The sequence below is a fragment of the Hyperoodon ampullatus genome (assembly GCF_949752795.1).
Source record: "Hyperoodon ampullatus genome assembly, chromosome: 9".
Taxonomy (NCBI): Eukaryota; Metazoa; Chordata; class Mammalia; order Artiodactyla; family Ziphiidae; genus Hyperoodon; species Hyperoodon ampullatus.
The window spans coordinates 36,256,029-36,400,207 of record NC_136922.1 but is presented as its reverse complement, the minus strand read 5'-3'; the positions used below and the strand labels follow the sequence as shown (position 1 = coordinate 36,400,207).

The 144,179-nt window shown below is 36.9% G+C and overlaps 2 protein-coding genes across 3 annotated transcripts; both read right to left on the bottom strand.

Moving 5' to 3' along the window:
* Nucleotides 1–51,048: 51,048 nt before the first annotated feature.
* Nucleotides 51,049–71,010, bottom strand: POLR1F (RNA polymerase I subunit F; the record flags this gene model as incomplete). Its single annotated transcript, XM_079711522.1, has 4 exons — nucleotides 51,049–51,733; nucleotides 53,037–53,245; nucleotides 65,516–65,657; nucleotides 70,757–71,010. 4 exons carry the CDS (start codon nucleotides 71,008–71,010, stop codon nucleotides 51,343–51,345), a joined length of 996 nt encoding a protein of 331 aa, XP_079567648.1. The 3' UTR covers nucleotides 51,049–51,342.
* Nucleotides 71,011–84,317: 13,307 nt separating this feature from the next.
* On the bottom strand, nucleotides 84,318–135,455 carry TMEM196 (transmembrane protein 196; the record flags this gene model as incomplete). 2 transcript variants are annotated; one of them, XM_079711682.1, is made up of 4 exons in its annotated part: nucleotides 84,318–84,377; nucleotides 88,413–88,667; nucleotides 92,654–92,710; nucleotides 135,291–135,455. In XM_079711682.1, 4 exons carry the CDS (start codon nucleotides 135,453–135,455, stop codon nucleotides 84,318–84,320), a joined length of 537 nt encoding a protein of 178 aa, XP_079567808.1. The 2 variants fall into 2 exon arrangements, with proteins under 2 accessions (XP_079567808.1, XP_079567809.1); XM_079711683.1 differs by having other exon boundaries at nucleotides 135,309–135,455.
* Between the last annotated feature and the right edge of the window lie 8,724 nt (nucleotides 135,456–144,179).

Below are 144,179 nucleotides of genomic sequence, written 5' to 3'. Positions count from 1 at the left end.
AAAATCACACACAGAAGCATACACATACACAATCACAAAAAAAGAAAAAGGAAAAAAAATATATATATATCGTTGCTCCCAAAGTCCACCTCCTCTTTAGGATGATTCATTGTCTCTTCAGGTATTCTATAGATGTAGGGTACATCAAGTTGATTGTGGAGATTTAATCCGCTGCTCCTGAGGCTGCTGGGAGAGATTTCCCTTTCTCTTCTTTGTTCACACAGCTCCTGAGGTTCAGCTTTGGATTTGGCCCCGCCTCTGCGTGTAGGTCATCTGGGGGCGACTCTTCCCTGCCCAGACAGGACAGGATTAAAGGAGCAGCTGCTTCGGGGGCTCTGGCTCACTCAGGCCGGGGGTAGGGAGCGGTACGGAGTTCGGGGCTAGCCTGCAGTGGCAGAGGCCGGCATGACGTTGCATCAGCCTGAGGCGTGCCGTGCGTTCTCCTAGGGAAGTTGTCCCTGGATCACGGGACCCTGGCAGTGGCGGGCTGTGCAGGCTCCCAGGAGGGGATGTGTCGAGAGTGACCTGTGCTTGCACACAGGCTTCTTGGTGGCTGCAGCAGTAGCCTTAGCGTCTCATGTCCGTCTCTGGGGTCCACGCTGACAGCTGCAGCTCGTGCCCGTCTCTGGAGCTCCTTTAAGCGGTGCTCTTAATCCCCTCTTGTCCGTCACGCACCAGGAAACAAAGAAGCAAGAAAAAGTCTCTTGTCTCTTCGACAGCTCCAGACTTTTTCCCGGACTCCCTCCCGGCTAGCTGTGGTGCACTAACCCCCTTCAGGCTGTGTTCATGCAGCCAACCCCAGTCCTTTCCCTGGGATCTGACCGAAGCCCGAGCCTCAGCTCCCAGCCCCCACCTGCCCCGGCGGGTGAGCAGAGAAGCCTCTCGGGCTGGTGAGGGCTGGTCGGCTCCAATCCTCTGTGCTGGAATCTCTCCGCTTTGCCCTCCGCACCCCTGTTGCTGCACTCTCTTCCGTGGCTCCGAAGCTTCCCCCCTCCGCCACCCGCAGTCTCCGCCCACAAAGGGGCTTCCTAGTGTGTGGAAACCTTTCCTCCTTCACAGCTCCCTCCCAGAGGTGCAGGTCCCGTCCCTATCCTTTTGTCTCTGTTTTTTCTATTTTCTTTTGCCCTACCCAGGTACGTGGGGAGTTTCTTGCCTTTTGAGAGGTCTGAGGTCTTCTGCCAGCATTCAGTAGGTGTTCTGTAGGAGTTGTTCCACATGTAGATGTATTTCTGATGTATTTGTGGGGAGTAAGGTGATCTCCATGTATTACTCTTATGCCATCTTGAAGCTCCTTTGGGATTGTTTTCTTAATTTCCTCTACAGATAGTTCACTGGTAGTATTAATATATAGAAATGCAACTGAGTTTTGCATATTGATTTTGTATCCTGCAACATAAATGAATTTGTTTATTAGCTCTAATTTTTTTGGTGAAGCGTTTAGAATTTTCTGTATACAATATATCATATCATATGCAAACAGAGATTTACTTTTTCCTTTCTGATTTGGATGCCTTTTATTTATTTTCTTGCCTAATTGTTCTAGCAAGAACTTTCAGTACTGTCTTGAATAAAAGTGGTGAGAGTGGTCACTGTTGTCTTGCAACTGATGATAGAGGAAAAGCTTTCAGAATTTAACCACTGAGTATGATGTTAGCTGTGGGCTTGTCACAAATGGCCTTTATTATGCCATATGTGGCATAATATATGGTAAATTTCTTCTATACCCAGTTTGTTGAGAGTTTTTATTGTCAAAGGATGTTGAATTTTGTCAGATGCTTTTTCTGTACCAATTTAGGTGATCATATGGTTTATATGCTTCATTTTATTAATGTTGTGTATTACATTTATTGATTTGATTTATGTTGAACCATTTTCTAAGCCCCAAAATAAGTCCCACTTGATTGTTATATATGATCCTTTTAATTTGATGTAGAATTTTGTTTGCTAATATTTTGTTGAGGATTGTTGCATCTATGTTCATCAAGAATATTTGCCTACAGTTTTCTTTTCTCATAGTGTTCTTGTCTGGCTTTGGTGTTAGAGTAACGCTACTCTCATAAAGTGAGTTTGGAAGTGTTCCCTCCACTTTGATTTTTTGGAATAGTTCGAGAAAGATTGGTATTAATTATTCTTTAAATGTTTTATAGAATTTGTCAGTAAAGCCATCTGGTTCTGGAATTTTCTTTGTTAGGAGATTTTTTTTTTTTTTTTTTTTTTTTGCAGTACGTGGGCCTCTCACTACTGTGGCCTCTCCCGTTGCGGAGCACAGGCTCTGGACGTGCAGGCTCAGCAGCCATGGCTCACGGGCCCAGCCGCTCCGCGGCATGTGGGATCTTCCCAGACCGGGGCACGAACCCATGTCCCCTGCATCGGCAGGCAGACTCTCAACCACTGCGCCACCAGGGAAGCCCTGTTAGGAGATTTTTTGATTACTGATTAGATCTCTTAATAATAATTGGTCTGTTCAGATTTTCTATTTCTTGATTATTCAGCCTTGGTTGACTGTATATTCCTAGGAATTTATCCCTTTCTCCTACATTATCAAATTTGTTGGAGTATTGTTATTCTTAGTAGCCTATTATGATCTCTTTGTATTGATATCAGCTGTAATGTTTCATTTTCATTTATAATTTTGTTTGAGTACTCTTTTTTCTTGTTTAGTATAGCTAAAGGTGTGTCAATTTTGCTTATCTTTTCCAAAAAAAAAAAAAAACCCCACACTAGTTTCATTGATATTTTCCTGTTGTCTTTTTAGTCTCTAGTTCATTTATTTCAGCTCCAATCTTTATTATGTCCTCCCTTCTGCTAATTTTGGGTTTAATTTGTTCTTTTTCTTATTCCTTAAGGTGTAAAGTTAGGTTGTTGAGATCTTTCTTTTTTCTTACATAGGTATTAATTGCTATATACTCCCCTTTTAAAACTGTTTTTTCTGCATCCCATAGGGCTTGGTATGTTGTGTCTTTATTTTTGTTTGTCTCGAGATGCTTTCTGATTTCCCTTTTGATATCTTCTTTGACTCACTGGTTGTTTAGTAGTGTGTTTGATTTCCACATTTTTGTGATTTTTTTCAGTTTTCCTCCTGTTATTGATTTCCAGTTTCATATCATTGTGATCCGAAAACGTGCTTAGTATGATTTCAGCCTTCTGAAACTTGTTAAGACTTGCTTTGTGGCCTAACATATGATCTATTCTGGAGAATGTTCTGTGGACACTTGAGAAGAATGTGTATTCTGCTGTGGTTGGACAGCATGTTCTATATGTGTCTATTACATCCATTTAGTCTACGTTGTTATTCACGTTTGACGTTCCTTATTAGTTTTCTGTCTGACTGTTCAAGTGTTGAGAAAACTGGATATCCATATGCAAAAGAATGAAACTGGACCCTTATCTGACACTAAATACACAGAAAAACCTCAAACTAGATTAAGGACTTAAATATAAAACCTAAAACCATAAAACTGCTAGAAAAAAAACAGGGAAACATCTTCTTGATATTGGCCTTGGTAATAATTTCTTAGATATGAGACTAAAAGCACAGGAAACAAAAGCAAAAATAGAAAAGTTGGACGGTATCAAACTAAAAAGCTTCCCTTTACAGCAAATGAAACGAAGAAAATGAAAAGGAAACCTATGGAAAGGGAGAAAATAATTGCAAATCATATATCTGGTGAGGTAAGTATTCAAAATATATAATGAACTCATACAAGTCAATAGCAAAAGAAAAAAAAACTTAAAAATGGACAAACGACCTGAATAGACATTTTTCCAAAGAAGACATACAAATGGTCAGCATATATATGAAAAAGTGCTCAATGTCACTAATCAACAAGGAAATGTAAATCAAAACCACAGTGTGAAATTACCTCAAATTAGTTACGATGGCTGTTACCTCCCCCACCCCCCCAAAAAAAGATAAATGCCGGTGAGGATGTAGAGAAAAGTGAACCCTTGAACACTGTTGGTGGGCATGTAAATTGCTGCAGCCACTATATAAAACACTATGGAGGTTCCTCAAAAAATTAAAAGTAGAACTACCATAAGATCTAGCAATCCTTCTTCTAGGTGTATGTCCAAAAGAATTGAAATCAGGATCTCAAAGTAATACCTGTACTTCCATGTTTATTGCAGCATTATTCATAATAGCCAAGACATGAAGGCAACATAAATGTCCGTCAACAAAAGAATGGACAAAGAAAATCCAGTATATACTTATAATGGAATATTATTCAGCCTTAAAAAAGGAAGGAAATTCTGCCATTTGTGACAACATGGGTGAACCTTGAGGACACTATGCTAAGTGAAATAAGCCAGACACAGAAAGACAAACACTACATTATACCACTCATATGAGAAATCTAAAATAGAAGCAGAGTTGCATGATGGATACCAGGGGCTGGGGAGAGGGGGAAACAGGGAGCTACTAGTCAAAGGGTACAGGGTTTCAGTTATGCAAAATGAAGAAGTCCTAGAGTTCTACTGTACAGCATATTGCCTGTATTATATACTTAAAATTTTGCCAAGCAGGTATATCTTTTTTTTTTTTTGCGGTACACAGGCCTCTCACTGTTGTGGCCTCTCCCGTTGTGGAGCACAGGCTCCGGACACGCAGGCTCAGTGGCCATGGCTCATGGGCCCAGCCGCTCCGTGGCATGTGGAATCTTCCCGGACCGGGACACGAACCCATGTCCCCTGCATTGGCAGGCAGACTCTCAACCACTGTGGCACCAGGGAAGCCCAGGTATATCTTATATTAAGTGTTCTCTCATAATTGGCAATGGATTCTTAGATTTGTCACCAAAAGTGCAAGGAACAACAACAACTGAGTAGATTTACTGGACTTCATAAACATTAAAAACCTTTGTGCATTAAAGGATATTAATCAGGAAAGTGAAAAGACAACCTACAGGATGGGAGAAAATATTTGCAAATTATGTATCTGCTAAGGTTTTAATATCCAGAATATATAAAGAACCCCTAAAACTTCACAACGTAAAGACAGTCTAATTAATAAATGAACAAATGACGTAAATAGACATTTATCCAGTGAAAATATACAAATGGCCACTAGCATATGAAAGATTTTCAACATCACTAGAAATTAGGAAAATGCAAATCAAAGCCACAGTGATACCACTTCACAACTACTAAGATGGCTATAATTAAAAAAAAAAAGATAATATGTATTGACAAGGATGTAGAGAGATTGGGACCATCCTACATTGCTGGGGGAAATGAAAAATGCTACACAGAACATTTTGGCAGTTCCTCAAAAAGCCAAATATAGCATTACATGTGACCCAGTAATTCCATTTTTAGGTTTATACCTAAAAGAATTGAAAACAAGGGCTTAGATTCTTGTATGCTAATTTCCATTGCAACATTGTTTGCAGTAGCTAAAAGGTAGAAACAATTCAAGTGTATATCAATGGTTGTAATAAATAAAGATGGTATATAAATACAATGGACTATTATTCAGCCATAAAAAATGATATTCTGATACATGCTGCAATGCATGAACCTTGAAAACATTATGCTAAGTAAAAGAAGCCAGACACAAAAGGTCACATACTGTATGATGCATATGAAATATGCATAATAGGTAAATCCATAGACATAGAAAGTAGATCAGTGATTTTTAAGGGACAGTGGGAGCAGAGAATGGAGAGTGATTACTTAATAGGTACAGGGTGTTCTGTGATAAAATTTTTGAAACTGAGAGAGATGGTAGTTGCACAACATTGTAAAGTGCCACTGAATTTAAGATGGGTAATTTATGTTACATGAATCACAACTCTATAACAGTAAATCTGTTGGACTAAACATAAAAATGTTTGGTTTCTTACCACTCTGCAATTATAAAAAGAAAAACAACTCTTCAGTTCTGAAATAATTGCTTTTAGTATCGTCTTTCTCTTTCCAAATTCGAATTTGTCGTCCATTACTGTCTTAATCTTGGCTCCGTATACATGCTGAGGATGAGGTAGGGAGCTAAGGAAAGTGTTTTTCTTTTTTATTTGCTTTATCCAATGCTCAAAAGTTGAAATATTTTAAAAATATGGATATGTCTCAGTGGGGGGTTCTGAAGTATTTCACAAGTGTAAGTGTAAGTCACAAGCAGCGCTCATCATTTCAAGTTGTCTCCTGGAGGTCTGAGATGTGAGCCACTGAATATTATTTAAGCATGCTTTCTTCATTTTCACGCACAAGTGTCATTTGTGTTTGTATTGTATCTATGTTGCTGCCCAATCATAGCTCCTGCTATTAGTCGATTGAGAAAGAAACAAGGGGGGTCAGGAAGAGAGATGTCCTAGACATGTAATTTTGTGACTGCCAAATACATAAAGATTGCCTGAGTAGCCTTTGTGCTTCCATTAGAGCCTTTGTGGTTGCTCTGAGTTAAAAGCAGCATTGAGTAATTGAAAGGAGACTACTTTGACTGTACCTCAGCTAGGAGTTATTTAATGTCAATAAATTAACTTTGTTTTAGAAAGTTAAGACTCTAGCATAATGATTCTAAAGCAATTTAATAGGACAGCCATACTTTCAAAATAGTACAATGTAATTCAGTAAATACTTTTAACACAAACTGTACATTATCACAATTAATACATAAATACAAAACATAAATTAATCAATCATCAAAAGAGTACACTATGCCATGACTCCTGCCTTTGAAGAAAAACATACAAAATTACATGAAAATTAAATACCATTTCAAGACCCTATGTCATAAAATCTACCCAGAATTAGAATAGATTGCTTTCTTCTGTTGGGGGCCACTGAATGTTTAATATTTCTTCATAATTATACCTGAGTAGTAATTCAAATGAGTCTGATAGTGTTCAAAATTCCGGAACCCCAATTTTGTCACCATTCACTAAAACCTTATTTCACAGTTTACATAACAGAATGAATCTGGTTAGGAATGCATGATGTAAAAAAGGTCCTATATTTAAAGCAATACTCCACCCTGTGGTAGAGTATGAAAAATGCATAGACAGTGTTTCAACAATAAAGAAATGATTATAAATTCACCGACTCTGAAATAAGCCTTTTTTTTTTTCTTGGCTTTTTCTCTTTGAGAAAATGCCAGAAGATGTATAGGATTTTTTTAAAATGATTTCTCAAAAAATGTCACTCAAAAGCAGAATTTCCATTTAACTTTGAGAAAACAGACCTTAGAGAAGAAAGCACTAAGTGATATTATTGACTAATTTTAATACACATATATTGATAAAAATACATTTAAATTTAAAATAGAAGTGCTAGGTTAGTTTTCTCTAATGGTGAAACAAGGCAGAGGATTTTTAAAATCTTAGAAGAGTCAAAATTAAAAACTAAAATTAATACCTGTACATATTCTATTCATTTATAACATAAATGATTTTATAAATCATGGTTACACCATAAGGAAAAGCATACTCAACAACAAAAGCATCGTTTATGGTGAAAAGAAACCCAATGTTTAACACTGCAAAAAAAAATTAGCTTCAAATCTTTAAAGTCAATACAGTTTTTAATTTAAAATCTGATTGTAATCATTTTGACATTTAGCAGAAGTATTTTATCTTGAGATTTTTAAGGGTGTATTTTTTTCAATATGGCAATTTCTTTGTTGTTTTTGCTTTTTAAGGAAGAAAATCTCTAAAGTATGTAAATACTTATTGCAAGAGCAAAGTTTTCTTTGATAATAGACCAAAGAACATATATTACCAGATCCAAGTTCTCTTTTGGGGGGAAAAAATGTAGGCAGCAGAAGTAATTGATGTTTCAAATAGTTGCCATTAATTGTAGCCAACCATCGCCAACCAATGGACCGAGTCCTTTTCCTATAACATCCCTGCAAGACAAATCTTATATTCCCCATTTGAGAGATGAGGAAACAGAACTTGAGTTAAGTAATCTATCCAAAGATTTGGATCTAATTCTGCCAGCGTTCAAGCCCTTACACTGACCCGAATAGCCTTTCTGTTGCATGGCAAGGGCAAAGTGTTCGTTTATGAAACAAAGAAAATTTCACAAATTATGTGAGAAAAGCTAACTTTTTTTTACAAACAAATGAAAAATAGAATTAAATTTATATAATATAAATGGTTATGAATATATTGCTATTGTCAAAGAAGTTTAAAAAAAACTTAGGCTATATTCATACGTATATAATGATATGTTAGAGGATGAATGAGTCTAACCTGAATGTATGTATAAGTTAACAGTACAAGGGTTAGAAGACAGATTTCACCTTTGGTCAGGATAAATTAGCCTTTTATTAAAATATAAGGTCTGTTTTTAAGTATCATGATGACAACCAAGGTGAACAAATTGTAGGAGATCCAATAGGATTTATTCATGGACTGAAAATACTTTGTTATTACATCCTGAGTTAACTGACAGGTGCTTCTTGAAAGCACTTACTAGGAAAAGCTGAAGGGTGGAGACATAACATTAGAAATGATAATATTAGGGAAGAGACTAATAACATTTTTATCAAAATTGTGAAACATATCTAAAGTATTATATGGAGTAAGGAATATCTCCTTTGGGGAAGGCATCAGGATTCTTTGATTTCCCCAAAGTGGTTACTTTTAGGAAAACCTAAAGAAAAGTGCTTTGGAAATGTTGTAAACAGTTTGTAAAAAGCCATCCAAATTTATGTGCCATCTCAGCTTTAAAGGAGCTTTTCCTGATAGAAAGAATCCTCTTATAAATGAAGAAGGTTACAGTCAGCAATCTTGGGGTCTTCTTGGTTCTCCCTCAAAGAAATGGTGTCCTAACCCCTCTTTTAATTAACAATGCATTTGTGTAGGCTTCCCTGGTGGCGCAGTGGTTGAGAGTCCGCCTGCCGATGCAGGGGATACGGGTTTGTGCCCCGGTCTGGGAAGATCCCACATGCCGCGGAGTGGATAGGCCCGTGAGCCATGGCCGCTGAGCCTGCGCGTCCGGAGCCTGTGCTCCGCAACGGGAGAGGCCACATCAGTGAGAGGCCCACATACCGCAAAAAAAAAAAATAATAATAATAATAATAATAACAATGCATTTGTGTAGAATATAGTAGGAGTGGCATTTTATTAGGAAAATCATCCATACCCACAAGCCACTTGGATTAATAGCATAAAAGTCAACCTTTAAAATTCAAAATGAAAGAAAATGTAAATGTCATTTTGTTAAGAGTTCAAATTAAACATAAGGAAAGAAATATTGATTGTTTTGAAAGTCTGTTAAAAAAAATTTTTTTTAACTCAAGAGTGACAGTTCTCCTAAATCTGGATAAATTTAATACTAGATTGTACTATTTAAGAAGTGATTTCAGGGCTTGGACCCATAAAATTAGGCGGTAGATTTTAACCACATTTCTTTGAGTGCACAGTGGTGCAGAAGAGGTCACAAGAATTGGGAGAAGTTACCAAATTTTATATATTTTATACACAAACAATATGTTAGTTAATTAATTCTGTCACTGATAATTTGGATGTGTTAAAACACTGTGTATTTTCCTTATTTAAAATAGTTCATGCAAAAAGAGAAAGAGAATAAAACTTACAAGAATGATATATTGAATTGTAATGTTTCTAACCATAGAATTTTTATGATCCTAATATTTTTAAATTAAATACCAGTAAATTGACTTTTTTGATGCACAGTTTTTAATTTTAATACATACAGAGATTTGCATAAGTAATTCCACTATCAGAATACAGAACCATTCTATAACCACCCCTCCCCCCAAATTTTTTCTTGCTGTCTATTTGTAGTCAAACTGTCTCCTCATGGCTCATCCCTGGCAACCACTGATCTGTTTTTGTCTCTACCGTTTTACCTTTTGAGAGTGTCATATAAATGAAATCACACAGTATGTAACTGTTGAGACTGCCTTTTTTCACTCAGCACACCTTTGTCAACTGCCTTTGACATTCATCCATATTGTTGCACATTCTAATGATTCATTTCTTTTTATGCCCGAGTAGTGTTCCATTGTATGAATGTACTGCATTTTGTTTGATTCACTTATTCATTGAGGTACCTTTGGACTATTCAGTTTCTGGTGATTATGGTAGAGCTGCTATACTTATTTTTTACCTAAGTTTTAATATCTCTAGGATAAATAACTAGGAATGGTATTACTGAGACATATTGTAAGTACATTTTTAAGTTTATAGGAAACTGACAACCTGTTTTCCGGAGTAGCTGCATGTTTTTCATTTCCACCAGCAATATGAGATATTTAGTCGTCTACATTCTTCAGAGCATTTGGTATTGTCTGTTTTATTTTGTACTGTTTGTTTTAGCTGTTCTAATAGGTGTGTTCTGGTAGCTCATTGTGCTTTTTTTTTTTTTTTTTTTTGCGGTATGTGGGCCTCTCACTGTTGTGGCCTCTCCCGTTGCGGAGCACAGGCTCCGGACGCGCAGGCCCAACGGCCATGGCTCACGGTCCCAGCCGCTCCGCGGCACGTGGGATTTTCCCAGACCGGGGCACGAACCCGTGTCCCCTGCATCGGCAGGCGGACTCTCAACCACTGCGCCACCAGGGAAGCCTCATTGTGCTTTTAATTGGCATTTCTCTAGTACTAATATAATGTTGAGTGTCTTTTCATGTGCTTATTTGCCATTCCTGTGTCTCCTTTGACAAAATGTCTGTTCAAAACTTTTGCCCTTCCCCTGCCCTTTTAATTAAAATTTTGATTTTTTGCTATTGAGTTTGAGAGTTCCTTCTATATTTGGGATATAAGTCTTTCCGTGGATATATGATTTAAAAATACAATCAGTTCTCATTATTTGCACATTTGCCTTCTTGATAAAACTTAATTTGTAACTCCCAAGTCAATACAAGCCATCTTCCTATGGTCATTTACAGACATGCACAATGGTGAAAAATTTGAATTGCCTGACATGCACATTCTGAGCTGAGGTCAAACAAGGCAGTACTCTGCCTTCTTATGTCAGCTCTCATACTATAAAAATTGTCCTTTTCTCAGTCTACTAAGTGCCACATTTTTTCATTTTTGCCTATTTTTTGGTAATTTCACTGTTTAAAACGGCCCCCAAGCATAGTGCTGAAGTGTTCAGAAATAGATGCACACCTATAGAGTCAACTAATTTTTGGCAAATGTACAAAGCAATCCAAAAGGGAAAAGGTAAATTTTTTCAACAAATGGTGCTGAAAAAATTGAATGTCCATAAGCAAAAAATATATACCTAGATTATACCTTACACAAAACTAACTCAAAATGGATCATTGACAGAAAGATAAAACACAAAAGTATAAAACCTATAGAAAAAAAACAGAGAAGAAAACATTTGAGCTTCAATTTGTGATGAGATTTTAGATGTATTACCAAAAGAATGATTGTGAAAAAGAAGAAGTTGGACTTTATTAAAGCTAAAAATTTCTGCTCTGTGATAAGCACTTAAGACAATGAAAATGTAAGCTACAAATTGGGAGAAAATGTTTGCAAAACACATATGTAATTGATGACAAATTGAAATTATAATGGAGTAATCATAGTTCAACAGTGATAAGTCATGTTGACAGTATGTACCCTTGATACGATGATGAGAATGGCACTTTTTAATCTTCTTAGAAAAACCCATAAACCCTGGTCCAACTGTGAAAAAAATCCCAACTGAGGGTAATTCCATAAACTCTCTAGCCAGTACTCAAAACTGTCAAGGTCATCAAAAATAAGGAAAGTGTGAAAAACTCACAACCAAGAGGAGCATAAAGGGACATGATCACTATCCTGAATGGAATCCTGGAACAGAAAAAAGGATGTTACATAAAAACTAAGAAAATCTGAAGAAAGTGTGGACTTTAGTTAACAATAATGTATTAATATTGGTTCATTAATTGTGACAAATACACCATAAGGTGTTAATAATAGGAGAAACTGGATGTGGGTATATTTCTCTTCCTTGCATTGTTATTGCACTGACTTGGACTTCCAGTACTGTATTGATTAGGAGTGGTCTGAGTAGACATCTTTTCTTTTTTTCCCAAGATTCAGAGAGAAGCATTCTGTCTTTCATCGTTATATAAGATGTTAGCTATGGGTATTTTGTAGGTTCCGTTTATCAGGAAAAGGAAACTCCCTCTTCCTAGTTAGCTGAGCGATTTTTTTGTTTGTTTTTAATCATGAATGGATGTTGAATTTTTGTCAAATGATTTTTCTGCATCAACTGATAGGATCATGTGGCTTTTCTTAGTTATTACGATGACTTACATTGTTTACTTTTTGAATATTTAAATCACCTTACATTCCTGGTATTAACCCCACTTGATCATGGATTAAGACTTTTTTTTTTTTTTGCGGTATGAGGGCCTCTCACTGCTGTGTCCTCTCCCGTTGCGGAGCACAGGCTTCAGACGTGCAGGCTCAGCGGCCATGGCTCACGGGCCCAGCCGCTCCGCGGCATGTGGGATCTTCCCGGACCGGGGCACGAACCCGTGTCCCCTGCATCGGCAGGCGGACTCGCAACCACTGCGCCACCAGGGAAGCCCAAGACTTTTTATATATTGCTTGAGTCAATTTGTTTATATTTTGTTGAGGATTTTGTATCTATTTTCATGAGAAACATTAATCCATAGTTTCACTTTCTTGTACTTTCTCTAGTTTTGGTATTAAAGTTAGCTTCATAAGATGAATTGGAACGTGTTGCCTCCTATTTTCTGGAAGAAACTGTGTAAAATAAAATAGTATTATTTCTTCTTTAAGTGTTTGGTAGCATTTGTTAGATTCAAGCAGAAAGTCCCTACATGCCTTCCGTGGGCTGTAATTTCAATGTCAGTTCAGTTTCAAAGTGCTACCCAATAGCCAGTATGAGACCAGGGTGGTTGTCTAAATGCATAGTTCAGTTCTCCAGCGCTTTCGTATGCTGTTTAGGGTTGGATCCATGCATTAGTAGTTCAAGGGTAAGTGAAAGAGCTAATACAAAACTTTAGGGTGTTGCTTTCTTGATCTCCCTTCTGTCTGTATGCTCCCAACTGTTTCTGACTCTCAGAGCCCCCCACCCCCTTTTCTGGTCCTCTTTATAAAAAGCTGTGGTTTAATTTCCCTACAGTGCCATGCATTCCTGAAAGTGTGTCTGCCTCCAGAGCTAAGTGGTGAGATGGTGTAGAGAGAAAATAAAGCAATGGGCATTCTCCCCATGCTGTTGAGACCACACTTCCTCTGGTCAAAGGAAAAAATTCCTCTCCCTTTGAGTTTTAGGCCCTCATCCAGCCATTGATGCTATTGCTGCCACTGGTACCACAGGCTTGCTTAGAAGTCAGAACCAGAGGGAATTTGTTAAAAAAGGTTTTACTTTACTATCTCACAGGGCCCTCCTTTCCTACTCTTTGGATGGACTAGAAATAGAAATTTTCTCCTGGAACTCTCAGCATCTAGTGCACAGTTCTTGGTTTCAGTGAAGATCAGGAGCAGTCAGGGGAAAAGAAATGAGAAACTCACTACCAGTTCCATGAGACATTACTTTCTGGTTTCCTTCCTCAATCCACCAACTGCCATTAACTCTCCAAAGTCCTCAGATAGTTGCTCTATGCATTCTTTCCAAGGTGTTTAATTGAATTCAGACAGGGTGAATATTGCTTATTCAATCTTGACAGTAACCAGAAGCACCTCTAAAATTTTTTAAATAAAATTATTTTTTAATGTGGCAGCTTTTGGTTAAGGTATATTTGTGAACATCTAGAATGTGCTTCAAGACCTAGGTTTTTTTTTTTTTCTGTCTAATAATTCTAAGGAGAGAAAAGAATGAAACAGACAAAGTAGAAGTGATAATTTCTCAGCAAAATTATATTAAACTTCCACGTGTATTAAGGACTTAGTAATGAAACATTAATAGTCTACGGCCATACCACCCTTAACCCCCCCATCTCGTCTGAAACATTAATAAAGCAATGATAAGTTCATTCAGCTATGATTTGTAGGTGGAGAGACTCATCCAAACAAAATAATATCAAAAAATGAAGAAATGAATAACTGATTTGTCTTCCAATTCTCCAAGTGACACCAGGAGAGGAAGGTAGAGCACTCTCATCAAACATGTTATCATTTGTCTTTATTGATTTTCTTCCTTCATAAATATTTATTTTAATTTTTAATTTTTTTAAGATTTTATTTTCCTAGAGAAGTTTTAGGTTCACAGCAAAATTTAGGGGAAGGTACAGAGATTTCCCGTATATTGCCCCCCCCACGCATAGCCTCCCCCATTATCTACACCTCCTACTGAGATGGTACATTTGTTAAAACTGATGAACGTACATTGACACATCATCATCACCCAGAGTCCATAGCTTACCTTAGAGTTCACTTTTGGTATTGTACATTCTGTGGTTTTGGACAAACGTATAATAACATGTATCCATCATCATAGTGTCATACAAAGTATTTTCACTGCCCTAAATATTCTCTCTGCTCTGCCTAGTCATCTCTCCTCCTCTGCTCCCATCTAAAACCCTGTCAACCACTGATCTTATTACTGTCTCCATAGTGTTTCCTTTTTCAAAATGTCATGTAGCTGGAATCACAAAAAATGTGGACTTTTCATATTGGATTCTTTAACTTAGTAATATGCATTTAAGGTTCCTCTGTGTCTTTTCATGGTTTAATAGTTCATTTCTTTTTAGTACTGAATAATAAAGACATCTTGGTTTCCTCCATGTTTTGACAGTTATGAATAAAGCTACTATAAATATCCATGTGCAGGTTTTTGTGTGGGTATAACTTTCAGCTCCTTTGGGTAAAGTACCATGGAGCATGAGTGCTATACCATATTGTAAGAGCATGTTTAGTTTAATAAGAAATCTTCTTTTCTAGTTTGTTCATTCCATGCTTTAAATTTCCCTTTAAGAATGCCTTTTACTGTATCGCACACATTTTGCTAAGTTGTGTTTTTGTTTTCATTTAGTTCAAAATATTTAAAAATTTCTCTTGATATTTCTTCTTTGACCCATGTGTTATTTAGAAGGGTGTTGTTTAATCTCTGCATTTTGGCAGATCTTCCAGTTATCTTTTCTGTTACTGATTTCTAGTTTAATTCCATTGTGGTCTGAGAGCAGACATTGTATGATTTGCATTCTTTTAAATTTGTTAACGTGTGTTCTATGGCCCAGAATGTGGTCTATCTTGGTGAATATTCTATGTGAGCCTGAGAAAAATGGGTATTTTGCTGTTGTTGGATGAAGTAGTCTATGGATGCCCGTTATATCCAGTTGATTAAAGGCATTGTTGAGTTCAACAATGTCCTTACTAATTTTCTGCCTGCTGGTTTGTCCATTTCAAATAGAGGCATGTTGAAATCCCCAACTACGATAGTGGAGTCATCTATTTCTCTTTGGAGTTCTGTCAGTTTTTGCCTCATGTATTTTGATGCTCTGTTAGGCACATACACATTAAGTTATATCTTCTTGGAGGATTCATCCCTTTATCATAATATAATTCCCTTCTTTATTTCTGATAACTTTACTTCCTTTGAAGTCAGCTCTGTCTGAAATTAATTTAGCAAATTCTACTTTTTTTATTAGTGTTAATAGCATGGCGTATTTTTCTCCATCCATCTACTTTTAATTGTTATGTGTCTTTATATTTAAGTGGGTTTGTTATAAACAACATATAGTTAGGTCTTGTTTTTGATACACCCTAACAATCTCTGTCTTTTAATTGGTACTTTTTTTTAATATCTTTATTGGAGTATAATTGCTTTACAATGGTGTGTTAGTTTCTGCTTTATAACAAAATTGGTACTCTTAAAATTTTTTTATTTATTTATTTTTGGCTGCGTTGGGTCTTTGTTGCTGCATGCAGCTTTCTCTAGTTGCGGCAAGCAGGGGCTACTCTTTGTTGTGGTGCACGCGTTTCTCATCACAGTGGCTCCTCTTGTTGCAGAGCACGGGCTCTAGGCGTGCGGGCTTCAGTAGTTGTGGCGCATGGGCTTAGTTGCTCCGCGGCATGTGGGATCTTCCTGGACCAGGGCTCGAACCTGTGTCCCCTGCGTTGGCAGGTGGATTCTTAACCACTGCACCACCAGGGAAGCCCCTTAAATGGTACTTTTAAACCATTGGCATTCAGAGTGATTGGTGATGTAGTTGGATTAATATCTACAATATTTGTTACTGTTTTCTATTTATTGCCCTTGTTCTTTGTTCATATTTTTGTCTTCTACTCTTTTTATGCCTTTTGGGCTTGTAACTGAACATTTATATGATTTCACTTTCTCTTCTTTCTTAGATATCAGATAAACTTCTTTTTTTCCTTTTTTTTAGTGGCTACTCCAGAATTTGCAATATACACTTACAGCTAATTGAAGTCCACTTTCAAATAACACTGGACAGTCATATGGATAGGTGAGTACCTTATAATCACAAAATAATTCTAATTTCTACTTCCTATCTCTTGTATCATTGTTTTCATTCATTTTACTTGTATATAAGCATATGTGTGTATCTATATTTATATATAAAATAATAAAATAATAGCAACAATGTATTTGATTAGGTATTCTTATGTATTATATATTATATATATTACTTAAACATATATATGCTTGTAGTGTATATAAATATATAAAATTCAATAAGAATACCTAATCAGATACATTGTTGCTATTATTATTTTGAACAAACTGTTATCTGTTAGATCAAATACGTAAAATAAAAGTTTCATTTTACTCTCACTTATTCCTTCTTCAGTGCTCTTCATTTATTCATGGATAGCTGAGTGTCTGATATATATTATTTTCCTTTTCTCTGAAGAACTTCTTTTCACATTTCTTATAAGGCAGATCTACTGACAATACATTTTCCAAATTTTTGTCTGAGAAAGTCATTATGTCTCCTTTACTTTTGAAAGATAATTCAACAGGGTACAGGTTCTAGGTTGGTGGTATTTTTCTCTTAACACTTCAGATATTTAACTCCATTCTCTTCTTACTTGCATGGTTTCTGAGGAGAAATTGAATGTAATTCTTATATTTGTTCCTCTACAGATAAGGTGTTTTTTCCCTCAGGATTCTTTCTTTTTTTATTTTCTGTAATTTTATAATGATAGGCATAGGTGTTGTTTTTTGGCACTTATCCTGCTTTGTGTTCTCTGACCTTCCTGGATCTGTGGGTTGGTATCTGGTATTAATTAGGGCAAATTCTCAGTCATTATTGTTTCAAATATTTCTTGTCTTCCTTTCTTTTCTTCTTCTTCTGGTGTTACCATTATGTGTATGGTACACCTTTGGTAGCTGTCCCACAAGTCCTTAGATACTGTGTTCTTTTTTTTCAGTCTTTGTTCCTTTTGCTTTTCAGTTTTGGAAGTTTCTATTGTGAGATCCTCAAGTTCAGAGATTCTTTTTTCTTCCATGCCTAGTCTCTAATAAGCAAAAGGCATTCTTCATTTTTGTTACAGTGTTTTTCATCTGCAGCATTTTTTTTTTTTTTGGTTCTTTGGATTTCTCTCTCTCTGCTCACATTGCCCATAGGTTCTTGCATGCTATCTGCCTTATCCATTGAAACTCAGCATATTCATATAGTTGTTTTAAATCCCAATCAGATAATTCTAACATCCCTGCTTTGTCTGGTTCTGATGCTTGCTCTGTCTCTCTAAATTGTATTTTGCCTTTTAGTATGCCTTGAAACTTTTTCTTGGTAGCTAAACATTATGTACCAGGTGAAAAGAACTAAGTAAATAGGCCTTTAGTTGTGTGCTGATATGGGAGGAGGGGAACTATTATATAGTTTTATGATTAGGACTCAGTTTTGTTCAGTCTATGCCTCTGTGAACCTTACAAGTTTCTCTCTCTCTCTGTCTCTCCCTCCCTCCCCCCCTTTACATGGGACAGGATGGCTAGAATGGACTGGAGTTGGGTATTTCCCTTTTCACACATGGAAGTCTAAAGCTGACTACTGTTGGTTATTTTCCTTTTCCTGAGTCAATTGGGCTCTGATTATACCCCAGCAGGTTAATTAGTTTCCCCTGAGGTCAGGCCTTGTTAAGAAGAACAAAGGTGCTCTGGCCTGTTTCAAAATGGCTCCTGCTTCCTTCCTCGTCAGAAGCATAAGGAGATTTTTCTCCAATATTTTCTATGGGAACGTGGTCAAACTCCTGAAGGTAAGTCTTAGTTTTATGGGGCACCCCTCCCCATGCCTGGGTCCCCCTGGAGATTTTAACTTTCAGACTTGTACACACTAAACTTCCAGTGATTTGTAAATTACAGTTTAGGTTTTCTTACTCTGGCACTAGTTCCCCTCCCAACTCCGGTAGTTTCCATTTGTGAGTTTAATCTCTAGGAAACTCTGTATTCCACTGTCTGTCTCTCCAGTGTTGGGGGCAACAGTTTGCCTGGTGTTCTACCCTCCCTTATGAATCTAAGAAAAGTCATTGATTTCTCAGTGTTTTCAGCTTTTTAATTATTGTTAGCATGGAGTGGTGACTTCCAAGCTCCTCATATGTGGAACCAGAAACTGGAAGTCCTCCATGTGTTTACTGATTTTTAAGATTCTTTTGATTATTTAAGTTTCTCATAATTTTGGTACATTTATGAGAAGGAGTAAATTAATGGGAGGGTAATATGAAAAAAATAATTATATTGTAGATTTAGTAAGTGGAGGGGATTTCAAGTGATAATCTGCTGTAGCAATAATTACTTCCAAAATACAAAGATTCAAGTGAGGAAAAATGAAGGAAAATATGGGGAGAGGTGAAGAAGATGTTGATATGATAAAAGAGAGTATCAGTGGAAGGATATGGGAAAGAGGAGTTAAGAGACAAGAACAATGAGGAAGGTGTTATTATTTTATTCTTGGAACTGTGAAATTGGAGTGTTTATATAAATTTTCTACCTAAGCAAAAAATTAAAGCAAAAACAACGGGATGCATTCTCTCAAGTGCAAATATGAGAAACTAAAGATCTTGATTAATGTTCTCTCATCTTCACTTTCTGATATTGTTGGGAGGGCTTAAGATATACTCCTCTTTCCTTGGGCTCATTCTGTTTGCAGAAAACCTGAGCTTATTAGGATTTGTTTCCTGGTTACCATCAAGAAAAATTAAATGATGTTTATTAAGTTTATTTCAGATCTTTAAAATGATAAAAATGCAATAGACTTCGCATGAATAAAATCACTTCTTCTGAAAGATGATTATCAGTCTAGTTAAATTTATCACTATGTTTTTACCTAATGTTTCATTTAAGCTTCTTGTGCAAATTTATACTATTATAGTCAGTTTACTTCTGCCTTAATTTTTTAATGTTCAAGTTATTTTAGTGATTATTTTGCCATCACTTAACTAATTAATTACTATTTTTGAGTTATTATCTTAATCTTGTATCAATCTCTCTCATCCTTAATTACTTTTGTTCTTCTCAAAATACCATTGTTAGTTAGCTGTGTCCAAATCTTTGATATGTAGCCTATCATAATATGTATGGCTTTTTTTGGACCCCATCCTGAGGAATCAATTTTTTTATTGAAATATAGTTGATTTATAATGTTTTAGGCGTGTGCTAATGTTTAGCAAAGTGATGCATTTATATATATGTGTGTGTGTGTGTATATATGCATATTTCTCATATATATATATAAAGGAATATATACTTTTTCAGATTATTTTCCATTATAGGTTACTACAACACATTGCATATGGTTCCGTGTGCTGTACAGTATGGTGTTCACCTGTTTGATGTACAGTAGTGTGTGTCTGTTAATCCCCAATTCCTAATGTACCCCTCCCCCTTTCCCCTGTGGTAACTGGAAGTTTGTTTTCTATGTCTGTGAGTCTATTTCTATTTTGTAAATAAGTTCATTTGTATCATTTTTTTAAGATTCCACATAGAGTTGATATATATTTGTCTTTGCCTGGCTTACTTAGTATGATAATCTCTAGGCCCATCATGTGTGCAAGTGGCATTATTTCATTCTTTTTTATGGTTGAGTAATATTCCATTGTGTATGTGTACCACATCTTCTATATCCGTCCCTCTGTCAGTGGATATTTAGGTTGCTTCTATATCTTTTTTTTAACACCTTTATTAGAGTATAATAGCTTTACAATGATGTGTTAGTTTCTGCTTTATAACAAAGTGAATCAGCTATACATGTACATATACCCCCATATTTCCTCCCTCTTGTGTCTCCCTCCCACCCTCCCTATCCCACCCCTGTAGGTGGTCACAAGCACCGAGCTGATCTCCCTGTGCTGTGCAGCTGCTTCCCATTAGCTATTATTTTACATTTGGTAGTATATATAAGTCCATGCCACTCTCTCATTCGTCCCAGCTTACCCTTCCCCCTCCCCATATCCTCAGTTCTGTTCTCTACATCTGCGTCTTTATTCCTGTCCTGCCCCTAGGTTCTTCAGAACCATTTTTTTTTACATTCCATATACATGTGTTAGCATACGGTATTTATTTTTCTCTTTCTGACTTAACTTTACTCTGTATGACAGAGTGACAGTCTCTAGTTCCATCCATCTCACTACAAATAGCTCAATTTCATTTCTTTTTATGGCTGAGTAATATTCCATTGTATATACATGCCACATCTTTATCCATTCATCCGTTGATGAACACTTAGGTTGCTTCCATGTCCTGGCTATTGTAAATAGTGCTGCAGTGAACATTGTGGTACATGACTCTTTTTGAATTATGGATTTCTCAGGGTATATGCCCAGTAGTGGGATTGCTGGGTCATATGATAGTTTTATTTTTAGTTTTTTAAGGAACCTCCATTCTGTTCTCCATAGTGGCTGTATCAATTTACATTCCCACCAACAGTGCAAGAGGGTTCCCTTTTCTCCACACCCTCTCCAGCATTATTGTTTGTAGATTTTTTGATGATGGCCATTCTGACTGGTATGAGGTGAAACCTCATTGTAGTTTTGACTTGCATTTCTCTAATGATTAGTGATGTTGAGCATCCTTTCATGCGTTTGTTGGCAATCTGTATATCTTCTTTGGAGAAATGTCTATTTAGGTCTTCTGCCCATTTTTGGATCGGGTTATTTGTTTTTTTTATATTGAGCTGCATGAGCTGCTTGTAAATTTTGGAGATTGATCCTTTGTCCGTTGCTACATTTGCAAATATTTTCTCCCATTCTGAGGGTTGTCTTTTTTATGGTTTCCTTTGCTGTGCAAAAGTTTTTAAGTTTCATTAGGTCCTATTTGTTTATTTTTGTTATTATTTCCCTTTCTCTGGGAGGTGGGTCCAAAAGGATCTTTTGTGAATTATGTCATAGAGTGTTCTGCCTATGTTTTCCTCTAAGAGTTTTAGTGTCAGGCCTTACATTTAGGTCTTTAATCCATTTTGAGTTTCTTTTTGTGTATGGTGTTAGGGAGTGTTCTGATTTCATTCTTTTACATGTAGCTGTCCAGTTTTCCTAGCACCACTTTGGCTGTCTTTTCTCCATTGTATATTCTTGCCTCCTTTATGAAAAATAAAGTGACTGGGCTTCCCTGGTGGCGCAGTGGTTGAGAGTCCGCCTGCCGATGCAGGGGACACGGGTTCGTGCCCTGGTCCAGGAAGATCCCACATGCCATGGAGTGGCTAGACCCGTGAGCCATGGCTGCTGAGCCTGCATGTCCAGAGCCTGTGCTCCGCAACGGGAGAGGCCACAACAGTGAGAGGCCCACATACCGCAAAAAAAAAATAATAATAAAAAAAAATAGTGACTATATGTGTGTGGGTTTATCTCTGGGATTTCTGTCCTATTCCATTGATCTATATTTCTGTTTTTGTGCCAGTACCATACTATCTTGATTACTGTAGCTTTGTAGTATAGTCTGATGTCTGGGAGCCTGATTCCTCCAGCTCCGTTTTTCTTTCTCAGGATTGCTTTGGCTATTCGGGACTTTTTGTGTTCCATATAAGTTGTGAAATTTTTTGTTCTAGTTCTGTGAAAAATGCCATTGGTAGTTTGATAGGGATTGCTTTGGGTAGTATAGTCATTTTCACAGTGTTGATTCTTCCAGTCCAAAAACATGGTATATTTCTCCATCTGTTTGTATCATCTTTAATTTCTTTCATCAGTGTCTTATAGTTTTCTGCCTACAGGTCTTTTGTCTCCTTTGATAGGTTTATTCCTAGCTACTTTATTCTTTTTGTTGCAGTGGTAAATGAGAGTGTTTCCTTAATTTCTCTTTCAGATTTTTCATCATTAGTGTATAGGAATGCAAGAGATTTCTGTTCATTAATTTTGGATCCTGCTACTTTACCAAATTCATTGATTAGCTCTAGTAGTTTTCTGGTAGCATCTTTAGGATTCTCTATGTATAGTATCATGTCATCTGCAAACAGTGACAGCTTTACTTCTTCTTTTCCGATTTGGATTCCTTTTATTTCTTTTTCTTCTCTGATTGCCATGGCTAAAACTTCCAAAACTATGTTGAATAATAGTGCTGAGAGTGGACAACCTTGTCTTGTTCCTGATCTTAGAGGAAATGGTTTCAGTTTTTCTCCACTGAGAACGATGTTGGCTGTGGGTTTGTCATATATGGCCTTTATTATGTTGACGTAAGTTCCCTCTATGCCTACTTTTTGGAGGGTTTTTATCATAAATGGGTGTTGAATTGCTTCCATGTCTTGGCTGTTGTAAATAGTGGCGCTTTGAACATTGGGGCGCATGTATATTTTCAAAATAGAGTTTTTGTCTTTTCCAGATATATGCCCAGGAGTGGGATTGCTGGATCATATGATGACTGTTTTTAATTTTTTAAGGAATCTGCATACTGTTCTCCACAGTGGCTGCACCAGTTTACATTCCCACCAACAGTGTAGGAGGGTTCTCTTTTCTCTTCACCCTCTCTAACATTTGTTATGTTAAATGATGGCCATTTTGGCCAGTGTGAGGTGATACCTGATTGTAGTTTTGACTTGCATTTGTCTAATAATTAGCAGTGTTGAGCATCTTTTCACAGGCTTTTTGGCCATCTGTATATCTTCTTTGGAGAAATGTCTATTTAGATCTTCTTCCCATTTTTTGATTGGGTTGTTTGTTATTTTGATATTGAGTTGTATGAGCTATTTGTGTCTTTTGGAAATTAAGCCTTTGTTGATCACATGGTTTGCAAATATTTTCTTGCATTCAATAGGTTGTCTTTTCATTTTGTTTATGGTTTCCTTAGCTATGCAAAAGCTTTTCAGTTTAGTTAGATCCATTTGTTTATTTTTGTTTTTATTTCTATTACTCTAGGAGATGGATCCAAAAAGATATTGCTGCAATTTATGTCAAAGAGTGTTCTGCCTATGTTTTCCTCTTGGAGTTTTATAGTCTCTTTTCTTAAAGTTAGGTCTTTAATCCATTTTGAGTTTATTTTTGTATATGGTGTTAGAGAATTTATATTTTCATTCTTTTATATGTAGCTGCCCAGTTTTCCCAGCACAACTTATTGAAGAAACTATCGTTTCTCCATTGTATATCTTGCCTGCTTTGTTGTAGATTAGTTGACCATAAGTGCATGGGTTTATTTCTGGGCTTTCTGCCCTGTTCCATTGATCAATGTGTCTGTTTTTGTGCCAGTGTCACACTGTTTTGATGACTGTAGCTTTCTAGTATAGTCTGAAGTCAGGGAGCTTGATTCCTCCAGCTCCATTCTTCTTTCTCAAGATTGTTTTGGCTCTTTGGGTTTTTTTTTTTTGTGTTTCCATACAAATTTTAAAAATATTTGTTCTAGTTTTGTGAAAAATGCCATTGGTAATTCTATAGGGATTGCATTGTATCTGTAGATTGCCTTGGGTAATACGGTCATGTTAACGATATTGACTCTTCCAATCCAAGAACATGGTATATCTTTCCATCTGTTTGTTTCATCTTTAATTTCTTTCATCAGCATCTTACAGTTTTGGGTATACAAAAAGTTTTGCCTCCTTAGGCAGGTTTATTCCTAGGTACTTTATTCCTTTAGATGTGATGGTTAATGGATTGTTTCCTTACTTTTTCTTTCTGATATTTTGTTGTTAGTGTATAGAAATGCAACCAATTTCTGTATATTAATTTTGAATCCTGCAACTTTACCAAATTCACTGATGAGCACTAATAGTTTTCTGATGGCATATTTAGGATTTTCTATGTATAGTATTGTGTCATCTGCAAACAGTGACCATTTAACTTCTTCCTTTGTAACTTGGATTTCTTTTATTTCTTTTTCTTTCTGATTGCTGTGGTTAGGACTTCCAAAACTATGTTGAATAAAACTGGTGAGAGTGGGCATCCTTGCCTTGTTCCTGATCTTAGAGGGAATGCTGTCAGCTTTTCACCATTGAGTATGATGTTAACTGTGGGTTTGTCATATAGGGCCTTTGTTATGTTGGGTTATGTTCCCTCTATTCCCAGTTTCTGGAGTTTTTTTTTTTTTTTTTTTTTAACCATAAATGGATGTTGAATGTTATGAAAAGCTTTTTTACATCTATTGAGATGATCAAATGGTTTTTATTCTTCAGTTTGTTAATATGGTGTATCACATTGATTGATTTGTGGATCTTGAAAAATTCTTGCATCCCTGGGATAAATTCTACTTGATCATGGTGTATGATCCTTTTTAATATATTGTTGGATTTGGTTTGCTAGTATTTTGTTAAGGAGTTTTGCGTCCATGTTCATCAGTGATATTAGCCTATACTTTTGTTTTTTGTGATATCTTTGGTTTTGGCATCAGGTATACATGCTGGGGGCTTCTTAGGATGAGGTCAGAAGTGTTCCTTCCTCTGCAATTTTTTGGAATAGTTTCAGAAGGATGGGTGTTAAGTTTTCTCTAAATGTTTGGTAGAATTCACCTCTGAAGCCATCTGGTCCTGGACTTTAGTTTGTTGGGATTTAAGATCCTTTTCATATTGACTTTTAAGGTTGGACATAGTTTATAATGGAAGAAAACAGTCATAGAAATATACAGTGTGGCCCACTGGCTCCATACAACTGTAAATTAATCCCCAGAACCTGTCATTCTGTGATCCAGGCAGAACCTGTGGATCTGGAGGGCAGACTCTTCCATGCCATTTTATATAAGGGACTTGAACATTCCCAGATTTTTGTATCTGCAGGGAAGCCTGGAGCTAATCCCCTGTGTATTCCAGGGGCACTGCAATTGCCAAAATGTGGGTCAAAATATCTTCCCCTTGCATGTTCATCTTATCATAGATTTGCAACCTCAGCAACAAAAATTTAGGACTGAAATTTAATAATGTTACAGGTAGTAAAAAGTGAGGGTAAATAGGACTGTAAACATTGTTTCATCTTACAAAGTAACTCATTTATCCTGCACTTCGGAAAACATAGTATTTCTGCATTATCATTTACTAATCCAGTAGTTGATGATTAAGAACATTGTTAATCTCCCCCCCCCAACCCACGCACATGTTTTATCTGTCTTTTTGGTTTTGTTCTCTAAAAGACTAACCTAAATCTTGCTGTTGGGTGAAGAGTTTCTCAAGTTCTTTGAGAAATTTATTAAATGTTTTATAAAAATAATATTATGACTTTCAAATTTACCCCATACATACATCCTGTCCATTTTATGAGAAAAGTGGCATAATTAGCTTTCTAAACGTGGGTCGCCACCAAAAGAGAATGTTAACTGATCTGCATTATTTGGCCATCATAGTGAACAAAGTCTGAATTATAGTCACACAAACCAGAACATGGACCATTCCCTTTCAAAAGATTTTCTTTAGTTTAGAAGTACTCGATAAGTGAGGAAACAATGTGGATACCACCAGTTAATCACATTTGTAGCCCTCTTTGTACTTAACATAAACCTGCAAATAGTAAGCTTTTAATACACTATTTTTAAAGTTTAAAAAATAAAATGTAGTACAAAGCTTCTTCTCTCTCATCAATGTTCTCCATAAACTTTGGTCTCTCTGTTATCATAAAGTGGGAGGAAAGTGGAAAAAGGAGGTAGTTAGAAGGCAAGTTCTTATATTTTCAAATTACTGAAGAAATGAAACCCATGCACATCCAGATGAGGGTAGTTACAAGTCTAGGTATTTCCCCTAAATAGTGAATGTACTACACACTCACAAATGTAACTTTGCAGCGCCCAAATGTAGTAAGGTAGTCATTAAACTCAACTTTGTTCAAATGAGGAAGGGGAAGAGAGATGCCTTACTTATTTCAGTTATTGATATCTATCAGAAATCTGAGGAGAAATCTGGAGGAGGTGTTTGTCCAGGTGCAAGCATTGCAGCAAAGGGTCCCAGGTCCCAGCCTGTCTTATTGCCCCCCAAGAGGTTCTATACCCCTTATCCTTAAGGGGTAAGGAGCCGAAGGTTTCTTCTTCTGAAACTTCTTCCTGCTGGATAGGGGCCGCAGACTCTAGCCTACCCCAGAGGTGTAGAAGCCCCTCACTGACTCTTCCAAGGACCTGTAGGGACCTGAGCCATCCTCCACTGGAATGGACTGAATTCCTTGAACCATCCTGAACCTTACTTCAAACTGTTGGGGCATAGAAGACACACACTTGACCAGAGGGTTAAACAAACAAGAGCTAAAGCAGAAGAACAACAGTAGCCATTAAAGGGCCTAGAAAGGGAAGGAACCAGGTTAACTTCGGAAGGGCTTCCTTAACTGTTGACCAGACAGGGGAGGTGATGTCACCCTTGCCAAAAAGCCATTCTGCTTGGGTATATATTTTTGTTAGTCTCAGGGTTAAAGTTTAACATGTTTCTCTATTTTTAGAATGGAAGGTTTGGACCTGTTGGTCCCAGGTCTCCTTTTTGAGTGGAAAAGTCCTCGTCACAGATTTATAACAGCAGGGAAGACAATGGAGCACTAGACGAAATATAACATAAATCAGTATGACAGAAAAGAGAAGGACTATAAGAAAGTGAAAACTTCCTGCCAGAAAGTTTTTATACCTTTTGGGAATCCAAGAGAATAAACTAGAGAAGCAGTTTTCAATTTCCCCGCCCATATTGAATAACAAGGATTGGTGGTTAATTGTCTGCTGAAACCAGGTGGCTTGTGGTCGAATTTTCTCCATGTTGGTTTCTCCCTGGGAAGAGGTTTGACGTATGTGCAACAAGAAGCATTGGTAATTGCACATAGCCCTCCCTATTTTGTCAGTAGATGATCAAGGGCCAATCAGTTGTCAAGTACCACTTTGGCCAGGGAATCTAGACTTGTTTTGATTTTTCAGCTGCTCCTATGAGGTGTAAAATCTCAGCCCCATATTTTACAGGGGAATATTTTTGCATTTAAAAGTCCTGTTTCTTTCCAAATAGCTGCATAGGCATGTAAAACAAGGAAAGAATATTTTGAGTCTGTGTATATATTTATAATTTTTCCTTCCCTTAAGGTTAAAGCTCAGGTTAGGGCTGTCTGTTCAGCCCTCTGGGCTGAAGGGTTGGGTGGCAAAGGTTTTGCTTCTGTGACACTATGAGCACTCACAATAGCATACCCTGCCCTCCTGACTCCATCTTTAATGAAACTACTGCCATCAGTAAACCACTGCTCCTCAGGGTTTTCTATGGCCTGGTCTGTTAGATCAGGCCTACAGGCATAAACCTGGTCAAGAGTTTTGAGGCAGGAATGTACTAGTCCTGGGCTCTCAGCGGGCATCAGTGTAGCTGCATTAAGGGTGTGGCAAGTTTTGAGGTTACCTCTGGGGAGTCACGGAGTAAAGCCTGGCATTTAGTAAGGTGGCCTCCACTTAGCCAACGGTGGCCTTTAATCTCTAGAATCCCTTGCACTTGATAGGGGGTCTGGACTTCCAATAGCTATCCAAAGGTAAGCTTGTTAGCTTCTTCCACTAATAACATGGCGGCAGCCACTGCCCGGAGGCAGCCAGGCCAACCTCGGGCCACAGAATGTAGTTGTTTGGAGAAATAGCCTATAGGCTGAGGAACTTCTCCTAGCTTTTGTACAAGGACCGCCAGAGCTGTCCTCTGCTTTTCAGCGACATACAAGATGAATGGCTTTTTTAAATTGGGGAGACCCAGAGCAAGGAGCTCTGGTGAGGGCCTGTTTGATATTATTAAAAGCCTTTTCTTGTCTCCCAGTCCAAAGTAATGGTCCTATATCTGGGCTTCATATAGAGGCTTAGCCATTAGTCTGAATCCTGGAAACTAAATTCTGCAAAATCCTGCTATGCCTAAGAAGGTACGAAGATGTTTCTTTTGTCTTTGGGGCACTTAGGCCTAAAATAGCTTGTTTTCTATCTGGAGATAACTGTCTACTTCCAGATTTTACAGTATATCCCTGATATTTAACTTCTTGTTTTGAGATTTGTGCCTTTTTCTGGGAGACCCTGTAGCCCTGGGCCCAAAGAAATTAAGGACTTCAATGGTATTTTGATCTGAGGCCTCCGTGGTGGGGCTTCATATTAATATATCATCCACATACTGTAGAATAGCCCCTTATTTTAGGTGTATTTCCCTTAGTTCTTTTCCTAGGGCCTGGGCGAACAAGTATGGACTTTCCCAAAACCCCTGAGGTGATACTATCCAGGTATATTGTTGCATTTGGCTCAAGTGGGCGTTAGTCCAGTTGAAGGCAAACAGATCCTGTGATGAGGGGTGAACTGGGATGCAAAAGAAGGCATCCTTGAGGTCAAGCACAGTAAACAATTCGGCATCGCCTGGCACCTCAACTAATATATTATAAGGACTGACCACGAGGGGATGTATAGGGACCACTGCATCATTTACTGCTCTAAGGCCTTGTACCATTCAATATTCCCCATTTGGCTTAACAACTGGCAGAATTAGGGGTATTGCACAGAGACTGACAGGTCACTAAGAGGCCACGTTTTACGAATTTATCTATGAGGGGTTGCAAATCCTTTTTTGCTTCCAACTTTATGGGGTACTGTCTCTTGTTAGAGCAAGCGGCTTCTGGCTTAAGGCTAATTTTTACAGGTCGGGCATTTATAGCCTTCCCAGGGATTCCTTTGTCCCAAATTGCAGAGTTAACTGCGTGTAGACTACGACTGGGAATAAGCCCTGTTCTTCCAGCTGATTTGTCTTACAGTCAAGAAAAGGGGTTGCTCAGGGCCTTCTAATGGTAATATGGCTTCAAGGGAGCCCAGAAGGTCTCTTCCCACTAGTGGGTAGGACACTCAGGCACAACTAAAGAGACACGTGAGATCCAACGCTGTTCAGATAGGCAAGTGAGAGGCCCAGTGAAGTAACGGGTGTGAAGCTTTCTGTCGACACCAGTCACTGTACAGCTTTTGGAGGAAAGAGGCCCAGCGTGAAAGATCACGACTGAGTGAGTGGCTCCCATATCAGTTAAAAAATTGATTTTCTTACCTGACACGTCAAGGACCACCTGGAGCTCCTTGATGGAGATAGACATGTCGTGGCGGGGAGCTGCCAGAATCCCCAGGCCACCTCAGTCATCTAGCATGGCCGTCTCAGGAGCGGGAGTCCCCCATCCCCTTTGGGACTGGGGACAGTTCTACTTACAATGATCTGTTTGTTTGCAGACTGGGCATGGACGAGGGGGCTCTTTCTGGCACTTTGGGCCCAGTGGCTGGTTGACTTACATTTGAAGCTTTCCCCCTTGTTGGTTTTACCTCCAGTAAATGGTGAAGCTTCTTGGCTCCCTTGGGTTGTCCTGAGGTTGCAAGGCATGGATGACAGTAATGGCCATCAGTTTTGCATGAGCCCTGGCCGGCCCGCTTTCATGTCGGGTTCTCTCTTCCCCCTCAGCTTGATCTTGATTATTAAATACCCCAAAGGCCACCTCTAGGAGTTGGGTGGGGCATAGGGGTTTGTGGGCCTAATTGTAACTTTTGGAGTTTCCGCCTAATATCAGGGTGGACTGCCTGATAGTATGTTGTCCCAGCAGGCGTTGACCCTCATGGGGAGAGGGATCAGTGTTAGTAAATTTTCTCAAAGCCTCCACAAGCCATCCCTGAAAGAGGGCTGGGTTTTCTTTTTCTTCTTGGGTCTCTCCTTTAACCTTTTCATAGTTAACTGGCTTTTTGTTACACTTTCTCATCCTTTCTAATACATATTTGATCATGTGGTTCCTGGCTTCTGTTCCCTCCTGGGAATTATAATTCCAAGGAGCCTCTGATCTGGGACTGTCTCCACCCGTAACAGAACATTGGGTTTCATCCCTGGCAAGCTGGTCGCCATGCCTCCGGGTTGCTGCCCAAATTCTCTGTTTTTCTCAGGGGTACAGCATGTAGCTAGGACTGTTTGGACATCCTTCCAAGTTAAATCAAAGGCCAGAGTTAGGGCCTGAAACCCTTCAGCAGACTTACTAGGGTCTTCAGAAAATCAGCCCATTCTCTGTTTGCATTGGGCTAAACCAGTTAAAGAGAAGGGCACATGTACTCTGATTGTCCCTTCACCGTTTGCCACTTCCCTAAGAGGGCATATTTTCCCTGATCCTGGGCGATAGGGAGTTCACTGCAAGTTACCCTGGAGGGACTAGTCTTTCCCTTCTAGGGCAACGGAGGATATAAAGGGACATGGGAGGCAGAGTTTGGGATCTGTCAGAGTCATCTGGAGAAATAGGTGCCTCCAGGGAAGTAGGTGGCTCTGGAGAGATTGGTGGCTCCAGAGGAGCAGGGGAGGCTTGTTTTCCCTGCTGGGAGTTCGGGAAGGTTAAAAGGGGGTCATCTAAAATGTGGGGAGTGTTTTCTGATTCCCCAGGCTTTTGATTACAGGAGCTGCATAGAGCAGGATTTTGGTAAAGGACTGTGAAAGCTTGAATATAGGGAACCTCAGTCCCTTTTCCCATCCTGCGACTGTAAAGATCCAATTGCAAGAGGGTATTTAATTTAGAGACCCATTTTCAGGCCATCTTTCTCCATTCCCCAACTTATATCAAGGCCAGGCGGTGTTTAACAGTAGAGTTTAAGTTTTTCCCTTTTCAGCGCCTCTATTTTTAAAATTTTCCAATCGTTAAGGATACACTCCAGAAGTGTTTCTTTTGGCTTAGAAGGGGATCCTCCCTTCTAAGTTGTTGAGTAACCTGCAACCGAGACAGAGCGCTCCTAGAAATGAAGTCCGGCCTTCCGGGGACAGTTACCAGGAGGGTTTCGTCGGAAGGGGGTCGGAGTGTCCTCTGAATTCCCTTCTTACCTAATGGGATTTTGAGCATCCTCTGCTTTCCCATCACCTAACCAGACGACTGTGACCGACCCAGTCCTTTGTGCAAGGGGTCCCCAGATGGGACCCCTTTATGCCAGTGCATTGGCAGGACTCTCCTTGAGGGGGATCTGTTGTCTATAAAGTTTATGTCCTGTAATAAGTTTCCCTATACTGGGGTGTATTCCTCAAGATTGAGCATCTTTAAAGCCTAGGATGTGGGCTGCTTGGAAGTGACCAGCCCAATAGGTAGTCTGTAACAATATATAAGCTGCCAAGGCCTGGAGTGAAGGAGGTCCTAGAAGTGCAAAAAGGAACTCCTGGAGGAATTGGAGTTGGGCACAAAGCATAATGCCACGGGTTCAGGACCTGAGGGCCTAGAGGTGGGAGTATTTCCACGGGGGATTTTTGGACATAGAGTGAGGTGAGAGACTAGACAGTAGAAGAACCCAAAACCCTTTCCCCCCATCTGTTTGGCGGCTATGATAAAACTGGGGAGAGCCTAATGATTCCATCTGACACAGGCAACAGCAAGTCTGAACGTTTCCCATGTAACTTAACATGCCAAGTGAACCCAATTAGTTTAGGATCTCTTTTCGGGATGCTCCAGGGGCCCTCTGAAGCATCTCAAAGTTAGCTGGAGGTCAAAAGAATTTTAATCAGAATTTGATATTTGGGAAGTCTGTCAAAAATTTCAAAAAGTTTTAAAACACCTGATCAGATAGGATAGTAGGTTGCTGTGAAACCATACTTATTCCTCAAGCTAAAGTGAAAAAAAGATTTCAGAAGTAAATACAGATCACTTAAAGGCACAGAAACTCACACAATCTGTTATCAAAAGCAGCATGCCAGGAAAACTTTGTTTTCTCTTATGAGAGAGAGAAATCAAATCCAGTCTTTCATCAGCCTACTATTGATAAAATCCACTTACCTAATTAAATTTAATCTGACCTTAGAAAGTCCTGACCACATACAAAACTCTTTTCCCAGTGTTCCTTTTCCACAGACCTTCTGCAACTTTCTGTAGCCATATTATTTTGCCCCAGATTCTTTTCACATTCAGAAACAACCAGCTTTAGGGCAAAATTTCCCTTTTTTCTTTAACAAAATATATTTCCATTTCTCACACCTTCTTTTCTGAAAACACACATCCTACTTTCCTTATGCAACCATGAACTATCTTTTACATTAGTATTCTCTGATTGGAATATACTGTAACCTCTAGAAACATGTGTCTTCCCAAAGCACAATCTGTTTCATTAATGTGGAGCAAGACATGTGTCTAATAAACCCAAACATCTTTAGTTTCCCTCTCCTAAGAAGACAAAAGTAAGTACACTTAGTCCTGTTTAGCAATTAATGTTCCAATATTTTATCTTATTTGAAATGGCCTAGATACTCAATAGATTCCTGTCATTTGACTTAATTTAGTTTCAAGTCACCAAAATCTGGAGAGAGTATTTTAGATGGCCATTTTCAAAACATAATTATTCCTATAGAGTTTACCAAAAAGCTTTTATCTCAGTTATATTTACTTAAAAATGTAAACATATCAGGTGTTTTTCCCTGTTGACAGATTTTATAACAGAAACAATATGCATTTATTGACTTCCAGTAACCCTAGGTATAATGAAAGTATTATACTTAATGTTGATAACTGTAAAGACAGGTCTGTATTAATTAAACCCACAAGCTCAAGTTAGGTCTAATACCAGATATTAATTCAGTATTGAGTATTTCCCAGATCACATGAACCTGAAATGTTTTCTGGCAAATTTTCTTTTATATTTCTGAGAATGTATATAAGTGCTCAGTTTCCTTTAAGCAAATTAAAGACAGCTCATTTACAAGTTAATTTTTACTTAAAGACAGACAGAACTAGAGATCTCATAGTTTCCCCACTTGAATTTAAAAAGGCCTCTTTTTTTTCCCTCAGTCTGGGGAACTACAGATGGATCAAGTAGTTTCTGAGAGCACAGGCAGAGTAGTTATATTGCAAAGGCGGAGGAGGGCAGTGTAAGCTCCTCTTTTTTTTTTTTTTTTTTCCTTTAGGATCCCAATAAGTAACTCAAGGCTGGAATCTCAGGCAATGTGGGCTGTGTTTGTGTATTTCAAGTCTTAAGCATCCACCGTCCCCACAGTTTCGGCAGAGACTTGCAGGAGAAGTTGGATAGACAAAACTACATAAAACAAAGATTAGCAGTGACAAAAACTTAAAGACACGAACAGGAAGTTTTCAGGCTAAAGGGGACGGGAGTACAGGTATAAGGACTGAGGGAGAAGTGGAGGGGGGAGGGACAGAAAAGCCTGACAAAGAGAGACAGCAGGAAAATAAAGGTGAGAATACTGGGATGATAGGACTTCCAGCCACTACATGATATGAGGTGTGAACCTCTATCACTCGCATACATCTCCCATCAGGGAGAGCCCGCTGGACCAAGATCTGTGTGGTGTGAGGCGAGCCTCTCCCATCTCTGCTTGTCACCTGTCCAGGTGAGCCGTTGCTGGCCAGAGGGAGCATGGTCTCACAAGCTGAGAGGAGTGATGCTGTAGCTGCCCGACGTCCACTCTCTTGGACGGATAGGACAGAAGTAGGAGAGGACAGAGAGAGGAGAAGCAGAGGGATTTCAGGAGCGGGAAAGGGACGAAGGGGAGGGCGAAAGCGTTGCCTGAATGAGGGTCCTGAGCCCTCAGTGTCCAGGAAGGCAGACTTACCAAACGTGGTGACGCCGACACAGAGGTTCAGGTGGCCACTTGTCACCCATGGGGAAGCTGCATTCGGTGGTCCTGGAGGTGCCCAGATCCTCTCCTGAGAAGGGGACACCTGCCCTATGTTGGGTGCCATAAATCTGTTACCAGCCAGGGTTCTTGGCCTTCCTTAATCAACGGAAATTTATAAGAGGCCAGACAAGAAGTTCAGGCAAGGCTTTACTGGGGCCCCTGCTGCAGCGGGGGTGGGCACGAAAATAAGCAAGCGTGAAAATAAGCAATAGGTTCCCTTGCTGGCTCCCTGGGGGGCGGGGGAGGGTGCAAGCTGGTTCCGTATATGGGGTGAGGCTAGGGGTGTGTCCAGGGGTTGGGCTGGAGGGGTGACTTAGGTGGTCTGCCCACCCCTTTGATGGTGTTGTGTGTAGAGGGCATGTGCAGTACCCTGCTTTTGCTCCCAACACGCTGTTTTTGCTCTTGGCTCTTCAGAAGTGGCAGTGGGTTGTTTTTTTTGTTTTTTTGTTTTTGGTCCTTTTTTATCTTGTCCATAATTTGCTGCAGCTGCACATGCTTGTAGCTATTTTTAGTCCCTTATAGTTTCTTTGTATTTTGTTGCTTGATGAGACATTTGTCCAGGTGCAAGCACTGCAGCAAAGGGTCCCAGGTCCCAGCCTGTCTCACTATCATACTTAATATTTTAAAGGTCTGGTTAAGCAATGCAACAAGCTTACTTAATTAACTTAAATTCAGTCCCTACAATAAGCAGACCCTAACAATAGTAAAGGTTCTTTGGTTGCAAGAAACAGAACCCCCTCAAAAGAGTTCAAATTAAAAGGATGTTTATCATAAAGAGAATATTCTCATGGAAAGCCAACATCAGGAAATACAGCCAGGCCTTACCTGAAGTAGAAATTTGGCTGGCAGCCAGTCTCTTAAACACTATCCTTTTGGGAACATACTATCTTCTCACAGAAACCCAGCTCTCTTTGCAAGGTCCTGATTTTTGCTTGTCAGTAATTTTAGCTTGCACCAGAATCTAGCTGGTTATTTTCCTGACCTTATCTCTACTCTCCATGAATTTACAACTCCAGTCTCCATATAATATGTTGATTCAGTCTCTGTTTCTCTATCCAAAGTTCGTCAGAAAGAGAACACGATTATTTCAGCTTGGATCACTGTTCATCCATTGTTAATGAAATTAACAAGGCTAGAAAACTAGCTGTATGATACAAAGGCTGCGCTTATTGGGGTTAAAGAGGGTGTACATGGAAAGAGAGGAACTTCATTTCCAGTTATACCTGGAAGTGTATTTCTCGCAACACTTACTTGTGATAACAATATTAAATTACATACTTCTTTAGGCTATTAAGTCATATGGGTACATTGTAATACTCTCTATCAGACTAGGTATTTTTACATATTTTTAGGTGTTATATATGTCTAAACATATGAAGAAAGCATACCTGAATCAATAATTTAAACTTAGTGAAAGATAAAATAGCCAAAATTTGACATCTGGAAGCTACTGAATCATTTGTTACATAGGAGTAATGCTATTTGATCTAATTAAGATAAACAAATTGAAAACCCATGAATATATTATTTTGTAATTTGAAATCAAAACATATAAGGTATATTTCATGTAACAACAGTTAAAATATTTTTTTCTAATTACAGGTTTTTAGTTATCTTTGATATAATGGATATTAGACTAATTATTAAGCAAACACCATTAATTCCTTCAAAGTAGTTTCTTTAAATTATTGGCCAAGGTAAAATGATGTCATAAATACAAAGACTTAAAATGAAAAATTATCTTTCTCTGAACTCATAACATCTCATTCTCTGCCTTGTTCACTTTGTGATAGCCACACAGGCATCCTTGATTTGGAAATCTTTCATAAATCTGAAACTCAAGACACTCATCCCATCTTTGGGCCTCTTCACTGACTGTGCCCTAACTCTGAAATTCTCTACCTCCAGAATCCATTTCCATCAGTATTTGCTCTAATTTCACCTTCGAATGAGGCCTGTATTCACTATGCTCTTTAAAATTGTCATTGTAATCCTCACCACACTGACATGTCTTTCTGCCTTATTTTTCTCCATAGTATTTATCATTATCTGAAATACTACCTATTTACCTGTCAATGGAGGACAACTAAAATATGCCCTCCATTGACAGGTAATTTTGTCTGTTTTGTTCTCTGATATAATTCCAGTGCCTAAAATCAGAGTCTATCACATAGTAGGCATACACTAAATGTTGGTTGCATGAACAAATGGCTCAGAGGAAAAAAACAAAAAAGCAAAAATGATCTGAATATAACAAAGCAAATGGCCTTTTAAGGTGAGAATATATTCACATTCACCCTCATCAAATAACTTGGGGCCCCCAGAGACTACTAAGTCTAGGCCTTGAGGTACAACATCATGTGGTAAATAGGATATGCAGACTGAAATTAACAAAATAAAAATGTTATTTTAAATAATATGTATTTACATGATAAGTTAAATGTAAAACTCTTCAACTTTATTGGGATTATAAATATACTTCTAAGAAAAATTGATGGAAACTCCTCTGTTGTGATTTATAGAACCATACTGATCTCTATTGGAGATTAGAGCTGTCACTTTTATGATTTGGACTTTTTTGGTCTATAAACTCTATTTGGAAAAAGCTTGAAGTCTACTTTAGAATGTAGGTGGAGGAGTCTTACTTATTACTCCAGTCTTCTTTCTTCTCTTTAAATCATAAGTGATATTCTTATAGCCAGTGGAATAGATTGAGAAAGAAATATATGCATAGAAAATACATTTTAAAAATTTATCTTGCTACATTAAAAAAAAAAAGGAATTCCAAAAATAAAGTTGGTCATAGTCTTTCTTTCTTTTCTTTTTCTTTTTTTTTTTGAGCTTTAGTCATATCTAGTCCACGTCTGCCTCTGAAGTGTTCTTTGGACATTTTGGCGACCAAGGAAAAGTTTTCATCATTTGCTTTTTAAATGTGTTGGCAGTACAGGTTTTCCATATTTTGAAATAAATCAAACTTGTAGAGACAGTTAACAAAGGAACACAGATCTAGGCTGTTGTGCACATATTATTTCTCTCTCCCTGTCACATGTGGATTCGTAAAATATACAGTCTCCAACATTTGGCTGGATGAAAACAATACCTCTCTTGGCTTTTCTTTAATCTGCTGATACACACACAGAGGCACTTTGGCAGCCCTCTTTATGTTTTCATTTTTTTTCCTTGCACAGAGCAATAAACAGTGTGCCAGCATCGCAAACCACAGCCTCCAGGGCAATGAAGGCAGATTCAAACAGTTGAATGGGAGGATGAACAAACTGTTCTGCCCCAGAACTGGCTGTAACTAATGAGTGATTTTAAAAATAAATAGCTTCTTTCCCATTTAAAAAATTTTATTTTTGAAAGGAAATGGATGAGCTGTGTATTTTATATAATAAAATACAAACTTCCAGTACTATAGCTTAATAAACTTATAAATGCCTCTCTCAATCCTCCCACCACTTATGACCCCTTGTGATGACACAGGCATATTACCTCTGGGTTATAAAAACAGAGCATACATCTTCTCAAAGCTGTATGTTCCCAACTTGACTGATTCAGTTAGCAAGAGCCTGAGCCTGCAATTTTCTGGTAGACTCAGATGCTAATAATATATGGATTAGAATGATTGTCCATGACTCTATAATGTTGCTACTTGTATCTCATGTCTTTTTCACTGAAAAGAAGATGCAACTCTGTTAAGAACTTCATGGGAAAAGAAAAAATACAAAAAGAAAATTTCACCATTTCAAAATGCTTATTAAGATGAAAATGTTTATTGGATACCATATGAGGAAGTCACCCTTTGCAGTAACTGCCAGATAATGATGATCCCCCTTTTGGGAGGGCTTGTTCTTAAAAGCCCTCATAAATCCCTACAAATTCTCACAAGTTTGGGAGCCAGGCAACCGTGTTAGTATTACCAGGAGTAGTAGGACATCATCTCCAAAGTGGGCCAGATTCTTTCTTCTAAGAATTTGCCATTGGGACTGACAGCCAAGGAATCACTCTCCATTTGGTTGGGACTGCAAAATGTAGGGATTGCCTGCGAAAGATCAAGAGAAACTCTTGGTACTTTCCAGTAACTTCATCTAATCTTTCTTGAAGTCTTGCGGCATTCTTATCCTGGAATTTCAGTGGCACCCCTGAATTATTATAGCAGCTCTTGTTCATTCCCACTTTTCTTTAAGCTTATGTAAATTCTAGTAGTTTTCATTTACTTGGGAAAAAATACTTATAATATAGGATTATGGGGAGAGCAGTCAACATATTGTTTGTGAAATTCTCGTTTGCTCCAATAGAGCCTGTCAAGGTGGACAATGATAATTTAATGGGACAAGACAGTGTGGCTCTAAAAAACAAAGCAAAACAAAAAAGTTGTTATGGGCATGTAGCTCTAGAGAGTAAAGCCTGAAATATATAATATTAAAGTAGACTTAATAAGTGCTCTTCTTTCCTGAGGGTGGATTACTCAGACCCTTTTCTGCATTCAAAGTGGAATAGAACAAAGATTCTGCTCAGGGGATCTCCTGAACTAAAGTACACTTGGTTCCATGGCTTCCACTGTATTTCCATAATAATCCAGCCTTAAAGTGGCTAGAGATTACAAAGAGAGAAATTAGAGTGTAATTTTTTCATTCATTCAACAAATATGTATTGGATTCCTACCAGGTGACCAGCAAAATACTAGTACTCAGAATTCAGAGGCATTCTGGAACAACGACGTTTTTGCTCTCTTGGAGGGAGATAGGTAACCTTCCTGCTCTCATGGAAAAGGAGAGAGAGAGAAAGGAGAGGGAGGGGACTTCCTGGTTTATAGACTACATAAGTCCAAGAAGACAGTTCTGGCTTCAGATTGACTGTTCGTAGGAACTGAAAGAACATTATCACTTCTCTCCATCTCTCTGGCTCTGTGTTTTCCTGATTCTCAATAGGCTTATTCCACATGACAGTCAAAATAGTCACCGTCACCTCTAGATCCTACTAACAGCTAGTGATCTAGTTAGGTCTTCCAAGAAAAAGACACCTAAACATAATTAAATATGCAAGGATTTTGTTAGGAAAAATGCCTGTGAGAGAAAATGAGGAGGGAACTGGGGAAGACAGGGTAAGCTGTCAGACCACAATGTAACTCTGAGCCAAAAGGAAAGAGAGAGGGACGGATGGTTAGGCAGAAGGGTTCTAGGTTGCTGTGTAATCTAAAGAGGGTTCAGGGAAGGGCCACCGGGTTGTTTTCAAGTCAGAGTTGGTTGTAGGAGAAGTCAGTGTCTCCAGGGAATGAGTCTGCCTTCATATGCACGTCACAAGCTACCTTTGGCCGAGAGCAGCAGTAGAGAGCACAGTCTTGATGCATGTGTGATGGATTTGGATTTCACAGTGAAGCAGTGAGGGCACGTAGCTAATTAAGCTCCCTGTTTAGGAGGTCTGTAAGGTATATTCCCATGGAGGTTGAATGATCCCGAAGAATGCAACCTTCTCTCCTACAGGATCAAAATTAGTACTCCCAAATCTCCCCTGCTGTTTGCATAATCACATCGTTATTTCAGAGCCCATGATTCATGGGATGGGGTCAGATGGGGCCCCAGTACTGGGTCCCATGATTTCACAACCCTCTGTGAATCCATGTAGAGGTGAGGTGGTTTCTAAGAAGGTGGAAAATGCTAATTTAATGGGACTGCTAGAAAAATTAGCATATATCCACTAGTATGTGTGAGTGCATATATGTATAAATGTGTGTAATGCACCAAGATGTTAGCATTTTGACATGCATTAGTTTTAAAATAAGAAAAAAATAAGAGTAAGCACTTTGTTTTCTAAAGATAAATCCATTAAATAAAAAGAATCAGTGATCAGTTTCATATTAAAGTTGAAACCATGGATTCTATTATTGAGTATATAATATATATTTGCATAAATTGTATCAATCTGTAATGATATATAGTATACATTAAATTAGAAGATAATAATTGACCTTATCTTTTGGGATGAGCTGGTAGCAGAAGACAGTTTTCCACAAGTCTCTTGCATTTCTGCGCATCTTGTGAACAAGTGGCACTCACAGCTTTTGCTCCAGACTAGCTTTTCAAGGATGTTTAAATAGCTAAAGCCTTAGAAAATAAAAACAGTGTCTCCCTCAACAGCAGAGGCCAGGTTTGTTTATCGTCCAGTGTAATAAAGATAACGTCTCCCACTGCAGCAAAAGTTGGGCAGGTTTGCTTGCAACCCTTATAAATGACTAGTCACTAAGCATAGCATTTCTTAGCTGTGACACAAGCTTTCTTCACATACAGCATCCAAATAGGGCCCTCAGCACTGTCCCCAGTGGACTTGCTGGGCAAGGGGAAACACAAACAAGAAGCTCAGGGCTTCCCTGGTGGCGCAGTGGTTGAGAGTCTGCCTGCCGATGCAGGAGACACGGGTTCGTGCCCCAGTCCGGGAAGATCCCACATGACGCGGAGTGGCTAGGCCCGTGAGCCATGGCCCACGTCCGGAGCCTGTGCTCCGCAACGGGAGAGGCCACAACAGTGAGAGGCCCGCGTACCGCAAAAAAAAAAACAAAAACAAACAAAACAAGAAGCTCATGCGGCTTTTAAAAAAATTTTTATTCTTTTTATTGAAGTATAGTTGATTTACAATGTTGTGTCAATTTCTGCTGTACAGCAAAGTGATTCAGTTATACATATATACATATTCCTTTTTTATATATCCTTTTCTATTATGGTTTATCATAGGATACTGAATATAGTTCTCTGTGCTGTACAGTAGGACCTTGTCATTTATCCATTCCATATATAATATCATGCTTCTTGATGTGCCATGAGTAATAAAATCCCTGTGTCTCTGACGTCTTATGTCAGCATCCATGAAACTGTGGCAGACTAACTTGTTAGCTGGCAAATAGGTTAAAATCTCAGACTCTTTATAGTTCTTAACAGATGCAAGTAGGTAAATGAAATTTCAAGTACATAATAAACTATTTACAAAGACAGCATTATCAGTGTCATTCAGGACTTTATAACTGAGAGGAACCTATAGATCATCTAGCTCCCAATTCAGTGTTCTCATTTTACAGGTAAAGGACCACACCCTAGGGAAGTAAGTGAAATTGTTCAAAGTAACAGATAAGAATCAGGAACTGATTCAGGGTCAAGTTTGCTTTACTCAACCCTCATGAGGTTAAAACACTGTCATTTAATATGCAAAGGTTATTTAAAAGCAATGAATAAAATGTGGGTATGAATATCTTAGAACATGAGGTATTGAAATATTTTTATATAATCATTCATTTTGGAGGATTAGTATTCTTTCAGGCTTCCTTGCACATATGCTTGAATACCCACACAAAATATGTTTTTTGATATAAGAATCTTCCTTAACTGGTGATCTGGGCTACAGACAACCAAATCTGAAAGACATTAGACTGTAACAAAATATGGTGGGACGTAGGATTAACAGGGACTTCTTTCATGTATTAGACACATGGTGTTTAAATTTCTTTCCTTTCCTGATCATAATCTCATAAATTTGTAGATCATTATATTTACTAATACATTCTAATTTTAAATTCTAAATCATGGTCCTTTTTAATGGATGTATTACCTTGTATCTCTGTTTACTAAGGCAAGCATTGGCATTTCATTTGTCCTGATTTCTCCTTGAGTCAACAAGTACCAGAGCATTTTCTAATTACGTCCAATAAATGTGGAACTAATTACTTAAAACTGCTGAGACTGCAGCTTATTTGCTCTTGAAATCCTGGTTGCACATATATATATTTGCTGATTTTGCTTCTATTCTTAATTACTGCATTTTATAATTTACTAAATTTCTGCCTTACAAAAACTTGCATATAAGTTCAGGGCAAGTTACCAAATTAACATAAGTAGGAACAAGTTTATCAGTCTAATGTCTGAGGAAAGGCAACTGGGCTTTAAGATGATAACAGTGTACTAAATATTTATTTGAAAGAAGAAGACAAAACAATACCAAGAAGTTATTTACTGTTGCCAAGGCAAAGGTCTGAGAGAGAAAACAGTTTAGGCCAAATATCTGAGCTTTTTTTTTTTAGTGTTTGTTATTTTTATTTTATTTAAAAACATTTTAGAGATAAAATTCACATAACTAAATTCATCACTTAAAAAATAATACAGTTAAGTTTTTTTGTATGTTCAGATTTTGTGTAACCATGACCTGGTCTAGAACATTCTATCACCCCAAAAAGAAATTCTGCACCCATTAGCTGTCAGTCCCAATTCCCTCCTCTTCCCACTCCCTGGCAACCACTAAGTTGCTTTCTGTCTCTATGGATTTGCCTATTGGGAACATTTTGTGTAAATGGAATCATACAACATATAGTCTTTTGTGTCTGGCTTCTTTCTCTTACCATTTTTTAAGGTTCATCCATGTTGTAGCATGAGTCAGTACATCATTCCTTTCCATGGCTGAGTAATATTTCATTGTATGCATACACAACTCATCAGTCCATAGACGTTTGGGTGGTCTCCACTTTTTGGCTATTGTGAATATTGCTACTAGCATTCACGTACATTTTTTTGTATGGACATATGTTTTCACTTTTCTTGGGTATATATTCAATATCTAAGAGTGGAATTGCTGGGACTTATGGTAACTATGTTTAACTTTTTGAGGAACTGTGGCTATACCATGTAAAATTCCCATCAGTAAAATTTCTCCACATTCTCACCAACACTTTTGCTAAAAAAATTTTTAACTGAAGTATAGTTGATTTACAATGTTGGGTTAGCTTCTGGTGTACAGCAAAGTGATTCAGATATATATATATATATATATTCAGATAGATATATTCTTTTACATATTCTTTCCCATTATAGTTTATTATAAGATATTGAATATAGTTCCCTGTGCTGTACAGTAGGACCTTGTTGTTTATTTAATATAGTAGTTTGTATCTGCTAATCCCAAACTCCTAATTTATCCCTCCCCGCCTTCCCCTTTGGTAACCATGTTTGTTTTCTACGTCTGTAAGTCTGTTTCTGCTTTGTAAATAACTTAATTTGTATCGTATTTTAGATTCCACATATAAGTGATGTATGTGTTTTCCTCTTACTTCACTTATGATAATCTCTAAGTCCTTCCATGTTGCTGCAAATGGCATTATTGCATTCTTTATATTGCTGAGTAGTATTCCATTATGTATATGTACCACATCTTCTTTATCCATTCATCTATCAGTGGACACTTAGGTTGCTTCCATGCCTTGGCTACTGTAAATAGTGCTGCAGTGAACACTGGGGTGCATGTATCTTTTTGAATTATGGTTTTCTCCAGATATATGTCCAAGAATGGGATTGCTGGATCATATGGTAGGTCTATTTTTAGTTTTTTACGGAACCTCCATACTTTTCTCCATAGTGGCTGTATCAATTTACATTCCCACCAACAGTGTAGGAGGGTTCCCTTCTCTCCACACCCTCTCCAGCATTTATTGTTTGTAGACTTTTTAACGATGGCCATTCTGACCTATGTGAGGTGACACTTCACTGTGGTTTTCATTTGCATTTCTCTAATAGTGATGTTGAGCATCTTTTCATGGGCCTGTTGGTCATCTGTCTGTCTTCTTTGGAGAAATGTCTTTTAGGTCTTCTTCCCATTTTTTGATTGGGTTGTTTGTTTGTTTTAGTGATTAAATTTATTTATTTATTTATTTATTTACAGCTGCATTGGGTCTTTGTGGCTGCTCGCGGGCTTTCTTTAGTTACGGCGTGTGGGCTTCTCATTGCAGTGGTTTCTCTTGTTGCAGAGCACAGGCTCTAGGTACTAGAGCTTCGTTAGGCTTCAGGCTTTGGTAGTTGCAGCACATGGGCTCAGCAGTTACGGCACATGGGCCCTAGAGCATGTGGGCTTCAGTAGTTGCGGCATGTGTGCTCAGTAGTTGTGGTGTGTGGGCTTCAGTAGTTGTGGCGCACAGGCTTAGTTGCTCCGCGGCATGTAGGATCTTCCTGGACCAGGATCGAACCTGTGTCCCCTGCATTGGCAGGCAGATTCTTAACCACTGTGCCACCGGGGAAGTCCCTATTTGGGGTTTTTTTTTTATGTTGAGCTGTATGAGCTCTTTGTACAGATTGGAAATTAGTCCCTTGTTGGTCACATCATTTGCAAATATTTCCTCCCAGTCTGTCAGTTGTCTTTTCATTTTCTTTACATTTTCCTTTGATGTGCAAAAACTTATGTTTGATTAGGTCTCATTTGTTTATTTTTGCTTTTATTTCTCTTGCCTTCGGATACTGACCTAAGAAAACATTGCTACAATTTATGTCAGAGAATGTTTTTCCAATGTTGTCATCTAGTGTCAAGTCTTATATTTGAGTCTTTAAACCATTTTGACTTTAGTTTTGTGTAGGAGTGAGGGAGTATTTTAACTTCATTAATTGACATACAGCTGTCCAGCTTTCCCAAACACTGCTTGCTGAAGAGACAGTCTTTTCTCCATTATATATTCTTGCCCCCTTTGTCTTAGATTAGGTAACCATAGGTGTGTGATTTTATTTCTGGGCTCTCTAATCTTTCCATTGATCCATATGTCTGTTTCTGTGCCAGCATCATGCTGTTTTGATTACTGTAGCTTTGTAGTATGTCTGAAGTTTGGAGGGTAATGCGTCCAGCTTTGTTCTTTTTCCTCAGGATTGCTTTGGCAATTCTGGGTCTTTTATGGGTCCATACAAATTTTAGGATTATTTGTTCTAGTTTTGTGAAAAATGTCATGGGTAATTTGATAAGGATAGCATTAAGTCTGTAGATTGCTTTGGGTAGCATGGCCGTTTTAACATTAATTCTTCCAAACCAAGAGTATGAGATATTCTTGCCATTTCTTTAAATGACCTAAAATTTCCTTTATCAGTGTTTTATAGTTCTCAGCATATATATGTCTTTCACTTCCTTGATCAGGTTTGTTCTAAAGTTTTTTTTCTTGATGCAATTTTGAGATTAAAAAAAAAAATTTCCCTTTCTGACAGTTCATCATTAGTGTAAAAAAATGCAACAGATTTCTGTATTATTCTTGTATCCTGCTACTTTGCTGAATTTATCAGTTCTAGTAGTTTTTGTGTGGAGTCTTTAGAATTTTCTATATAGTGTATCATTTCATCTGCATATAATGACAATTTTACCTCTTCCCTTCCTATTTGGATACCTTTCATTTCTTTTCCTTGTCTGATTGCTGTAGCTAGGACTGCCAATACTATGCTGAAAAGTGATGAGACTGGGCATCCTTGTCTTGTTCCAGATTTTAGTGGGATGGCTTTCAGCTTTTCACTGTTGTGTATTACACTGGCTGTGGGTTTGTCATAAATAGGTTTTACGATGTTGAGATATGTTCCCTCTCTACCCACTTTGATGAGAGTTTTTATCACGAATGGATGTTGAATTTTATCAAACTTTTTCTTACATCTATTGATATCACATGGTTTTTATCTTTTGTTGATGTTTTCTTTTGTATCACATTGATTGACTTGTGTATGTTGAACCATTCCTTATGACCCTGGGATGAATCCAACTTGACTGTGGTTTATGATATTTTTTATGTGTTGTTGGATTTGGTCCGCTAATATATTGTTGAAGAATTTTACATCTATACTCATCAAAGATATTGGCTTTTAATTTTCTTTTCTGGTAATGGCTTTTCCTAGTATTGGTATCAGGGTGATGGTGTCTTCCTAGAATGCTTTTGGGAATGTTCCTTCCTCTTTAATCTTTGGAAGAGTTTGAGAAGGATCAGTGTAAGTTCTTCTTTGAATGTTTGGTAGATTTCCCCAGTGAAGCCATCCAGTCCTAGACTTTTGTCGGGAGGTTTTGTTTGCTTTGTTTTTTAAATTAGATTCTTCACATATCGGTTTTTTCAAATTATCTATTTCTTCTTGATTCAGCTTTTTGTGGGCTGAATGTTTCTAGAAACTTGTCCATTTCTTCCAGTTGTCCAATTTTGTTAGCATATAATTTTATATATGTTCATAGTATTATTATTTTTTTTTGTATTTCTGCAGTATTGGTGGTTATTTCTCCTCTTTCATTTCTTATTTGGGTCCTCTCTTTTTCTTCCTGGTGAGCCTGACCAGAGGTTTGTTGATTTTGTTTACCCTTTCAAAAAATCAGCTCTTGGTTTTATTGACTTTTTCTATTGTTTTTTTAAAAATACTTATTTTGGGCTACCCTGGTGGCACAGTGGTTTAGAGTCCACCTGCTGATGCAGGGGACATGGGTTCGTGCCCCGGTCCGGGAAGATCCCACATGCCACGGAGCAGCTGGGCCCGTGAGCCATGGCTGCTGGGTCTGCACATCCGGAGCCTGTGCTCCGCAATGGGAGAGGCCACAACAGTGAGAGGCCTGTGTACCTCAAAAAAAAAAAAAAAAAAAAAAAAAAAAAAAAGTATTTCCTCTCTAATCTTTATTTCCATCCTTTTGCTAACTTTAGGTTTTGTTTACTCCTCTTTTTCTAACTCTTTTAGGTGGTAGGTTAGGTTAGGTTGTTTATTTGAAATGTTTCTATTTTTTTGAGGAAGGCTTGTCTTACTATGAACAGCCCTCTTAGGATTGCTTTCTACTGCATCCCATAGATTTTGTATGGTTGTGTTTCCGATGTCATTTGTCTCAAGGTATTTAAAAAATTTCCCTTTGATTTCATTGTTGACCCATTGGTTTATTTAGTAGCATGTTGTTTAGTCTCCATATAATCATTTTTTCTCATTTCTCTTTCTGTGGTTGATTTCTAGTTTCATGCCATTTTGGTTAGAAGAGATGCTTGAAATAATTTCTATCCTCTTAAATTTGTTGAGGCTTGTTTTCTTTCCTAGTATGTGGTCTCTCCTAGAGAAGGTTCCATGTGCACTTGAAAAGAATGTATATTCTAGTTTTTATGGATATAATGTACTGAAAATATCAAGTCTGACTCTTCTGTCATTTAGGATCTCTGTTGCCTTATTGATTTTCTGTCTGGACGATCTACTGATGTCAGTGGGGTATTAAAGTCTTCTACTATTGTATTCACATCAATTTCTCTCTTTATGCCTGTTAGTATTTGTTTTATGTATTTAGGTGCTCTTATATGTGCTAACAAGTGTAATATCCTCTTCTTGTATTGATCATTTTATCATTATATAGTGTCATTTCTTTATCTTTCTTTGTAGCCTTTGTTTTAAAGTCTATTTTGTCTGATATAATTATTGCTACCACTGCTTTCATTTCCATTTGCATGAAATACCTTTTTCCATCCCCTTTCAGTTTGTGTGTGTCCTTTGCCCTAATGTGGGTCTCTTGTAAGCAGCATATTGTATGCTCGTGTTTTATCATCTAATCTGCCACTCTGTCTTTTGCTTGGAGCATTTACTCTATTAACATTTAAGGTAGTTATTTATAGACATCTATTTATTGCCATTTTAAACCTAGTTTTCCAGTTGATTTTGTATTTCCTCTTTCTTCCTTTTTGTTTTTCCTTTTGTGGTTTGATGGCTTTCTTTTATATTATGCCTGAGTTCTCTCCTTTTTGGTTTTTGTGAATCTATTGTATGTTTTTGATTTGTGGTTACCCAGCTTCTCACGTATGTTAACCCATTGCTATATCTACTTGCAATCATACAGGATCAAACACATTCTAAAAAAAAAAAACAACTACATTTTCTTACTCCCCTTCCCATTTTATGATTTTTCTGTCCTCTTTTACATTTTTATGTTTATCCTTTTGCTATTCATTGTAGTTATTTTCACTTTCACAAATTTTTTTGATTAAAAAAAATCTATGTACTGTCTTATTTAAGTAATTTACAATTGTGATTTCTTTTCTGTAGATTTTTGCTTCTATTTAGAGAAGACCTTTCAATATTTCTTTCAGGGTAAGTTTAGTATTACTTTAGTTTTTAAAATTTGCTTCTCTGAGAAATTCTTTCTCTCTCCTATTCTAAATTATAATCTTGCTGGGTAGAGTATCCTAGGTTGCAGGTTTTTCCTTTTCAGGATTTTGAATGTATCTTGAGACTCCCTTCTGACTTGCAATGTTTCTGCAGAGAAACTAGCTGATAGCCTTAAGGTGGTTCCCTTTTAACTAACTCTTTTTCTCTTGCTGCCTTTAGAATCCTCTCTTTAACTTTTGCCATTTTAATTATATGTCTTGGTGTAGGTCTGTTTGGGTTCATCTTGTCTGAGACCCTCTGTGCTTCCTGTACCTGGATCTCTCTTTAATTGTGAGAAGTTTTCAGCCATAATTTCTTCAAATACATTTTCCATTCCTGTTTCTCTTCCTTCTCCTTCTGGCATCCCAATTATGTGTAGATTGGCCGACTTTATATTATCTCATAGGCCTCATATATTGCTTTCATTTTTTTTCATTTGTCTGCTGTTCTAATAGATTTCCATTATTGTATCTTCTAGATCACATATTAATTCTGCATTAGTTTGCTATTCATTGCCTTTAGCTCAGCTTTCATCTTGGCAAATGAGTTTTCTAATTTTAATGGGCTCCTCTTTATAGTTTCTAGTTCTAGTGCATTTCTATTGATAGCCTTTGATTTCTTCAGTATTTTTTTTTTTTTTTTTGTGGTACGCGGGCATCTCACTGTTGTGGCCTCTCCCGTTGCGGAGCACAGGCTCCGGACGCGCAGGCTCAGCAGCCATGGCCCACGGGCTCAGCCGCTCCGCGGCATATGGGATCCTCCCAGACCGGGGCACGAACCCGTATCCCCTGCAACGGCAGGCGGACTCTCAACCACTGCGCCACCAGGGAGGCCCACTTCAGTATTTTTATTACCTCCTTTTTAAATTCAGGATCTGGTAGACTGGAGAGGTCTGTTTCATTATTCTTTCTTTCAGGGGCTTTCTCTTGTTCTTTTATTGGGACTGGCTCCTCTGCTTCTTCATTTTACTTATATTCCTCTGTGAATTTATCTACTGTGAAGGGCTGTTTTTATGTGGGAGCATCCCTCTGTAGCCTGTATGAGTCTAATATTTTTGGAGGGCTGTTTTCAGTATGGATGCCTGCCACATTTTTCCTCAGTATGTGCTGGCCATTATCCCCTTGATAGAGGGTGTGATTGGTGTTGTGGTGACCAGAGCCTTGAAAACATTTCAAACTTCTGTTTATTCCCAGTGATTAATGATTAATAGGAACTGAAGAGAGGATAAGGGGTCTAGCCTAGGCTAGAGAATTTTAATGAGCAAATTCCAAGATAAAAAGGAAAAACCTAGATTAGTGTAGCATGTGAGAAGTGTTTTGAAGGATATATGGAAGATACCATCATCAGAGGTTTCTGTATCAGATAAAAACAACTGTCATTGTCACTTTATTGTAGGCAAGGCAAATGACCAGATCTGCCTTTTCAAAGCTACTGACATTGTGAAAAACATGAATAAATCTAGTTTCAAGTTCAGCATACGTTTTTCTTCAAAGATGCAAATTATTTTAAAATACAACATTAACAGAAGCAGCAACTGAAGCAAAATACAATAAATATGTGGGAATTTATTTTGCTAAGCCATAAAGTATTTTTCCATGAATAGCATCAATTTAACAGCTTCCTTAGTATTTACCAGAAGGGATTTAGAATTGTTTCACTAAACATTAATTTTTCACATTAAGTCAGACATAATAATTATGTATTTAAATTTAAAGGAAGTATTTATAAGACATTTTCTGGGTATGGTAGTACATTAAACTCTTGAGAATATGGTATAGCTTGTTTTAAATCTTTTTCAAATCATCCTTCCTTTAAACCAGTGCTGTCCAAAACAAAGATAATGTGGGCCCCTCAGATGCAATTTTTAATCTTTAAAAAAAAAATGAGGGGCTTCCCTGGTGGCGCAGTGGTTGAGAGTCTGCCTGCTGATGCAGGGGACACGGGTTCGTGCCCCCGTCTGGGAAGATCCCACATGCTGTGGAGTGGCTGGGCCCGTGAGCCATGGCCGCTGAGCCTGCGCTCCGCAATGGGGGAGGCCACAGCAGTGAGAGGCCCACGTACTGCAAAAAAAAAAAAAAAATGAAAAAAGCTGATTTAATTGTAGCATTTTATTTACCCCACTGTACCAAAATATTATAATCTCACCAATATACAAAATTGAGATATTTTACATTATTTCTTTGTACCTCTTCAAAATCTGATGTGTATTTTATACTGATACCTCATCTCTATTTGGACTAGCTACATTCTGAGGGCTAAATTACCCACAGGAACCTAATGATAAGGAAAGATACTGGCCTGCACATTTCCACTGTCTGGCACATGTGCTTGTAGACAAAACATTGTGAATGACTGCCACTCTCCAAATACTATATTCTATCATTACAGATTTGGACCTACTACTATGGGAACCCATACATTAACAAACATTAAACAATGTAAGACCAGTAAGTACTATATCTGATACTAGATAAATGGCAATGAAAATGGCTGCCATGGATCACAACTAACAGTGAGTAGACAGACAATCTTCTTTTTCTCTGTAGCACTTACCACAATGAGTATTTTTCTGTATTTTCTTATATTGTGTATGTGCATCTGTTTTTCCTATGACATTCCATGAGGGAAGGAATTATTTCTACCTTGTTTGCCATTATACCCCTGGACCTTAGCAGAATGTGTTTTCCACACAGATCATCAAATACCTGTTAAATGAATGAATACGACCTTGCATTGATTATCAGGCTGAACCAGCTTGTCATTTCATTCTTCACTGTTTTCCAATAGTTAAGACATATTCCACATTTTCTCAGTGAAAGCAGTGAATAGCTGTTTTCTCTTCATAATAATTTCTAGTAGCTTAACTCAAATGTTAAAAGTAGGGAAATTCCCCAGAAATTCCCCACTAGTCATAATCACATTTTCCTGTCTTCAGCAGACTCTCCTCCTCTCCAACACATAACAAAAGCAGAATGGTTGAGGCACAAACAAACGTCAGAAAACAGCCTCTCCATCAACCTCTTAGACTGAGAGAAAAAGGAAAACAACATACATGCACCTAGAAGAAAAGAATAGTGAATATTGTTTCCTACCACACAGTCAGTAGTGGCAAGGTTCTTAAGAGCTCTGGAAACTTCAGAAACTCCTTTGGCAAACCATTCTAAGTTAAACAGTAGAAATACTGTAGTAGCCATGATAAAAGAAATTAAAGCAAAATAGCATGTCATGTAACATCATGACTAAATGTGAAACCTGTAACAACAACAAAACCCAAGCTCAAAACTCATTCTGTATGATATGAAATAACATTGTATTTTAAAAGTCCTTTTGCAGACTGTAGAAATCATTTTATTTATTTAGAATGTATCACTGGAAGAATTGAAGGAGTTGAGATTGTGGGCAGCTCTTACCTTTCTATTCTGTATACAGTAAAATGGCACTTTAATAATACTGGCATTTCCCATATTTATCTGTTTTGTTTTAGCACCAAAAACTCAACTCCTAATCAAACGTTCCCTGTTTTGCAAAGTATTGGAATACAAAACATTTCATAGTTCAAACTTTAGTCATCTGTTTTGTGTAAATCAATTTTTAAAAAACCAAATCATATTTAAAATGCACTAAAGAAAATTACTTTTCCCTTTTCTTTTTAGGTGCATGTTCCAAAAGTGGTGTAAATTCAGCCTCCTCACTGTGCTTTCTTTTCTTTTTTTTCTTTTTATGGTCACTTTGGTAACCACTGGAGTCACTGCCTTGGAAAACAAGGTCCTGGTGCTTTTTCTTCTTCTTCTTCTTCGGCTCTTCCTCCCAGAGGCCATTCACATTGTTATTAATCTGCAGATCTGTCTCTTCCTTCATGGTAACATCTGCAAAATCTGCTAGCTCTGTGGTACCACTTTCCACTTCATATGGCTCTGGATCTTTCTTCTTTTTCTTTTTCTTCTTTCGAGGTTTTTCAGTAGCTTCTTCAGTGCCAGTTTCTGTTACTTCTTCAGAAACTGCAGAGCACTTGGTTTGTAAACTATAAATTAACAGTTTAAAAAATTTACAGAACATTAAGCAAAAATGAAAGAACAAAATAAGATCAAGAATATTCCCCACATGCTAAGATTTTTCTAAATAATGACAGTAGTACAAGATAACATACCTAGGACACAGATTTCGAATATTCTATCCTGTTATCTCCCAGCACATTGACATGTCTTGGAAATGTTAAAGTTTTTGTTTCCCAAGTACTTTTCCTAGACTATTTCACACATAAAAATGACATAAACTTTTGTCAAAAACATGGCTTCTAAATTTTAGCTTGGTTCAGAAAAACTGAACACTAAACATCACCATACCCAGCCTTACCAGCCAAACCAGTGACATTTGATAGGAAAAAAAAACTTCTATATCTATCAAAGTATTGGAGTTCCCTATCTACTACCTCAATCCTTGTTTCAACTAATAGTTCATTGTTCTTAACCTATGCTGAAGCAGTATGACTTCAAAGTTGTGAATATTTTATGAAAACAAGGATCAATGAAGTAGCCCTCTCTCTGTAGAACTGCTGTCCCATACAGTAGCACTAGCCACCTATAACTATTATAACTATTTAAATTTAAGAAATTTCAATAAGATAACTTTAAAAATTCACTTCCTCAGCCACACTAGTCACATTTCAGTTGCCCAAGAGTGAGGCTTGAGCAACAAGCTATATTGCACAAATATAGCACATTTCTACCATCACAGAAAGTTCTTTTGGACAGCTGCTCTAGAACTTTAACCCATACTCTTGTTATTTATCAAGGCCTTATCAAGGCAGAATCTAGAAAAAGTTGCTAACACAGGATGGGAAAGTTTCACCCCCCCTCCCCTGCCATTAAACTTGGCTCCCATGAACCCAGGCTCAGGATCAAAGTAATTCTTACAAGAATTCCAAACAAGAAAAATACAGAAATTAAATGATCTACGTGGTATAATGACAATAATAAAATAATTATTTTTGTTTCAACTCTGTAAAAACAAAACGGTAATAGTTGTTATGCAATATGATTAAGCTTCTAGTAGTCTCAAGTTCAGGGATCAACTTGTAAAAAGATTACCAACAAACGAGACAATAAAAAATTGAATTAATAAAATGCAGACCAGTTAGAGCTTTAGAATATTCAATGCACTGTCAGAGCACTTATGATTCATATTTATGTTGACTTTATGGTTTGAAAGTACAAATATTCCAGTAAAAAAATTAACTTTTTAAAAGCAGGATTTATGTTCCCTAAATTCAGAATTAATAGAAACCATTAAGTATCAAAATGACAATAATGTGATTTGGAACTGACCTAGTGATATTTAGTTTTCCCCGAATGCAGAATACTCCAGCAGCATCTGAGTCTAAACGAAATACTTCAAATTCTAGTTCATCACCCATGTTTATCTCCAGAGTCTGCCACTGTTCGGCTGGCATCTGCTCAGGTTTAGGAATGGAGGCATTGAAGCACCCATGTACTAAACAGCCAATGTGGCTGGAAGACACTTTATTAACTGTACCCTGAGAAGAAGGAAACAAGAGTATTACATCAAGAAGAGAGCCAAAGAGTTAAAAGGTGAAACAAACTTTACAGTCTTCAAAGTGATCTTCAAATAGAAAATATCAAAATAATGGTATAATTCAATATTGAAAAAGTTGATCCTCATTTAAAGCTTACCACATATTACACTAAAATACCACTTTAGGAACACTGTAGAGTTTTTAGAAAGCTCACCTTGAGCATGGCTATTTTAACGAAACCATAACATTACTAGAAGCTTTAAAACTAAATAACAATAAAATAACAATATATGATTTTATAACAAAACATGATTTTATATATGATTTTATGTATTTTATATATTTTATCATAGATTTTTATAATCAAAAAATATTTTAAGATTAAATTTCCAAGAAACTTAGTTTTCTATTCCCCTTGGAATCAACATATATAAAGTATATGAATGAAAACCTGAAGCATTTTTTTTTAAATCACATATTTTGAATTATAAAACTGTAAGAAATAATAACACATATACAGTGTTGTTTAATGGCAGTACCTCCTTCCACGTACCTCCTTCCACATGTGACAGAATAAAACTTACTTGTCTCCTTATAAGAAGTCTGGATTCCAGAATGGTACTTTCTGGATGGTCTGAAGAATCTGTGCTACATCTATACATTAGAATATTATTCAGCAATAAAAAGAAAGAAGCTATCAAGCCAAGAAAAAGACATGGAGGAACCTTAAACACATATTTGTACGTGAAAGAAGCCAATCTGAAAAGGTTACATACTCTGATTCCACTATATGACATTCTGGAAAAGGCAAAACTATGGAGACAGTTAAAGATAAAAAAAAGTAGTTGCCATAGTTTCCAAGGGAGGGAGCGATGAATAGGTAGAGCACAGAGGATGTTTAGAGGAGTGACCAATTATTCCATAGGATACTGTAATGTTGGATACATGTCATTATACCTTTGTCAAAACTCAAAGAATGTACAATACAAAGAGTGAACTCTACTGTAAACTATATACTTTAATAATGTATCAATATTGGCTCAACAATTGTAACAAATGTACCACATCTGTATGTATGTCAATAATAACTGAAATAGTATGTTTATGTGAGGTGTTTTTTGGGGGGGAGGGGTGTGGGAAGGAGGTGATGTATATGAGAATGCTATACTTTCCATTCAGTCAAAGTTTTCAATTAAAAAATACTCAATGAGCAAAGGAAAGTCTTTTCAATGTATGGGTTGAGAACACTGAATATGGGCAAGAGAATGGAGCTCAAGGACCTACAAAGTACTACATACGAAAAAACAAGATTGATCACAGACCTACACAGAAAAGCTAAAACTACAAAAATTCTAGAATCTTAAAGAATATCCTTGCAACTGAGGGGTAGCCAAGTTTCTTAGATAGGATCTAGAAAGTACAATATGATAAATTAGACTGCATCAAAATTAAAAGCTTCTGCTTGTCGAATGGTACCATTAAAAGTTAATAAATAAGACAGACTGGTAAAGAATACTCACAATACAGTTACCTGAAAAGAATTTGTACCAAAACTATAAAAAGAATATAAAACCCCAGTTAAAAAGGGGTAAATTACTTGAACAGGCCCTTCTTACCGAAACATATGAAAAAGAGCTCATGAGGGAAATACAAATTAAAACCGTAAGGAAAAACTACCATATGCCCACCAGTAAAATCAAAAGACAACACGAATTGTTGGCAAGAATGCAGAGCAACTGGAAGTACTGAAGGGGATATTAGTTCTCCATAAAGTTAAACACACGTTTACCCTGTGACCTAGCAATACTGCTTCAAGTTTCTACTTAGGAGAAATGAAAATACATGTTTACAATAGCTCTGTTCATAACAGGTCCAGACTGGAAACAACCCAAATGTCCATCAATGAGGCTGGATAATCAAATTGATAACCAAAGTACATATATACTCATATAACTGAATACCATGAACGATTAGATGACAAAATCCACCAGTATACCCGATAGCATGGATATTACTCAAAAACATAACCAAAAGAGACCAGACTGTGAGTGTATAATGAAAAATTCCACTAATAAGGAATTACAGAACAAGTGAAATTAATTTATGATAATGAAATCAGAATAGTGTTTGTATCTAGGATAAAGGGGATTGACCAGGACAGGGCACGAGAGTCACTTCTAAGGAGAGAGAATGGTATATGCACTTGTCAAAATTCACTGGGCTGCACAGGATGATCTATTGCATTTTACTGTATGTAAATTAAATGATACATTATATTGTATGTAAACTATATCTCATTATTAATGGAAAAAAATGGTCAAATGTATTTGAGGACTAGATCTTATTGTAGGGGATAGAGTAAAAGGGATAATTTAACTTCATTTCACTTTCTGTACAATTAGAATGTTATTTCCATGCACATATTTACATTTATGATAATTTACAAAAAGATGACAGTTTAATTTGGGAATTTTAAAGTACAAATCTACCACCAACTTTAATAGTATGGAGCTTATAGGATCCCAGTTTGGAGGGCAACGGTAGTATTTCTAGCAGTTCAAATGACATTCAAAAATATTTTTAAATTAGAAAGGCCTTGTAATTTTGTTATAGTGAAATCTGACCTACATTTTAATTAACAGTATCAAGGGCTAGTTAATAGTTCTCATAGACTAAACAATTCCTATAGACATGTATTTTAGTTAAAGGAAAAAATACATATATAACAAGTACATATGAACACAGAAAACTGCTGGTGGGAAAGGAGCAAGTGATGTGGATAAATGTACACATTTTAGTAGATTTCACATCAATTTCTGCATTTTCACCTTCTCTTAAAAAACAAAAAACAAAAAACTGAAAGACCTTCCCCACAGGGGCTTCATTTCCACAGCACAGTATGGATGCCCTGACCCCTATCATTCATTTCCATTACCTGTCTGGTCCCACAGCTATTTGGATTTGCAACTCCAGTTCTATATATTGCTATACCATCTGAATCCTATATAAACAAACTATACTTGTATATATTTGAGAAGTTATAAAATAATAAAAAAATTTTTTAACCCTTTAAAATCATTCTGATGGTATACAGAGAATAAATTGGATGGGGCATATACTCTGTACATGCATGTCAGTTTTAGTAGCATGGAGTTTAAAAACTTGCCTAGACTCCCACTGAACAGAAAAAAGAAAAAAGAATGAAAAATGACATTGTTTAAGACACCTCTAGGACAATATCAACTGCAGTAAGATTCACATGATAGGGGACACAGAAGGTTAAGAGAGAAAGGGCCTGAGAAAATATCTGAAGAGATAATAGCTGAAAACTTCCCTAACCTGGGAAAGGAAAGAGGCACTCAAGTCCAGGAAATGTAGAGTCCCATACAGGATGAACTCAAAGAACATGCCAAGACACACTGAAAAGCAACAGATAACCTACAAGGTAACTCCCATAAGGCTATCTGCTAATATTTCAGCAGAAACTCCACAAGCCAGAAGAGAGTAGCAAGATATATATATTTAAAGTGATGAAAGGGAAAAACCTACAACCAAGAATAAATACCCAGCAAGGGTCTCATAAGATTTGATGGAGAAATTAAAACCTTCACAGATAAGCAACAACTAAAAGAATTAAGCACCACAACATGAGATTTACAACAAATGTTAAAGGAACTTCTCTAGGCAAAAAAGAAAATGCCACAACTAGAAACAAGGAAATTACAAAATGCAAAAACTCACCAGTAAAAGCAAACATAGTAAAGGTAGGAAATCACCCATATGCAAAGCTAGTAAGAAGGGGAAAACACTAAAGTGGTAAAAATCACCTACATCCACAATAAGCAATTAAGGGAAACACAAAACAATTAGATGTAAAATATGGTATCAAAAATAGTAATCATGAGGGGAGAAGAGTACAAGTGCAGGGCATTTAAAATGCATTTGAAATTAAGAGATTAACACCTTAAAAGCAATCACATACATATATATATATGTGTGTTATATATATGTATATGTTATATATATGTGTGTTATATATATAGAGAGAGAGAGACTGCTCTACAAAAACCTCATGGTAACCACAAACCAAAAATCTGTAATAGATATACACACACAAAAGACAAAAGGAATCCAAACATAACACTAATCACCCACTCACAAGAGAATAAAATTTAAAAAGGGGAAAAAAAGAAAGACCTACAAAAACAAGTCTGAAACAATTTTAAAAAACAGCCATAACAACATACATATTGGTAATTACCTTAAATGTAAATGGACTAAATGCTCCAACCAAAGTTCACAGACTGGCTGGAGGGGATCAAGATGGCAGAGGAGTATGACATGGAGAGCTCACCTTCTCCCACAAAAATATTAAAAATACATCTACTAGTGGAACAATTCACATAGAACATCTACTAAATGCCAAAAGACCTCAGACTTCCGATCACAAGAAAACCTCCCCATAGCCAGGTAGGATATAAGGAAAATGAAAAAGAAGGAATCGCAATGGGTCCTGCACGCCAAAGAAGGAGCTGTGAAGGAGGAAAGGTTCCCACACCCTGGAAGTCTCTTCACCAACAGGGAGATCAGAATGTATGGAGGGGTAGCTTCATAGCCTAAGAGGAGAGAGCAGTAACTGGTGTGCAGAAGGCAAAACGGAGAATAACATGCACAGAAGATCGGCACTGCCACACTGCATTCCCCAGCCTGAGACACTCCTCTGTTGGTGTGGGAGGGGGGCTGAGTGCTGAAGCTCAGGCTTCAGAGGTCAGACCCAGGGAAAGGACTAGGCCCACCACGAGTTTCTTTCCCCTGTGAGTGCTCCCAGACAACAGGACACCACTACAGTAGCTCCAGCAGTGTGCTGAGTCACTGCCACCATGGCAGGCTCCTGAGGCTGGCATGGACCGCTGCTAAAAGACCTGCAAGCAGGCGCCAGGCCTTGCCCTGTCCCAGTCCCAGGAGTGCATGGAGAGCAGCCACCCATACGAGACCCTTGAAGCGGGCGTGAAGCTCTACCCCTGCTGTCCCAGGAGTGCACAGATAGCACCAGCCCATACGAGACTCATGAACAGGCATCAAGCACAGCCCCCACTGTCCCAAGAGGGTGTGGAGAGTAGTCGCCCATAGAACACCCATGAGCAGGCCCTGCCCCTACTGTCTCAGGAGGGCATGAGAACAGCCATCCATACGAGACCCATGACCAGGCAACACGCTCTGTCCCTGGTGTCCCAGGAGTGGAGAGTGGCCACCCACACAAGACCTTTCACCAGGTGCCATGTGCTGCCCCTACTATCCGGGGAGCATGTAAGGAAGGCTGTACCTACACACCCATATCAAGGGGATAATGGCAAGCACACAGTGAGGAAAGAGACAGCAAGCATCCAAACTAAAAGCAGCCTCTCAATTCCAGAAAACACGGCAGAGTAGAAGGACTTGAGCTAACCTCCTCTTGCAGAAGCACCAAAATCAGAACTAACTGCTGAACAATCAGCGATAAAGAAGACTGGAACCCACCAAAAGAGATATTTTACATTCAAAGACAAAAAACAAAGTGAGACGGCAGGAGGGGCCTTTTCGCGACATAATCAAATCCCATACCCACCAGATGGGCAACCCACAAACTGCAAAATTAATTATATTGCAGAGGTTCTCCCACAAGAGTGAGCCCCATGTCAGGCTTCCCAGCCAGAGGGTCTGGCATCAGGAGGAGGAATCCCTAAAAGCACTTGGCTTTGAAAGCCAGCGGGGCTTGAGTGTAGGAGCTCCACAGGACTGGGGGAAACAGACTCCACTCATGGAGGGCGCACACAAGGCTTCATATACACTGGGACCCAGCATAATGCAGTAACTCCATAGGAGCTGGGGCCGGACTACCTATGGGTCTTGGAGGATTTCTGGTGGGGGGGAGGTGGGGGGTCAGCTGTGGCTCATGGTGGGGGCAAGAACACTGGTGGCAGAGGCCCCAGAGAATACTGATCAGTGTGAGCTCTCCTAAAGGTTGCCATTTTGGCATCAAGACCTGGCCCTACCCAACAGCCTGCAGGCTCCAGTGATGAAAAGCCTCAGGCCAAACAACCAGCAGGATAGGAAAACAGCCCCACCCATCAGCAGACAGGGTCCTTAAAGCCACACTGAGCTCACAGCCACCTATAAACACACCCCTTGACATGGCCCTGCCCACCAGAGGGACAAGACCCAGCTCCACCCACCAGTGGGCAAGGACTGGTACCTTCCACCAAGAAGCCCGCATAAGCCTCAGGATCAGCGTCACCAACAAGAGGGCAGACACCTGAAGCAAGAGGAGCTACGGAGACCACAAACGCAGAAAGTTAGACAAAATGAGATGGCAAAGAAATACGTTCCAGATGAAGGAACAAGATAAAAACCTACAAGAACAACTAAATGAAGTGGAGACAGGCAACTTACTGAAAAAGAATTTAAAGTAATGATAGTAAAGATAATCTAAGATCTTGGGGGAAAAAATTGGCAGCACAAACGAAGAAGTTGCATGAGGTGTTTTTAAAGAACAAACAGATGAATACAATAACTGGAATGAAAAATACAGTAGAAGAATCAATAGCAGAATAACTGAGGCAGAAAAACAAATAAGTTAGCTCAAAGACAGAATGGTGGAAATCACTGTCATGGAACAGACTAAAGAAAAAAGAATGAAAAGAAATGAGGACAGTCTCAGAGACCTCTGAGGCAACATTAAATGCACCACCATTCGCATTATATGGGTCCCAGAAGGCAAAGAGAAAGGGCCTGAGAAAATATTTGAAGAGATTATAGCTGAAAACTTCTCTAACGTGAGAAAGGAAACACTCACTCAGGTCCAGGAAGCACAGAGTCCCATACAAGATAAACCCAAGGAGGAACACACCAAGACACATATTAACCAGACTGACAAAAATTAAAGAAAAAATATTAAAACAAGGGAGAAGCAACAAATAACATATAAGGGAACCCCCATAAGTTTATCAGCTGATTTTTCAACAGAAACTCTGCAGACCAGAAGAGAGAGGCACAATACATTTAAACTAACGAAAGGGAAAAATTTAAAACAAGGAATACTCTACCCAGCAAGGCTCTTGTTCACATTTGACAGAGAAATCAAGTATTATAGACAAGCAAAAACTAAGATTTCAGCACCACCAAACCAGCATTACAACAAATCCTGAAGGAACTTCTCTAGGTGGAAAAGAAAAGGCCACAATTAGAATCAAGAAAATTACGAATGGGGAAGCTCACCAGTAAAGGCAAACATAAAGGCAGGAAATCGTCCACACACAAACCAACAATCGTGAGAAAAGTACAAATGCAGGATATTGGAACTGCTTTTGAAATTAAAAGATCAGCAACTTCAAACAATCTTGTACATATATAGACTTCTATATCAAAACCTCCTGGGAACCACAAACCAATAATCTGTAATAGATACACAAAAAAAGCAATCCAAACACATCATTAAAGATAGACATCAAATCACCAGAGTAGAGAACAAAAGAGGAAGGGAAGAAAAAAGACCTTAAAAAACAAATCCAAAACAATTAACAAAATAGCAATAAAAACATTCATATCAATAATTCCCTTAAATGTAAATAAACGCTCCCGACAAAAGACACAGACTTGCTCAATGGATACAAAAACAAGACCCGTATACATGCTATCTACAAGAGATCCACTTCACATCTAGGGACACATACAGACTGAATGTGAGGGGATGGAGAAAGGTATTCCACGCAAATGGAAATCAAAAGAAAGCTGGAGTAGCAATACTTATATCAAACAAAATAGACTTAAAAATAAAGAACATTACAAGAGACAAAGAAAGAAACTACATAATGATCGAGGGAACAATCAAAGAATATATAACAATTGTAAATATATATGCACCCAACATAGGAGCATCTCAATATACAAGGCAAATGCTAACAGACATAAAAGGAGAAACCAACATTAACACAATAATAGTGGGGGACTTTAACACCCTATTTTCATCAATGGGCAGATCATCCAGACAAAAATCTATACGGAAACACAGGCCTTAAATGACACAAAGCTGGACTTAATTAATATTTTTAGAACATTCCATCTGAAAGCACCAAAATACACTTTCTTCTCAAGTGCACATGGAACATTCTCCAGGATAGATCACATCTGGGGCCACAATACACGCCTCAGTCAATTTAAGAAAACTGAAATCATATCAAGCATCTTCTCTGACCACAAGGCTATGTGATTAAAAATCAACCACAGGAAATAAACTGTAAAAAACACAAACACGTGGATGCTAAACAATATATTACTAAACCAATGGAACACTGAGGAAATCAAAAAACACCTAAAGACAAATGACAACAAAAACATGATGGTCCAAAACCTTTGGGATGCAGCAAAAGCAGTTCTAAGAGGGAAGTTTACAGCAATACAATCTTACCTCAGGAAACAGGAACAATCCCAAATAAACCTAACCTTACACCTAAAACAATGAAAGACAGAAGAACAAACAAAACCCAAAGTTAGTAGAAGGAAAGAAATCAAAAGATCAGAGCAGAAATAAATGAAATAAACAAAAAAAAAAAATTGAAAAGATCAATGAAACTAAAAGTTATTTCTTTGAAAAGATAAAGAAAATTGATAAAAGTTTAGCCAGACTCATCAAGAAAAAAAGGAGAGCACTCAAATCAATGAAGTTAGAAATCAAAGAGGAGAAGTTGCAACTGACACCACAGAAATACAAAGGATAATAAGAGACTACAACAAAACAACTATACACCAATAAAATGGACAACCTTGAAGAAATGGAGAAATTCTTAGAAAGATACAACTGAACCAGGAAGAAAAGAAAATATGAACAGACTAATCAGAAGTACTGAAATTGAAACAGTGATTTAAAAACTTCCCCCAGACAAAAGTCCAGGACCAGATGGCTTCACAGGTGAATTCTATCAAACATTTAAAGAACAGTTAACACCTATCCTTTTGAAACTATTCTAAAAAATTGCAGAGGAAGGAACACTCCCAAGCTCATTCTATAAGGCCACCATCATCCTGATACCAAAGCCAGACAAAGATACCAAAAAAGAAAAATTACAGGCCAATATCACTGATGAACATAGATGCAAAAATCCTCAACAAAATACTAGCAAACAAAATCCAAAAATACATTAAAATGATCATACACCATGATCAAGTGGGATTTATCCCAGGGACGTAAGGATTCTTCAAAATACGCAAATCAATCAACGTGATACAACACATTAACAAAGTGAAGAGTAAAAACCATATGATCATCTCAATAGAAGCAGAAAAAGCTTCTGATAAAATTTAACATCTATTTACAGTAAAAACGCTCCAGAAAGTGGGCAGAGAGTAAACAAACGTCAACATAGTAAAGGCCATACATGACAAACCGACAGCTAATGTCAAGTTCAGTGGTGAAAAGCTGAAAGTATTCCATCTAAGTTCAGGAACAAGGCAAAGATGAGCACTTTCAGCACTTTTATTCAACACAGTTTTGGAAGTCTTAGCACAGCAATCATAGAAGAAAAAGAAATAAACTGAATCCAAATTGGAAAGGAAGAAGTAAATCTGTCACTGTTTGCAGATCATGATATACTATACATAGAAAATCCTAAAGATGCCACCAAAAACCAAGTAGAGCTCATCAATGAATTTGGTAAAGTTGCAGGATTCAAAATTAATAGTTAGTACCCTACATATGAATGAGTTCCATTCTGAGAGCACATTTATAAGTCCAATTTGTTTGTAAGTCCAACAAAGTTAGCCTAGGTACCCAACTAACATAATCAGCTGTACAGTACTGTACTGTAATAGGTATATGATACTTTTCACACAAATAATACATAAAAAACACAAAAAAATAAAACACTTTTAATCTTACAGTACAATACCTTAAAAAGTACAGTAGTACAGTACAACAGCTGGCATACCAGGGCTGGCATCAAGTGAAGAGGCAAGAAGAGTTACTGACTGGAGGAGGGAGAGGAGGTGGGAGATGGCAGAGCTGAAGGATCATGAGCAATAGGAGACAGAAGGCAAGTTGTGATTTCACTCATGCCTGACGTTGATGGAAGGCACGTTTCCATCTTTGAAAGTTTGCAACTTGAAGGTTCATGTGTAGGGGTCTTACTGTATATAGAAATTGGTTGTATTTCTACACGCTAAAAACAAACTATCAGAAAGAGAAATTAAGGAAACAATCCCATTAACCATCATGTCAAAAATAAACACCTGCAAATAAACCTACCAAAGGGGGCAAAAGACCTGTACTCCAAAAACTGAAAAGAAATTGAAGACAACATAAACAGATGGAAAGATATACTGTGTTCTTGGATTGGAAAAATCAGTATTATTAAAATAACCATACTACCCAAGGCAAGCTACAGATTCAATGCAATCGCTATCAAATTACCAATGGCAGTTTCAGAGAACTAAAACAAATAATTTTAAAATTTGTATGGAAACACAAAAAAACCCAAATAGCCAAAACAATCTTCAGCAAGAATAAGGGAGCTGGAGTAATTAAGCTCCCTGACTTCAGACTATACTACAAAGCTACAGTCATCAAAACAGCATGGTACTGGCACAAAAATGGACACATAGATGAGTGGAACAGGATAGAAAGCCCAGAAATAAACCCATGCACTTAATGGTCAATTAATCTATGACAAAGGAGGCAAGAATATTCAATGGAGAAACGACAATCTCTTCAATAAGCAGTGCTGGGAAAACTGGACAGCTACATGTAAAAGAATGAAATTAGAACATTTTCTAATGCCACATACAAAAATAAACTAAAAATGGATTAAAAACCTAAATGTAAGACCAGATACTCAAACTGCTGGAGTAAAACATAGGCAGAACACTCTTTGACATAAATCACAGCAATATTTTTTTGAATCCATCTCCTAGAGTAATGGAAATAAAAGCAAAAATAAACAAATGGGATCTAATTAAATTTAAAAGATTTTGCACAAAAGAAACCATAAACAAAATGAAAAGACAACCTATGGACCGGGAGTAAATATTTGCAAACAATGTGACTGACAAGGGAATAATTTCCAATATATACAAAGAACTCATAGAGCTCAGCATCAAAAAAACCAAACAACCCAATCAAAAAATGGGCAGAAGACCTAAACAGACATTTCTCCAAAGAAGACATACAGATGAAAAGATGCTCAACATCACTAATTACCAGAGAAATGCACATCAGAACCACAATGAGGTATCACCTCACCTTTCAGAAAAGCCATCATCAAAAAGTCTACAGACAATAAATACTGGAGAGGGTGTGGAGAAAATGGAACCCTCCTACACTGTTAGTGGGAATGTAAACTGATGCAGCCACTATGGAGAACAGTACGGAGGTTCCTTAAAAAATTAAAAATAGAGTCACCATATGATCCAGCAATTGCACTCCTGGGCATATATCCAGAAAAGACAAAAACTAATTCTAAAAGATACATGCTTCCGATGTTCACAGCTGCACTATTTACAATAGCCAAGACATGGAAGCAACCTAAGTGTCCATGGACAGAGGAATGGATAAAGAAGATGTGGTACACATACACACACACACACACACACACACACACAATAGAATATTACTCAGCCATAAAAGGATGAAATAATGCCATTTGCAGCAACATGGATGGACCTAGAGATTATCATACTAAGTGAAATAAGTCAGGGAAGGACAAGTATCATATGATACCACTTATACGTGGAATTTTAAAAAATGATAAAAATAAACTTATTTACAGAACAGAAGTAGATTCACAAACATAAAGGACAAACTTATGGTTACCAAAGGGGAAGGAGGATAAATTAGGAGGTTGGGTTAACAGATACAGACTATTATATATAAAATAAACAACAAGAACCTACTGTATAGCACAGGGAACTATATTCAATGTCTTGTAATAACCTATAATGGAAAACAGTCTGAAAAAGAATATATATATACGTATATATGAATATATATCACCTGAATCACTTTGCTGTACACTTGAAACTAACAGAACATTGCAAATCAACTATACTTCAATAAAAATAATTTTAAAAACTTACCTAGATTAAACTGATGGAAAATAATTTTTATTGTTTCCTTAAAAATGATTTTGTTACCTACAAAAGCAATCCTTGTGTATTCCAAGGTGTACAGTCTCTTAAAATTTTCCTAATTACATAATTAAATAACTATACAAAGAAAGATAAAAAAAAAAAAGAGATACATACCATAAGTTTTTGCCCCGGTTCAGGGCAGAAAATAACAAAATCTGCTTCAATGTTAAGATGAATGTGTCCTTGATCATCATAAATATCTCCCAATTCACCCACTACTTTGATGTTATCATAAGCAATGGGTACACCTAACAGGCTGTAAAAAAAAAAAAAAAAAAAGAAAAGAAAAGAAAAACGATATGTTTATCCCCTTTTAATTGATTAGATATTCTGAGTCCAAGGAGTATACATCTCCTAATATAATCGCCCATGGCAAAAGCACAGTAGTATATGATTAGTCTGCAACAACTTTAGAAGTTCAATTTTGCCAAAGGGTTCAAAAATAATGGCTAAGTTAAAAATAATTATTCAAGATAGGTAGCCAGAAACAAAATGTCCAAGTATGCAAGAGCAATAAGTTGACACTTCTTCCCTATTCATCTGAATTCTAGTCATGCTAGAATGAGAAAAAATGGGACTTAGCAAGAAAAATGTCTATTTCTGTGAATATTACTGAATCAAGGCAATTTTGGTATTATCCACCATTACCGAATTTCTGTACTAGATGGCATATAGCAAGAGAAGTATTAGGGTCAAAGCTGAAGCCCCTGAATATTAAAGCCAATGACTTAATGGAGAAAAATCCCCAAACTACAACTGTTGCTAGTAAAACAAAATGTTAACAAATACAACTATTTCATTTTTTGAGAACTGACTCTGACACTTTCATCTGTATGTTCGGGGCTTCCCTGGTGGCGCAGTGATTGAGAATCTGCCTGCCAATACAGGGGACACGGGTTTGAGCCCTGGTCTGGGAAGATCCCACATGCCGCGGAGCAACTAGGCCCGTGAGCCACAACTGCTGAGCCTGCGCGTCTGGAGCCTGTGCTCTGCAACAAGAGAGACCGCGACAGTGAGAGGCCCGCACACTGCGACGAAGAGTGGCCCCCGCTCGCTGCAACTAGAGAAAGCCCATGCACAGAAACGAAGACCCAACACACACAATCAATCAATCAATCAATCATCTGTATGTTGATTAAACATACAGGATTAGGGGACAACTACTATTTCCAAATGTCATTTCCAAGTTCTTAAAAACTTACAGCTACTGGGGCTTCCCTGGTATCGCAGTGGTTGAGAGTCCGCCTGCCGATGCAGGGGACACGGGTTTGTGCCCCGGTCCGGGAAGATCCTACATGCCGCGGACCGGCTAGGCCCATTAGCCATGGCCACTGAGCCTGTGTGTCCGGAGCCTGTGCTCCGCAACGGGAGAGGCCACAACAGTCAGAGGCCCGCGTGCCGCAAAAAAAAAATTACAGCTACTAAGGAGTCTGAGCTGGTGGCTTCACTGCCACAGCAACTGCCTACATGTTTCTGAAAACTTTCCTGACTCCCCCAGGCAAGGCTGAAATCATGCTGCCTCTACTCCTATAGGACTCTGAGCACTGTTCTTATTTACCTAATCTCTTTGTTTACATGTTTGGATTCCAGACAGGAGTCTAAGGCCTTTGAGAGCAAAGAACATTTTTGGTGAACTCAAACTTCTAGAATGGTTCACAGAGAATAAGAGTAAGAATTTATACCTAGTAGCAGTTGTTTAAAACAGCCAGGAGTCACTGGAACAGAACTTAATTAAATACCAAATTAGGAAATCCATAAACTCAGAGACTTATTCCAGAAAGCACCCTTTTAAATTACTAATTTCTGCATGTGGCTTTCCTAAGCAGGAACTATACCATCACAAAGAGAATATTAGGGGCCCAGAAAACAGAGAGAAAGGAGGGGTTTAAAAAAAAAGTAACTGCCACATGAGAAAGAAAAACAAAATTAACACTTTGTTTCCCCTAATCAGCAATTAAAGAGTTTCAAGTGGGGGAAAACTGTTGTCCCCTAAGGGGCATTTGGGAGTTTGTGGTACTAATCAGTGTTTCTAAATGTAATAAATGCGTATGTTGGTGTAGCCAGTCCCAAGACACTGAGAAAAAAAAAAAAAAATGGTATCAGTCTAGTTCACCACTGCAACCCCCATATGACTCAAAAATAAAATAAAGATGAAATAAAATTCACATTTTATGGATAGTTGTCACACTGCAAAGGCCAGGGATGGGAAACTTCATTCTGCCATGTACAAAACAGTCCTACACAATGAAAACTGTCCCTAGCTCTACATGAGTTAAATGAGTGGACAAACCTCATTTTATAAACATTTATAAATAGTCGGTCATAGTACCTAAAAATATATACATATATGCATGTGTGTGTATGAACATAAAATCTTTGCATGGTTTCAATATAAGTTAAAATTTCCAGGAATATAACTAATATATAAATTCAAGAGTAGCTTGTTTTGCATGGAACTTTACTGAGAATATACACATTATTTCAGAATAGCATTTTACCACTATAGACACTGTATGTTATGAGTTGTCAACTCAAGATCCCTGCACCAATCTACATTTGCAACTGATACATTCACAATGATTCAAGGTATAGTTTAAGAGTGTGTTTCCAATGACAGTAAAGGTAGTACTGCAAAATATTTCTTATAAGAGGGCATACTGAGTTCTGCAGGGTTCAGAACTGCTGACTAGGGAATGTGACCATAGAGCCTAAGCCCAAAAGAATTTGTATAAATCCAGCAAACCTTTTGGGAAGCAACTCACTGCATAAAATTTACTAGAAATCATCAGACACAGACAGATACCTCAACATTATATGTTTCCCTCTTTTACCTTTGCTTTTCTGAAACCATCCTAAGTAGGTTTCAGGGCAGAGTGGTAGCCTCACCTGAGATATTTAGAAAACAATTAAATCAAGTTTAAGGGATGATTAGACTGCATGCACACTTAAGCCTTTTCTGGAACTACAGGGAGGGAAACATATTTGCCACCTTCAAATAACTCAAGAGCTGTCATATACAAAAGGGATAAGAATTTTTTTTTTCTTAATGACCTCTCAAAGATATAACTTAGAAATTATAATGTGATTTTGGAAACCTACTCATTTTCTCTAGGCAGACTTTTCAAAATTGAAATGGTATTATCTTTAAAAAATTCTGTCAATGGGAAAAAAAAAAGGTGGACAGTGTGTCACGTAGGGGATGCTGTTGAGATAACTAACATGAGAGCCATTCTCAATTCTCTCCTTTTCCTTATTTCTTAAACAAAGAGAAGCATGTCCTCCTGATTGTATAGGATGGCCCCAAAGTCTGGAAACATAAACTATGTATGATAAATGGTGGATCAATATTACAATTCTTGATATATTCAATGTTTTGTCCCTCATTATTAATGCACAGTTTAATGTATGGTGCCCCTTTTGCACAGAATAAACTGGAGTTTTTAGCACACCCCAAAAATAATGGGGGGTAGGGTGGGGAGTTCAGATCTGTTCAGAGTGCAACTTAGACCACATGGTCACACTGTCCAATTCAGTTACAGAAATTATCATTATCCAGTCAGTTCCTCATCTCTCTGGTGTAATGGTTCCTATTCCTCTAGCCTGTCAAAGTGGAGGCATTAATTAGTTACAGATCAAACATCTATGTTTCCAGATTTTATGACCACCTTACATATCCTTAAATCTCCCAAATGCATCCTCTCGAATCAATTTTCTCTTGGACAAGTATAACAAGCTCTTAATTTTTCTTCATATTTACTGTCTCATTCTCCTTAAACCATCACATAATGCTATCAAGTGGTTTCTTAAACTGCAAATCTGCTTATGTCCCAGACATCACAGGTACCACTGTCTCAAGAGTGTGCCAAGTTTCAGAGTTGGAGGTGATTGAGAGGACAAAGTGGTAACCCAGCTTCCTGCTTAAGCAAACAGAACAAACAAACAAAAAACACCTGGCAAAGGCAGGAGGGGAAGAGCAAAATGGCCATCCTTTCTGAATTATCCTCCACCCCATCCTTGAGCCACTGCCCTCCTCTCCAGCTGTACCCAATGTCTTTCCCCTGATATAAACTTTACTTCAGTTATAAAGTACTTACAATTATCTGGGCAAAGTATTCTACTTCACAACTACTATCCATTTGTTTACGCCACTCTTTTTGCCCAGAATGCTGATATCTCAAAAGTACCCTCCTCCTACCAAGTTGTTCTCAAAGGTCCTAAGATCCAATTCACCACTTCTTACTATAACTTAATTTAGATTTCTGTCAAATTTTAACATTTCATTGATTTATCTGGCTTACATCTATATCTTTACTAGTGCTTAAAGCTCCTTGAAACAGGGATCTTGTTTTTTTTTATATATATATCCCACGTCTCTAGTATACAAAATAGACACACAAGTGTGTGCTGGTGCTTGGAGGAAGCTGCAAATTCTAGATGCTTAACCTGCGTAGTGTTCAGGATCCCTTGAGAAAGTAGCGAAAACCCTGGATGCTTTACCCAAGAAAACTGACATAGGAAAACTGCAATTTCCATGGGTTCATTAAATTCCTGAAGGGTAATGACGAATCCCCAGGGAATCCACTCACTCTAGTTTTATAACCCTTACTTTCCAGCCAAGTGGTCTAGAGGAATATTAAGGTATATCTGCCCCCTCCCCCTGACCCTCCACCCTTGTAATTCTAAGAGTTTTCAAGTTATTTTCGAATATCTTACTTTAAATGCATCAAAAGGTTTTTTTTCACCTTCAAGAGCAATAGGCTTTCCTTTTCCTACTCTTAAAAAGGAAACAAAGTAATAGTATTTCTCTCATCCCTGATCAGGTCCAAGAGAAAAGAACCCAGGGAGAGTACCAGGGCCAAAACAATAAAAACCGCCCTTCGTGGTTTATAAATAAACGATTAAACGAAATATTAATGCTTCATGTATAATTTTCTATATAGTGAGAGAGAATCTTTTGAAGTACTGCATTCCAAACTTTCACTGTCAAATGAGAAAACATACAGAACTAACCGGTCTCCAAACCCCTGGTCTATTCTTACCTCTACCTCTCGTGGAGCGAGCTTCTTCACCCCTTCCGCCGACACAATTCATGTCACCTTAACGTTTTCTTTCTTGCCTATGAAAGGGACTCTGTACAGATCTTGACCAGGGAGGCACTAGCCTCTCGAGGTGGACTGCCATTCCAGAATGCCTCGGGATAAGCTCGCCGAGGCCGGTGAGACCTCCCATTCGCCCCTTTTCTGCTGCGCCATTAAGACGTCCACCCGCTGCCCCCTCCCGTGCCCCAAAGAAGGAGCAGTAAGCAACGTTATGATGTTGTCCGCTCTGGGAAAGAAAAGTGTAAGAGACTGGTACCTCTCGGAGTAGCGCAGGAGCTCGGCATCGAGCTGTTCTCGGATACCGGTGCGTTTCCTGTTAAGGTAGCGCGGCGACAGTGCGATGTGTCTTCGGTGCGGCCCCGCCACCAGGCAGGAGTAGCGGCTATTCACGAGCGCACAAGCGGCCGCGTAGGTAGGCAATTCTAGGCAAGGCAAGACGCCGGCCGGTCCCACCACCGGCCCTTCTGAGGCCGCCTTCGGCCGCGGAGACGCTGAGCAACCCGCAGCCATGCGGCTGGTCAGGTTTCTCACGGCACGCACTGCTTACGCAGTCAATAACCGCCTCTCTCCGGACGCCGGGTTTCTACGTCATCCACCAGCTACCACGCCCCTAGGAAATTTCCTCTCCTGGCGCTGAAGTACTCAGTTCTGACCAGCAGGGGGCAACCGCTTTTTCGCACTTGGACGCCTGTGGAGCTAGGAGCCTGTGGTTAAGCATTGAGCATGCTCAAAGGCCAACCATCACCCCGTCGCTTAAGAGAGCGCAAACCTGTATTTTCGCTACGTCCTCACTGGATTTAGAATGTAGATTTATTCGGGGTTCACACTTTGATCATATCCAGTAGTAAGGTGGTTTGGTAGGTTTACAAGCTTGGACGATACAATAAATAAATTTTAAAATATTTATGGAATATATTTTGTGCAGAGAACCCAATCGTAAAAAACAGCCCAGATGCCTCAGATGCAACACTTCTGAAAACGAAACCATCATCCCTCTCCAGCCCGGCTTCTCTTCTCATTCTGTACCACTAATTCAGGAAATCGTACCACCACTTTCCAAATGGCTCAGTCTGTCATCCCAAGGGCCTCTCTTGTACCCCCAAACATCACATCAGCCCCAAGGCCTGTGGGACCCAAAGCCAAAACATCACTCTGTTCAGACATTTCTTTCCGTCCTTGCATCCGAAACTTCAGAATTGCCTGTGGAAGCTTAGTTTTATGGTGAAGAGTATACTCTGGAGCAGCCAGATCTCCATGAGCTTGCCCTGTTTAAAGCCTCACACCGGCACCCCATTTCCCTCAGGACGACACAGACTCCTTAATCCGGCTCTTAAATTACCAAACCATTTTATAATTAGCGCCCAGTATTTTCATTTACCACTTCTCACTTTACACTAGCTGCTAGCCCCAGCATGCTCGGGGAGCCACGCAGCCCACCTTCTGCTCCTCCCCACTCCCTCTCCCCTCCCCTCCCTCCCCCCCCCCAATCTTCCTCTCCCTTTCTCTTCAGTCTTATGCTATTCCTTCTATCTGGGAATAGGGCAGCTTCTCTCACATGGGAAAATTCTACTCCTGTGTCAAATTTTAGCTCAGATTTATACGCTTTTCCTCTGAGTAGTTTACTACCACCCTACTTCTCTTCCCCACCTAATGATAAGGTAGTTCCCCCCATCTTTGTAAATTACCACCATCAAACACTGGTTTTATATTAATTTTATGTTAATTGCCTGTTTGTCTCCCCTCCCCCCCTTCCTTACCTAAACTCCAGGGTCACTAAGGCTGGGACAATGATATCAGTCTAGTTCACCACTGCAACCCCCATATGACTCAAAAATAAAATAAAGATGAAATAAAATTCACATTTTATGGCAAGACAAGAAAAATTTAAATGTAAGCATCTTCTCTGCCGATTTGGGCCTCCTCCCTCCCCGTTAGTGTGTATTGTGCATCTGCAGTAACAAGACCTCCTTAGGAGATAACCTTCCTTCTTCATCCTGTAAGGGGTCATGATGACCACTACTCACTTCGTTAAGTGCATATCTGGATTGTATAATCTGTTGATGCCTCATTTGATGTATAATCTTTTGTCTCAAAAACTTGTGTAAGTGTGCTTTGCCATCTAACGGGCAGAACAGTTCTCAAAGCTTTCTGAAAGGCCATCTCCCAGGTTATAAACCTCAGGTTGGCTCGAATAAAAATTTCCATTTCTTTCTTAGATCGACAATTGATTAATTTTTTTGTCAACACAATGCATCTTAAATGAATGAATAAAATAACAGGTGATAAAGAGCTTACAGTCTAAGTTAGGAAGTAGGATCTAGACATAAACATGTAACATGTATTAGACTGCATAACTGCCAAGAGAAATGTATATCAATTAGTGGTATGAGTACTGACACCCTCCCACGTCCCCTAGGTACTGTGAAAAAACTCTCTCTATACCTGTTTTCCACTTGTAAAACAGGGATAATAATACTTGCCCTGCCTACTACAGAGATGATAAAAGGTTCAAATAAGGTAAGTAAAAAGCATCTTCTTTAGTATTCTTTAATTGCCGTCAAATTTAGCAAGAGATGAGAATTGGAAGAAACCGCTCCCAAAGCCCAATGGTGAACACGTTAAGTCCATAAATGGGAAATGTAACAGACTTTACCTTGATTTTGTTGCAAAGCCCTGCAGCCGTCCTGTGCTGGACCCCTTTGTTCAGTGTTCTCAACCTTGGCTGAACATCAAAATCCCCTGAAGAGCTTTAACTTCTCCTGATGCCTAGAGGGCACTCCACACCAATTAAATCGAAACCTCTCCTTGGAGTCAAGATGCATCTAGGCTGTCTGCAGATGATAAAACATGAATGAAAACAATTTGTCCAAACACAATTTAGTAAAAAACAAGCTGGACATCAGGACAATTCAGTCAAAACAAAACTTACCTGAAATCAATTACTCCAGTAATGATTATACACAAATTTAAAATATGAAGTAGTTTTGTAACGTAACTCTTTGGGTGTTCAAAGGCAATTTGCTTGTTTGATTTTGAGAATTGTTTTCTACTTTTTAATCTTTTAAATCTGGTTTGATTGTTAGCCACTCTTCACACTGCATGATTTCAAAGAGTGAAAGGGTGATTCTGCCTGTGTGTAAATGTTCAACATTATGGAGTGACTTTCCCAAATTAACCTATTCCACCTACCACTCCAGGGAAGAAGAAAACAGAAGTACAATGAGATCCCTCCTACCTATCTTCCATCCCACACACATACACAAAGTTTATTTCATTGTGACCTATATTCAGTCTGCACCATTTTCTTTTTCTCTAAAAGTTGATCAAAGTGTAATAGGAAGTCAGGCAATGATGGTCCCTGTCTCATGAAAAGCCCTGTCAAGCCAAAGGCAAGTCTGTGCTAGGAAAATCCCCCTTTTTTCAAGAAGAGAGGTTAGAAATGACTTTGACCTCATGTCCACTGACCCCAAAGAAAGAGAGAAAAGTGTTCCTTTAACTTGCTATACTTTTTTTTAACCACTGATCCTTCCCTCCCCAACATGCACACACATACACTGTATTACGTTAGTCTGTTTCTATTTCTTTCAATCAAAGAATCCCTGGAGCCATATAAATATGCAATAATTGGTGGTTTGGCCAAAATAAATTACAAAGTAATTTGAGCTGTATGCTTTGATTTTTCCAGGAAATATGCACACTTATGTGACTAGAAAAGAATATGGATATATAAATACCATGTGTTAATATTAGTTATCTCTTGAGGGTGGGTTGTTTTATGGCTTTTTTCCCTTTGAGCAAATTTTCATATATTATTATATTGAGTGTGCATTGTTTTATACTAAAAATAAAAAAATCAGAAAATCAGCAAAAGGATTCCCGTTATTGAAGATTTTACAATTTCCTACTGAGAAATTTGCAATTTCATTTGTCAGTAGGAAAAATTAAAATAGCTTCAATACAAACTAGCTGTTTGAAATAAATGTGTTCAGTTTGGGAAACAGTTGTATTTTAGTTGTTCAATAAATTGTGAAATACAGTGCTTTTGGGGAAAATACATGTATAAAATTTACCTAATGGGTTTTGGAAATGAAGAAACAACACAAAAATCTGAACACAATATATACCAACCATGCAGACTACTTGTAATTCACAAATGTGTCAGCAGATGGCAAACATGAGCTTTATAAAGTTTTGCTTTAGCCCAAAGTACTGTAGGAATGGCAAAAACCAAGGCAACTATTTACTGACAGCTGTATTTTTTTTTTTTTTTTTTTACCTATAATCCTTCAATAAAGGACATAGGATCAAGTTTTGACTCTGAAAGCCCTTTCTACTGGCTTCTTAGATTGTTGAACTAACAGATGTACACTGTGCTTGCACTGAAGAAAAAGAAATAGTAAAGCACACTATATTACATTTTATTGGATGTAATAGATTTTATATTTTGCAAGCTATAGCTATTGCTGAAAATACATAAAAATGAAATTATTCAAATGTATCTGTCTATAAGTTAAGACCTGACTGCTTTAATGAGGTTATATTTTATTGGTGGTCCTCAAAGTCAGGTCCCTGGACCAGCAACAGCTGCATCACCTGGGAAGTAGTTAGCAATGCAGATTCTTAGGCCCCACTCAGGCTTACTAAATTACACCTCTGGGATGGAGCCCAGCAATACATTTTACCAAGTGCTCTAGGTGATTAAAATACCCACTGAAGTTTGAGAACCAGGGGCTGTAAAGAGGCTTGAAATACAGAAGAGAGGTTCTGAATTTATGATTTCTGTTCAGGTATAGCTGATGTAAATAGTGATAATCAACAATGTAGTTAATTACTTCTTTCATATGGTTTAGTGTTCAAACACAATAAAGTCTGTAAAATAAGGAACGTAAAATAGTACCCAATTTACATTGACTCAGAAGGGTAGAAGCCATTACATAATTTCCATGCATTTCTTATACTGAAAGAATTATTTCAGTTTACTTTCCCCTTTGCATTATATTGAAAGGGAAAACATTATGGTAAATTTTGCATTACAACCTATCTATTGAAACAAATTCAAACTAAGTCAAAATAGGATTATTTTCAAGGAGTAGAGAACAATCTTCATGAAAGAAAACAGTCCTTTACAAAACATGTGTTATTCTTATTGTATTAACACACATATATGTTCTGTTTTCTCTAAGGCATAGCCAAATCCTCCTGCAATTCTTCTGTCACTGAAATAAGAGGCACAGCCATTTTAAATTAACAACAAATACACCCGGACACACTTTCATTTGTAAAAAAGAGAAGGTGTACAAAAATTGTTTATCTAATGTGATAATTTTATCTGAAACACTACTATGCTTCAATTATCTTACTATTTGAATATTTTTATTAATTCAAAATTTCTCAAAGGATACATAAATTGACAGTTCCCATGAAGATTCAGTGTTTACTCAACTTCTTCAGTATAGAGGCAAACTTTTTTCTCATCTTTAATATACAAATACAGTTTTCACACAGTTTTAATAAATAGACTATTGGTAAATCACATTAGGTGCTTATGAGGGTAATAACAAGGGCAAAAATCTTAAGTATTCATTGTATTTTCACTCCCTAGATAGGTAATTATTTGTGTCTAACTTCCGTGGTAACCAGATATAATAGTGTTGAAACATCCTGATCTTTATGCTTAGATTTTATCTCCTGGCCATAGTTCAGATGTTCTATTATCTAGGAATGTGTGTGTTAGAATTCTCTCTCTCTCTACATGTATATATACATGTGTGTGTGTATTTGTTTAAACCTGAACTTTAAAATATGGACTTAGATAAAATCATAAAATCATATCAATGGTTTAGCTTCACCCACCTGAGGTTGTAAGTATCTACCTAGGTATCTATCAGTCATTACCAGGAAGGCAACTTCATAGCCCTTTTGGATGCAAGATTCTAGGTGAAAAGGATTGGCTTAAATAATAAATTTCATTTGGGGTGTGTGTTCGTGTATGTGGCTGTACACGTGTAGCTGTATGCACTGGTGATGGCTGGAAAGAGGTTAAGAAGGTATCAGAAGGGTTGGGTTACTTTCTGAGGATTTGGTGCCATCTTTATATAACTTCCTGTCCTTTGATGAAAACTAGGGCCAGTATTTTTCCTAAGGCCCTATATTCTTCTCAACTAGATGTCCCTGCAACATAGTTTCAACACCCCTCTTACAAGGTTTTCAAATCCGAGGAATCTGGCCAATAAAATTAAACATGGTGCTTGCAGGGGTGTCTATGGAAATTCTCATCTACTTCCATCTGTCTTTAGCTCACTGCAAAACAAAAAGAGAACACTGTTTCCTTTTCTATTTTTGAATATTACTTTAAAGCTGTAGTTTAATAAACCACTTGCTGGCTGCAGAGTTCGTGTAGGTGTGAACTCGCAGATCTTTGACATTAAATATATTCCAAAGAATGTGGTATGGAAAGTTTGAGAGTGGAAAGCAGATAAACATGGAGTTTAGACATGGTGCATTTTGACCTAGAATTTACTCTCAAGTAATTATACAGAATGCATACTAATGGATCATATTCTCCACTTCCTCTTATGGCTACAAGATGCTCTTAATACTTTTATGCTTCGGAAATGATTGCAATAATGAATTTATCTTTATCCAGTGGCAAAACGGACTTTCTCACTTGTGAAAGAATGCAACAGTGTGCAGAATTTACAAGGGAAGACACTACATAGAAGGCACATTTGTCAGTCAAATAAAACTCTGGAACTCCGAAATTCACACTGAAATGGGTATTTCTGGGTAAGGAGGACCAATGACTAAATGAAAGCAACTCTATCCCCTTGTATCTCACTTTCCCGTGACATTTCTTGGTGTGATTCCTGTTGTCATGCACCGTATCAGCTTTAGAATGATACTTACTGACAGTGTTATCTCTGCTTGAATAAAACCTCTTCATCTGATGTTTTTTGGTGCAGGTGAGTAGGCTAAACTAGAGATTTAAAAGAAGAAAAAGACAGACACTACAAGAAATGAACAGATCTAACATATAAAAGCAGAATTTTGTTCATTATAAAATTAGTTTTCTTTATAGCTTACTGGTCCAATCCTCTTATGAAGCCCAAAGACACATGCACCCTAATGTTCATTGAAGCACTATTTACAATAGCCAGGACATGGAAGCAACCTAAATGTCCATCGACAGATGAATGGACAGAGAAGCTGTAGTACATAGGTACAGTGGAATATTACTCAAGCATAAAAGGAATGAAATTGGGTCATTTGTAGAGACGTGGATGGACCTAGAGTCTGTCATACAGAGTGAGGTCAGAAAGAGCAAAATAAATATTCTATATTAACACATATATGTGGAATCTAGAAAAATAGTACAGATGAACCTATTTGCAGGGCAGGAACAGAGACACAGATGCAGAGAACGGACATGTGGACACGGTGGCGGGGGGCGGTGGACGGGGGAAAGGATGAATTGGGAGATTGGGACTGACATATGTGCACCGCCATGTGTAAAACAGATAGCTGGTGGGAACCTGCTGTATAGTGCAGGGAGCTCAGCTTGGTGCTCTGTGGTGACCTCGATGGATGGGATGGGGGTGGGGTGGGAGGGAGGTCCAAGAGGGAGGGGATATATGTATACCTGTAGCTGACTCACTCTGCTGTACAGCAGAAACTAACACAACATTGTAAAGCAATTATACCCCAATTTTAAAAAAGAAAGCAAAAAAGGAAAAATGATCTTGCCTTGTTTTCTGACTTACAGCTCCCTGGCTGTCTCCAATGACCACCTAGATTTTTCAGCCTTTTTATATTCAAGGTATAGAGAGCTCAAGCTTTCCCTTTGGTCACCTGAGATCCTTCCTTTGAATTCCTGTTTTCAATTTGAGCACATGCCTGTTTGCCAGGTAACTAATATTGCTGAAGTCCTGTTTGCTTAGAGTGAAGCACGTGGCTGTGGCAGTCAAAGACTGACAACCAGAGAGATAAAGTCGCAGGTTCAAGTTCAGGGGCCAGAAACCAAAATCAAGGTAGCACCACAGAGCAGATTTTGGATCTGAAATCAGAAGAAGCAGAACAAGTCAAGGGGAGTGCTTCATCGGCAGTGGAGTTGTGGTTTGTGTTTTAGACCTAAGTGTATATAAGTTGCATGATTTGGTTGAATGACTTTAAGAGTCACGGTTACAGCCAGAAATGACCTCACCTTTCGGGTGAAATACTGATGTCTTGCCACCTTTTCTTTCTTTCAAATAAAATAAATGCTATTAATATGATAGAGGGGCTTCCCTGGTGGCGCAGTGGTTGAGAGTCCGCCTGCCGATGCAGGGGACATGGGTTCGTGCCCTGGTCCGGGAAGATCCCACATGCCGCGGAGCGGCTGGGCCCGTGAGCCATGGCCGCTGAGCCTGCGCGTCCGGAGCCTGTGCTCTGCAACGGGAGAGGCCAAAATAGTGAGGCCCGCGTACCGCAAAAAAAAAAAAAAAAAAAAAAAGATAGAGGAAGAGTCACATTTATAGACAACGTACATTATAATAGCACTTAATAAATGGTTGTCTTTTACCTGCTGCACCACCACAGGTTTTGCTGACAGATGGCAATAGGCTGATATTGCTTCTCTATCATGACTTGAAAACTTGATATTCTTTCCTGCAATTTGTTTTATTATAAAGGACACAGAGCCTTTATTGTATTTTGCTTAGATATTGATGTAAAAGTATTAATACACTTAGAAGACAGAAAAGACAGATATGTCCAAATCTTGAAAGACTCTGGGGATAGTAATGGGGCAGTGGACATCTAGCAGCATAGGGCCCTTCAAGTCCATTTATGTGAATAAGGCTGAGTGTTACCTCTTTCCTTGCTGATTCACAGTAAGGGACAGAGTGAAGGACAGTGTTGGCTTGTATAGCCACCCGCAAAGGGCTGTGGCTTTCTTGCCTGGGCAGTAAACTTGGAGAGCCCCCAGAGGTTGTGGAATGACGTTTGAGGTCCCCTGCCTTAGTGAGTAGGTGGGGACCAATATCCTGATTGATTAATAACAAGGAGCGATCACTGTAGTCAATAAAAGACAATGCAAATTTGACAAGATTTTAGGTTTTTCTGTGAAGCTCCTAGAGTCTCTCTAGCAATTTTCAGTAACACAGTACATTTTGGCTTTGGGGGTTAGGCTTGCGATGCCTTGTGTGGCTAAAGAAGCACAGCCTTTGGATGTTAAGGCAGGAAAAGCTTTGAAATCAGTAGTCTTTAGCTAATGTGAAGGAAAGTGAAGATGTTCCTAGATCTGCCTATAGTTAATTGATGTAGATAATACTGAACTGTTAAATTAGTGAAATAAATTTTTTTAGATCTAGAATTTGACTTTTCACAATATATTTCTTGGGAAATACATTCCTAGTAAAATATTTTGTATTCAGTAGGTCATTTTCCTGACAAAAAGAGTTTTAAAAAATACTTTTGTATAACTTTACTAGGCATCCACATTCCAGCAATTTCTGAATTGGTTTCCTCTGCTGTGAGTAACTGATGACGTGTGATTTATGGACTTGGAATAATTGCATTTCTTGGCTGTCATACACTTTGAGTAAGAAATATTACATATGTTTCCAGAAAAATGATTTAAGGGAGAAAAGAGTGAAGTGATGCCAAGTTCTGAAACTTTATTTAGAAATGGTGTTCTAACCAAATGGTACTTAAGATGCTCTAAGTTTCTGAAATGTATTTGTTAAATAATTTTTGAAAATGTAGTTCTAAACATGCCACTTTCAAGCTAAGTCAATGAAAAAAGTAGAGGGCAGTATACCGTTCTCACCTTCTCAAGCCCAAGAAATGCAGAATTTTCCATTGACACGTGGTGATAAGCTGAATAGATTTCTTCGAAAGTAGGAGTTATACATCTCACTTTACCTGTCAAACATAAAATATTTAATAATTTAGTGGAATTTTTGCATGAACAGATTTTGTTTTTAAACATGAAATCTCTAAAGCAACTTAAATTTACTACGTGTCTGACCTACACTGTATTTTTGCTAGTTTTGTTCAGTCCTTGGATTTAACTGGTTCATCAACTTCGAATTCCATGGAGTGTCTACCAACTCTTTTCACACGTTGTTATAATGATAATTGGCTGACTGTGGAAGAAGTTTTATAAGTACTGAGGGTGAGGAACCATTCTCTTCGATGTGCTTTTGACTAGCATTGTCCAATAGGACTTTCTGAGATGATGAAAAATATTCTATAACTGTTGTCCACATGTGGCTGTTCAGCACTTGGACCGTGACTAGCTCAACTGAGAAACTGAATATTTGATTTTGTTTTAATTAATTTATATTTAAATTTAAATAATCACATGTGGATAGGATTGTGACTACTGTATCAGATTATATAATAGATCTTAGAACAGTGAATTTATGACCCTGAGCAATTCACATTTACACTTGTGGGTAGCCCTAACATTGGTTGCTCTGGATCATGTTCAAGGGTTTTCCTCAGTGGTTCTAAATTAGGGGGCAAAACTTCCCTACCAAAGATATAAGTGCAAATTTGTTGGATAGATTTTATTGTCACAACTGAAATGTCCTCCTGGCATTTAGTGGGTGGGGGCCAGAGATGCTTAATGGCCTGAAATGCATAGTACAGTCTGCACAATGAATTACTGTCCACCCTAAATGCCAGTAGCAACCAATCTGACAAATCCAAATAGGTCAGCGGAGTTCTCTAAATATTTCAAGTAAAGATTTCATTTGTGAGATCTCCTATCTCTAGTTAATTCTGTCTCCTATGATCTCTATCCTATTTCCTCCTGCCTCCTTAGGGATCTCACCTTCTTTTATCATGCTCATTTTATCCTGTATCTTCAACCACTTCCTGTCTACATTAAAGTGTACTTTAATCTTTCTCATTTGCTCAAACAGGAAAGATTAAATGCCCTTTCTTAATCCCATGTCTTCTCCTCATTCACAGCATCCTGTCCCCTGCCAATCTCAGAACTGCACATCTATTCAAGTTATCGGGGAAATTATTTTTTGTATCGTGATGGAAAGAAAGCTCACACCATATGTAGTTTCAAAACACACCATTTATTATATAGACATACCAATAGAGTCATCATACTATGTCCCACTTCTAAGCAACTCATATATATGTATGTGTAGAGACACACACACATGTTGAAAATTTTTCAGGCAGAGTCCACTTTTATTGTTTTATGCTTATAATTACTGTACCTTTCTGTAGCTAGTCTCTACAGCACATCACCACATTAGTTTCACATATTTTTTTCTAATTTAGTATCACATTACTTTTTCCCAAGTGTGGGCTCATGCTAAAACTGTAATGTGGTCACTTAAAATATTCTAGTTCATAGTTCAATGTTTTATGAAAATTAAATTTTTAAGTACTTGAACAATGTCTTCCTAACTTCCCCTACTTATCTCAAAAAGAATCACTACACATCCCAAATAAATCACTCTAAATAACTGAGTCCTGAAACTACTGAGTTAAAATAATTATATTAAAGACATATCTATACTTGGTTAAATACACTGTAGACTACTGGAATAATTGTGATGATGGCATCTCTTCTTAACTCTATGTCTAAGCAGTGATATGCCTACTTTTGTCCTTTAATGGGTGATTTCATATATCATTTCAAAAGAAATTAAAACATCTTACTGATGTATTATAACCCTGTATTGTACAAACATGTCTACAAAGAAATGCCACCTAAAATTAGAGTCAGTGGTTATTCTTTCAGTACAAAACTACATCCTTGCATAAAATCAGTAGAACCATATACACACAAAATACCTGCATTATATAGTATAGATTTTCAGTGACAAAGATCATGCCTCTTTATGGCATCAAATAAACAGAAATGAAGTTGATTCATTATTTGAGGCTGCATTTGTGGGCCGCTTCTGTAAATCTGCTGGCTAGTGAAGTTATTCATACGAGTTGGGAGACTTAAAAAACTACACCAGACAACAACAGTCCCGTCATTTCTTTTGAACATACACAACCAGATTTTTTATAAGCTGATTTAAATAGGGTAGGTGATGATCAAGTTGTTATAAAATTAAAAGACCTTCAGATTTCCATTAACTGGCATTATTTTTATTTTGTTAGCACAACTAAAACCTATATTTTGCTTCTAAATTATAACATGTTTTCATACTGGATGTTAAAGGTGTTAATTTACCTATCGTTCAGTAAGTAACTCATAAAAAATGACTTGAAAACTGATTAGCTTTGGGGAATAATAAAAGTGTACAATACAATGAGAGTTATATATTTTAAAATATATACTTTCTTTATCTGTTGCCACAAGTTATATTCTCATAAATATTTTCAAAGACCAAGCTATTTTCTCGCCTATATGTAGTGTCATAGGTTACTATTTTAACATTCCGTTATGGAAGAGAGGGTTGAATTCAGCTGTGTAAATATAAGCCTATCTTTTAATTTCTTCTACAGAGAACTCTTTCAGGTTCTTTGGATATAGGCATTCTTAAAAAATGGTCTGTATTTTTCCATGTGAATTGTAAAACAAAACCAAAAAACCTAAATTAAATTCTAACAAAGCTAATTGTACCTGCATCTTTTGGGCTTACATCATCTGTCCTTTTATATAATTTAATTGGGCTGTAAAGTGTTTGAAATATAAATAACATGAATAATTGCAAGTCATTCTGTCTATATTTATAAATGTGAAAGTATTTGAATTAAAGTTGTTATGCTTATAAATCAATATTAATCATTGTTCTTACATAAATATCATAATAATAGTAAAATGGCCAAATAATTAAGCAATCTATCTTGATACTACACTGTTCAGATCACTTAACTCCATAATATCAGCCACAATGATATTTACACACAGCAGACATAATAAAGAAATAAAACTGAAAAAATTTAGTAGAAATTAAATGTGACTTTGTGGGCATAGAAAAGCCTTGGACAACTGCTTTCCCATTTCTGTGGGAACAGAATCTTGACAATATCCCCACAACACCACAATTTCCTTTCTACTACTTACTTACATTCATGAATGCTATAAATATGTCCTATATATATTTTCTATATTTACAGTATATATACACACACACATACACACACACACACATACTTTATTTTATTCTTAGGCTCATTCATGAACATGCCCATCAATCTACACAGTATAATCAAAACATATTCATTTATAACTTTTCGCTCTGTGGAAAAATGCAAAAATATCATACAGATTAATATTGTCTCTCTAAAAAAACCTCTTTTTTATGTTTTAGGTTGTGTTTTGTAATTTACAAATAAATTATGAAATATAGTTCATTCACAAATTGAAAATAATTACAATGTTTTTATAACAAGGCATTGCTGAGGTTTTAAATTGTGGCATTCTTTGAAGCCATCGTCTTTCAGAACAAAGACATCAATAAATTATTGTTATTTCTTGATATTTGCACTTTTTAATTACTTATATGAAATGTCATTACAAATCTAACACTCATGCTAGTCAAATAGTGTTTGTGTAGAATATGAATCTTTCTATTTTATCTATTCCTTTTTTTCCCCTGAAAAGTCTTTTTTAGAACAATCTGGAAAGTTGGTTGAAATTACTGTACTAGAACATTTCTGGAAAGTTTTTCACCAGTAAAAAAAAAAAGCTGAAGAAGTAAAGTGAGGCAAAATTGAGGAAGAATAATTTTAGTAAGTACTCAGGAGAGATAACAGCAAATGCAAGAACTGTTTTAACTTATCTCCTAGTCCTTTGGTATTTCTTTGTCTCATGAAAATCTTAAAAAATGTTCAGTTCTTTAAAATATTGATTATACTCTTCCATTAAATATCAGCTGTGGTCCTCCATTGCTCATGTTGTCTGTCATTTCCTGTTAGGAAAATAACATGAATTAATTAAAATTCACTTTCAGAGTAAGACATTAATTTGATTAATGGGTTTACAAAACAGAAATTTCAAGCCATTGAAAAACTTGCTGACTTTTGGGGGAGGACAAGGATTAGTGTTGTTGCTAAATTTGAGGAAATGAAATTTCATGGCATCTTGGAACCCATGAAACACTGAAGTGACAGTCTGTTAGACCAAAGTCTTCTACCCACAGCAACAGTTCAATCTCTCCCCAGCCCCCTTAGTCTCCCCTCTTGGCCCTCAACTCTGTTTTGGAAAGACCTCACCTAGAAAGAAGATGGTTAAATACTCAAGTTTTTTCAATGTATAGGTTCCTCTGTTGAGCATGTCAACAAAATGCCAACAGATTCTAGGGGTTACCTTTGCTCTATAGAAAAATGTGTGGGCTTTTCATGGAGAACTGAAAAATTCCACCAGGGGACTGCCTATCTGTAACTGAAGATCACTAATAATTCATAGTAGGATAGATTGCTTTTCATGACACTTCACTCATACAGTAAAAAACAAACTGTAAAAGCTGAAACTAACACACCATTGTAAAGAAATTATACTCCAATAAAGATGTTAAAAAAAACAACACACACAAAAAATAAATTTAAAAAATAAAAATTAAAAAAAAGCTCTTAACATGTTTTTTAAGAGATCAATTACTAAGTAGTTAATAAGGAAAACTACATGGGAAGGCAACAGAAATTTCGATATCAAGAATGAACTTACATAAAAAGTTTCACTTGCAATTTTAGAAAATACGTTAATTTAAGAAAAATTCAGAAGCTTTGAAATCATGTTTTGTTAAACGTTAAACTCTTCCCTACACAATAAAAGGTAATGAGGACATGTGAGGCCCATTCACATTTATAATGGTTAGTGCACCATATTATAAATAATATTTAGGCAAAACTATCTAAAAATAGATGAAAACATCTTTCCACACTTGAACAAGCCTATTTGCAAAAGAGCTGTAAAGAGGACTCCAATTGAAATAAATTATTTTCTCAGTGATCTTCAGCCTATCAGGTATATCTAATTTCTGTTTGGGTGAACTAAAAGTAAAAAGTAATGTGTTTGCTTCTGTAAACTTTAGAAATTCTTCCAAATCTTTATTTCAGAAATGAAAAGATATCACATACCTCATTTTTAGTATCTTCTCTTTGAAAACTCAGTATAGGAGATGGAGTAAAATACAGATGCTTACTTCTTGGATTTGGTGGTTTTGAAAGTTGCTTAGGAGAATCAGTGAGGGACTGGAAGGTAGGAATTGGTCTGATTTTGGAACTTTGCTTTTGAAAACGTTGGTGTCTTTTAGAACACGGGGTAGAGCTACAGTCAAGAAAATGCTGAGGAAGAAGACAATATGCAGAGAAGACTCTTCCTCTTCTCACATCAAGACCCATCTCTCCATGCAAAGTGCCTTGCTCCTTCCAGGCCATAAGGGTAGTGTTGTATGTGGGTATCTACTATATCTACCCTAATGAGGTGCTGAGGAATTACCTAAGGCCTAAAAGCTCATACCAGTTTAGGGTAAAAGCTCTGACAAAAAGTGGAGAAGTTCTTTGGGCGCCAATAGCCTGCCTCTATGGTCTGGCAATGGTTCACTATAACTGAGAGGCTGTCTCTGCTAGATATATACTGTGAAAGTAGGTCCGATAATACACTGGGGTTATTGGGCTGAGGGTAAGTTTATTGATAAGATACCTGATTTGAGGTTTATTTAAAAACTCACTACTGGTGGCAAGAAAAATAGAAATGATCTCTCCAAAATGATCTTTAATAAAATTTACTCATCCATCTATTTCTATTCCTTCTAGTACGACAAAAACAATTTTCTAAGGAATTTATAGAAGTAAGATTCATAGATGCCTTTTCTTCTCCTAAAATAACTTTGCATTCAAAAAGTAGCTTAAAAATAATCATAAAAAATTAAGGTATAAACTTTTATTGTGGGATTAAGAAAAAAATCCAGTTTTTAAAAACCTTACAAAAAGAAAGAATTTTCTTAACTAAAGTCACCCTAATATGGACACAGAAAAATCACTGGTAGGAAAAAACAGTGAAAATTAGTTTTTAACTGGTCAAGTATCTTCAGTTTCTTTGCAGATAGGCATGTCCAAGTTAGCAAAAGATTATACTTTAAATTTGGGCAGGACCAACTGTGACTGTTTGCAAATGGATATACTTTCTGCAATTGGGCCATAATATCTGTGTGACTCCCTGTATTTCTTATTATATTTTTTAACCAAAGCAAGAATGGTGACTATTTTCAGAGATATAAAATATGGGAAATAAATTTGAAATGTATCATATCAGATAGGTTTATAAGAAGAAAGCTTTTATACAGAATTTTTACTGTATTAGTGTCAAACTTAAGTTATCTACTCATGCAGCTTTAGCATGAGAGCGATACAAAGTTTGCCTTTATCAGACACATGTATTATTAAAAACAAAACTCTGGTCTGTGAATGATGATATTGAGTCAGAATCATGATGTAGCATAGAATAAAGGAGTCACAAATCATCCAAGCAGAAATGTGTTTGGATGCTTACAGGCAGGCTGAATATTTTAAATACTCAACCAACTTTCAAGCTGCAAGACTTTGCCATGTTGGTTTATGTCAGGTCCTCAAAGTAGTTCTCACAAAAGCAATACTTTGAGGAACAATATCACAGCATCAGTCAAGACTGATCTGCTGACATCATGGCTTCCTAGAAGAGGCAGTGCTTCCTGCAGTGACATTACAACATGGTAACTCCCTAGAAATCAGCGTACCTTGTAGGTAACTCTGGTGTCGGGGGCACCACCGGGCAGCTGGGCAAGTCGGTTATTTCAATAGCCCTCAATCTCTAATATAAATATAACAATCATACAATAAATATTGCACAAGCATATATACAGAAACCTAAATCACACTAGTATAAAAACTGAGTACAAAAGAGCCATTATCCAAATATATAATGATAACCTATTTTTAACAATCCATTTCTTTAAATTACCAGTCCTGCTATTTGTACTATTAATTCTTTTTTGAAGGATACATGTAGATCTGTTTAAAATTGCTTTCTTGGAACAATTTAAGAGCATCTACTCTCCTTATTTGAGTGTATAAATTGTATATGAAAGGGAAACACATAAACTACAGAATATTTTTTCTCAAAATCACATTATAAAGAAGTATGCAGTTGTAACTCTTGCTACTCTTTCTTCTATTCTGTTGTTATGCAATTTTATTTCCATGATATCAAGTAAAATGTGATGTGGCCATTATCTTAGTGAGTTGATTTTACAAATGTTTTACCTTTTCCTTAACAGATCCAGTAGCAGGAGCTGAATTAAGAAATATGGGCAAAATGTAGAAGAAACACAGACAGCTCACTATATCATTTGTCTTTTGATGCAATAAATGTAACTTCTTGTTTGAATGGGTATCATGAAACAATTATGCAAGGAACATTATTTAAAATACAGGCAAAGCTACCCAAATATGCATGAAGCTTAGATGAGAATTAAATGAAGCTTTATGTGTATTGTAATATCTGCACTGATAGGCAGGGCTTTTTGTTGCCTTATTAAAAGGCCCCTTTATGCGTGAAAATCTAATTTACATAATCAAATGCATCTACTTACAAGCACAAGGGGTGAGCTAGAGAGGAGAATCCATCGGATTTCTAAAACTGATATTATTGAGTTGAGGGTGTTTTTAGTTTATGTCTTTCCTCAGTACAATACATAAAAAAATCCATATTTATAAGACATTCAATATTTTATTAGTTCTATTTTAGGAGCTGTGTTTTTATATAGATAGAGAAAATTATGTCAAAAATAGGTGTGCCCAGAATTACAGGGAAAAAATAATTTTAAATTCCTATTCTTAGTCCAATAGGGCCAAATTTTTATAAAATCCAATTCCTCAAATTCTCATCTAAAGCTGCAAGTTGATTCACCTAGATTTGACTGCAGTCTTCATGTGATAGCAATGAGAGGTAGAGGTACAAAACTCACTTTCTCAGCCATTTCATGAGAGTGATGCAGAGAATGCTCCCTCTCTGAGAACATCCTCCGCTGTTCATAGCTGGCTAGTCGACAAGTGAGCCATGAAGAGAGGGTGCAGCCCCCGATCCCAATGCACGCAAGAGACATGGACGCAAGATGCAGGGGATAGAGGGAAGAGGTCTTCTTTGTCACTGCCCGAAGGAACTGAAAATTCAAGATGCCCCCAATGAGTCCACAGATGCAGCAGGCAGAAAAGAGGATCATCTGATACGAAAAAGAGAGGGGGAGTTAAAGCTGACTGGAACACACTGCACCGTCCTGCTGCACGTCAAGGATGGCTGAGTTACAACAAAGAGAAGGTCTTTTGGTGCTTCTTAGAGGACAGGAGCTCTCTTTTAACCAAGATTCCCTGCACTCTGACTGAATGGAGAGGGCGTAGACCACAGTGTTTCAGGAATTAATAGTTGACTATATAAAGGCCAGGGATACATCTTATGAAAACTCTGAAATAAGCAAAATTTATCTTCTAGGTAGATTCAGATTTAAATAATATTGAATATCTATTGTGTGCTACTATGAATTTCAATTAACCCACCAAGCTATCCTCTGAGAGGTGATATACATTTGGAAAACGAATGATGAGCAGTTAACACTCAAATTTAGGAACTGAATCCAGATTTTTTGACTCAAATTACAGTTTCACTGTTAATTCCCACCCCCGCCCCCCAATATTTAAATGTCTTCTCCCTGAAATGTCATTAGTTCCAATGAGCTTCAAAACTCTGTACTTCTCTAGCTGTGAGCTTAGGGAATTTAGTTAACTCATTTTTTTTTCATTTATAAGAATTTTATTGTTTTAGTATCTATTTTCCCAAGAGATAGTTTAGGGACACTCTATGAACTGGTGCTTTATGTTACAAATCTTTTATTACTCTGTGACACCACATAATAGATAGTCCAAAACCACTGTTTGGTTGACTGTTATGGAGAAACGCAGGATGTAGCTTTGCTTTTGATCCTACTCTTCGCTTGATCTGGGTCTCTGTTAATAGAGCTAGGGGTTTTTATTCAACTTAAATATCATAGGATCTCTGGCAGAACCAAGCACAATGCCTTTTGTGCAGTAAATGTTCTATGCATGTTTAATAAATTTAATTGAATATTCCAATAGCTTTAATAATTTTATTCTGTATTTGTATCTAGTCTAAATTCTCCCATGAGCTTTGATGATACTTTATAGTGTGATACTAATTTAATTACCCAACCCTATTTCCATTTTTCTCTGGAACACTGTCTCTACTCTAATCACCTCCTTTGTCCCTCAGTATAGCTTGTTCATTCCCATTTCAATGGTATTTTCATTTCCTGGAAATTATTTTGCTTCTTTCTTGGCTCCCTAGATGGAAGACTGACACAAATCTAGTCCTAACTTCCTCAGAAAGCATTCCTGGACTTGACTGATCTCCTTTGGCATAAGTCCACAGGGCAAACAGCTATATAACTTACTTTAGCATTTACTTTTACTTTATTAGGTATTATTTTCTGTTGACAGTTAGCTGAATTTAGCAAACACTTAATGAGCACCTAGCATCTGTTAGGCCATGAGTGAGGCAGCAGTTGTCATTACAAAAAAAGAACAGCTCATAGTTATTCCCCTTGAGAACACTGCAGCCTTGTGTGAGAGAAGATCCAACGTTCCAACATATTATGGCAAATATTAAGACAGAAGGATGAAAGGTAGCCCTTGGAGTACAGAGCAGGGGAATGTGGCCCAACCAGGGGTTTCAGACAAGGCCTCCTTGACAACAGTTCATCTAGGCTAAGTGCATGTAGTTCCCAGCAAAGGGTAAGGCCATGGATGTATGAACTAGAACAATGGGCAGAAAGAACTACAGGTAGTTTTTTTGTTTCTCTAACTTAATTCAGCATTCCTGATTGTGTCCGTCTTTCTGTACTTATCACCAAAACTGAAAACGCAGTGATGGATGAGTATAATCTTCTAATGGTTGATGAAATATAGCATTGAATGTCAATTACCAAATCAACGAATCATCCCAAGTGGGAAGTTGTAGCTCCCAATTTCAAATAGAATCAATCAGTTATATTTCCTTTTAAAGTATATTCAAATGACATGCTGTTTCTTGGGAATATATTTTGGTGTTTACGCATTCCCAGAAAATATGGAAAGATATTACATTCTAGCCTTCAAATAACGAATTACTGTTAATTAATAAAATAAATAACAAATTTAATAGACTATTACAGGAAAACACTACCTCTCCTGATGATGTAATTGCCATTAATTCCTTAAAGGCATGATACTTCATTAACATGTGCAGACAGAACATTCTCACCCAGGAATTAAAACGTTAAAATCTGTACCAAGTTTATAACTATATACTATTTTTAAATCTTACCAGACTAGAGATTCTAGACTTTAGAGATATTTGGAGTGGAGAAATTTTCACACAATTTGATTAAAGGGTAGAGAATCTTAGACAGTTAATGTCATCTATGGGAACCTCAGATGGTACAGGAGGATAAACTGGATGGTAGTTTCTAAGCTTAGATCTTATAATTTTTTTTATAACTTATAAGAGAATTAGGAAAACAGAAAAGACACTAGTGGCCTTTAAAAAAATCCCTTCCCTTCCCTTCTTCTATGAACTGAAGGTTTGTGTCCCTCCAAAATTCATATTTGAAGCCTAATCCCCAATATTACAGTATTTGGAGGCAGAACCTTTGGGAGATAATTAGGTCATGAGAGTGGAGCCCTCATGAATAGGGTCCCTGTTTTTATAAGAGATTCTAGAGAGCCCGCTTCCCTCTTCTGCCACGTGAGAACACAGCCAGAAATTTGCAACCCAGAAGAGAGTCATATTAGAATCCAACTATGCTGGCACCCTGATCTGGGACTTCCAGCCTCCAGAACTGTGAGAAATAAATTTCTGTTGTTTGTAAGCCACCCGGTCTGTGGTACTTTGTTACAGCAGCCCAGACTGACTTAGATGTCTCCCCTCCCCGGCCCTCCCCTCCCCCTTCCTCCTTTCTCCCTTCCTCCCTCTCCTCTCCCTCCCTTTTCATTACTTCCCCTCCCTCCCTCCCCCTTTCTTTCCTTCCTTCCTTCGTTTGTTCCTTCTCTCCTTTATTCCTTTCCTTTTCTTTCATCCATGTTCCAAGAAATTGTTACTATATAGCCATGAAGAGTCTTGATAGAGGAAAAGCGTAGAAAGAAAGAAAGCAAACCGTAGTAAAGAGTGATGGGAGAATCACAAATGCAAATTAGAAGCCTCCAAAAAAATTTTTATCCAAAGGTTTCCCTTAATGTAATTTTTAAAAATTTCATCTCACATATCTAAAGCAATGGGGGCTTCATCCTTTTTGTCGCAATAGGTACTCTCACAAAGAAAATTGTGATTAGAAAAAGGAGTTGAACAAATGACTTCAATACTTCCCCTTCCCTGGTATCCTGGTCCCCTTCTCCTTTTTTCAGTCTCAAAGACCACTTTCTAGGGTCCATGTACAATATTAATTTTGCCAACTTATAAAGGTCTGTGATATTTCCTATTGTCCTCAAAAAAATAAACATGTTTTTTCCTACTTTCTAACTCTCAAAAAATGTCACGAAAGACAGTAGGGAATCCACACTGCAGCACACAGAAATCCTCCTTCAGCCAATATCAGAGTGAACTGGGAGTGTATTCCACAACTCCCAAAACCCACAGCAGTACCATAAAACTTCTGAGAACGCTTATATTTGCATTCACAGTCATAAAATAAAATTTTAAAACTTGGGGAATTAACTACAACTATAACAACACAGCTGTTTTGCTGCTTTGCAAAATTGACTTCACAGTCAAGGCTAGTAATCTTTAGGCCCAGTTCCATATCTAAACAGTTAAATTTCCCATGAACTCAAGCTCTGTCTTTTTCAGCTCAATGAAGGATTCCTGTGAGTGTCTGGGAATCTATAAACGAAAAGTGGAGACTGCCATCCACAGTAGTCATTAAGGGTTGCAGATTCATGTATTTAAAGAGTATATCAAAGCTTCTCCTTTCTTTTGTCATAGTCTATAATAATCTTGATGGTTTTCTTTAAAAAGAAAAAAGCCAGGATTTATTTTTCAGTCTTCTTTTTATCCTAAATGAGTAACATTCAGGATATGAAAGTTGGCTAGTCATCATTTCCCTTTTTGAGTTCTTACATTTCAAACACTTCAATGCACAATACAAACAAGGCAAAAACTTACGACAAGTCCAGATTTTTTTTTGGCGCACAATATTCCACATATGCCACAAAGAAGAAACTGAAAAGGAAAAGAATAACAATTATTTCATATCCAAAGATAAGAGAACTCCTACTTTTCAGTTTATAGTTCACTCATGACACTTTCTCCAGGGAAGCTTGAAAATTTTACATTCCCATCAAAAGCTGAAAAGGAAAATACCTGATTCTAGAATAGTAAGGGATAAAAATGCAAACTCTAATGAAAGTTTTGTATAAAGTTGATACAGGTGATTGTGGAATTTAAGCAAAACTTGAATCTGTTTTACCGTGGAATTTAAGCAAAGCTTGAATCTGTTTTACCACCAGGCAAAATGATGAAGTAGATGAATTTAGAGTTTTGTTCCTCCTGTCTACTTCCACTGTCTTCTTATCCCTTCCTATTTTCTCAAGAGAAAAGTGGTATGATACATTCATTGGTATGGCTGTATGGTACATTCCTTCATACTAAGTAATTAGAAATCAATGGGCTCTGCTAGAGGAAGGGAATATAACACACATAAAAAGAGAAGGAATCAGACAGGGAGATGTTTTTTCCATAGAGATATTCTTTGTAACTCTCAAACTGTGTCAGGTAAAATAGCTGCCTCCTCATTCTACCAGAAATGTCAGAAGAACACAACAGGATGAAGCTATCAGTGGTATGTAATTGCTTGTAAATAAGTACATTGGTGACATAATTGCTTTGCAAAAGCAGCTGCATGAAATCATCTACCAGTTCCACACTATTACACATTTTGGTTATCAGAAAGGGGTAAATTGTTTAATTTGGAAAGAAACGTTTAGGGCCATTTGTGCATACTTTTGCTGGAAGTAAACCATATAAGTAAAATAATAAACTCATTAATAAGGGCTTTCAGATTAGCAAAGAAAACTGAATATGGTTAAGCTTGTTTTCATTTGATTTTTCTTTTAAATGTTGCTATCTCAAGTCAGAACTAATAATATAAGTGGTTTTAACTGAGTATTTTACACATGAATAGATTTTAAAATATACACATCAAAATACTCTAAGGCTTCTATGAAATAATTAATATGCTTGTGGGAAGCACCAACAAAATTTGATCAAAAATAATAGGTAAGAAAAATTTACCTTTGCAGGGAACTTTCCATACAGGGGAACAAAATGATTATAAAGCAAGCAATGATGCAGCAAGACAGATAAGGGACCACAAAGATATATAAGAATTTGGTATATAATATAGATGACCTTTCAAATTCATGGGGAAAAGATCAGAACTATTTATTTAATAAACGTAATTGGGACAATTTGTTAATCTTCCCTAACATCACACACCAAATTCCTACAAAGCAGTTTGAACAGTTAAATGTATTAAAAAAAAATGTGGTAGGAGATGATAAAGTAAAAGATTTATATGATTTTAGAGAAGTGCGAAGGATTTTCTAAACATAGCAGCAAAGTCACAGACCAAAACGGAAAATACTTAAAAATACTAACACATACAATTATAATTTTGTTAGTAAAAAATATCATAACTCTCAAAGGCAAAAAATTAAATTGGGATTATATTCAGAAAGTATATAACAAAGTGTTGACATACTATATAAATAGATCTAACAGAATAATTTTCATACCATAAAACCATGAGCAGATAGAAACTCAGAACTTTATAAAATGTGAACTCATGCAGAATTTTCAGAAGCCTTAAAAAACAACTTCTGAGTGACTACTTCTCACGCCTCTCTGTGTTCTAAGTCTAGATGATCTTGTCCTCATATGGACTCTTTCTTACTGATCCCATCTCAGACCTTACAAGGTTATGCTCAAGTCATTCCAGTTTGGACCAGTTCCATGCCTCTCAGTGCTTCCAAGCTCCAAATCAAAGCTTCAGCATGTCTTACTCCTGCTTCCCTGACTAAACCATTATTCATCCTGAAAGTCCATTCACCCAGAACTCATTCTTGAAATAGTTTGAAAGCAGTGCAGTTTTGTGTTCCTTGGATCTTTTTGAAATCTATAAACATTGCCATTATTTATTCACAACAAAGCCCAAAGGAACCTCAGGACCATAAGCAGAGCTCTCCAATCTAACTCTCCATTCACTTGCTTGGAAAAACTAAGTGCAATAAAATTGCTTCTTCCCATTGTACCTCTAAGAAATCTGGGGAGGGGGAAGGTAGAGTAGGAAGGGAATCCAACAATGTTTTTCCACTCTCAAGCAGGCTTGCAGTGTAAATACTTCTGTTGGGTATCCAAAATCCACACTCCTTAGGGAAAACTGTAACCTGAGAAAAAATAGACCCATGTAATGGGAAGTATACAAAATTATGCAATTCTGAGGAGGCTTTAAGGGATCCTGGCTTGAGTTTAGTCATCACAATTTATAGAAAAGAGTAAAAGAAGCACAAAAAAGCAGTAAATAATCTTTTATTTTATTGGCTAACTTTACCCCAAGTCATAGCACCACAAGGGATCTTAAAAGATGACTTAATTCAGCCCTTGCAGTTTGCACATGAGAAACGAGCAGTCCAGACAGGTTTAGTGACTTACTCAAGGTCACACATCAAGGTCACAAATCACACATAAAATCTCAGGCTTGATTAAGTGTCTAAGTTAATTTATTTCTAATAACGTAATGGGAATGCTTTTCAAAAGGATTTTTCAGTGTTAGTGCAGACTGCATTATGCTAGCAGATCCGACCATAAGCATTCAATGACACCTCATCATCTATAATTGCACTCTTTACCCTTGCCATTTGTTAATTTTTGTTGTAATAAAAGTAATTATAAGACTAGTTGATCGTATCACAGTCTAAAATTAAGTATACCTTACTGTATAAGGAGTCTGTTATAGTATTTCAAGATACTATTTTTATTCAACATAACTTTATCCAGGATGCAGAACACTGACCCACATTACAGAAATTATGAAACAAGTGAAAAACAAATTAGTTTAAAAAAAAAAAGTAAAACTGATAGCTGGATATCTATATCTCTGTCTCTATCCTGAATTACATATACAATTTTACATGAGAAAATATAATTTTATTTCTGAGAAGGTAGGGAGAATTATTTGCTTAATTTTAATTTTAATCCAGGGAGAATTATTTGCTTTGTTCTTACTAGGAAGTTATATAAATGAAGCAATCTAATGATAGGGCATCAAGGGCAACTATGTAATGAAACTAGTTAAGTCCTCCAAGTGGAATTTGTTTGATTTCAATTTAGACTAAAGTCAATAGATAACTAAGGCTGTGACTCATTGTAGAATGAAATGGAGCTGTTATGGAAATAGCATTCTAAATTTTGAGTGGATTTTCTTAATGAAAGGTCCATGGAGCCTTCTGCTGTTGCTTAGGGCATAGAAAGGCTAAAGCAATACCACCTTAACAGTAAGAAAAAGTGAATAAACTACAGACTGATAACTTTTCTAGAAGTGAGCAGGGACAATGGAAAGCTGAGGGTGAGGCACTGACACTGAAAAAGTTCAGGTAACCACAGCCCTCCATTAATGGAATTTGAAGACTTGATGCACCAAAGATAATCACTGTAACAGTAAAATCAATTCCTCACCAGGATGACTCCACCTTTCACACTAACAGCCTAAAAGAAGATATTAAGATAAAATACAAGATTTTGAAAGAATAACTTGAATTTGTGCTGTACATTCAGCCAATCTCTCATTTACACAAGAGATTACAAAGAGATGTGCTCATTTGGGCAAAAGAACTGTGGTAGGCTGAATAATGGCTCCCAATATACACACATCCTAATCCCCAGAATCCATGAATGTTACCTTAAATGGCAAAAAAGCCTTGGGCAGATGTGATAAAATTAAGAAGCTCAAGATGAGGAGATCATTGTGCTAAATGTAGTATCAGGTAGGTGCTGAATGTAATCACAGGTCCCTTAAGAGGAACACAAGAAGGTCAAAAGAAAGTTATATGAAGACACAGAGACAAAGATATTTGAAGAGGCTACACTGCTGACTTTGAAGATGGGGGAAGAGAGCCATGAGGCAAACGATGTAGGTGGCCTCTGTAAACTGGAAAGGTAAGGAAATGGGATTCTCCCCTGGAGCCTCCAGAAAGAATGCAGCCCTGCAGACCCATTTCAGACTTCTGCCTCCCAGCACTGTGACAGAATAAATTTCTGTTATTTTAAGCCACTAAGTTTATGGTAATTTGTTCTAGCAGCAATATGAAACTAATACAGGCTCCAAAACATTATTTCACATGACAGTGTCTAAAAGAATTAGAAGCTGTTAAAAGAACTAGAAGTTGTTCTTCAGGAAAACAAACAGGGGAAGACATGAGTTAAGAAAGAAATATAGTAACAAGAGCACAAAATAAAGCAAAACAGGAAATATTTTAAATAGAAATGTATTGATTAGAAAAAATAATATCAGTTTAGAATGAATATCCCAGGTGATGATGGCATGAGAGTTGGTGGGTTAGAAGTAAAGACGATGTAAGTAAAATGTTCTAAGATTCTTGTATCATTTGGCAGAGTACTAGAGGCACTAATGTGCCAGATACTGATGGAAAAGTAGAAGTTTAAATTTGTGCATTAAAATATCAAAGACCAGAAAAATAAAAGTAAGGAGAAAAAAATACAACAACGACAATAAAGACTGAACCAACAGATGTCAGGAAAGTTTGAAAAATGAATGGAAATAAAGTGAAACTATAAAATAAGTTGGTGTAAATAATTTCAGTAATATAAAGCAATCAGAACATATGTGAATGTATTCAATTTCTCTAATAATAGGGAGAATAGAGAGAGGGAGAGACACTCTGCTAGGTAAAGAGGAAAAGGTTTGTTAAAACTTTCCTAAAATGAATGAAAACCTCTTTCCTTACTGGTTTTCTCTTTCTCTCTCTCTCTCTCACTGGTTTTCCCTTTCTCTCAATGTCTCTCTCTCTCTCTTTCTCCTTCAGCCCTGACCTAGATGCTAGTTAATGTCTTCCTTATTACTATTTCTTTCTGTCCAAGAAGCTTATTTTGTGAAAGGACTAAGAGAAAAAAGGCTATTGTAGAATTTCTATTTAAATTATGTAATGGAAAATTTGGGAACCATGGTTGTAATGGAAGCAGATAAAAGCAATGGTTCTATCAGCTGGCTAGGAGAACAAGCAAGTGCTGGGCAGATGGGATTATGAAAGACAGTGGGCTAATCTTATTTTAGGACAGCTTATTAAAATTTTTCTCATGTAACACTTAACCACCTCAGGGGAATTAATTTTCACTGAAATTCACTAGCCATTACAGAAGATATACACGTTCGAAAATAGAAATGGTACTTTTTTCCCCTTCAAGATAATGAGATGAACCACAGATTGAACTTAATGCTTTGGTAACATTTACTGATTTATACAGTTTCATCAAAATTAATCAGTTTCTTTAAAATGTATAGAAAAACTATTAGGAAAACACAAAAAATAATAAGTGTTGAGAAATTGATTCAAAAGAAATCTCTCTGATTAAAATGATATATTTCTCCTTGTACCTGGATTAAAAGTTTGATGATTTGTTTTGTTACCATCAGTTCTTGAATATTCTTACTCTACTTCAATCACCTGTTAAAGAATAATAACTGAAGTCTCTAACAGGATTATTTTGTAGTTTAGCTCACAAAATGCTAGTATGCCAAAGTAGTTCATAGTCTTCCTGATACTGTGCTGATATGATTGTGACTTTCTTATATGACACCTGGCTAGACTCCTAAGGATGTCCTCTCTGTCATGGGCTTCTTTTCTTTTGGGATCCCATTTCTCTAGTGACTCCAGTATCAGTATCAATTATACGTGTAAAATGAGGAAAGTTTATCAAGTTGGAAAGCCTGTCCGAAAGCAGTGATTCTCAAACTTGGCTGCTTATTAGCTTTTAAAATTCCTGATTCCGTGGCCAATTAAGAATCAGGATCTCCAGGCTGGGACTCAGGCATCAATATTTTAATCTTCGCAGGTGACTCCAATGTGCTCTCATGGTCTGGAATTGCACTCAGTATGTTCACCTGTGCTTTGCCAGCAGGCCTACTCATTTTAGAGCTCTTCATTGAAGCAGTGATATTCCCCTTAATTACTCTCAGTGAGATACCAACAAATATGAAGCCAAATAAAGCGCTCTTCAAGGGAGAAACACACAGTCCTTGTTCGTAACATAAGTTCAAAGTGTCAGGGCTGTTTGGTCTCTAATGGTGCACAGAAATAGAGATCACTATTTCATAATTTTTAAGCTGATTCTACCCAGTGTCTTTCGTCATTGCTAATAGATTTTTCTCTTAAGAGAAATCCTAATCTTCCCTAAATTTTCTGTGTTTTGTTTTAGTTAACTAGATCTAGAATTGAGCATGATACACTATTATCTGGAAGAATCTGACTAATTTTGTGTTGGGAATTAAGAAAATAGGCATAATAAAGACACTGATGCAAATAATCATCATTGGAAAAATATTGGAAGGAAATAGGTTGAAAGAAAAACATGATCAACAATAAAAACCAAACAACTGAATTAACACTTGGGGAAAAGATCTTAACAGACAGCTGTCCAAAGAAGATCTAAGGATGGCACGTATGGAAAGATATTCAACATCATTTATTGTTAAAAAATCATGAATTTAAACAACAATGAAATACCACTACACAGCTATTAGAATAGCTAAAATTTAAAATAAACTGGAAATACCAGTTGCTGGTAGTGCGGAACAACGGAAATTTTCATTCATTCCTTATAGGAGTGGAAAATGGTACAGCTACTTTGGAAGACCGCATGGCAGTCCTTACAAAGCTAAACATAATCTTTCCATATGATCTAACAATTGTGCCTTTAGGTATTTACTCATCTAATTTGCCATGTTATAGCAGTTTTGTTCATCACTGACAAAAACTGGAAGCACCCAAGGTGTCCTTCAATAGGTGAAAGGATAAACCAGGTATATCCATACAATTAAATACTATTCAGTGATAAAAAAGAAATGAGGTATCAAGATACTCAAAGGCATGCATGAAATTTAAATGTATATTGCTAAATGAAAAAAGCCAGTCTAAAAAAGTCTGCATACCATATGATTCCAATTATATGACATCCTGAAAAAAGTAAACAAAAAAGACAGTGAAAAGCTCAGTAGTTTCCAGCGTTTGGGGGAAGGTAGAGGAAGTTGAATAGGTGACTAGGGGATACTTTTAAGGCAGTGAAACTCTTCTGTATTACATTGTAATTATGGTTACATGACACTACACATTTGTCAAAACTCACAGAACTTCACAGCACAAAGAACAAACCTTAATGCACGCAAATTTAAAAAATCATTTCGAGGGTCATGGAATCACAGGATGGAATGCAGAATATGACAAAGCAATCTACGGTATAACAACGAATGTACGAAATGGTTTCCCTGAAGGAGGTGAGGGAAAAGATACTGACCTGAGTAAGTAAAGGCAAAAGAAACTGTACATAAGCACCATACTCTGTCGGACAAAGTTGTTTCCTACAGGGTTACTGATTAACAATTCTGATCCTACTATATATGTATACTAAAATTGAACAATTAAATTAAATGGATGATGGACAGTGGGAGACAGGTTTCTTAGTATTGGAGTGCGAGTTTATAGATAAGCATGGGGAACAGCCTAGAATGATCCATATGGTAACAGATTAGCATTGTAGATAGCAGTGTGAAGTAATTTTTAACTTAATATTTATAAATATAGCTACATATAGAACTATTTATAGGTCTGTGCATATACACATTAGTATACACACATTTTCTTGCTGTCAGCTGAGAGGGCCTAGATGTAATGATACTAGTAGCAAAGAACACACCTATCACTCGGCTCCTGGTTTCTAAAACTGTCCTCCAGTAAAAGGAATCACAAATCCTTAAAGAAATGTCTGTTCCTTGGAATGCAGTAGAAAATATATGATATGGGCTAGGAGCATACTATAGTGTCAGAAAGTATGGAGATGCTCAAAAAACAAACAAAAAACCCACACTGATTGAGGTTTCTCAGAGGGATACAGAGGCCAATTGAAAGAGCTCCCAATGATTAAAGCTGGAATAATTTGAGCAACAAAATAAATAAAATAGTATTAGATTGTGACCAATGAGTACTGTAGATATTCATGGGGCCATACTGATATAAATAAATGATTTGATAAATAAATACATAAATAACTATGGAGAAGAGACAAATCTATGCAGAAAAATTCCATATATTTTATGTAGATACCTCACTCTCAGAGAGGTGTGGTCCACTCCCTAAGTGTGGTCCACACATAAAGACTTCCTTCCAAAGAGTATCATATGAAAAGGGGGAAAAAAAGAGTAACTTAGAGGAGACCTAACAAACACTACCTCAGCCAGGTGACCATGGTCAACACCAGCAGCAATAAGTCACATACATAATCAGTATGCCCAGTATCACTACTTTTGTTGAATATTGGAATGGAGCTACTACACAACTAGACAATGCAATTGGATAGTAGAACGAAATTAAAGGTATTAAAATTGGAAAAGAGGAGATAAAACTATCATTGTTTGCAGACAGTATGATTAAATCATGAAATTTCCAAGAGAATCAACTCTAACGTTCACTACAAAAAATAAGATGATTCAGTAAGGTAGCAAGGCACAAATTAATATATGGAAACTAATAAATTAAGGTAGACAAACAATATCCTACTGGAGGCTGTAAGGGAAGAAATCCCATTTTCAATAAGAAATAATAAAATTCTTAAAAATACATTTATAATACAAGTTTTAATGAATAAAATAAACCCTAAAAACATTAATAAATAAGGTAATAGAATATTTTTACAAATGGAAAAATACATGATCTTGGATAAAAAGTTTTAACATGAAAATTATGCTAGTACTTTCTAATCTACTTTGTTAATTTAACATAATTCAATAAAAACAACAAAAGGATCAATTTTTTAACTGGAAACATGATCCCAAAATTAATGTAAAAGAATACCTAAACTTTGTCAGTAAAACTCTGGCAAAGATGAGCAATGAGGGTGAATGTTAGCACCAGATATCAAAACATATTATAAACCCTCAATAATTAAAACAGAATGACATTGACACATGAACAGAAAAACTGAACAGAAGAACAGAATTATAAAACCTAGAAATAGACAGGATGTAATATGAAATTTAGTATATAATAAAATGTCATCTCTAAACATTTATGAAAAAACAGACTATTTTGTAAGTGGTGTTTGGACATCTGTGTATCCACCTGGAAAAAGAAATGGAACTAGATATATACACTTTACACTATATGACAGGGTAATAGCCTAAAGTACTAATGATTTAAATTTAAAACTAAATCATAAAAATACTAGAAGAAAGAGGAATTCTTTTATTACTTTGAAGTTACAAAGACCTTTTAATTATGATTAAAGTCCATGAAATAAAAGACTGATTTGTTCAAAAATTAAAACAAGAAAAAAATCAAAAAATTGCTACATGGCAGAAAATTATAAACAAGTTTAAAGTGACAAACTGGGAAAAATATTTGCAGTTTATAAACAAAAGACTAATCTCCCTAAATTAAAGTGAACTCCTGGAAATCAGTAAGAAAAAGATTTAACAATCTGACAGACAAACAGGCAAAGCATATGAAAAGATACTTCCCTAAAATACAAAGGACTGCTAAAGGTGAAAATGCTCAACTTCATCTATAGTGAGAGAAATGTAATTTCAAATGAACTTAGATACATTGTTTTCAATCTATCAGATTGGTGAGAACCCTAAAGTTTGATAATCTTGGCAAAGATATGGGAAACCAGATTGTCATACATTGCTTGTGGAAAGATAAATTGATACAAACTCTACTGAGAGGAACTTGTCAACAATTATCAAAATTTTATATATATATGCATATATATTACACACATACACACACATATACATATACAATCATATCTGTACATCTCATTTGCCTCAGTAATCCTGCATTTGAGAATTTATCAGATAGAGCTGCAAGTGTGCAAAACAATCTATGTGTCAAATTATTTATTTTAGCATTGTTAGTAACAATACAAGAGGAGCAATCTCAATTGTCAGTCAGTAGAGAGTTGATTAAATTCAATGGACTTCTCTGCATCTATTAAAAACATGTGAGAATGTTCTCTATACACTGATATGGAAAGTTCTCTACCATATATAGTTAAACGAAAAAAGCAAGATGCAACATGGTGTATGTAATAAACTACTTTTTGTATAAAAAGACAAGAAATATTAATAATCTATGTACATATTTGCCCTTACACACATATGGTAATTCTGGAAAAACATTTAAGAAACATATAGTAGAGTAGCTGTGATTATGTGGGCTGGAGAACTGAGGCCAGCTGTATAAAGGAGACTAGACTTTTCGTTGAATACTTTTGGTTATTTATTTTTAAGCCATGTACAGGTGTTACCTATTCAAAAAGTTAAATGAGTAGCCCCCTATTTGCTCAAGGCCAAATTATTAGTGAGGTATTAGGAAAGAATAGCCCATGAAGATTCATCCTTACTAGAGAATGACTTCCGTCTTGTGGCTAAGCAGGCAAGATAAATAGATAGATTGGTGAATGACTCAAAGTTCCATGCCTCTTGTGAGTATTAAAAAAAAATAATAATAAACTAGCAAAAACTCCCCAATCTATATGTTTTCAGAATGCATATTTGCAAAGGAGGATGGCAGCCCATATTCTGGAGTCAAGGAGCTGTGCTAGTCTCTCTTCAATCAAATGATGATTTGCTTGCTTTTACGCAAGGCTGGTTTTGCCTGGTGAACTGAGTTTGGCACCTGCTATGGTCAGAGCTTTCAGGCACAAATCCAAAAGTGCCACAGAATAATTTACAAGAATTGGGTTCAGTCCTTTTGAAATTAATGGAGCCGATCATGGATAATTGTGATTGAAGGCTGAATGTGGTTTTATTCTCAGTTAAGTATAACGAATCATAAACCACTACATATTAAAGTAGATGCAGCTTCACCTTCAACGACCATCATATTTCATCTTTACTTAGAATAGGTTTTGTAGTTCTACACATTCATAATAGTAGCGGAAATAAACCTTTTATTTTGCAAAGCATTTTGATAGTCTCTCAACCCTCCAGAAGAAAAATGGATTGAAAAAAGGGAATTTTGCTCCATGTTGGACAAGTAAATGAAGAAAAGAAATAATGGAGCAAAAGAACAGTTTTGAACCTCATATTACTACAAAAATGGAATTGAATGTGTTATTTCATTTGCTGTTACTGGTACGCTTAGGGTGAGAGATCATCTATTTTTATATCCAACTTTGCCATATCTCCTCAGACAAAGCTGTGCTGTTGAAATAAAGTTTCTAGATGACATAATGGAATTTCGAACTGAATGAATGAATTAGTAGATGGATGCATTAATGTATTTACAGTATGCATGGGGAAGGGCAGAAATTAACGAAATTTAGCCAATTCCAAGACATATAACTGGGTGCAATTAGTCTTTTCACTGAATAAAATCGAATTAATTTTTGTTTTTATGAAACACTCATGATTGATAAGATTAGGTTAATTCTCTTATCAATGGTAGCATTTGAAAATAATTTGGATGTGTTGACCTTTTAAGTGTCACAATTGTAGCTTCGTGGGTTTCAAAAATTTCCTTCTCAAACCTCAGATGCTCTTGAGAAGTCAGCGTAAGTAGACATTTCAACAACAAAACAAAACAAAACAAACAAAAACACTGAAAAAGATAGTACCTTGGCACTGAGTGATAATTGCCAGAAGTTTCTTTTTAAAGATAAGGAGTAAAAAAAAAAAAAAAAAGATGAGAAGTAGCTCCCCAAACTAGAAAACGTTGTGTTCTTTTTAAAAAAAAAGTTTAACTTTTTTTTACTGTGGTATAATTGACGTATAACATTACATGAGTTTGTGTTCTTAGTTCTGTGAGAGAGAAAATGATCTGGGAAAGTAACCAATGAGTATATAACCTAGGTGTTGATTCATTTTCTCTCAGAACCCCAAGCTTGGCTTCAGAATAGACCCAGAATAGTTTTTTCCCCTTTGGTGAAATTAGAAGTTGGGCAGTGTCTTAGTACTCTCATCTGAATGCTATTACCTATTATCCGCTGGTCTGATCTATAGTAAACTGTTCTGAGTGATAATATAATCTCCCCTTTAATCACCCTTCAACCTTGATGCACACTATTCCAATCCTATTGAGAAATTTGCTCCTGGAAGAAATCCAGACGCTTTTCATTCAGTCAAGATCAAATAATGTAAACACAATCAAAGGACATCACAAAAAGCTTCAGGACATCAAATTATGAGAATACAATTTTTTTTTTTAAAACATAGGCCAACTGTTTTGTTACTCTGTGGTTAAGTCTTCTTGTACTACACCTGGCAAGCCGAGCACGCCTGAAAGCAGACATTCTAAAGCAAGGAGAGTACCTCATTTTCTAATTATAAGCAGTGGGATGTCCTGAAATGGCTATGACTAAATAGAGGTAATTACTATCTTTATGTGCTCCTTCTGGGGAAAAAGAGAATACTATGGCAGGCAGAGTAGCATCCATAAAAACAGCTCCATCAAACCTTAGGGCTTATGCCACAATTAAAATAATCCTGACTTTATGTCCTCTACTTAAAATTCTTTGTTAAGATCTCTCTCAAAATAAAGGGAGCTCTCCCCATCTGAGGACATGTGTTTCACGTAATAGTCCCGTCTGAATATGTATCCAGCCAGTTTCAAGTAACAAGATTTCCCCCAACACTCTTCCGATTTAGGCAGTGTGTAAAAGCTGCTCACGCTACATCCCTTTTTCTTCTCCAAGAACAGTCTTTGAGAATACGCTTTTGGTGGTCTTAACAATTGGACCCCCTTTAGCCGAAATGACTGAGTTACAAAGCACTGACTAGAATTTTTCCAAGAATAACAACCACAAACCATTTTTATCATAACGACATGGAGATAATTGTTATAAGTGCAGTCATGAGCCCCTCTTGAATCAAATGTTGGTGGTGTAGGGTTCAAGAATCTGCATCTTGGATAAATTCCAAGGTAACAGTTAATGCTTCATATAAGTTGAGAACCTTAGCTGTTGAATCAAAGGAATGATTTAACTCTCTAGTTTGGCTTAGATGAGCTGGCCCTACCAGGAACTGGCCACCTATGGAGCCTAGCATAGGAGTAGTAGTCCCGAAGGGAGCAGGAATGGATGTCTAATATAAGACTCTGAAGACTCCCTAGGCTTATATGGTCAACCAATCTTCTTCTCTTTCCTGAAGGGTTTAAACTCTCATAGAAAACATGTCTGTTTCCATTCCCAGGTGTTAACTCAGTTGTCAGAAAAACTCTAGCAGAAGTAAGAGTGTTTTGTTCATACATATCAACAGCCACAGAGGAAAAGAAGTTGATGTTGCTTCCTCTGGATCCTATTGTAGATACTTTATGCCTTTGCCTATCTTTGGCAGATTCACTTCTCCCATCAAGAAATGGTGGTGGGCTTCCCTGGTGGCGCAGTGGTTGAGAGTCCACCTGCCGATGCAGAAGACACGGGTTCGTGCCCCGGTCCGGGAAGATCCCACATGCCGCGGAGCGGCTGGGCCCGTGAGCCATGGCTGCTGGGCCTGCGCATCCGGAGCCTGTGCTCCGCAATGGGAGAGGCCACAGCAGTGAGAGGCCTGTGTACGGCAAAAAAAAAAAAAAAAAAAAAAAAGAAATGGTGGTATATTGGGGCTTTTAAGGTCTTTTAAGCTTTTTTTTCTCTCTGTTTCCCATGATGATGAATCATTTCTGGTGATGAGAACACCAAACTGAAGCAAAGGTGGGGCTATCAGTATTCCACATACAGCCTCTCAGAAATGAGAGAATTGCTTTTTTACAGGGCATTAACAAAAGGGAAGTTTTCTTGCCCAACTTTCTCTGTCTCCCTATCTCTTTTAATAGAGTCTGGAACAGTTGATTAGTCTTGTGAAATAAACATAGAAAATTTTATTTTCACTCTGTGGTTCAGTATTATAATTTATATTACTTAGCCAGGCTTTCTCTGTTTGCTACAGTTCTTATAATGAATATTTTGGATCAGGAAGGAAATTACAGTTTTCTTCCTGAATATATTTATGCCAGAGCTTGTCAGTATACATAATAGGACTATGAAAACCAAAAGATGGAAAAGGGTGAACTAGAATAAGGTGTTTCTATAAGCCATGGGTAACCAATGAGTTGCAGAGCACCGTTTATAACTCGCCTGACATTTCTAAGGGTGAAGCGTCCCTTCTCTCCAAATACCTATTTAATTAACTTTAAACTGGTTTTAAATGCCGGCAACCATCTTTCCTGTACCTGGTTCAATTTGATTTGCAGAGAGCCCTAAAACCTTGACAAGGTAAACAGGGAGATTTGTACATCAATTCTCAAAAGAGGTCATTAGAAAACATAAAATTGAAAATCGATTATAAATTTCTCATTGCCTAAAATATTTTAAGTACGATCTTACAAGAACATGAATCAGGCTGTTAAAACTAGTAGATTCTAGGAAATGAATCTGGAGAGTGAGGTTTTTGAAGACCAGATTTTGGAAGGAATCATTGTAATTGAAGTGCAATAGTGGTGAAGAAGATTTATAAACTTAAGCTAATAAAAAACCCAGGGAAGATGCTGAGTTTCTGAATTGTTTCAGAAGAGCTCTGAATGATGGTTTCTGAGCTTTATTGATTTCTGCTATAAATGGGAGGGCTTTCAGCTTTCTCTGGATAACGAAGACCATCATAAAATAACTTTGAACCCTCATTCCAGCTTTCCATTGATTCATTTCTTTATTACTCAGCAACTTTATTATGCCAGTAGTGGCACAGACACTTATACATCTTTGTAGTATTATAAGATGATATGACTGTGAATAAAAAATAACTTAAACTCTCAACACAGCCAGACAATAAGTGTTGGCTCTTAAAGAAGCAGAAAAATTAAGCCTGACAGATTTTCTATTTCCTGGAGTTAAGGTGTGCTTTTACTGAAAACCCCACAAAGATTACAGGAAGAAATAATAATGTGGCAAAAAGAAATAATTGTGGAGCATAAAAAAACACTTGGGTTATAGGCTTTGGAGAAAATATTAAATGCTGCACTCCCCATCAATCTTCTTCAGCTCAAAGACTATTTGCCTTACTGGAAGAACGTTTACAATATGTCTTAGCAGATGAACCTTTATCCTCATCATCCAGTCTCTTTATTTTGATTCCTGTTAAAGAACCCCAAATGGAAACAGTTTCTCAAGTATTCTGTTGGTATAAATTCTCAAATTTCCATAGTTTACTTTTTCAGAAATTCGCAACACTTACTGTTTGGGTTCTCTCTCCCAGTATTTCTGGGAAGGCTGAAAAAACTCCTTAATATTTCCATTTTGCGGATGGAGGAATTAAGATGTTAAAAAAAAAAATCACATAGCAAGTCATTGGCAGAAGTTCAATGAAAACTGAAAATTGGGGTTCCCATATCATTGCTTTTTGTGCACTCCACCCTGCTTCATGTTCGCTCTAAGTATATTAGAAGCACCTTGTCAAAGAGATTCTTTTTAATAGACAAGTCATAAAATGTCCCCAGTGGAAAGCTTTTTTAGGAAAATCTCCCTGGTAGGAAGGACAGCTATATAAGTATGACTATCACCTTAGCTTTAACCTTCCCCTGGAAATTTTTTATCTTTTTCCTCAAAGCCACTATCATACTTAGCTTGAGGTTCCCAGCTACATCTGCAGCTCAGTTGTAAATAAAACCTAGCATAAAATAAATCCCTTTCTATTATCCCCTCAACACAACTAAAATAAGCTGATGTTTTCAAAGGAACTTGATAAAAAAAACAAAGGGATACAAAAGCGAAATTAACAAAGCAATTGTAAGATGCGTGGAAATGGTCCCCTTCCTGGTGCATTACTCATTTAATATGCAGGCTGTGTTCCATCCCACATCCTGTTTGAAGGACCCCATACTGATGATTCCAAAAGGATATCAAGTCTTAGGAGACAAGGGGCCAGAGGCCACTTCTGTGGTCATCTGCTCCCAACTGAAATCATTCTTTGGAGTATTCTGTGAATTGATTTAATAAAAATGGTGACTCTTTTGCATTTCATTCCGATTTCTATTCAGATTTTAAAAAATCAAATAACTCAGAGGATCTTTATTTTTATTTCTTTTAAAGTGCTGAGACCACTAAAATATCTGTTCACGACATTGCATGATTGCTGAAAAATAAGCTATTTTTTTTAGCTTATTTGAACTTAAATGAACAGGTACATTTTGTGCTGCAGTATACACATATTCATAGGGTGAAGCTAGTATTATCCAAAATTCTAGTCTTTACCCATCTGGGAAATGGGCATAGCCTAAAATATTGCCTATTATTTTTAGATTTAAATTCTAGAACCAAGAATAACGGATAGGAGTTACATGAATGGAGATTTCCACTCATTAACAGAAAAATTTTTCCAATGAACAGACCTGTCCACAAAGTAGCTTAGGCTTCCTCATAAAATTAATGAGGTCCCTTTGGAAATGTTTGGGAGTGACTGAATGACCACCTCTTGGGATGCAGAGGACCGGTTGGTACAGTTTTGACAAGGGGTTGAAGTAGGATCCTATGAAATATACTGACATTTTAGTTGAGAGTAATATACCACATGGCTAGATGATCAGTTTTCAAAGAATTGGAGTTCAGTGACAAACATGGGGCAGGCACCATGTTATCTCTCTCTGATGAAAGAGAAGACATTTTAGGGTCCTCAGTGTCCTGAGCTATTTATTGTCATGACCATTAATTACCTCAGCAGGAAAGAATGACTGCCAGATCTAGATTTAGAATTTAGAGGGTTTCTTCATTCCTGTGTTCTCAGCCTAGTTCTCTTTGGAGCTAGACAAATCATAGAACGTCCCTATCATGCATGGTTGGCAAAGTTTGTTGTTGTAGGGATTTTACCTTCTTAGCTTGAACCTCTTTAGGGTTGGGTTGAATGATAGTACTAATTGCTAGTTCAATAAATATTTATTTAGGATTAGGGAAGGGAAATGTAGTATAATAGTCATAGTAATAAAAGAACAGGCTAACATTTATGGAGCACTTGCTGGATACCAGCCTCTGGGCTAAACATTTTACATACAATCATCTAATTGAGTCCTCACGGTCACCTAAGAAAACTGATCCTATGACCAACATTTTTTCTCCCACATCACACAGCTGGTATGTGGCAGAACTCAAATATCTATCTTTCTAACTCTAGAGACTGAACTACACTAGGATTTTCCAATCATGATTTTACCCCAACTCTGTCAGCATTCATCACAGTTATATTTCTTTTTTCTTTCTGTATTGGAAAAAGCCCCTGGGACAGCCATCAAAATAAGCCTTAAGTTTTCTCTTTGGTCAGGAAGATATTTTGGTAGTGTGGTAATAGAAATCAAAGACAGCTGGGAATTTAATGAAGATCAGATTTTGGGTGGTTATGATGCAACAGGAAGGGATGAAATAAATTCAGGTCCACAGGGAATTACTAAATTGTGATAACGGAGCTTTCCGCCCTAAAGGCTATTGGATTCTTGTCTCTGAAGAAATATTTTTCTACCACTTGATGGCAGTAGCTACCAATTAATTTACAGGCTTGTTTTTTAATTTACAACAGAAATACTGGTCTTTAGCTGGGAGTGATTTCTTAAAAATTTCTCCCTTCAAGTAATTAACCTTTTCATGCAATGCATTTACTTCTACCAGTTCTTCTCCCATGTAGCTTTATGATAATGATGATGATGTCTTGGATGTTATTTGGATGCCCTCCTGCTTCTCCTAAGTTAAAGTCCTTTGATTCCCTTTAGAATAAAGACTATATGTAATTACTATAGAGAAGTTTCATCCATTCAGCCTTATGGTTTTCAAGGTATTTATCGTGTAGCTGGCCAAAACAGGGTGATGACAGAGCTGGGTAAGAATGCATAGGAGGGCTTATCAAAACATAAGTGGAAGGAGACTTACAATCACTGACTTATTGAGTATTAACTTATCCACATTTAAAATAATCAAGAAACTTCAAGCATGTTGTTTCGATCCACAAAACCAGTCCATTTTACAGAAGAAGAAACTGAGGTTGAGAAAAATATAAGTGATCTTGTCCAAGATATGCTTGGATGGTATATAAAGTTAATGAATGGCAGCATCAGGATTCAAATTCAGAACTGGCTGCTTCTGCAGCATGCATACTCTCTACTGTCTCATGCTGACTCTGATAATGGTATTATATCTAAGGAAAGAAGCAGTTATGAAAGACTTCTAATTTTCAAGCTCAAAAGGGAATATCAAAATTCTAAGGACGCTCAACTCTTTGATGTAGAGATAAGAAGAAATCAGTTTATAGGATAAAGAAGACAATTTGCAGGCAGGTAGAAAGTTGGAGCAGTCTACTAAAGGCAAATCTATTTTATGAGGTGTAGATAATATTAATCTTTAGTAACTGTATGAAACTATCTAAAAGCAGAGGACTGGACCAAAGAGCTAAAATTTAGTCTTTAAAATTGTGTTTACTTTGAATATGTTAGGTCACGATGAAATGCTTATAACACTATTTTAACAAAAGAGTGGAATGCAAAACTTCATGCACACTGTTTATATTGCAAAAATTAGTATTTTCATACAAAGTTAAGGTAATATACCGCAATATAGACACTAATTATCTCTGAGTGGTAGAATCATTGGTGATTTCAATGGCATTTTTGTTCTTTTGTATTTTCCCAATTCTCTACAGTAAACTTATGCAAAATGATAGGATATTTCACTTAGTATTTCCAGAACTTTGTTCTGATCACACCACATAAGGCTTAGCCTGTGGCTTTAGCATTTAGAGGAGTTAATGAATATGAAAAAGATGGAAAGTAAGACAGCAGAGGCAACCCTCCTTTAAAACAGAGAAGGATCTACTTATAAAGTACAATATGGAAAGAGCTAATCAAAATACTTCCCTCCTTGACTTTAAATTCCCACCATGTGAATGACATATTTGAATTAAGTTACAAAATCCCAAAGGGCATCCATTTAAATTCTAACTTACAACTTGGGTGGGTTTTACATGCAAAAATTAGTATCCATATGGGGAAAACACCATTTTCTTGTTTTATGTATATGTCAGAACCCTTGATAATAATCCAGAGCAGTGTCATTCACATGGTGGGAACTTGAAGCCAAGGAGAGAAATATTTTGATTAGCTCTTTCCATATTATACTTTATAAGTAGAAACTTCTCTGTTTTTAAGAGAAGAACTTAACACCATTTTCTTGTTTTATGTATATGTCAGACCCTTGGTAATAAAACAGAGAGTTCTGTTTTTGGTGAAAGGGAAGGTCACGGCTTTTTGTGAGTTAGCCTTGTGTTCCTTAACAACTCCTCCAAATTCTTCTTTCATTTATCCTCCTGCTTCCAAGTAAACAACACTTACAAACAATTCTCCAACTTAATGGGGCTAAGCTAAGTCTGTTGCACTGAAAATTAGGATGTTAGTGAATCATATAGTCATAATGTGCCCAACCAATATCACTCTACTACTTGCTTTCCTTGCTTGACAAGAGTGTTACAGTTTTGGATCAATCTGCTCCATCGAAAGAGTCAGCCTTCTTCATCTTTCAGTAACTCTGATTGTCAGAGTTCTTTCTTTCATTAAGCCTGAAGCCTTAATCCTGTGGTATCTACCCATCATCCACAATTTAGGACAAGGACACTGTTAACCCTGTGTTTTCTCTAGGGCAAACATGCCCTGGTTTCTCAGCCATCTTCATGATCACTGTCTCCTGAACGCTCTGGTGTCCTCTGTCAGCAATGGAACTGCCTGAAAAGCAAATCAATACATTCGCAGACCTTCTTTGAGCCAGGAGGAGATTTCTTTCTAGCAGATTTCCAGATCATTGATGTCTCTAATCATCATTATGTCTGGTCCACTCTCCCTACAGATATTTCTATCTCAGAAGAATTAACACATATCAGTCTTAAACTGGTGGAAATTTGCTGTTGGGTGATAGATACTTTCAAACAGTGTCCCTCTGGTGTTCTTTATCTATTCCAGGCCATTCTCTAGTTTCAAACAGGACAAGAGAGATTAAAATATATGGGGTCTACAATGTTTGGAAGTCTATAAACAAACACGATCCATTATCCAGTTCTTTTCCTTTACGGATAGTTTTATACTTTACAGAACTCAATAAAAGTAACAACATTCCCTCAGAAATAAAGTGAGGCCTGCACAACTTATAACCAAAATACAGTTTCAGAATCTCTGAAGGAGAAGAAATTGTGCATTATGCTCTTTTTAAATATTTGTTATAGAGGTTATAATTTCCCAATGCTCATTTCCTTGAACAGTGTTTTGTTTCCAAAGGTGTCTGTGAGAAGTAACTGTAATACTTGGGACAAATTGAGGGGGATGGTGAAAAATGGAATGCAATTTTAAGTTTGACCCTGATTTCTGGAGGAAAAAATAACAAGAGCATCTAATTACAGGAAAAGGATATCGTGGTTATTTTGTTTAAGTACAGAACTAGGAAGAAGCAGGGTGGCATCGTTTTTCTGTTAATCGACATGAAGAAGAAACACAAATATTGGAAGAGAAAATAACCTCTTTCCCCTGACAAGAGAGACAGCGTGATGGCTGTGCATCAGCTAGAAGAATGGAATTACAAGTGGGAGAAAGGTATCTGCAATTTCTTTTCACACTGGGCTGCTGGGTACTCTGAAGAATCAGAGAAGCCGTATTTATGCTCTAGGACATTTCACACTCTGGGAAAAGATGAATCAATGGGCGCTGCTGACTAAGGTCTGGGTTATAGACCCAGTGCTACTCTTTACAGCCAGGGCTTGAAAAAATGGATGGAGTACAGCGTAATGGTTAAGAGTACAGACTTTGGAGTCAGGAAAACCTGGGCTTTAAATGTGGCTATGCCACATAGTAGCAGGACTTACAGCAGCTACTTAAACTCTCTGAATCTCAATTTCCTCATCTGTGAAATGGATACACTACTACAGGTATCCTAACACTTACCTTACAGTGCTATTAAAATGATTAATGAGATAATGCTATGATGTGCTCGGTATAATTTCTAATACCCAATGAACCATAAGCAAATGGAGCTATTCATAATAATTTTTAAAACTATATAATATTTTTGAGTATCTGATGAGTATAGACCAGTGTCTGAATTCATGACAGGTATTATAAAAATATTTTGTGCATGCATTGTTATTTTGTTCTCATTCACAAAATCTTGTCTTATACCAAAACTGTATGTATATTTGCTCCTTCGTGGATGTGGGTTGTCCCACATCAAAACAATATGTACTCAGGGATTTGGGCACTATTATTCTCTCAAACTTCTAGCCCTGATATGCTGAGCTGCAATGAACAACACTTCAAGGTTTATAAGTCGACTACCTTCTAGAAAGTAATTATCAAATGTATTAATTTCTATTTGATGCAAGGGAAGTCTTCTAAATGTTGCCAATAATATTTGATTCTGAACGTGATGTTTCGAAGCAAAATGTTATGTCTAAAGTGGGCCCATGTTCCAAGGGACCAGAGAATAACAAAGGATGTTGGTCACCACGAAAGCTTCATCTATTTTTAACTCAGCTTACAATCATTCTGCAATTCAGTGTGCTCACAGCCAGAGGCATGGAAGTCAAAGAAAGAGGCCCACTAGGGACACTCACAAAATGAGTCTCGGATCTACTTTCACTCATAACTTTACTATTTCTATCACTTTTTACTACTGTTCTTTCAAAACTCAGAGGCACTTTAGATTTTTCCCCCTTTCCATATCATTTTCATCAAATCAATGACTACGTGCTATTAATTCTACATCCACAATGAACCTCTTATTTCATTCAGGCTCTCACCAGTCCTCCCCTGGATTACCTAAGAGCTTTCTAGAGCATCTCTCTGCCTTCCGTTTCTCCAGTGTCATCCTAAGTTCTTTCTAAGCATGATTTTTAGTGCCTCGCACAATTTTTTTCCCAATGGCTCAGCAAACTTCTTGGCTTGTCATCAGGGCCCAGATGGGTAGTTCCAACCTAATCTGTGAACTGGTCTCTTGCTGATATCCTACAGCCAAAGTGGACTTAATAATCCCTGTACACGCTCAGTTTATCATCTTTGCCTATATTCAATTCTCTGCTTACAAAATGTTATTCTTTTTCTTACCTATTCTCCAGGGTCCATCTCAAATCACACCAGGTGTGATCCCATCTTTTTTTCTGAATTCTCATAGTATCTTAGGTGCCTGTTTTTATGGTCCTTATTATATTTCCCTTGTATTACAGTTATTCATGTGTTTATTATCTATATCATTAGACAGTAAGCTCTTTAGAAAAAGACTCTTTTTTACTCCAGTTTTTATCCCCATCTAGAAAACTTAGCATGATGTCTGGTTTATAGGGCACACTTACTAAATTTTTGGAATGGAAGAGTAAGGTTCTTGGTTACAGGACTTCAGAGTCAGTAAGTTCTTAGTAATTATTTGTTGAGTAAGTACAGTGATACATACAGTTTTTACTCCCACACTTCACTAAAATTGCCCGTTCAAAGATTATCAGTGACACTGTATTGGCCATTCCTTTATTTTTGAAATAGTCTCCTCACTGGATTCCATGGCACTGAACTCCCCCAGCTGCCCTCTTACTTTTCTGCCTAGGCCTCCTCGGTCTCCATTGTTGGATTCTTTTTCCGTCTTATGCTATAGTTTCAGTTCTCCTCTCACTCTGTGTTCTTGGTAGAAGAACTATTATTCTCTGCCAACAACTTCTCACATCTTGTACATCAAGTACTGACCGTTACCTAAACTCTGAAACGGAATGCCAACTGTCTTTTTCACAACGATGTCCTCCCCAAATTTCAAACTATACATTTTTCTCTTTCTTTTATTCACTTCTATGGCATCACTGATTACGTGTGGTGGTAGAAAGCTGTTTTTTGCTCTTCCGAATGTATTTATCTGGCAATTTGTACCTCATTTTTCTGCTAGAAAATCACCCATCCCTCACTCTCAGGCATGTGTTTCTCATCCCCCACAGACCTGTGACCCAGGTATAATAAATTAGGATGTTCTGTCCCCTTGTCACAGTGATGGCTTCAGATGTGACCACAAGATACAGTTAAGGTCAAGCTAGGGAAAGAGAATATATTTTAGAAATTTTGTTTCATCAGCCAGGAAGCAGACTATCTTTTCTACTGGCCTTGGTCCAGTGACGGTATGACCTGAGAACTGCTGGGGACCACAGTGTGAAAACTAAGAATGAAGCCAACTAGAGGAACCAGGCACTGAGGTGCCTCACAAAAATACTTTACACTCAGAATGTCCTCATCTTCTACCCCTGAAAATATTGTAAGCATATTCGCCTGAAAATACTGTCATCTTCCCCCTGAAAATATTTTGCTCCTCCAGTATTTCTCACTTCTAGAAATAGCACAGTCACACAGCCGGTTCTCATTCTTGACATCCAGAACGGCTTACTGACACCTCCTTCCTACCCTCATCTACCACAGTCAGTGAACCACACAGTGTTCTTCTTTTTGTCTCCAGAACATAGCTGAAATTTACCTGCTTCTGTTCACTCCCACTGTTTCCACTCTATTGCAAACTGCTAACATCTCTCATCAGCATTACAGCAAAAGCTTTCAAATTGTTCTTACCACCCTTGCCTTCATCAAATCCACTCTTGTCTGAACTTGTTACTTCCACATTTTACATCTTTTAATGTTATCCCATTGTCTTGAAAAAAAAATCCAAAATCTTTACGTGGTTTATAAACTGTTTCATGATCTGTCTTCTTCTACAACCTCAACATTCACTGAGCTCTCTCTTAACTTCTTGGAATTCATCCCACTCAAGGAAAGGACGTGGAAAATGCTGTTTCCTTAGCCTGAAATAGTCCTATTCTTCTTTGAGTCAGCTAAGTACTCTCCCTGATCTAAATAGGACCTAAAAATGACTGCCTAAATACTACTTCTTCATGGAAGAATTCCTTAACTTTCTGGATTGAGTTCCCATTTTAAGCTCTGATGGCATCCTGACTTTTTCCTTTGTAGCACTGTAATTAAATACTTACCTCTATACTTATCTGTTTAATGTTCACCTCCCTACCATAGACTGTAGTTGTCTGGAGGTCGGGACCTCATCGTCTTGTTCTTTATTATATTCCCAGTATATAACACAAAGTCTGTTATAAATTGAAGCATGAATATTTTATGAATAAATGACTTAACAAAGCACAACTTCTCTAAACTTAATTTGTTTTCTTGCCCTCCACAATGCCTCCATTTTTGTTTTCCTGATCTCAGTGAAACTCTCTCATTCTCTTTAACCCAGGCAGAAAGGCAGCCTTAATTTCCAATCTCTTCTACCCTCATTTTTCATAATCTGTTTCCCACCAAGTCTTGTTGAATCTATCTCCATAAAGTTGCTCACATATGCCCTTTTTTTTTTTTTTTTTTTTTTTCGGTACGCGGGCCTCTCACTGTTGTGGCCTCACCCGTTGCGGAGCACAGGCTCCAGACGCACAGGCTCAGCGGCCATGGCTCATGGGCCCAGCCGCTCCACGACACATATGCCCTTTTAATGTCCATTCCTACTGGAGTTACCTTCATTCTGATTCTAAATTTTAATATGAAAGGTATTCATAGTACCCCTGGCTCTAATTCTTCACACTGATTCCTAAGTGATTATTCCTAAAATACACTGACTCTGGTTACTTATATCCTCAAAACCTTTAAAACGTTTTTAGTACCTGTCCATTTCTTAAAAAGTGTAAGTTCAAATCCCATAGTATAGTACTCAAGTTTCTAACAGTTAGCTCAACCCTACCTCTTCAGATTCTCTTCTTTCTTCATATTCTGTGCTCTGAAACCAATATCCTCTACCATTCTCAAGCTCTCCACGGATCATGTCTCCACCAACCTGAAATGCCTTTCTTTCCTCACCTCCCATCAAGCCCTCCTTACTTTAATTTTTCCAGACTTGCCACTAAAACACATCTTCCATGAAGTCATCTGTCTCCCTCTTCACTTCCCTTTGCGCCATCTGTCTCCCTCTTCCCTTTCCTTTTGCAGGATTTTCATACATTGCATTCTGTATTTAACTCTACTTATTTGGATTAGTAGGAGTCAATATATCAATAGTTTAGTGATTAAGAATGACTGCTCTAGAATCAAATTCGCTGAGTTTGAATCATGGCTCCATCATTTTCCAGCTGTGTGACTTTGAGAAAGTTACTTAAATAATTTGCTACAGTTTTCCCTTTAATTAAATACATAAGAGAACATACTTCATAGAATTGCTATAAATATTAGATAAAATAATAGGTGTAAAGCACTTAGAGGAATTCATGTTCAATATCTGTTATTGTTTACATGTATTTCCCCCACCAGCTATAAAACCCTTAAATCCAGAGTCCAGATAATTATCTATCTTCAAATTCTCAGCAAAGCACTTCATTTAAAGACCAGTAATTATCTGTCAAATTGATTTATTGGGAAGCTCTAGGGTCCTGTGTATATCCTGAAGCTTTAGATTACCATAACTATCTCAACAAGATGGGTCTTGTTAAAGGAACACATATTTAGGAAAGCAAGGAAAGAGGAGGGAAAATCATCAGAATTTCAAAACAGGAGAAATTATGTGAAAAATTAGCAATAATATTGTAATTGCAACTCTAAATAGTAGAATACAGAAAGGAATCTTGTACAAATAAGCTGAAAGCTTGCAGTAAATGATGAGCAGTAAATAATGTGTTGTTATCAAAGTGCAGCTTGTGACAGAATTACTTTCTGTAGTCATGGGCTTAACAAGTTGTGGCCATGCACTGCTGAGAAAAAAGCAAAAAGGCTCTCATTCAGTCTTCCTTTGTCATTTAATTATATTAGGTGAGTCAATTGAATTCTCTGGGCGTCATCTTTAAAAGGAGGGATTTGAACTGGATGGGATTTGTGACATTCTCCCTGCTCTGACATTCTCTGATCTGTAAACCAAGCAACCCTATTTTTTCTCCACTCATTTTCAGCAGACAACTTCTCCAGTACTGACCATATGTACCAAATATTTCTCCAGTATCTACCATATTTATCACAGCTCTCTGACACGTTCTATCATTTATAATAAAATGATATTCTCCATTCCTTTTATAAGAATGAGGAGACTAATACTGATATCACATGATTATGGAATTAAAAGAAACAACCCATGTGATAGTGCTTAGCCTTGACTGTGGGACATGGCAGGTGCCAATAAATGTTTATTTTCTCCCTCTATTTGGAAATTTATTTTTTAAATATCAAGATCCACTATTTGTGAAGCCTTTTCAACCTCTCTATGTACTCCTAGTCAGAACCTAACAAAATATATTATATTCATGTCTATTATAACACTGATGCACTGATCATTTTTTATGGTAATTATTCACTATATAGCTGTCATTCTAAAAGTTCTTGAACTCCTTCTTGTCAGGTGTTATGTATTTTAATCTTTAAAACTTTAGCACTAACACAGGGCCTCACACATACAAAAAGTTAAATGAATATATGTTGATGAATGGATAAATGAATGAATTAATTTCAGGTTAGTGAAAGAAGTGGGAAAAAGCTTCTCCTCTCCCAAAACACTTTTGATACTTGCCAAATAATATTTGAAATCCCTTTAACAAAAAGTCACACAGAGTCTTTGATTTCACCATTTAAAAAACAGAGGTTGAAAGGCTTGTGTCATGGGAACAGGCTCCTTAGGTATCCATTTTGGAAAATGCTGTACTGTAACACTTAGCTGCTTCTAGTGTCTCTACCAGCTGACTAAGCCAACACAGCCTTCCCAGTTCACAAAGAACTCAAATTGTCTAAAAGGCTTTCCTCATCTACAGTTCACGTCTTAGGTAAACAAAGCTTGACAATTTTCTTGACCAGCTGACTACTTGTTTTTGATGAGAAAAAAGTATCTAGATGAGAGCTGTCTAACAGAAATTTAACCTAAGCCACAGATGTGAGCCACATGTATAACTTTGCATTTTCTGGTAGTCACATTAAAAAGAAAAAGGTGAAAATTTCAACAATATATTTATATTTAACTCAATATATTCACACTATTATCATTTTTCCATGAAATCAACATTAAAAAACTTGAGGTCCTATATGTCCTTTTTTCCTACTCAGTCCTTGAAATCCAGTGTGCATTTTATACTTATATCTTAAACTCAGACTAGCCACATTTAAAGTGCTCAGGAGCCACACGTGGCTAGTGGCTACTCTATTTGTGCAAATCTAGAGAATACCTAATCCTAGTTATGGTCACAAGTCAAAGAAAAACAAGTGCCCCCCCAACCACCAAATATCACCCAAGAGATACAATGATTTCCTAAATTAGTTAATTTCAGTTATGTGCCAGCTCTAGAGGCAACTTGTTCTCTATAGGCCTAAGTTTCCTGATAACCCATTGCATGATGTCTGCCAAACTTGCATCTTTTAACACAGTAGATACTTTCAACTCGATATTTCATTAACTCCCCAAGTATCCCTCTAAGAGACTATTCTGAAGGTCTGAGAGTCAAAGATGTTTGATGATACCCCTTGGCTAGAGCTGAAAAGACATTAGCAAAAATTACAAGTTAAAGTTACACCTCTTTCGTCAAATGAACAGTTCCTTTGAGAAAATCCTTTCCTTCAACTACAAGTAACTGGGGTACAAAGGTGGTGAAAATTGCTAACCTTTCATAATGATATTTTAATTTCGTAATGTCATACTACAAAACTCAGCTCATCCCATCAATAGTAAGTACACTGTGCTATATTCATGGCCAAAGATACATTTATGGAAAAGAGCACCTTTTTTTTTTTAGTGTGGCCCTTTAAATAAATTTATCATTTTAAAATATTTTGACAATTTTTGCAACAGTGTTGGATAAGGGCATTTTACATACATACATATATATAATATATATAAACATACGCATATTTGTTTCTAGCCACTTTAGGCAAACTGTACTAAATCTGACTTAATTTTGATTTCTAGATGTTTGAATTAAAAAGAATAGCCTCAGACAGAAAATATTCAGAACTACAGGACTTTGATATTCCCTGTCCAAGCTCTACAAATGCATAAAGCTTGATAAATGAGCTTTGGAATTTGTTTTTAGAGCCTTCTTGAAGGCAACCTGCTTACTTACCTAAATTGATCACTAGCTTTTGTGGGTTTGGAAACATTAGTAACTTTTAAAAATTAGCTTTGGGACTTCCCTGGTGGCGCAGTGGTTAAGAATCTGCTGGCCAATGCAGGGGACACAGGTTCAATCCCCAGTCCAGGAATATCTCACATGCCGTGGAGCAACTAAGCCCATGAGCCACAACTACTGAGCCTGCCCTCTAGAACCTGCTAGCCACAACTACTGAGTCCGTGCACTGCAACAACTGAAGCCCACGCACCTAGAGCCAGTGCTCCTCAATAAGAGAAGCCACCGCAACGAGAACCTCATGCACCGCAACGAAGAGTAGCCCCAGCTCGCCACAACTAGAGAAAGCCCGCATGCAGCAATGAAGACCCAATGTGGGGAAAAAAAGAAAATTAGCTTATCTCAGTCAGTTTGGAAAAGCACCATGGAGAACACGTCACAATTTCTTTGGAAAGCTGTTTCCTTGAAACCCCCAACTGGGAGGAAACCCCTGAAATCTGTTAAAATAATTATTACATCTCCATGATAGTTAGCAGTGCCAATAATCTGAGACCATTCCTGTTCAGTTTGGGGCATAGCCACATAATTTCATTATCCTTTTGGTTGAACACTTATTTTAAGGATATTTAATGTTTTGAGGCATCTGTGCAAATAGTGTTGGACCAAGAATTAGATGACTTGGACTCCTGTCCTGGTTCTGTAGTTAGCCACCAGTGCTAATTCTCTGGGTTTCAGTTTAGTTATCTGTAAAATGATGAATTTGGAATAAATTATTTTTATGTCTCTATCCTCTTCATATCGTGTGACTTAACTATAATTCTCAGTTAAGAGGGACAGAAGACATTTTAACCATGTTCTCAGAGTCAAACCAGACATTTGTTTCTTCTTTACCCTTAGCTATTGACAGATATCAAATTAGATAGAAAACACAAAAGCCATCAGAGAATCCTCTCTCTATTCGCCATTAGGTGTGACAAGCTCTGCATCTTAACTCATATTATCTTGCTTTATTACATGAAACAAAGATAAAACTTATCAACACAAAACCTCCATTTTAGCTCTAAATTCAATCACCCTTCACTTACTCAAAGACTTTCTTTCTCCCCCTTTATAACTCTCCCATTCTACTCCATTATTCACATCAGCATGCCAAAGTGTTCCAAAATCTCCCTTAAAAATGAAAGCCTTCCTTGACTCCAAGTCTTTTTATACTGATTGTTCTTTCTCTCTACTCCATCTTCCCTTTACTGCCAAGCTTCTACACTTACTATTTCTGCATTTTTACTTCCTGTTCTCTCTCAGACTTCAGACTGCCTTCTACACCCTGTTTTATTTCATCTTCTCTTGCTAAAGTAAGTAATGACTTCCACATTTCACTCATCTTACAAGGAACCTCTCTCCTTTGGGCTTCTGTGATACCACACTCTCCTGGTCTTTAGCATATTTTTCTGGTCACAACTTCTCAGTCTCTTTTTTCTACTTCTGAGTATTATAGTAAATTCTGAATGTCCAGCTTCTGAATATAACAGTAACTGAAGGCATTGTTTTGGGTGGTTTCTACAAGTCATGTGGCTTTAAATACCTTTAAATGTATTTAATGTATTTACAGTCTACTCCCCTTTTTAGATTTCCAGCCCTGAACTCTAGACCCATCTAATAGCCCACAGCATCTCTCCATTTGGATGTCTCACAGGCACCTCCAACTTAACAGATCACAAATAAATCCTTGATCTCTTCCCACCATACACAATTATCCCCTACACACACACACACACACACACACACACACACACACACAGAGTTTTTCCTTCTCTAATCCCCTAATCTCAAGGATAAATAGGACCCTATCAGTTGCTCAGCCCTGAAATCTGAGACTCATTCTTAATACTTTACAATGGCATCTAATGAAACACAAAGTCTTGTCAACTGTGTATCTCAAATATCTGTTCTTCTATTTTTATTTTATTCTTTAACTCCCATCCATGTAACTATTGCTTCATACACCGCAGCAGCCTCCTAACTAGACTTGTGACTTAATTTATGACAAGTTAAGAACTTGTCTCACTCCAAAAAAAATTTTTTTAAATGCAGCCCCAAATGAGCTTCTTCAAACGCAGGTATAATCTTGTTACTTTCCTGCTTAAAATCTTTTGGTGGCTCCTATTATAATTAGGAGAAAATAAAAACATTGTACCGTACGTATAAAGCCTGAAGTGATTTTAATCCCCCCATGTGTCTCTTCACCTCACCCAGTGCCTTACATCTCCTCCTACTCACTAGTCATGCTCCAATTACCCTGGCCTTCTTTCAGTTTCTCAAACACATGGATTTTTTTCTATCTCAGAGTCTTCACACACGGCATTCCCTCTGGTTGGAGCAACACTTTTTTCCCTCTTTATCTGGGTAATGCCTCATCATCCTTCAGAAAATATTACTTCCTTAGAGATGCACTTTCTTATTCTCCCATTATTGACAACTGTTATAGTCTTCATAAGCCTGTACTTCTCCTATTTAACAGGTACAACCTTTAATTGTTAATTTGTGCATTGTTTGTTCATAGTCTATATTCCTTTTTATTTTATTTATTTATTTATTTTTTTGCAGTACGTGGGCCTCTCACTGCTGTGGCCTCTCCCGTTGTGGAGCACAGGCTCCGGAGGCGCAGGCTCAGCGGCCATGGCTCACGGGCCCAGCCGCTCCGCGGCGTGTGGGATCTTACCAGACCGGGGCACGAACCCATGTCCCCTGCATTGGCAGGCGGACTCTCAACCACTGCGCCACCAGGGAAGCCCTATATTTCTTTTTAAATTAAGCTTCAGAAGACCAGGGATCATGATAATTTTATTCACTGCTAAATCCTCAGAGCATAGAATGTCGTAGCTGTGGAATCAATACTTGTTAACGAAATCTTATATAAGAAAATGAATTAAGGAGAATAGCATCTGGCTGATGAGAATGGGAACAGGAACTTGACTCTCCTCATTTTCCATAGCTTTTCCTCCATGCCATGCTGTCATTCCTCTTCTTGACTCATCCCAACCCAGTGTAGACCATGTAGCTCAGGCTGATCAAGTGTCTTTGTCACTGACTTGAACGTTGATTTGGCTCCATTTTCATAAGCCTAACCCCTGGGGGGTTCCCAGGTCCTGACCATGCTATCTAGCAGCCCAGTTTCCTGGGCGTTTTCTGCCTTCATTAGATTTACAGATCTCCTCAATGCCCTCTGCTTTCCCCTCTCCCAATTATTCTGCATTTTTAGCAAAGCGTTCATTTTTAAAATAAGTCACTTTTCTACTTTCCTATTTATATTCCTTTCTTTTCTTAGTCTATGGAAGATCCTGCTAATATGCAGTGTTCTTTTTTTCCCTTAAGCTAGATCTAATTTCTTGTTTTCCATCCCAAAACAGAACACTGAAATAAAGTAAGGCATTTTATATACATTGATCCATATACTATGTTTCTTCCACTCCAGGAAAATTTGAAACTTAAAAAAATGTAGAAGTTCAACTGGGAAAGGGTAAATGTACACTTTTTATCAATAGAGCCATTACCTCTCACAAATATAATCACCTTCACAGGAAAATAAAATACCAAGAGGATAAAGTGTACAAGAGCTATGCTGATGTGATAAGCAAGCAGTCCTCCATTAGCACCAGGCCATCTTGGTAGCCTAGCAGACAGCATGGGGTAAGAGGCAACCAGAGCAAATAAAGAAATTAAACCAAAAGCACTCAAGGGAGAAATGGAAAGAAAAACCCCACAGTAGTAAATAGGGATGCACAGCAAGTAGTGAAAGAAACCTCTGCAGAGACTGTAAAGTAACTGAATTAAACTATCAACACGCAAGAATGAATTTCAGAAGAAAGCATCAAACATAGCACGAGGCTGATCGGCAGGCCAAGCTCTTCTAAATGAACCCAAGTCTAAAAATCTCAGAAACTTCTTCCTGGGACCCAAATCCTCAGTGTGGAATTCTTTCTTTCTTCAGAAAGAATCAGCCTTGATGCTGAGAATGCCATTCATTCCTTCACACCCCCACTCAGGGTTCAGGTAATGCAATCTTTCTTGTATTTAATGAATTATGCATTGTATTCTGTTACAACTACTCTTTGTGATAGTTTTTCTTTTAAAAAAATAATCTGTTCAATATTTTGAGTATGTTATGTGAATAAGGCTTTTTGATGTTCAAGCTATTTCTGCTCCAGAAGTAGCAAGGAAAATTTTAACTAAACTTGTAAATTTTCAGCAAGAGGGACTTTGAATTTGCAGTATATTTAAGTGGCAATTGTCCAAGTAAATCTTAGGTATAGTCATTATTCATGTTAGTTATTAAAACAAAACAAAACTATTTCATAGATCTCAGGGAAAAATCAGAAGAGTTTATCTCCTGAGTCCAAAGTTTTGTTATTTTAGCCAAATATAACATATAAATGAATTTTAAAATTCAAACTTACTTAAAATTTTAAAAAATGATTAGTTCTGGAGGCAAGTAAAGGAAGATGCAATCAATATTCAACATCCAGATATAGATAATGCTGTCCATGACATTCTACTTATTAAAGTAGCATAAACTTATATACATTTTACAGGAGCTCTATATATGTCATAATAACAACTTAATAAGTATTTTTATGTAAATTAAGGTAGTTTTACATTAATGTGGGCTATCCCAATTTGCAATGTTTTCACTTGTATTTTTATGTTTAAGATTCCTTCGTGTCATATAAATAATATTAACTTAAATATTATAATATATTTGGGCAACATTCAAATATCAAGCTCACAACTTGATACATGTGGAAGATCTAATAAAGTTAAAAATGTAGAAGATGGCTTTGGTGAAGAGAAAAGGAAAAAAGATACTTCCTTGGGTATATGCCAGCTCTGAGTCTATGATCTGTGGCCTGTTCTCTCAGAGTTGAAAATATCCAGGGGTTACAGGGGACTGGAGGGTAGAAGTTATACTCTTCCTAAGAATTGTCAGCACCACGAATGAACATCCATCCAACATGCCTGGCAGTTTCTGAAAGCCTGCCAGTTATGGAGATAAGAGGCAGCTGATAGAGGGTCATGACGTTGTGAACTTGCCCCCAAATCAGGGCACTAGCAGCCTAAATGCAGCTTATACTGCGTATCAGTGATAACTATCGACTTACTCCTAGGAATTACTTGTCTCTCGATCTCCACTGTACATGTATGAGCACCTGCATGGGCACATGCACACACACACACAGACACACACATACATATACATTCTTTCTTCAGGTGATTTAGGTTTCTACCCTACACCTGTAACTGATTTCGCTTTTTGATCTTAAATCACTGAATCCTAAACCCTTTAGGTTCTCATCCCTTAAGTGAAGAAACTCACCTGCTAAGTGGTATAACAAAAGTAGGTGGAATTCTTAGGCAATGTAGTATATTATAAACATAAGCTGCCATTGCTGTTATTACTTATGTCATTATTATTATCACTATTATTTTAATTCTTCAGAGTAATCCATGTAGGAGATTAATTGGCAGAAAACAGGTAGAGAAAGAACTAAAAATTCCAACAACCCAGCAAAATTAATGAGAAAATCAAGAACACATCTGTATTTGATAGAACAAACAAAAATTATACCTCTTTATCTCAATACTGACGTAGAAAATATTCCTGGGACCCTGGGACAAGCACACTAAATCACCACTACAACTAATGCCAAAAATCAGTTATGACTAGTACATATTTTCTAAGAGAGGATATATGACCTAAATGTTACTAAGTCTTGAGTCCAAGGTCAATTTCATCAATGGTCTTACAATAAGCTCCCCTTCAGAAATGTATAGAAATAAAATGTCTATAATGCACAATAGAAACCACACACAGAAAATGGATTTTTCCAGAAATATGGCAAAAGCATGCAGTCATTGTTGTGGGCCAGTCACAGTTACTGAATACCTAACATTTATCAAGCCCTTTATGGAAGTACTACATTTAATTTTTAGAAAACTCCATGAGATAGGTAGTAGGATTGCTATTTTACCAATGAGTTAGCTGACTGCTCAGTGAGATGATTCAAATTATTCAAACTTAAACAACTAGAAAATACTAGAGCTAGAATGTGAACCCAAGTCTTAATACCTCCAAAACCTGTTTTCATTTCTGTGTGTCATGCCAATACTTCCAGTTACACAAATGAACTCTTACTTTTGTATGACAGGCAGCTGTAAGAATAACTAAACAAAAGGAACTTATGATCTTACAAATCCACCGTCAATAATAGGAAAGCCATTTGAAGTTGGAGTTAGGTTTGTGATGAAAGATTTTCACTTCCCTCAAGTCTCAAGATTTCCTTCAAGTCTTTCTCTTGATCCTGCATACACATCTTGGAACCAAGGGCTGATGTTTTGCCTTGAAATTGAGCAGCAATGCCTGGCCCCACTGCTTTGGCCTCATGACCGCCAAGTTCTACCGAGTAGAACTCACCAAGCTTAGCTGGGAATCAAGAGCAGACTAGTCTTACCATTCTTTCAGGACCCTTTTGAAGCTGGACCCATCCTATTCAGATGAGGTAGATATTCACTTACCAGTTTTTCTGTGAACATGTCTTTGCTCTAACAAGTTCAGTCTCCTCAATCCTCCACAAACTCTCCATTTTATTATCCCTTCCATGACTTTACACATACTAATAACTGCTTAGCACATCATCTTCTTTCCTCTGCCCACTGGAAATCTGACCGATCTCCAAGGCCTGGGTACAGTTCTCCCACCATGAGGAAGAATACCCTTGATCCTTCATTGATACCTCTCATTCTGAACATTTAAACAAATATGTTATTTTGTGTCTTCTTGATTTGTCCTCATAATATTTAATGATTATTTGTGATGCATAATTTAGCTTTATTTTTCAAGGCTAAAGCTTAAGCTTTATGGATAGGAACAATTTAATCTATTATCTCACACTCTTTTGAGAACATCGGGGTTGTGTTGTTCATCAGTTGACTGTATCAGTCTCTTCCAGAAAATAGATACAAACAGTGATCGGGACCTGGCTTTTATGCCATCCTGCCTGACTCGTAGATTCAGGGATGGGAGCAAATAATGAGGTCAGGCCTCAGTGAATGACTTTCTCATGAAAATATCCCATGTTCCACACAACGCAGTCAAAGAAGTACAGATTTTGAAATAAGACTGCTCTGGCTTTAAATACTAACTCAGCTGATTAAATAATGGTGGACCCTAGGTAAGTTCTTTTTCCTACATAAATTTTATAAAACACTACATTGTTCACAAAGTTGTTAAAATTAGAAATAAAATGTATAAGAAAGCATATGGACCATAGTTAACCATGAATAAATCATGTCTAGTATTATTTCTATAGAATAAATAGCTCAAGGCACCCTGTCCGCCAAGGTGATATACTTTACCACTATAATTTTATTTTTGCCTTAATTTTTTCCTATATTTAATAACAGATCATGAACTAATGGAACTTTCAATTGCTTCTTGAGTTGTAATATTGGCACTAAAAATCATGATCACTAATTAACATTGTAAGAGTCACTGTTGAAATCTAGATATTTCATTGATGAATCTGTTAATAGTACAACATGAAATCAATATTGCTTCAAAAACTATTTGGGTAGTTAGGGCAAAACCGTACGAATTTCCAAGATATTGAGTATCTTTGTCAGAAGTATTAAGTTGTACTTTTATTTTGACTTTATGACAGTAACATATGGTTTTATATGTGTTTCGAGGACTTTGTTTTATGGTATAAAAAGTAGTTACCATATGCCCTGTTTGACTTGCCTAACTTAGATAATTGTCTAACTTATCTGATTTTCAAATATTTTTATCACAGGGTTTCTACCACCCTCTCCACCTCCAACAGAAAAACAAAGAGAGAGGTGTCTTACAGCAGCAGCTGTTTCCCCATTCGGTTTTAAGCTGAATATTTACATGACTTCTCTAATGTAGATATTTCGGTACATTTTTGTAGTTGTTAATGTATATACCTGGATTAAATCAAAAGCTAACTAGATACTATACATGAAAAGAAAAAACAAAAAAAATCAAAAACAAAAATGATGAGCCAAACTAGAGTTGATTAAGGGTGTTGGAGAAATGTTGAGAACCAGTGCACCACTAGTGGGTTAATGGTCCCAGGCAGTCATGGAGCCGAACAGGGCAGTAGAAGAAAGGAGCAGCTAATGCTCACTGAGCACTTACTTTGTGCCAGGCTCGTTACTGACAGCTTTATAAGCATTGTCTTAGCTTCACAGCAACCCGTAAAACAGGTGCTCCTTGACTCAGTGAAGACACATAAGTTATCCAGAGCTACAGTAACATTGAGTGAGATGTATGAATCCCATCTGTCATTCAATATGAGTAAAGTATATATAGATTAGATCTGCATTCATGACAAGGATTGCATGGCTTTATACATCACAGAGGAAAGTAGTCACATAGTGTCTTTTCTTTCTCTCTTTTTCTCCTAGAATGATGCTCAGTGAGAGTCTTTATATACTATCATCTAATTAATCTGTCATTGTCCATGTATTTCAACATGGACACCTATCTGCAGAGTAACCACCTTGTAATTTGACTAAATTATTAGGACAATAAAGTTAAATATTTTGAACAACTCTGGGCTTAGTTATTTAGGTATAGAAATGCCATTTGAATGAATAGAATTATGTATCAATATATATATAATGCAGTAGTAGGATGAAGTTTTGTCCACTTCGTAAGTGAATGAGCCAACATCATTTGAACAGAAAATTGTTGGGGTTTTTCCCCTTTGGTGAGTGTGTAAACACACACACACCAGAATCTATTCTAATTTTTACTGAATTTTAAAGATAGGTTTGGATGAAGTTTGGATGGCTGGGTTATGCCTCCCATCTACTAATAAAATTAAGTATTATCTGAGGGCTAAGTGAATATACAGGAAAGTTAAATTGCTTAGCCATATTCAAAGCACATATTGGATGATCTGGCTAATAATTAAGTCAATATAGAGAGCCAACTTGAACATTTTAAGCAAAAACATCCAAATGAAAAGATGTGACTTTGTCTAGATCATGTTGTATGGAGCAAACTTTCAACAAATAGGTGACATGCTATTATTATCACTTATTCCCTCATGTTTCTATGGCAAATTCTTCAAGACCAGTTATACCCTTGAATGAGGGCCAAAATCCTGAAGCAGAATTTTTCATGGCCTCTGGATAGAAATTTCAACACATGTCACTTACATGTGGGTGAAATACAGACTAAAACAAAAAAATATCATCGGATAATGGCAACACTCACCATTTTTCTTCCATCTTACCATTATCAATCAACACCAGAAATGGCATTTTATTTTTTTTGACACAGAGTATGATTCCTTGAATAATAACTACATTTTCCAACTGTTTAGCTTGTCTAACTTATCTAATTGCCAGTTATCTAATTGCCCTGACTTGAGTAGATAACAAGTAGCACTTGAGTATAAGAGTGTGACTCAGATAAGGAAGATATTCTTTACCTGGGCTCTAGAGAGAGTCCATGAAGGGGCTTTATTATATCCAGAAACTTGATATTAAAATTAGTCTATATGTCCAAACAATACTATTTATGCATAAAGAAATATCTTGAGATTACACACTAAATTTACAATGGCGGCTAATCTTGATGAGGTGGTAGGGAAGAGAACTTCAGTTTTGATCTTTATTTTAACCCTTTGAAACAATATTTGTGAATTACTTATATAATTCAAATTAATTTAAAAATTGGATATAAATGCACATTTGTAATTTTTTCTGGGGATAGGGGCAGTGTTTTCATCTCATGACAAATTATATGCGTCCTTTATATTATATATTTTAACTTTGGAGAAAAATGATGTATTATCTGGCCAGAGACACACTAGCTTCAAATTTTGTACAATCGAAGTAACTGTTTGAGGGGTTTCTTTCACTTTATTTTGTTTTTCCTTAAATGAACTGAACAGACTTAAATATTAGAAATAACATTTTTGAGCAACTCTCATTTATATACAGCATCTCATTTGTGGTGCTATGGTATGGGTCAGATTGTTCAGTAGGTGAATTTCAACACAATCTTACCACTGGCTGAGTTGTTGCCATGGTGAATCAGGAGTCTACATACTAAGTATGTGACTTGATTATGCTATAAATTTCACTCACCTAAAGTATAGGATTTTTTAAGCAGATGAAGTTATGATGTACAAATCAAGTATGCTTCAGAAAAATAAGCAATAAAAGTCACTCAAACTTTATATGATTTTGATCAGAAAACTTTGAATATTTTAAAAGACTATTTTACATGTGGGGTAAGGAGCCTAAGAAAAGTTATTTTAATATATTTAATTTATAGAATGAATACCAGATATAGAAGGATGGAATTCAGCATGGTATGTATCAAATAAAACTCAGTATCAGATGCTTCTCTGGACACCACCATTTGAATCTTTAGATTTTTCAAGTACCAACTTAGAGCAACAAAATAAAATTCTCTTGGATCTGTGTACCACTAAATGTAACCCACTTCCATTATACATGATTCACTGGAGACTGAGAAAAATGACTATCCCACAGCAGCTTGGAAACATAGCCCTGTCCATTTAACTCCCTGTCAATATACCTTACACATCAATTATATTTCACCATGCCTATGTCTTTTCCAAAGCAGTTTGCTCAATGGTTCATTTATTGTTATCTAGTAATAATGTATTCTTTCATGCTCTCAAGGAGGTGTCTATATAAACTGTAACAAAGAATCAGGAGGCAGCCAAAATCCTATAAGGCATTTATAGCTTTCTTTCACTATGAAATTATAGTTAAGTAATTGTTCCTTCTAATTGCCCACATCTTTTAGACTGGTCCCAGGACGTAACCTTTGCCTGATTGTGAAATAGTGACTGGAGATAGTCTGTATAAGCATCCACCTTGTGGATTTTAAGCCCTTTTTCTTTTTTTTTTTTTTTTCTTCCGGTACGCGGGCCTCTCACTGCTGTGGCCTCTCCCGTCGCGGAGCACAGGCTCCCGACGTGCAGGCTCAGCGGCCATGGCTCACGGGCCCAGGCGCTCCGTGGCATGTGGGATCCTCCGGGGCCGGGGCACGAACCCGTGTCCCCTGCATCGGCAGGCGGACTCACAACCACTGCGCCACCAGGGAAGCCCCCTTTTTCTTTTTTTAAGCCACTTAAAAAAATTTGGTACAATAATTTTTCCAATAATCCAAAAATATCCAATACTAATTTAAGTCCAAATAATCAAATAGTTGCCTGAACTCTTAGTGCATTTGACCTAGAAAAAAGCTTATGATGTTGAGGTCCATTATGATAAGTAATCCCTTCATAGTACAGTTTTTATTTCCATTGGCTTCTAAAATTTAATTCAAAATCTGGCAATAATGATATTTATGTGTTGAAAAAAACTTCATGGCACCAATCGAAACACACTCTGATTATACACTATGACCTGAAAGGTTAATTAATATAAAATCCCATCCAGTGTTTATAAATAACACAGATTTTTAATTCACCAAATACCAAAGAGATTAGTAGTTTTCAATCTAGTTTTCTGCTGCATATTCCTGCAGTCTCTTTGAGAACTAAGAATTGGTATTATTATTATTATATTAAAACTGTGAGGAAATAAATCTATTGCCTTAGACTGGCACGCAGCCTCCCATGGTCTGGTCCCTTCCACTCTTTCCATTCTTATCTCTCCCTCACACACCTAAGCCCCAGAAAAACAGAAGAGCCTATTCTACCTGAAACACAACCCATCCTGTCCCAGTTTTTTGTCTTCATCTTTGCTGCCTAAAAGTTTCTCTTTCTCATGCCCTGCACTGTTAGTCTATGCACCCAGTACTAGCTGTTTGCATTTATTCAGTGCTTACTACATAACATGCATTTTACTAAGAGCATTATTTCATTTGCAACTTCTAGCAACCCTGTTTTACAGAGTATGAGGAAACTTTGGCTAGTCATCCAGATAGTAAATGGCTAATGGCTGAGCTGCGATTTGTACCCAGGCAAACTCCAGATTTCATACTGTGATACATTACTTAACACTGTGATACATTAATTCCAAGTTTCAATACACTTTAAAGATCAAGAGAAAAATAATAGTTCTCCCATGGGTATTTCCTCTCTCCCCTTTATCTACTCCTGTAACTCCCTGAAGTCAAACTAATTTCTCACTACTGATAAAGTTTGTGACATACCCATCTTGTTTCCTCTGCTAGGCATTCTGATTCACCTTAATAGGCTTTGTGTTAAATAGTAAAACACCTTGCATATGGTAAGCCTTCTATAAATATTGGTTATATGAATTCATCATTGCCAGAATTAAGAGATAATTCAGACTGTCTCACAAATGACCTCTGAAAAATTATTTTAAAAATCAAATTAGCATGCCTATAATGTGATAAACAAAGATCAAATTTGGATATTTATATCTTCACAAATTTGATTTTTTATGCTGAATTTATAAAAGTGACCAACTCTTTGGGCACTCAAGTTTTAAATCCATTCATTCAATCATACGGATTTTTTTAAACTGAATCAGACAATAGAATTTGAAACTATTATTTGAGAATCCTAGGTGAATTTTGGTTACTCTAAGGAAACAAAATGTTAAAACTGGAAATAATTCTTTATGATAATGACTGTATTATTATTTTATTTGTTTTTCACTGAGCTGCTTCAGAATTTTCATTTTCTGTACATACACATATGTCAACTCACCTACATAATAGTAAATAGTTGGGAAAGAGAGGAAAAAATCATTTAATTATTTTTCTTACTTGACACTAAGCAAATGTAACCACTTTTTTTATTCTTGAAGGTAAACTGGATACTTTAATGCTATTTAGAGACAACCTACATTTATTTACTCAGTTTCTTGAATTTCAGAGGGGAACTGATTTGAAGAGTATTTGAGGCTTCTTCCTCATAAGCCACCAGAAGATCACATTTTCTTCCCGTGATTTAAATATTGACATTACAGTTAATTTTGACAATTGTCTGATAGAAGTTTTAAAGTCTAACAATTTCTATTTAAATAATAATAATAATAAATAATACTACAAATCTCAAAATAATCACTACTACATATAAGATGTAAAATTACTAGGTTGAAGATTTGCCTTTTAGTCTTTCATACTTAAATTTAAAATATACATTGATAAAATTACATAATAAAGAAAAAGGTAATTATTTGAGGTTGGTGGTAACTTATTGAATTCAGAACAAGGATTCCTAGAAAAATTCAATGTTAGAGTTGAACACCATTTTCCTTTTTTCTTATAACTTCTGCAATTTAAAAACACTTCACTCTGAAAAGTTAAAATATAAAAACTAATTTTCTAAAGCACAAGTATGCCAGTTTTAAGAATGCTAGAACTTCTCTCAAAAATAAATTGCTTCAGAATTATTCTTTAACTCATAAATAATTTTTTCCACAGTGACCTAGAGCATGACTAAGCCATGATTGTTAATTATACTCACTGATTATCTGTGACAGAATAACCTCCTATTAAATTATCTGAGAAAATAGAATCGAGCCAGAGACCCAGAAGGATGTGGATATAGCAGCTATATAACTTAAAGGAGAAGAAAAGCTGATTTTCACAATTAGGCTCACACTAGGAATAGTGCTGAGTTATTTTATTGATCCTTGGTGGAAGGAATGGGTCTCTAAAGCTTTCCTGGAGATTCACCCAAAGTAAATAAACAAGAAGCTCACTGGGTCTGCCCTCTGACCTAGAGAAAATTATAACATTTTCTCTGAGCATTAGGTACTCTTTAAGCTGAATTATTCTTCAATTAGAATGTTACATATCATAATCTGTTGTTTAACTTATTGCCTAGGACTTACAAAAGAGTTCTATAGATGCTAACAAGGGAAAATTAAGAGCAGTATTTTCTGGGATAAAATGCTCCTTTCACACTCACACCCCATTTCTCCTTTTGTGATATTGGTGTTGGCTTTAGTGTACTTTGGGCACTGTTACCCAGAAATAAATGCACAATTCTACCCTTGCTTGTTCCTGGTATAAGAAAATGATATGACACTTTCATTTTGATTTTCCTTGTAAAAGAAACTAAGTGAGTCTGCCCTTGACAGGTGTGATGCCCCTAATCAGCACCACTCCGCAGGCTTTTGCAGATTCAGCCAGTGGAAACTGCCCTCCCCCCAACTTTAAACAAAGCCATTTAATTTGGTATCAAGTCAAGGTAAGAAAAAAGGAAACGCACTAATAAATAAAGGACAACATAAAGAAGTATAGCCTGCCAACATGAACCTACAAGCAAACCAGAGGAGATTTATAATTTTCCTCCCCAGGGAGGGAGTGACTAACGCACACACACTGACCATCACCGTAAAGAGGTAAAGAGAGAGTGAAATGGCTCAACGTACACACACCCCGCTCCATACCGGGGACGAGTCTCCAAGCTGCGGCTTGTGCTCTCGGAGGGCCAGGCTGAAGCTGACCGCTCCTACGGCCACGCTGGACACCCCCAGCCCTATCTCCAGCACAGAGAGAACCAAGAGGCTCCCAATAATCTGGCCGCTGGTGCACATCCTTCCTCGGTCATCATTCCTTCCAGATCAGAGAGGGAAGCCAACCATCCACCTTCTTTCTTCCACTATCCTGCTTACCCCTTCTGCCCCCTACCAGACCCCAAAACTTTTCTTTCTTCACCAGCGAAGCATTATCCACAAGGACTGGATTTCCAGAACTGGAGACCCTCTTCCCTGACCGGGTCAGAGGCAGAGTCGCTCCACCCCCTGGCACGTTCGTACAGGGATCGTAGAAGGATTTTCCCGGTTCGGTTCGGTGGTCGGAGTCCAGGAGAGGAGAGCACACCGGTAGAGAGGGCTTTCAATAAGGAGCTGGAACCCTGGAGGAGCCACGGAGCTCCGGAGCCCCGAGCCTGGAATCCGGCTCGGGAGGCGCTGTCCAGAGTTCTGCCGCGTCCCAAGTCTCCGCAGGGAAATCCCGCTCCCTCCTCAGTCTCCCAAACCCTTTCAGGCTCCCCTTTCTTTCCTTGCCAAGTCGATGAGTTTTGCTTCCCCAGATCCAAGGCGGAACTGCTCAGAGCTTCTCTCTCCCTCTCGTCTCCTTTCCTTTGTTTTCGTGGTAACACAAAGTGCTTCTACGAGTCCCTTGATCCCCAGGCTGAGCGGGCAGATGAGATTCAGCACCACACTCCGCACAGTTTCTGTGTCGCCAGAAAAAGCGACCTTGTCTGATGGCCTTTTCCCGTCTGGGTTTCTTCTCCCTCGTCGTCGTCGTCCTCTTCCTCCCCTTCTCTCTTGATCCGATTCTCTCTCATTGCAATGACCTCATTGGGATTTAAGAGGGTGATGGAGGAGGGAAAAGCTTGATCTATCTGTGGGTCCAGAACCAATACTCTTGTCTGGCCCTTGATCGGCCCCGCCTCGAGACGCTTACCACAGGGATCCAAGCGATCCCTACCTTCGCATTCCCCCAACCCCCCTCTCGCTGCCTTCTGGGCTTCTGTCCAGATGGGAGTGGAGGCGATGCCTACGTCAACACGGGGGCTCATTCTGTATAAAACTTTCTTCTGCGTGTACACGGGGTGACGTGGGAGCACAGTGTGTAAAGAAAGGCAGAGAGAGCACAGGGGATGGAGAAAATACAGACCCTAAATTCACTAGGACTCCAAAGGACACTCACCAAGGAACTCCTCTCTCAAGAAGAGTTACACTCAAGCCTGTATTAAGGAGTTGGCCACTCCCTGCTGTCACAACCTGTCACCTTCCATGTCCGAAGGTTGGGAAGATGCAGTTGGCTGGGGCCTCACCCCTGCGAGGGAAGTGGCGGCGGTTCCTCCCCAGCTCTCCCCTAGCAGCGCAGCTACGTGCGTTCTGGGTAGCATCACCAGACCACATGCCTGGGACTGCGTGTTCTCACTCATATTCAAGACATGTGTATATTTAAGTACTACACTGGAAAGGGCATTATTAAAAACAAAAATCTGGCTCACTGCACAACTGTTTATGACAGTTTGACCTCGTCAGAATCCTTAGAGCAAGGGCCAACTATGGCTCAGGTATTTCTGTGTTGTAGTCTGATGCATGTGGGACTCTAGAAATCTGTGTATCACTGAGTCTGGGCCCAGTTTCATGTCCCTGATTTTACTTCATGAAAAATCCCAAGGTATTCCATCAGGAAGATCTAGGGAGTGGGGAGGATGAGAAGATGTTTATGGGTCATCTTTCTCAAAAACTGGTTTCTGGGGAACTTGTAGATGGATTGAAGAAAAATAGAAGAAAGGAGGACTGAGTTAGAACACACTGCACAAGACCAGGGCATCTTGACCTCTGAATGCATGCTGACTAGAGCAGGGCAGTTTCCTCTGATTAGAAGCTTCTTTTTTTTTTCTTTTAAGGCCCCAGTGCTGAGAACACTAAAGTGGAATGATATACAATCTATATCATAAGTGCCCGTTTTAGTTTTCTTAAGTTTCAGAGCTTCTTTCAGAGTTTAAATTCAAATGTACAGTATAATTTATTTTCCTTTTGATGTATTTATATTCCACATTTTAGAAAAATTGAGTCTTCTTCTCTTAAAAGAAAGCAAGGAAGGAAGAATTATGAATTATTAGAGTCTTAATAAGTCTTAAAGAGTCTTCAGCTACTGTGATGTTTGGAGAAAACCTCAAACATTTATTTTCAATAATTAGTGAATTCACCTTCCACTTCTTGAAAACTCAGTCTACCAAACAGCCAATCATTAGAATCCTTCATATAGTTTTTGGCTTTAATGAAGGATAGTTTATTTTATTTAAATCTTGTAAAAGTCATTTAAATGATCCAATTTATATTTAGAAATAATGGAGTAACTATGTTGCCTTTTTGTTTGCCTTTAGTCACTGCTTTCCTTTTTTTTTATATATATATATTCTTCCCCATTGGAAGAGAAAGTTATAGTAAGTGTTAAAATAGATTGGTTAATGCAGCCATATAAAAAGGAGTGCAACTTACAGGATGCAAAATTAATTTTTAGAGGTAGTGTTAACAATGGATGAATTTCCCAGAGAGAAAGAAAAGAGTAAATTATTATGATTGAATTTTCATCTCTGAATGCAATGGCTAGAAATGTATTTTCTTATAAACCCAAAGCCTAATCATATGCCTGACTATAACCAACCTTCATTTTTTTAAAAACAAATATACATGTATGATATCACATATGTGGAATCTAAAAAAAGGGTACAAATGAACGTATCTCCAAAACAGAAATAGATTTACAGATGTAGAAAACAAACTTATGGTTACCAGGAAGGGGGTGGGGAGAGGGAGGGATAAATTGGAAGATTGGGATTGACATATACACACTACTATATATAAAATAGATAACTAATAAGGACCTAATGTATAGCACAGGGAACTCTACTCAATACTAAAAGAATCTAAAAATGAGTGAATATAAGTATATGTATAACTGATTCACTTTGCTGTACACCTGAAACTGACAAAATGTTGTAAATCAACTATATTCCAATAAAAATTTAAAATAAGAAATTAAATCCATTCTCACTTATAAATGACTACCAATGAGTCACACCAAAACAGAAATATTTATAGGAATAAAATAAAAACAATCGTTACCATGAACAAGTTACTGTTTGTATTTAACAACATGAAGATCAATGTTGTTAGGACTTTCAAAAATATCTTACATTACTTGTTCTGGGAGACAAAGTACATTTTCCATGCCCTTTTAAATGATGGCAAGATCCCCACTCCCAATTAAATACAGCAACACTAAATTTTACTCTTAATCGTGGAAATCATGGCAAAAAAAAGGCGGGGGACTCAATTGGCATCCTCTACCTCTCAAAATTATTTGTTAGAGAAAGAATTACAGGATAAAACAATAAATCAAGAGAAACACAAATAAAGTATTGATACATTGGTATCTAAACACCAGTGGCTCTACAATTAGAGGGTTTAATTTTTCTTATGTTATAGTACGAAAAAAAAGCTATTCATGAGATCCATTGATAGATACATGGTTCAATACTTGTACTTCCTCAATAGGAGCAATAGTATAAAAAAATCTCAAGTTTGCCACCTGCTGGCTTATGTAGGATACAGTGAATATGAATGTATAGGTAATCGCAAAATACTTTTTATTAAACTTACTAGCTAATCAGAAGAAAATCCTCTGTAATTGCTTTCTTTATGGACCTAAGTTCTGCCAATAAGTATCTAAGAGTTCTGAGATCTTCATATACCCATTTACCCAAATAAGATTTATAGAATTTTTTTTATTAAAGTATAGTCAACATACAATATTATATTTGTTTCAGGTATACAAAGTATAGTCAACATACAATATTATATTTGTTTCAGGTATACAACACAGTGATTTGACATTTATCTACATTATGAATTGATCACCACAATAAGTCTAGTAATCATCTTTCACCATACAAAGTTATTAAAATATTATTGACTATATTCCCTATGCCGTATATAGAAATTTTAATACATGGAAAAAGGAAAATCCAGGAGCTGGTTAACAAATACCACCTGCCTTAGTATAGTCAAGTAAGTTGGTGAAATAATCAATTCAGTCACTAATTTAAGGTTAGTAAATGAAAAGGTCAAAAATTTTAACTGATTAATTTTGAGAATTGATTTAAATTGTTCAAGCTATTATAAACTAAATTTGTATGGTGATCTTAGGAACTGCACTGAATGACCAGTGTAGTATAGATGAAGAAAAATAAAAATCACAAAATTATTACAAATCATATAGCTGTTTTTAAGTGCTACAAGTCTATTTAATATTTCAATACTCTTGTCAGTGTGGCTAGAAATGATGATACCTAAGACTTAGCTAGGACTTTATAAAGTAATTCTGCTAAAAAAATAAAAAAGGAAATAGCATTGTGAGGACCTTTTTTTCCTTATTTAAAGCTTAAGAAGAAGAGATAATTAATCCTGAATTTATCTTTTGCCTTTTTTGTCTTCTAGTGATAATATAGCTTAGAAGTCATTATCTAATAGTAACATCAGTGCTTATGAAAATTAATTAGAGTAAGTATAGTACTCAGTATTGTGTTTATCACAATTTTCCATTTATGTCTGAAATATCTTTTGATTATTAATGACTTAAGCATGTAAAAAACCCAAATTATGTATTTTATACTGATATCTACTTTTTAATAAAGAGTGTGATTATTTACAGTCCTAGCCTTTATGGAGTAATTGGGACTGGATTCACTCTCCTACTATATATAATATATTCAAATAAACAGTGTTAGGATACCATACGACAGGCAGAACAGAATTTTGATATCTGCGAGAAGAGAAACAAGCAATGTTTTCTCTCCTGGTCTCTTGACTATAGGCATCTAACAAGCTGTGTTACAAGAAGAGGGGTACCAAGCAGAGCACAGTAGTCTTACAGAATTCAGGGACAAACTACAGAATTCTTGGAGGCTGAGGTACCCAGTATTTTCAGGACAGAGTACTAGAGAGGAGGGTGTTTAATAGAGAAAGAGATCCATAAATCTCCATAGGGCTCCCTTGAGTCTCTTGTTAAATCTAAGCCACAAAATCAGGGGGTGCAACTACACAAGGCTAGAAATGGAATGACTAGAGAATAACATCTGAAGCTTACAAGATGTCTGGGAAATTTTTCAGGTTCACAATAGCCAGTGAGAGTTCTTGTTGAATACTCAGCCTTTGGTAGAGAAAACAGGTAGAGCACACATAAGCAGTGGGGCTAAACTATGCATAAAGGCAACCCTATATCTGACATAAAAGTGCTTTAAAACAGGCTTCTAAAGTGTCAATCTGTTTGGTAAGTAACTTAACAAAGTCTAACACATCTTAAATAAATTGACAAAAACTATCATTCAACAATGTAACACCCACCATCTATATTAATTAATACCTGAAATATGAAGAACCAGGAAAATGTGATCCATAACCAGGATTTCAGAGATGATGGAATTTGTTAACACATGAAGACTTCTATTATAAGTATTAGAAATACATTCAAAGATGAAGAGAAAAAACATTAATGTAATAAAGACAAACTGAATTTGTAGCAAAAAACAGAATATAATTCCTCTAGATGAAAAATTATATATCTGAAATGAAAAATAGTACACTGATTTATTAGATTAGACACCGAAGAAGAAAAAATTAGTGAACATTGACACAACAGAAATTAAATTACACAGAGAAAAATCTCAATACAAATTAAATCACAGAGAAAAAAGAAGACTGAAAAAAAAAATGAACAGACTCAATTACCTGTAGAACAATTAAGAAATGATATATGGACATAATATAAATTCTAGAAGAATAGGTATGTGAAAATATTTTAAGTAAAAATGACCAATTATTTCCCAGGTTTGGTGAAAACTACAAACCCACATATCCAAGAGGTTCAGTAAAATACAAATAGAATAAACACAACAAGGCATACCACAATCAAATTGCTGGAAAACAGTGATAAGGATTAAAAATTAAGAGCAGCCAGAGGAAAAAGGATGCATTACGTATAGAGGAAAAGAGGAAAGACTTATAGACTTCTCGCCTAAAGTAATTCAATCCAGAGGACAAGTGAATGACAATTTAAATTACTGAAACTTAAAAAGAATCAGAAAAACCTATTAATCTAGAATTATATTCCCAGCAAAAATACCTTGAAAAATGTAAAGGAAACAGATCTGTCAGACCAACAAAAGCTGAGACAATTTACTTAGTAAATTTACTCAGTGAAGACATGAGATCTTTGCTTTAAGAAATATTAAAAAAAAATTCTTCAAACAGAATTAAAATATATCAGAAGGAAACCTGGACCTACACAAAGAAATTCTGAGCATCATAATGGTACATAGATGGGTAACTGTGAACAATAACTTTTTTCAGTTTTCATCTCAAACAGACTAAAAATATGCACAGAAACCAGAGCTGCTGTGCAAGAAACAGAGTTGACAGTTCCAGCACAGCCAAAAAAATTAACAGCTGAAACAAAGGATATAATGCTTACTAAAGAAAAATAACAGAATCCAGAATCTTTACAACTTAATATTCCTAATATCCTAGATGTAATAAAAAATTATCCAACATATGAAGAACCAAAAAATAAAATACATTTTTTCTCATGAGAGAAAAAAATCAAGCAAGTGTGACCAGAAAATAAATCAGATGCTGGAACTAACAGATTAGGATTTTAAGACAGTACTTACAATTATCCCCCCAATGATCTAAAAGAGAACATTTTTTCAACCAATGAATATTTTAGTAGAGAAATGGGAAATTTTAACAAAGATAAAATAGTTTAAAATCGAAATTCTAGAAGTAAAAAATACAATTTTGAAATAAATAAAATTGGAAGGACTTAGCTCAATGAACATGACAGCGTAGGTTAATTTAAATATAAATAATAATTATAGTAAACAATATAAATGTTTTTAAAATGAGTGGCAGGAACATCTTAAATGATATCAAATGGTCAAAGATAGGTACAACTGGAATAGAAGAAGAAGGGGAAAGAGGACTGGACAGAAAAATATTTCAGAATATAACGGCTAAAATTTCACAAATCTATGAAAGGAAGAAACTCACATATTTGAGTTTCTAAATCAACACCAAGCAGAGAAAATATAAAGAGGCTAACAACAAAGCACAAGGCCAAGTCAAATTGTTGAAATCTAAAGATAAAGAGCATCTCTTAAAGGCAAAAAGGACTTCTCATCAGAAACCATGGAAACAAAAGACAGTGGAATAACTTATTTTACGTGATTAAATAAGAAGAAAAAAAAAAACAGCCAGAATTCTATATACGGCTAAAATGTCCTTTAAAAATAAAGGCAAAATAAAAATATTTTCAGATAAAAGAAGACTAAAAATCCATGTCCTTCAGCCCTGAAATGTAAGAAATCACAAGTTCTTCAAAGTGAGGAAAATGATACTCAGATCCTAAGAAAGGAATAAAGAACATCAGAAATAGTCAATATCTGGTTTAATACAAAGGTTACTTTTTTCTTTTTGACTTTTTCCTCTTTATATCTTCACAAACCATTTAACTGTTTAAAGCAAAATCATAACATTGTCTTGTGGGGTTTATAATGTATGTAGATTGTTATATATAATACATTATAATGAAAAGCGTGGGAACCATGATTCTTTATGTTTACAAGATTTTCATATTTAAATGAAGTAGTACATAATTGACTCTGAGTGCATTATGACAAGTTAAGGATGTATTGTAATTCCTGATGTAACCAAAAGGAAATGCAAAATATATAACTAAGCACAGAAATATAGCCAAGAAGTAAAATAGGAAACTTAAATTCAATTCTAAAAAATATTTCAGAATCCAAATAAAAGGCAGGAAAGGAGAAACACAGGAACAAACATAGAGGAGACAAGTAGAAATCAAAAAATAAAATGGCACAACAGTATTCAATGATATTAAAAAACTGTATTAAACATTAATGAAATACAAATTACAACTAAAAGGCAGAGATTATCAGAAACAATAGAAGGAAAACAAAACAATCATGTTGTACACAAGATATACACTTTAAACAAAAAAAAGATAGAAAGTGAATGGAAGGAAAAAGATATTCCATGCAAACAGTGGCAATATTAATAAAAGATAAAATATACTTCAAAACAAAATTATTACCACAGATAGGAATGGACATAATAAAAGGATAAAAATTTAAGTTAACAAATAGAGTGTGGTAATTATCTTCTGACCACATCTCACAATGATTTCTGCCTACTGGTACTCAAATCCTTGTATAATTCCCTCCCCTTGAATGTGGACTAGACCTAGTGACCTACTTCTAACTAACAGAATTTGATAAAAGTGATGGATGTCACCTCTATAGCTAGGTTACAAAAGACTCTGACTACCATCTTATGGTCATCTCTATTGCCTTCTCTGATGGTAATATGCTAATATGTTAGGAGGCCCACAGACAAGGAATTGAGGGCAGCCTCAGAGCAATGGTCAGTGAGGAATTAACACTCTTGGTCCAACAACAGGAGGAGGGACTGAATCCTGCCAACACCATGGGTGAGTTTGGAAGCAGATCCTTGACCATGGAAGCCTTGAGATGACTGCATACCTAGCCAACACCATGACTGCAAGAGAGGACCCACCTAAGATGCACTCAGATTTCCAATTTCCAGAACTGTGAGATAATAAATGTTGTTTCAAGCCACTAAATTCTGGCATAATTTTTTTTTTACAGAGCAATAAACTAACTAATACAAAGGCATAACAATCATAAATGT